General features: G+C 38.5%; 3 protein-coding genes and 1 pseudogene across 4 annotated transcripts; 3 read left to right on the top strand and 1 right to left on the bottom strand.

Moving 5' to 3' along the window:
• The first annotated feature begins 9,463 nt into the window (after positions 1-9,463).
• LOC117037551 (histone-lysine N-methyltransferase SETMAR-like) lies at positions 9,464-10,489 on the top strand (annotated as a pseudogene).
• Positions 10,490-42,756: 32,267 nt separating this feature from the next.
• CDCA2 (cell division cycle associated 2) lies at positions 42,757-87,156 on the bottom strand. The gene is given in 16 exon segments (XM_033133377.1): positions 42,757-46,260; positions 46,262-47,409; positions 49,862-50,030; positions 60,838-60,975; positions 61,906-61,991; positions 63,175-63,253; positions 67,025-67,269; positions 67,702-67,786; positions 69,872-70,080; positions 72,653-72,734; positions 74,194-74,390; positions 75,642-75,792; positions 84,573-84,727; positions 85,920-86,093; positions 86,187-86,250; positions 86,692-87,156. Coding segments are annotated over 15 exon segments (3,057 nt in total). The 5' UTR covers positions 86,692-87,156; the 3' UTR covers positions 42,757-46,185.
• Positions 87,157-87,720: 564 nt separating this feature from the next.
• KCTD9 (potassium channel tetramerization domain containing 9) lies at positions 87,721-113,292 on the top strand. Of its 2 annotated transcripts, none has more exons than XM_033135170.1 (12): positions 87,721-87,950; positions 95,790-95,911; positions 97,807-97,850; positions 101,031-101,127; positions 101,737-101,795; positions 101,999-102,127; positions 105,155-105,222; positions 105,310-105,405; positions 106,118-106,267; positions 110,052-110,157; positions 110,863-110,996; positions 111,385-113,292. In XM_033135170.1, exons 1-12 carry the CDS (start codon positions 87,903-87,905, stop codon positions 111,499-111,501), a joined length of 1,170 nt encoding a protein of 389 aa, XP_032991061.1. In that variant the 5' UTR covers positions 87,721-87,902; the 3' UTR covers positions 111,502-113,292. The 2 variants fall into 2 exon arrangements, with proteins under 2 accessions (XP_032991061.1, XP_032991060.1); XM_033135169.1 differs by having other exon boundaries at positions 87,807-87,950; positions 105,310-105,450; positions 111,385-112,852.
• Positions 113,293-117,796: 4,504 nt separating this feature from the next.
• GNRH1 (gonadotropin releasing hormone 1) lies at positions 117,797-120,881 on the top strand. Its single transcript, XM_033135299.1, has 3 exons — positions 117,797-117,943; positions 119,479-119,574; positions 120,756-120,881. Exons 1-3 carry the CDS (start codon positions 117,803-117,805, stop codon positions 120,795-120,797), a joined length of 279 nt encoding a protein of 92 aa, XP_032991190.1. The 5' UTR covers positions 117,797-117,802; the 3' UTR covers positions 120,798-120,881.
• The last annotated feature ends 1,015 nt before the right edge of the window (positions 120,882-121,896 follow it).

Genomic DNA, 121,896 nt, shown 5'->3' on the forward strand with positions numbered 1-121,896 from the left:
AGTGGAAGGTAGAAGTTGGCCAGAAGAGCAATGCTATCCAACCCACATATACGAAGCAGAGAGCCATGGCCTACCCATATGGCCGTTTTCATCTCTTGCTGCTCCTTTAACATAGGAGAGTAAGAATCCACTTATGATATTAGGTAGTGTAAATAGGCCTTTGACCCTGCACCAAAGACCTCTATCACTCACTGTTTTGAATCTGTTTCTGGTCAACTCAGTTGGCCCGAATGCAGCTCTAATGAGGCTGAGGTCACGGGTTCAATACCAGTGTGGTCTAATTACCAATAAGTCAACGATTTCAGGGCCTCAGCTTGTACTTCTAAACCAAGCCAGCCATTTTGCATATGCTCAGCTTTGGTCACACAGGGGACAAGGTGAGAGAGCAGAGATAAATCAGAACAAATCTCCCACCGTAGTGGGACGTGCACTCAATGCCCTGCTGTTGGCAGGTAGTAGCAGGGCTTGGGATATGAGCAAGGAGAGCACATTTTTATATTGGCATGACGGCCGTCAGTAATTGGCATACACTCCACCCCTATCCTGCAGAGGGGCTGCCAAACTCCCGTCTCAAAGGACTTATTATTCTAATTTACAGGATAGAGATGGGGGTGGGATGGGTCCAGGGCTTGAACGGGAATGTTTTTAGTAACCACTGATGCCTAGGGGAACCTCAAAAAAGTAAATGGAGATGTAACCTTTCTTTTTAATTTCATTATGAAGTAAATCAAACATGTTAAAGACAATTTGGAAAACAAGCAAAGAAATAAAACATCCATTTTCACCAACACAACACAGGCAAAATTAGAAATTTTAGACTCACTTTTCATGACCATTTTAATGCATTCCACAAATAACATTTCACAGGAGGAATAATAAACATTTGTAGAGAAAATGGAAATCACCTACCGTCCCTAACAGAGCGACTATTTTACATTTTCCCCCGTAGACTTTCAGTCCTCACCCACAGAAGCACTGCATTCTGCGTGACTCCTCGGAAATGCAGAGGTCCCCAAAGGTGCTGACCCACCAACTTGACAAAAGGCCCATAATTAAAATCCCCCAGGACATAGAAGACACTTCCGTCTTCTTGATTCCGCTTACTCTTCACATACTAAAGAAGTTTCTAATTACAAGTATTCGGCACAATATCATTTGGAACGCATCAAGAGGGAGGGGGAAAATAGCCCTCCTGCTTAATGTGAACGCGGCAGAATTGGCACTCCCCTTTTAGAACGTACTGTAATTTCTCATGGAAACACTTTGTGAAAAGCCAGTCATATATCGTAGCCCCCTAAGTATGAAACCACGGGTCCCTCTAACCACACAAAACAGCTGTGCCCTCGAAAGAAAGGTCATCTGCTGCAGCCGTGTTTCTTTTTACTTTTAAAGAAATGTCAGACCATGTTTTATGCGGTCCTTATGACAGGGTGCTGTTTATTGTATCACCAAGCTGCCATAACTTCAGGATGAGGAAACTGCCATTATTTGGAGAGTATATATCTTTCTGACTTGCAGGAAAGATGAAAATTAAGAACGGCCCTTTTGCGGAGTGGGTCTAAGTATTCTTTGACAGTCTCCTACAATATTTCAAACATCTTCGTCAGACCCATAAAACCTGATTCTCGCCTCACTTAGCCCAGCTGAAGCTGTGTTGGACTTAGGATATTTATCGCAAGTGTGCTGTGAATGCTGCCACTTGGCAGATGTTTTTGAGCAGGGATTTTAAGCCAGGTTCCTTGGTGCCCCCAAGGCTAATGAAGTGTACATAATGAAATGATCCGACATTAGGAAATAACGATAACTAATGTTTATCATGTGCCCGGTTCTGGGCTAAGTGTTCTACATGTATTATCTCAATGTGTCCTCACATTTAGGAGGGCACCATACGTAATCCAACGATACAGATAAGAAATAAAATCAAGTAACTTGCCCCAAGGTCACACTGCTGGGAAGCAAGGGTGCCGGGATTCAAACCCAGGGCTGGTCACCCTGTGCCAGATACGTTAATCAACATAGGTCACTCATGTGATCTTTCCCAGGCACTGTGGTCCCACAGCATAATAAGGACTGTCTTCATAGTTCTTACACGTTGCTATCACTATCTAAATTGTGTTGGAGAGAGTCAGTTCTGTCCACATGGTAACACAATCCTGTGACAGATTGCATTTGAAATCAGATCTGTGTGACCTCCAACTCCATATTCTGATGCCAAAGTTGTCGACCTGGAGACTTTTCTGGAGATGAGAAGGAAAGGGGAATGTAAGACATTTTCAAAAACCTGCTCCAGGTCTTGATTGTTTAGGATCAACAGGGGAGGGAACGTGATAAAGTCACTTGAGAGTTCTGTTTAAAATCCTTGTCAAATTCTGTTTCGTTGTGTTCTTATGTTCTAGTGCAACTGCAATGTGAGGAATGCCAAACTGCTTCAAAAACCAGGATCTGGACCAAGCTTACGAGGGATAAGCCGTTACTCAGCTATAAATGCAACCTGTTCGTGTAAGTTATCAAGCAGTACCTTGCCCGGGTCACACAGCTAGTGGTGGCACAGTGCAGCCTAGGCAGTCTCCTGCCAACTAGAAATCTCTGTTGGGGTGGGGCAACTGTGAGGTTCAGACTGAGTAGGTGAAGTGGCTGTGAACATTTCTTTAGAGAAAAGAAAGTCACAAGGGAGGCCGACAGCTGACAGATATATTCACTTGCTTTCCTTCCCCTCAGCTCCCCCCAATCCCCCCCAACCCCCATCCCACATTCCCCTCCCTTGCCCTTCCTTGCTCCCTTTCTTCTCCCTCCTTCCTCAGCCACCCTGGGGTGGGAGGGGCGAGCCAGCAGGGCGGGCGGGTGGTGGGAAATCACTGGATAGGTGGGCTGGCTTCTAGCCTCCGCTCTGACACTCACTGGCTTTGTAACTCTAGACAAGTCGCTTAACCTATGTCTTTCGACCTCAATTGCTTCATTTTTTTTCAGCAGATTTGTATTAAATGCCAAATGAAGTGTTCATATTTCATCGGTGACATGAGGAGTTAGGCCAAATGGACTGTACAGTCCTTTCTGTGTTTAAAATGCTGTGACTTTCTCCCTTGTCTCTGATGCTCCCTTCCCCTTCTTTCTCATTTCTTCCTTCCTTCTCTACTTTCTTCCTCTGTAACCTGTGTTCCAGCCTACCTCTAAGTCTCTACACGGAAGCAGAGAAGTAAAGATGGAGAGGAGAGAAATTCATAAGTTTGTGGGATCTTTCTTTCTTAAAGTCAAATCAACCTTCTTTACTTCCTCCCTACTTCCTTCCCTCCCTTCCTTCCTCCCCCTCCCTTCTTTTTTCTTTCTTTCCTTTGCTCCCTCCCTCCCTACTTCTTTCCCTCCCTCTCTCCTTTCCTTCCTTCCTTTCCCTATGGTAATTTTCTTTGGCTTTTCAAGAGAGATTTTCCGGGACTAAAGAGACCTCTCTTAATTCATCTCCTCATTCAGGCAAACATTTTGATTGTCTGCAAGTACCAGCATTTTGTCGGGCATGGTAACTACAATGGCCACCAGTGGGATCTGGGAGATATCTGCTCACATTGGTTTGCAAACTGTGGTTCCTCTGGGGAACAAAGGAGCTGACACACACTATAATCCCTTGCCTCTACAAGAAGTGCCTAAACCAAACACCTGGACTACCTTAAAAGTGAAAGCCTCGGGAGTCCACGGCAATAAAGCCTTCCAGACAGACTTGACTCCAATGGCTTTCAAGGACGGTCAGCAAATGCCACCTCTGTGTGTGTTGACTGCATCCAGCCTTTCTGCTTGAAAAGAACTTCAAAGGGCTTGAAGACTAGCTAGACCAGCGTTGCCCAACAGAACTTTTCTGGTTAGGGAAACGTGTCTGATATGGAAGCTAAAGCCACATGGCTACTGAGCCCTGGAAATAATGCTAGTGTAACTGAGGAGTTCTATTTTAAATTTTCTTCTATTTTAACTGTTTAAATTGAAATAGCCACATGTGGCTAGTGATTACCACATAAGGCAGTGCAGATACAGAGCACTAGAAACTCACATGAACAAACAGAACTCCTAGATAGGATAGAGCAAATTATGTAAAATGGAAGACAGGTACATTGCATAAGACGATGAGGAGGTTTACGGTAATCAAATCTTGAAGCATGGGCTTGTGAAGAGGAAAAATGTCAAAACAAGGAGAAGGGAAGGGCCTTACTTACTCTTAGACAGTTTCAGATGTCCCTGGCACGTAGTGTGGCTCTCTAAAATTTCGTTGAATGGATGAATGGTTGCTACAGGTCTGGCTAGGCTTCTTTGGTCATTATGAAGAACAGAGATCCACCCACATTAGCTTAAGCAAATGTTGGTAGTAGTTGTAGAGAAGCTGTATTTGTTCTAGACAAGGGGTAGGATCTTTTGAACCTCCACAATCAGGAGCTAAATAGAGCTAAACTCATGGTGATTAGATGGCTCTGGAATAAATTTCAACAATTATTTTTAAAAATAACATGATGTCAGACCCCAATAAAAACTATATAAACATTTTCTGGGTTTTAGTCCTGATAAAATAAAATTTTTTTAAAGGCTTTTAAAGGGTGTATCAAAGGCAAGAAGAATAAGGAAGTCTTCATGCTTGGGGAAGACGTTGATATTAATTGATCATGGATAGAAATCAAAGTATTTGGCTCCAGTTTATTTTTTCTTCCTATTTTATCTCAAGGATAAAAATATCTTTTCATACGAGAAGAGATAAAGCAAACATTGTAAGACAGAAGCCAACGCTGGTTATAACACATCTTACTGCTCTCAGTGAGTTCAAGTCTCCAGGTCTACACAAATTATACCACCAACCAGTGTCTTGCAGAAATAATGAAAGCTGAAATGCTATGGATACATTCTGAACAGCTATGGAGAATGAGAGAAGTCTCAGTGGGCTGGAGAGGACTGACCATTTTCCCAATTTTCAAGAGAGGGTAGAGAAAAGATCCTATCAACTAAAGGCTGATAGGCTTGATGATAATCTCTGGAACAATTAAAGTAAGCTTGAAAGGAAAAAAATTGTGGACATACTTTGAAAGGAAAGCAGTGATCACCAAGAGTCAGGATGGGTTCACTAAAAATAAATCATGTCAGTCTAACCTCCATCCTGCTTTTGGTACAGAGAATTGCAAGACATGCAATAAATTACACTTCAGCAAGGTATCTGACAGGGTCTCTCATTAGATCCTTATGGACAAAATTTAGAAATCTGAGCAAACTGCTGGTACCATTAGATAGATCAGTAATCACTTGGATGGCTTTCCTCAAAGAGTTGTGATTAATAGATGGCTGTCAACCTGAGGGGAGGTTTTCAGATCGTGCCACAGAACTCTCTGTCCTTGGCCTGCTCCGCTAAATGTTTACATGACTCAGATGAGGACAGTGATGGTATGTTCATTAAATCAGCAGATGACAGGAAACTAGGAGGGATACATAACAGATTTCAGGCCCCAGATCTTCTCGGTCTGAGACAATGGGCCAACTTTAATAAATTTTCAGTGCAAGGATCTGCCCTAGTACATAACGATGAACACCCCCCTTTAGCACCAGATGGGGAGAGGCCAGGAAAACCTGGCCTGTGTGATTAAAACCCAGCTTCTACCATTTTCCATGATCAGACCAGCAGAAACAACCTGCCTTCCAGTCTCTTGTGCTCTGTGGTCAGTATAACATGCTCAACATCTCTTATTTCACCCCTTGGCCCTTGTCAGGACTGACCCACAGGCTGACACCTCAGCCCCTTGTCTAGGCGCCCTGCTCCCCAGGAAGGAGTTGCCATGTTTCAACCTACAGTTACAGTGCCCAGTGCTTCCTTCCCTTCCTGGGAGGAACTCGCAAAGCCAGTTCTTGCAGTTTGCCTTGGGATGGGGCTGAAGAAGGCTTCTGCCCTCGGTGACCAGGCTGGGCTCATGAAATTGCACCATCCTCTGTCCAGCAAGCTCTGCTGGTGATCTCTGATGTCATCTAAAAACCTCAGCCAAGCCTGCTTCGCCCCTTAACACTTTGGGAGGAAGGTTTCTGGGACATATGATAGACAACTGAAGTTGGTTATGTTCAAGAACCACTAATGCAAGCACTCGGGCAGTGGTTGCTTGTTATCAGGTGATTATAAACCCAAAAGCCAATGTGATCCTGAGCTCTTCTCTCAGAGATAATGAATCCATCGTAAGGGAAGTGGTTATCTTGTTCCTTCTCATGTTGATTAGACCATGCTGGGTACCACACGGAGCAACATTAACTAATTGAAACTTCCTTGGAGAAGAATGGCTAGAAAAGTTAAGAGACTTGAAGCCAACTAAATAAAACAAAAGTTGAAAACTTTGGATGTTTCACCCTGAAGAGATTGTAATAGCTGTCCACAGATTTTTACGTCTTTCATGTGAAGAAGGATTGGAGTTATGTTACTAGATAAAGCAAGCATCAATAAGTGAAAACTACAGAAAATCAGATTTCTTACAATAATCTCTAACAATTAGAACTGTCCAAGACGGGCCCTGGTTCCCTTAGGACCTTCTGAATTCCTGTTGCTAGAAGTGCTCAAAAAGAGATAATGTGTTATCTGTAATGTCACAGTTAGAATGCAGCCGCCAACATGTAGTTAACTGGACAATCTTCAAGGCTCTTTACGCCCCAGGTTTATAATTTTATAACTGTATATCTGATCTAACTTGGGCTAGTTTTTTCCTAATTCTCCTGGCCTACTATTCCAAGAATATATTCTAGAGAAGACACATGGCCTCTCTTTTTAAGTTTGCAAGCTCAGGCAGAGAAAAATTGGGGAGGACCAAGAGTAAGCCTTCTCTGATGACACAGCTGGTAAGTATCTGTAGGGGTCTCCAAAATTCTCCTCATCATGTGTAACAATTCTTGCCCTCACCCCAGCTCCCTTGGGTCCTTTGAAATATGAGTTCAGTCCTGTCCTGTTATCAGACTCTGGACAACAGGTCAGTGTCCCTCCCAAGCCTTTCTCTTCACAGATGGGAAGCACTCCAGGACACTGTGGCCAAACTGGGTGGAGGGGGCCTCGCTTGCACAGTCACTGAAACCCAGACATTAACCTGACTGGCTTCTTCTGCTCCCAGGATGAGAAGGGGAATGGAGAAAGGAGGGAATGATGCTGACTAGGCTCATTCATCTTCTTGCATTAGCCTGTGGCCATTCTATTCTGGGCCTACTTCCACCCCTGGGCCTGTCTCTCTGGCTATACAGCCTCAAGGTGACTCCCCGCCTCACTCCCAGGCCTCTGGGCCACCCTTCCCAGATGAGCATCCTGCTGCATAACTAGCAACCTCTGTCCAAAATCACACATATTTCACCTGGAAGAGGAAGATGTGGTTCAGACAGTTGCCTCCAGAAAGGGAAGGTAGGATTATTTTAATTGTTATTGCCATCAGCCCTATTTCCTGAAAATGTACAGCGGCAATGATGGAAGGTACTTCCTTGAACACATAAGAAGCCAAGATAAAGAATACTGAATGATTGACTAGTCTCAGAGCACGCACTAGAGAGAACCCATAATATGTGGCTGGGAGGTATAGCCAGGTGACAATAAGCGATCTTTTCAAATCTAAGGGCAAATGTAAAAAAAAAAGAAGAAGAGAAGGAGGAGGAGGAAGAGGAGGAGGAGGAGCAGGAGGAGAAGAAGAAGAAGAAAGTAGAATGGTGGTTGACGGGCCAGGGGAAGAGAGTCATAGGAATTCACTGTTTAATGGGGACAGAGTTTCAGACTGAGAAGATGAGACCAGTTCTGAAGATGGATGGTGGTGATGTCTGCACAGCAACGTGAATGCACTTAATGCCACTGAACTGTACACTGAAAAATAGTTAAGACGGTAAATTGTTTGTTATGCGTATTTTAGCACAATATAAAATTGAACAAAAGAGATCTTTTCAAATCTAGATTTGTACTCTGATTTTCAATGAGAACGTCTAAGAATCAGCACAAAGGTAATGTGGTACAGGCCACAGGCATCTGAGACATGATGAGAAAGTAGGTGAAGAAGTAAGGAAGAAATCCATCGAAGCTGGAAAGTCATACTTCTCATGGACAAGAGAATTTCCTCACTCAGGAATTACTGACACTCAACAGCCCCCTTGCCCTTGGTTTCTGGGTTCTCAGCCAACAATAACTCAGAGCAGCACATCTGAAGAGAGGAGGATACACAGGGAAGAGATGTTAGAGGAAGACACAGAGTCTAGAAAATATATTGGGTGACGATGAAAAGCATATACAAAACTAATAATAGTCATTAGACTGAGGCCAGTTAGTGCTGGAGCAAACAAGTTCTTCCCAGCCTCATAGGCCCTGATGGTCTTGAAGAACAGATAAATAACAGATAATAAAGAACAGATAATAAAGTTACCCAGGTATCATTTAAAAATTTCAATAACGGTCAGTGTTCTTAGTTAAGGAAAGAAGGACAGTACCAAATACTTTTCATAAATAGTCTCATACACGCTTTCATTTTTTGCCCCTAAGTTTTGCATTTAACATGTAAAGCAGTTGTCTGGAAGAGTCACAGATACAGAGCCCTTCATTTTCTCATAATACCTGGTACATAAGTGTTTCAGAGAGTTCCAGAATGCTCAGAGTTCTGCCACTTCTACTGCCTCTTATTCAGGGGAAGGGGAAGGAAGTTCCAAGGGTGTTTTTCTCCCTATATACTTGGCCTTACCTTTTCATGTGTGTTCTCAGTTAAGGAAACCCACATGTGCTACATGGGACCAGAGACCAATACAAACAACAGGCCACACATCCTCTCAGCTTGAAGACGGCCATCCACCTCTGAGGAGGACTGGTAGGTAAACACTGATAACTGGAAGTGCTCTCAGTTGAATGGAAACAACTTAAACCAACCAAAGACTGTCGTTTGGGAAGAATAAAGGCTATGAAATCAATAGAAGGTAGGCTAAGGGAGCTCATGTTGCCATTCCAAATCTGCTGTGTAGAAAGGATGTGTCACTTAGAATGCTTAAGAAGCCCACCGGCCATTTTAAAAGAGACTTCAGCACTTGTAGTCCTCAAATGATGGAGGATGTTGTTTGAACAAGGGACAGTCTTTAACTGAACCAGAAATGGGAACCTGATCTAAGGCCGGCCAATATATAGGCTGCTCCCCAATCAGTGAGAGGGTCTAGCATAAAACAAAACTACCCAACAGATAATTAGTTAGGCCAACCTTTTCTCCCATCAGAATTTGAAAAGGAAAATCTGGAGCAATTCAGCTGGTGTATTTGGGATACATAGCAAGTAAGAAATATTAGGTTGGCCCAGAAACCGCAATAGTAATTGTGGTTTTTGCATTGTTGAAATTTGCCGTTTGATATTGGAATACATTCTTAATAAAGGTGGTTATGTTGTACATCATTTTAATGCGCATTTCTCACTTTATGGGTTTTTTTGCTAATGACTTATTACTTGCTGTTTATTTTATATTTATTTTAGACTATGGAAGTGATGTTAAACAAAAAGCAAATTCGAGCAATTTTCTTATTTGAGTTCAAAACGGGTTGTAAAGCAGCGGAGACAACTCGCAACATCAACAACACATTTGGCCCAGGAACTGCTAATGAACGTACAGCGCAGTGGGTTCAAGAAGTTTTGCAAAGGAGACGAGAGGCTTGAAGATGAGGAACATAGTAGCCAGCCATCGGAAGTTGACAATGACCAACTGAGAGCACTCATCGAAGCTGATCCTCTTACAGCTACACGGGAAGTTGCCGAAGAATTCAATGTTGACCATTCTATGGTCGTTTGGCATTTGAATCAAGTAGGAAAGGTGAAAAAGCTGGATAAGTGGGAGCCTCATGAGCTGACCGAAAATCAAAAAAATCGTCGTTTTGAAGTGTCGTCTTCTCTTACTCTATGCAACAACGAACCATTTCTCGATCAGATTGTGACGTGTGATGAAAAGTGGATTTTATAAGACAACTGGCGACGACCAGCTCAGTGGGTGGACCAAGAAGAAGCTCCAAAGCACTTCCCCAAACCAAACTTGCACCAAAAAGAGGTCATGGCCACTGTGTGGTGGTCTGCTGCCACTACAGCTGATCCACTACAGCTTTCTGAATCCTGGCGAAACCATTACATCTGAGAAGTATGCTCAGCAAATCGATGAGATGCACAGGAAACTGCAACACCTGCAGCCTGCATTGATCAACAGAAAGACCCAATTCTTCTCCACGACAACGCCCGACTGCACGTCGCACAACCAATGCTTCAAAATTTGAAGGAATTGGGCTACGAAGTTTTGCCTCATCCGCCATATTCACCTGACCTATTGCCAATCGACTATCACTTCTTCAAGCATTTCGACAACTTTTTGCAGGGAAAATGCTTCCACAACCAGCAGGATGCAGAAAGTGCTTTCCAAGAGTTTGTCGAATCCCAAAGCATGAATTTTTATGCTACAGGAATAAACTTATTTCTCACATGCAAAAATGTGCTGATTGTAATGGTTCCTATTTTGATTAATAAAGATGTGTTTGAGACTAGTTATAATGTTTTAAAATTCACGATCCAAAACCGCAATTACTTTTGCACCAATGTATATCGATGAACCAAAAAATTAAAGGGAGAGGTTATGAGGGAAACCTGGGATAGAAAGACCTTCTTCATTATATAATAAGCAAAAACCAAGTGCACTGAAAATAACAGAAGAAGGCTATTTATTTACTGCAGGTTAGGAAGATTAAAGCGTGAACCTGGATTACCCTACAGCCCTCATGGAAGGATGGGCGAGTGGGTGGGAAACTCATTTTATTCTGCTTATCCAATACTAGACGCTAACAATATGTGCTTATTTAAATGTAATTTATTAAAATTAAACAAAATTTAAAATGCAGTCTTCAGTGACACTAGCCACATTACAAGTGCTCAGTGGTTTAAGACAACAGTTTAAGCTCCAAAACTTAAGACCATGTAAGACAACGTGGCTATAGAAGATTTCTATCATTGCAGGAAGATCTCTTGGACTACACCGCTTTACATTCTCATACATCCGAAGAGCCCTCCATTACAAAACATACACCAGGTATTGTAGCACTAATCTATTTCTGGCCATTAATACAGGTAAAATTTTAAGATGACATTAGAACAGCAGGCACCATATGACTACGAATTCTTAATGCTAACACAAATATTCCACTTGGGAAACAAAAATTTGTGATAAATCTCTATTTTCATAATTGTTATTTCCCCTAAAATAAAAATGAAACCAAATATCTGTTTTAGACGTACAGTCTCTTCAACTAGAGATAAATATCTATGCTATCATTTAAATAAAATTAATATTATGGTAACAGACTCAAAAATCAAGAGTAAAAATAGTTTTTCTAGGCATATTTATTCAATACTTCTATACATAATCACAAAGAGTACATAACAGAAGAAGGCTATTTAGTAAAGGAAGAGAGATATTGCATTCACATTATCAGCAAAAAAGGCCACATAGAAATAAAAATCCTCAGACACATCATAGCACTTGGCAAATGAACTACTGGAATTCACATACTAAAGCAATTGAATCATTGTTTTCCTGCAGCGTTACAGTTCCAAGTCAAAGAGGCTTTATTAAGACGCAATATGGCCCAAGCAAATACAATTTAAGAAAGCTTACTTTACATGATACAATCATGCTTCACATGACAATATACAAAAAAAAATTATTATTCAGAAACCAAATCATCAGGAAGTTCAAATGATCAAATTTCAATGTTACTATGCACATACCTACAAGTACTAAAAATACCCTAGGAGACTGGAATCTACCTGCTATTAGTTCTGAATCTGCTCCTCCACACTTATACCACCAGGCAGGTCACATTTGTTTTCTGGGTATAAATTTTCTTATCTATAAATAGTGAGGAAACCAAGCAAAAATGCTGAATAGTTCATATAAATGGCTAACAATGCAATTAAAAAATTAACTGCATGTAATAAAAAAGACAGTGCGAAAATAAATTACATACCAGACTCTAACAAAACTACTATGATACTGTGATCATAGATACTCATAACTATGGTATTAAAGAAATGCAAGATGCTAAGGGCACTTCTGAAATATCCACGAAAGAGCAATATTGTCTGTGTTATAAGATTATTATATTCTCATTCTCAAACATCTGTATGGCCTACAATGTTGCTCAGTTAAGCAAAATATTCAAACAAGCAGCGGCACGAAACAAAAATCCACCCTAATAAAAATTAAATTGTAGACACACCCATCAAAAACTGGGTGTTCAGCACAAAAATTGAAGGAGCTAATGGGTCAAAAATGGCTCTCTCAGAAGATGATATTCATATTTTGCAATGGCCTTGACCTCCCTAGCTCTTAAGGCTTTTTATCGGGCAAGGGGGAAAAAATCAGCAACCTGATGATCTTCTGCGGCAAAATTATCTAAAGAACCTTGATTTGGGTTTTCACTAACAAATATAGAAAAAGAGCAGCAGAGTTTGGAGGGGAAGAAATCAAACATTCCGAATGGCAACTAATCCTTTTTGGTGCTAGTTTGGGGAGAATTTTTAAAAGTAAGGAAAGTGGAATGAAAGTATCATGTGACCAGTTATCTCATATTACCTAAGAGGACATACCCATGGCAGCCAATTATCTGTGAGATTCATTTTTCAGATATGGTTGACAAGTAAGGTCCAATCCCTGTAGTACTGAGAGCCATAACTGGAAACCTTTTTTCCCCCTATAGCTGATAAAATATATTGAAAAAAGAATGGATTAGGGCCATACACTCTGTGTCAACTATAACCACACATAACATTTAGGCTAATTTATCAACTTCTCCAGGAAAAGTACTGTTACAAAGATCATGGAACTCAGCCATTTCTTTAGCTATCACCAATAAGTATTAATTGTCCTCATTAATTACCCTATTGTATGTGACACCAGACTTAGGATCAGACTAGCCGATTAAATATTTTCACCTAAAAAATGAAGTATCTTTATCTTTTTTAATAAAAGCAATGTTCTCATGCTGTTTTTCTCTAAAATTACTGTCACAGAAACAAAGTTCCTAAGAACACCTTCAAAAGTTGACTACATTAATATGAAAGTAAAATAAAATTATAAGCCATCTCAGTACGAAAAACCTTCAGTGATGAACCCTACCATATTGTTTTATGTTAACTGCGACCGTATTTCATGAAATCTAAGACACTGATTTTATATATCACGACGATAAAAGCACTTCTAAATAACTGTAAAATGCCATCAATTATTAGTCCCAACTTTTCAGAAATGTTAAAAGGTGACAAAAGTGTCCACTTTAGAATTGACATTAGCTGTATGCATGATAAATGAAAGAACAAACAAACATTCCCTGAGCCCTCACTATGTAACCAACACTGGAAATAACTGTCATGCAACAGACTTGGTCTCTTCATTGGGAAAGTTCCTATTCTCTTTACCTGTAACTTTGCACGTACATCCTAGCCACCTTTTCAATCTAAGTTCAAGCCATAATGCCTTCCTTGACCACTGCAGTGCACGTTACCTCCCCTTCCCCTCAATCCTATGGCTTCTTTGGTCTGGTAGCATTCAGCTGACACTCTAACCTTCTCTCGGTGGTGTTACTTCGCTTTCAGCCTAAGTGTGTATACTCACTGTCTAGTGAAATTCCTCTTTAACAGACATTTGTCTTTATCCTCTAAAGCAATCAGAATTCACTTATTAAAATCTACTGGAGAATGGGGGAATCTAATAAATAGAATGTTTCTGGGTAACGATCACATATACTATATATATATATTATATATATATACACACACACACACACAGGACATATATGGATATGCTACTCTATAAAACAGTATTTATTTGAAGGTAACGGATCATTCATGCTTGATATAAGCTTTATTGAAATCAGTTTATACAATGAAGCACAAAATATTAATTTCTTAAAAAATATTTTTAAAGAATACCAAATATTAATGAAAAATGATCTTCTTTCAAGTATATAAGCCATTTTTTAAAAATCAGACTTTTTGAGAAGAATGTTAATAAGTGCCATCAGTATTCTAAGATACAATGTAATAATTCCAAATATATCAAGAGTCATAAAAAGCTAAAGTTGAAAGAGGCCTGCATTTTAGGAAACTTTTCAACTAAGTTAGGCCTTAAAAACAACATACACATATTCAGTCAACAATTCTTAAGCGTAGGCCAAGGTACAATATAATTTCATACCTAGATAGTAGAAGATCAAAAGGTATGAAATAATCCACTGTAACTTCTGGCCACTTGAGGTGGCCCAGATATATCCATATCCTCATGTTAGAATATTTTAGGATATGTGTCTAATTTGCCAGAATCAGAAAGAGAATATAACTAACTACAAAGCACATTTGTTTTAAAATGTAATACAAGCAGTCTCCAAATCATGAAAGTACATTTACCAAGAAGCCTATAAATATTAAATTTGTTTCTTGGTCATGTTATATTATATGTATAAATACACACTATTACCCTTATTGCAGCATTATTCTTTTTCTTTTAATCCCCAAAAGCAATGTAATCATAATTTTCAAACATTATATAAAATGTTTCATGTTTTCAGAAGAGAAAACAATAGGCATTAATTGATAAAATTCATTTCTGATTAAGACTTTGAAATGTCACAATCCCATAAATGTTTTTATGATTCTGAAATTTTTAATTACATCTGATTTATCTCAATGAAGAGTTCAGGGCACAAATTGCTGAAAACATTTTTCAAAAAGAATTTAATTTCCAATTCATTAAAATACCAAATAAACGCTGTGTGGTTTAATGTAGTTCCAAGGCTGTAATCTGCGTGCTGCTTTATGTTTACTGTGCAGGTCATATATAAACTTTCTCAGCATTAAAGAAGGGTTTATGTTTAAAAGAGTAACTCCACTTGGTTTTATTTGACATCATACATTACAGAATTATGACACAAAAAGAGCCAATTAAGACTCTCCTTTTCAATGCCTCCATAGCTGACTAATCCTGCTTTTTTTGTTTTTATTCCTCAATCAAGTTATATCCAAATCTTGTTTTGGTTGCAACTCTCTAAGATTTAATTCGAAAAGAATAATCTCAAGGTTCCTTCACCCATGTACTCCCATATACTTTCGATGAAAGATCTGCCCTCATCGAACATACAGAGGAGTGGTTTTATAGGCAGGAAAATGCTATTACTGTGACTGCTGAGAAACTGTGTGACACATACGGAGATAAATGCAGAAAGGATGCAGAGAAGCTACCAGTCTGGGTGTGAGTTTGGCAAAGGCGTTCAAGGGGACAATATTTGAGCTGAAACCTATCAATGGGAATTGCATGATGAGAAAAGAGGAAAGAAGGCAGAACACATCGTGAGGGTAGGACCAACGTCAGGAAAGAGGGTCGGTGAGTCAAATAATGTAACATTAGAAGACTGGGGTAACAAACGTGCGGATAAAATTAGGAGAAATGAGGCTAGAGGGATGTGAAAAGTGCTTAAAACTGCTAAGCAACCTAGTCGTTATGCTGAGGGGAAAAGGAACCATTGAAGAAGAGTTTGCAGCAGAGAGGGGGTGCAATTTATTTTTTAGAAAGACCATTTAAGTTGCAGAATGGAGAACAGCAAAGAGAGAAACAAACGTGTTCAGGAAGGACAATGTGTATGGCCAAATGGAAGAGAGATAGTGGTGACTTGAATTAAAGGGATTACGGTAGGCTTAGAAGCATGGAAGGCTAGGTGGCCTGAATTAAGACCTGGATTCCAAAGAACTTAATTATTGACTGGACTTATGAAGCCAGCGAGGCATCATCAAGGATCGGATTTCTAGTTTTAACAATTAGGTGGATGGGGAGGCCATGGATGAGATAAAGAAGGGCAGCATACATGAAAAGGTGCCCAACGTCACTAATCATGGGGACATGCAAATCATGTATCTCATAAGGGGTTACTATCCAGACTAGATAAAGAATTCATACAACTCAACAGCAAAAACAAACAATCCGATTAAAAAAAAAAATGGGCAGAAGATCTGAATAGGCAGGTATTTTTCCAAAGAGACACAGACGGCCAACAGGTACACGAAAAGGCTCTCAACAGCACTGATCATCATGGAAATGTAAATCAAACCACCGGGAGTTACCACCTCCCCACCTGTTAGAGTGGCTGTTATCAAAAAAACAAGAAATAACAAGTGTTGATGAGGAAGTAGCCAAAAGGGAACCCTGTGCCCTGTTGCTGGGAATGTAAACTGGTGCAGCACCATGCAAAATAGTGTGGAGACTCCTCCAAAAATTAAAAATAGAACTACCATATATATAAAATCCAGCAATTCTACTTCTGGGTATTTATCCAAAGAAAATGAAAACACTAACTCGAAAAGGTATATGCTCCCCCATGCTCGTGAGCATTATTTGCAATAGGCAAGACATGGAAGCAACCTATGTATCTATAAATGGATGAATGGACAAAGAAAATGGGAGATATATATATATATATATATATATATATATATATATATATATATGTAAAATTCAACCACAAAAAAGAAGGAAGTTCTACCATTTGTGACAACATGGATGGACCTTGAGGGTATTATGCTAGGTGAAATAAGTTAGAGAAAGACAAATACCATATGATCTCACGTATACGGTTGGAATCTTAAACAAATAAAACAAAACAAAAAGCTGAACTCATAGATACAGAGAAGATATTGGTGGTTGCCAGAGGCAGTGGGGTGGTGGGGTGGGGGTTTGGTAAAATGGGTGAAGGTGGTCAAAAGGTACAAACTTCCAGATATAAGATAAAAAGTCATGGGATTTAGTGTATAGTATGGTGACTATAGTTAACCATACTGTGCTGTATAGTTGAAAGCTGCTAAGTGAGTAAATCTTAAAAATTCTCATCACAACAAAAAAACAGTTTGTAACTATGGACGGTAATGGATGTTAACTAGACTTAACTGTGGTGAACATTTCTCAATATATACATATATGGAATTATTATGTGTACAGCTGAAAGTAACATAATATTATATGTCAATTATATCTCAATTTAAAAAATTAGAACACTCTCCTGCTTAAAACCTTTCTATGACTCCCTCATGCAACTAGAAAAACTATTCACACTTGTCTCTGAGCTTATCTCACACATCTATTCCTACACTTCCATACTGGTCTCCTGTCAGTTCCTTGAATATAACTCCTGTCTTCAGGGCCATCACAGGGTGTTCCTTCTGTCTAGAATGCTCTTCCAAATAATAACTATGTGGCTGGCTCCTTGTCATTCAAGTTTCAGCTCCAGTGCTGTACAAAACCATACAGGAACCTGAAGTAAGAGGAAAAATATGCTCCCCTATATATGTTTTCATGTGGTTTTTAAATGGTTAATATTTTTTCCAGAATATGGAAAAAGTGAGAACTCTCTGTGTACCTTGTGCTTCATTTTCCTGTGAACCTAAAACTGCTTTAAAAAGGTAAAGCCTATTGAAAAGAAAAAGCTAACTGACAAAATACAGAGAAGCAGAGAGAAAATCAGAAAAGTCATTCTTGCAAAAAGCAAAAGAGGAGACTATTTCAAGAGGGAGGGTGGGGCAATCATTGCCTAATGCTGCCAAGAGCTCATCTAAGATAAGGACTAAAGAGTGTCTCATGAATTTAGCACCAGATGTCAGCCTCGACTTTAGCATGAGCAGACTCAGTGAAGAATTGTGGGTGGAAGCCAGATGGCAGGGGATTGAGGAATGAATGGGTAATATGGAGGCAGAGATAACAATAACGGCAACTCAAGATGTTTGGCAGTGAAGAAGAAGCAATATAAGAAGTGTCTAGAGAGGGAAAAGATTCAGGAGAATATTGTTTTTCAGATTGGGAGAGACATGAACGTGCTTAAATACCGATGGGGAAAAGCCAAGAAAAAGATAACGAATGACAGTGTGAAAAGGGGGACAATTTATGTTTGATATTTCTGAATAGGTGGGAATGGGTGAAAACCAGAACCCTGGTGGAGGGAATTACCTTGAATAGGCAGAGAAAAATCCTGTCTATTGTAAATGGTAGGAAGGGGAAAAGACAGTAAATATGAGTATGTGTGATGGCAGAAAATTGATGGTGCCCTCCCTGATGGTTTTTATTTTCTTCTGTGAAATTGGAGGTGAGGTCATCTGTGGAAGATGAGCAGTGAAGTTATTGGGTAGAACATTTATTTATTCATTCATACAATAAATGTTTATTGGGCACCTACTATGTGCCAGGCTCTGTCTTGGGTACTAGAAATGCATTAACAAACAAAACAAAGATCCCTGCCACTGTGGAGCTTATACTCCAGTGTGGGGAGACAGATGATAAACAATGAACATAATAAGTAAGTCATACAGTGTGTTAGAAGGTTGTAAGTACTCTGAGAAAACAGAATAGGGTCAGGGAGATGGAGAGCGCTGAGGAGGTGAGGTAGAGAGCGGTGTGCAATGTCAGATAGAGAGGTAAACGTAGGTTTCCCTGAGAATAGAACATGGGAGCAACTATTTGAATTCGATGAGGGAGTCAGTCAGATGGATATCTGGGCAAACAGTATTTGAGGAGGAAGGAACAGCCAGTGCAAAATTATAAGGCGGGAGCATGCTGAACACTGTGTATGTTTCCTACTCTTGTTATAACAAATAACCATAAACTTTGTGACTTAAAACAACACAAATTTATTCTCTTAAAATTCTGGAAGCGAAAGTTCAAAATCAGTTTCACAGGGTCAAGGTGTCAGCAGGGCTGATTTCCACCCGAGGAGGTAGGGGGAATGTATTTTCTTGCCTTTTCTAACTTCTAGCGGCCTTGTGATTTTCTTTACTGATGACCTCCTTCCTGACGTCTCTCCAATCTCATTTACTCACCTCTCCTACTTCCCCTTCCATAGTCAAATCTACCTCTGCCTCCCTCTTAGAAGGAGTCTTGTGATTACATTTGGTGCCCATCAGGATAGTCCAGAATAATCTCTGTACCTTAAGATGGAGATTTGATCAAATGACAGATGCAAATCCCTTTTGCCATGTATGGGAATATTCAAATGTTGCCAGGATTAGGACCTGGATATACTTGAGGTGCATTCTTCAGCCTACCACAGCCCACTCTCTGGCCCCCAAAGATTCAGGTCCATCCAATATGCAAAATACATTCACCCCCATCCCAACATACCTAAAAGTCTTAATCCATTACAGCATCATGTGAAAGCCACCCGAGTATCTAGGATAATCTCCCTTAGGCTTTCAGCACGTCTACAAAATACTTCACCGCAACACCTAGGTTAGAGTTTGATTGACTTAGCTTTGTCACATTGACACATAAACTGACCATCACAGAGATGTTAGAGATTCAGCAAGGAGGCCACGTGGCTGGACAGATGTAAGCAGGAGATAGTAAGAGGTAAAGTCAGAGCAATCCTGGATGGCCTGAAATGCAAGGTATGGCAGGCCATGGAGAAGAATACAATCGTTTTGAAATCGTTACTTCAAAGAATCCGAGGACCCAATTAAGGCTGAAAATACAGAGTGTACCAATCTCTGTGATGATGCTATTTTCTCTAGCAACACAGCAGTCCAGGTTTAGGCAAGGTGAAGTCAGACCCTTGAACTGATCCAGCGGTTTTTTTTAGAGTAGACATAACAGAAAAAAAGAAATGGGGCCGAGGAAGTTCATTGACAAGAAAAATGCGGAAATAGTAAACCGTGGAGTCTAAGCTGGGTAGGAGAGAAAGTGAACGCTGGATAGGAGAAGAGCTGGGTTTCAAGACATTAAAGAGGAACAATAATAACAACAGATCAAGGAACATGTGAAATAGAAGTAACTGCCGAGAGAGCTTAAACTTGAGAGGTGCTGGCTGGCAGTGTCCACACTTACCCTGTCAGGGAGGCAACAGTTATGGGTTATGATAGGATGTTGTGTTTGTGAAAAGGGTGGCTGATGAGGAATGGAATAGAGGATCTGAAGATGAGCAGGACTCAGACTACAAATCTGGAGCATGAACCCCATGGAAGTGTCTTCACTGAATGAAGGGTATTTGTCAAGAGCACCGTTAGTGAATGACACAACCTATGGCAAAAGCTGGAAGAAAGCAGGGCTTTTCTTTCTCGTTGAGGCATGTGTGGGATCAGAAAATGAGAATTATCCACTTGAGATAGCTATCAAGGGAAGCAGTATCCTTAGGAGACAGCCTGGTTTCACTTCAGGCATAGAAATAGAGGGAATCTTTAGTAAAAAGTTTGAGGATGCAGAGAATTTGCTTACTATAGGACCGTGGAAGGCTGGAAAGGAGAGCAGTGGGAAGGTGGACAGGGAGAGGGAGCAGAGAAGTATAAAATGAGAGTCAGAGGATCCTGGTGACCAAGAATAACAGGGAGCGGGGGCATGATAGATTTACTGGTGGTGAGTTTTCTAAAAGAGTAAGTCACAGCGGTCTCCTGGCAGGTGAGGACAGTGACACTCGGGTCCTGAGTCATCTAGGTCCTGGATGGATTCCACTCGCAAGGGAGGCCTAGTCTGCTGGATGAATAGATTCTGGCCTCACAAAAGTCAAGACTGACCACATAGGCTCTTGGTGGGTGGCATTCTACTGTCCTGCAGTGGTGGAATTTAAGGAGATGGGGAACCCTACATATGATCTTATATGGCTGACTACAAGTGACGCTGTGAGTCCTTCATAGGTTAAGTTCAATGGAAAGAAAAGACCAGCAGTTAAACCATGGGGCAAAGAATCATAGTTAGAGATACACACATATATGTTTATATTTCTCTTTGAGTGTGTCAATATTGGCATGTAAATGCAAGTTGAAGCTATGGATACAGAGGAGGAAAAGTGCCATCCAGGGATATCATTAATAATGATGAGCGCTGGTGGGCTCAGTGGTTAAGAGTGCAGTGCTCATAACAACAAGGTTGCGGGTTCGATTCCCACATGGGCCAGTGAGCTGCACCCTCCACAACTAGACTGAAAACAATGACTAGACATGGAGCTGATGGGTCCTGGAAAAACACACTGTTCCCCTGTATTCCCCAATAATAAATAAATAAATACTTAAATACACAAGGTAATACATAGTGTTAAAAAAAATGATGCTGATGATGGTGGTAGCACCTGACATGTATTAACTCAATCAATCATCTACACAACACGATGAGTGGGTATTAATTAATATTTTTCCCATTCTACAGATGATGTAGCAAAACTTATGATGATGGCACCAGGATTCAAACCCAGAGCTCACACTTTTAACCCCAATCTTGTACTATCAAAAGGGAAGAAAAGAGAACTGAAGACATAACGCAGGAAAACATCAATAATTAAAAATGCACTGCAGAGAAAATATAGAAAGTATACATGGTTGAGCTACTTATGTAACGGATCCGAAATATGGTATTGAAAGGTGGTTTTAGGATAAGTTCCTGACGGCATCTTGTTGTGTTTTTTTTGTTTTGTTTTGTTTTGTTTTTGGTTTTGACTCTTTTTTTCTTGAAAGTGGAATGTAGAAAGGAGAAAAAATGCATTTAATTTAGTTGGGTTTCAATTAATGAAAGTTTTGTGGTATCTGCTTAGTGGCTTAATAAAAGCAACTTTCGTACTGGGAAAATTTCTTCTGGTCTTCCTGCATTCCCACAAGAAATTTTTAGTTAAAAAATAATAATCACCATAGTAATAATAATAATTTTTCTTGTTTTTTTCTGAAGTGAATGCCTTGGACTCCACTGGCTAGAGCAGTTACTGAGGAAGGATCGGGGTTAATTTTAGTTCTCCTGGGTTATGAACATTGACATGGGACTTAAGAAAAACCTTCATCCAATTTTTTTCCAAATTAAATCAAGAGCATTGATAATTAGTTTCTATCAAAGACATCTAGGGGGAAATGAAAGAAGGGAAAAAGCCATAAGTTGCCTTTACTTCTTCATTAATATTTGCTCCCAAATGCAGGTCAAATAAACCACACTTGCAGTTTTAAATGAGTTGCTTTAAAGTTGATGAATTATTTTTCTCTTTGGATTTATACCACCCATTGCGGCTAATTATTCCCACTGCATGCCCTTCTGTTACGTGAGGTTTTAGCCGAACAAAGAAAACAAAGTGAGGCTCCTTACAAAATGAACTCCGTTTTGCTTTAAAAATGTCTTTCACCGCACATGCGATCCCACTTCGAATACTGAGGGAATTGTTCTCACGGAACTCCTGGCTCTAAGTGACCGTTTGTGAGATCAGCTGATTTTCACGGCTTTGAGGATCCCGTGAACAGAAACATGAGGTAGGAGAGGAAGCCTGTAGGAGCTGCAAGTGCAAATCCCACCATGACCACCACGCTGCTCCTTTTCCTTGGTTCAAGCTTTCTTTTACTCTACTGTGCCTCAGTTTGCTCATCTGTACGGTAAGGTAGAGAAAGCTAGCTGGCCACCAAAACTTGCACTTCCACTCTCCCAAGGCAGAGTCGTTGCTGGGAAGTAGTCATTCAGCTGGAATCTACATTTCCCTACGCGCACTGCAGCCAAATGGAGCCACATGACTCGCTGTCACCAATGGGAAGTCAATGGAGTTGCGTGGGCCACGGCTCTTAGAGAGCCCACACGCACTCGGTTTCTGGCTGAGCGAGAGTAACAGGGACTACATTTATCCTCATGCCTGAAACCACTAAAACACCAGCCAATATATGTGAAGCAATGGTTTTCAAGACATAAGACATCAGTAAACAAAGGGCTGTGTCCTTGAGTGATGGGGAACACCTGAGGTGGGCCTAAATGATGACCCAAACGCATTGCTGGAGAAAGTTTCCCACCCTCAGCACGGGGGTGGGGAAGGGGTGCAGCACAGCGCCTTGCAGTGTCCCCGAATTGGGGCAATGGAACTGGAAGTCTGGGGAAGTTGAGGCAGCTAGAGCTCACAGGCCAGAGTACTGGAGAGGAGAAAGAGAGAGAGAGAGAGAGAGAGAGAGAGAGAGAGAGAGAGAGAGAGAGAGAGAGCGAGCTGCACACAGAGAGCAAGAACTCTGGAGCTCTGTAGAGGGTCTCCATTGAGTATTTAGTTGCATCTTACTCAGCGCACGCATGTGAGTAAACTACCTGAGGTCAGGAAAAGAACCACATGAAAGAATGAGAAAGAGCCATGTCCAGAGCACTCTGGGAGAGGAAAAGTGCCTGCTCCAAATAGCCAGAGTGGGAAATCTCACCGTGTGTGAGGCATCAGAATACTATAAGGATCGTGCCTCCCTACTGGAGAACGATCAATCTTAAACAGTGCTCTTGTCTCCAAAAGGTTGAAGAGCAAGATCCTAAAGGATCAAACCCTTGTAAAGCAACTTAACTACATCCCGGAACAAAGCTCCTGGTCATTTGTTGGAAAACTAACATATCTAGCACCAAATAATGTAAAATTCACAATGGCTGGCATCCAACAAAAATTGCCAGGCATACAAAGACATATATAGCCCATCATGAGAAAAAAATATCAACTGAAACTGACCCAAAAATGACACAGATGTTAACATCAGTAGAATAGAACATTAAAAGTTTTTATAACTATTCCACAAATTCAAGATGCTAGAGGAAAGACAGCACAAGCTGAACAGAGACATAAAAGATACTTGAAAAGAACCAAAGTGAGAAAGTTACTAGAACAAATACAAAAACGAGAATTAATAAGTGATTTTTGGCAAGGTTTCAGGATAAAATATTAATATACAAAAATGAATTGTATGTCTATATAGTAACATGGAACAATCAGAAAATGAGATTTAAAATACCATTTATGATAGCAATAAAAATATGAAATGCTGAGGGATAAATCTAACAAAAAGATATGCAAGACTTGTACAACGAAAATAACTCTCAGACCATACCCTGTGATCAACCCAATCGACAGAAGCATCTCCGCTAGACAAACGCTCTCTCTCTTTCAACTACCCTATTGCCTCCTACGGGTACCACTCCCCATCCCCCTATCAGAGAGCAGAGCATTCCTATGAAACATTCAGCACTGCTGAAATGGGGTAAAGGGAAAAGCAATTACCATTAATTTATATGAACAAATTTTTGAGTGTTCCCAGACCCCAAATTCAACACACACACACACACACACACACACACACACACACACACAATGTCTTTATTTCGTTCACCACCATCAAAATGCTTAATTATGTCCAGTTTGATACTAATTGTAACACCCTTTCCAGCTCTCTTAGGCTTTCCTGATACGTTAGGACGCATCTTGCTCATGGGGATGAACAAAATCAATCTAGATAAAGCACCAATGCTCACAGACACAGTTCAGAGAGGTGGGGCTTGAAGCTGAGACACTGAGTGTGGTTCCTGGGGAAGGAGCCGGGAGGGGCCCCTCTTGTTGCTCAGGGTGTGTGCTGCCTCTATAATGGCCCACTGCGAAACAATCACAACGCTATTTTCCCCTTTTTGCCTTTTGCCCCCTGGAAAAGTGAAAATTCTTTTCGGATTTCTTTCCATTAGTGAAAACAGGTACTAACGTAGGTCTTTCGTAAAAGCAAAGTGGTGTAATGTGAATTTTCTTAAAGCAGGGAATACCTGTAATCTAATTAGGTCTTTGCTGTCTCCCACCCCCACCTCCTGTCCCCTAGCCTGAAGCCTGCCCCAAGGTGCCACCTCCGTTTGAGTCCTCTCCCACCACTGGAGCTAGAGGGACCACAAGCATCCCTCCTTTCCATGAAAACTTATGTCTTCAATACTCCTTCTCCTTTGTACCCCAACACCACCCCGTCTTCCTTTCCAGCCCTGGATCTGTCCCCGAGCTGGGTGACTGATGACAGGGGTTTTCACTCTTAGAGAAAACTTAGCCTCCTGGCTACCCCAATCTCTCCAGTCCACTGGTGCCTACTAATCCACCATCCGCACGCTGCGTGGGGCTGGCTAACAGCTTGGAAAGACATTCTGATGGGCCTTCACATGTGGAGTTTTAAGCATCCAGTCTGGCCTCATCTCGGGGTCCCTCCATTAGTGTTATCTGGGGCTTGTCCCTGATTTTCTGTCTGAGAAGTGGCTTTATCAAGAACTAACAACCATTTTAGCACGAGGGCTATCTAAATTCATATACAGGGGACAAAACTTCCCTAAAAAAAAAAAAAAAAAAAAAAAAAAATTTGTGGAGACACAACTTTGCCCACAAAGATAGCCTTTTACACTATTCTGCAGAACAGCTTTTTCTTCTTAGAGACTCTAATTTATCTGAAAACTATGCTTTCTCAGAAGGAAAGGATCTTTTAAGTTTGCAAAACCAAGGTTCCACTGAGCTGGTCTTCCTGCAACCAAGAAATATCTGTCCTAAAGTTCTTCAAGACCCCCATCTTTTCCTGTATTTTATTCCCAAGTTTCCACATTCCCAGGACTAATTCTTTGGCAGGGCTCAAGGTCACAGTATCGGTCCTTGTCCTATCCCAACTGATACCCCAGCAGTTCATGTAAGAAGGGAAGATCTCTAAACCAGCAACCTAAGGTTGGAGGCTGGCCACGCACAGCAAACTCCGAGGATCTCAGCCTGTATCTTCTTCTAGGACACAATAACATAACACGATCTACATATAGTATTACAGATAATATATAACATCCCCTACGTGTTGTGTTCACTGACCTAACAGCCCCTGCGTGTGAATGGTGCACCCTCAAGTATTACTTTGGGAGCCTTTGTTATGACAGTGAGACCAGGGTCCCTCTACCAGCAGATACAATTGCAATGTAACAGAGAAAGGGAAGAGTGAACCTATACCATTTGAATGAAAGCATCTATACATCTATACACGAATAGCATCTACACATGAACATGAAAGGAAGGCAGTGATTATCTGCATCCCACATTGCAAAATAGTTTCTGGAGGAAAATTCACTTTGTGCTCCAAACAAGCAACTTTGAACACAATGCTTTGTTCCTCTATACATGCTTATAATATACTATACCCTGTAACAACCTCCAAAACGTGTTTTCTGTCTCTATTTTCCTGCGAGATAAAAAGCAGGCAAATTGCCAGCTCCATCCATTTTTATCGATGAAAAAAAATCGGAGGCTACAGAGCAGATAAGACAAATTCACCTGAGGTCCAGAGCAGATTTTCCTTCTAAGCAAGAGTGCTTGCCAGCCCAAACCAAGCTCCCAGATATACAAGTGAAGAACGAGAAAAAGAGAGAAGAAGAAGGGTGAACCTTGCCTAAAAGACAGCGTTTTATCATCATAGTTCTGTGCTGCAGGCGTAGGAGTCTAAATGTTTAGAAGTCTTCTGCTTTGGCCAGTTGCAAACGTCAAGTCATTGCATTATGGCAGAGGAATAAAAGAAATGCAAAACTCAGAGGGATGTTTTGACGGTGCTACTCTTCTATCCATCAAGCAAGAACTTCCTAGGTGGAAATGACGCACCCACAACCCTACATTTTCCTGCCTGGTTCCCAACCCTGCCAGCTCCAATGAGAGGCCACCATGTTCTCCTGACGTGTACCCTCACATTCTCTCTCATTGGCCAACGCATAGTTAGAAGTTCAAAAGAAACTGCTATTTCCACTCTGTTCCAGACCATTCTGTCACGATAATGCAACCCAGGCGCTGCGTTTTGGGCTAGTGTTTTACGTGGCTACGCGGGCTATTTCCAGGCCCAGCTATTACTAGTGAGTGCGGTGACATTAATATGAGTAAATGCAGGAAAAGGGATGAAATAAAACATATCCTATTGAAGGAAATGAGAGCTCCTTAAGAAAGGAAAACACACATAGGAAAAGACGTGGGCATATCAGGATACAAATAGGGCACTTGGGAACGGTGGATTCCACAGGCATGATGTTATTGAAGTATTTGATACTAGAGTAAGCACCTGCACATATGAATTACATCCTTGTTCAGACCACTAACATTAGAGTACTGACATCTCAGGAAGCGCTTATGTTTCAAATCCCCCTGCCCACTGCACAAATATCCAATAAATCAATCAATGATAAAGGACACTAGCTAAAAGGCTTAAAATGCTGAACAAGCCACCTCTCCCTCCTCAGAGAGGCTGCCACCCTTAATTTATTGGGGGCTTCCATAGTCACTCACACCTCAGCCTTGGGACACAGGGAGGGTGAAATGTGCGATTAACACCTTCAGTGCTGGACTAGGCGGGGAAAGCAATAGGCTGGACATCTGGGGACATTTCCCCAAGGTGGACATCCACTTGGAGAGGGCAGATGGAATTCCCTGGTGTCTCTCAGGAATTGCTAACACTGCCCCCCACCCCACCCCCTTAACTTAGTTGTCACTTTTCTCATTGGGGTGAGACATGGGGTTGTGGGCCATGCTCATTTGATTTAGTTGTAATAACAGTGCCTTTTATATACATATATTCGAGGCAGGTTTTCTAATAATAATTGTTTTATAAATGCAAAATCATAGCATAATGGAAGTTTTAGATACTTTCCTAAGTAAGCAAAGACAACATGAAAGCTCTAGTCAAAGAGAACAAGTGATTTAAAAATTGACTTGTGATACATTAAACAAAAAGATTGAAAAGAAACTTGTCAAAACTTTCATTATGGTTATCTTTGGGTGGCGGAATTTGGGGAGGTTTTTTGTTTTCCTTCTTTTCTGTATTTCCCAAATATTCTATAATACTAGTGTGATGGTTAATTGTATGTATCAATGTGACTGAGCCACAGGGTAGCCAGATATTTGGTCAAATATTATTCTGGGTGTGTCTGTGAGGATGTTTTTGGATGGGACTGATATTTGAATCAGGAGACTGAGTAGAGCAGACTGCCCTCCCTAATGTGGGTGGGCCTTGTCCAATCAGTTGAAGACCTGAATAGCATAACAAGGCTGGGTAAGAGAGAACCTCTCTGGATAACTGTCTTCAAGATGGGACATCAGTTTTCTCCTGCCTTCAGACACAGACTTGGATTGAACTGCACCATCGGCTCTCCTGGGTCTCCAGCTTGCCAATTACACATCTTGGGACTTCTCAGCCTCCAGAATTGCTTGAGCCAATTCCTTAATATATCCTATTAGTTCTGTTTCTCTGGAGAACTCTAACTAATACAACTAGTCTTGCATTCATACTTTTACTGTCTTCTACAATATTATTTCTAATTAGAAAGTGATTTTTAAATTTTATCTATGCAAATTTAAGAAGAACTATGTACTTATGCAAAGACAGCCTAACAGAACTAACCCCACGGAGAGCATTAGCATTTCATTTCAGGTTTAATTCTGATATTTATTCTTACCACATAAATCTTAAAGCACCTAGAAAGTATTAACATCAATATTATTTACATCACTCTCTCAAAGCCTTTACTGGTTTTGAAAGCATAGTGTTTAGGTTTAAAATTTTGCATCGGAAATGGCATCAGTGTTAATTATATACCAGCAACACTCTTCTTCAGTGATATATTTTTAAAAAATTAATGATAGCAAAAGTCTTGTTATCTTTGTTCTTAAAACAGAGGGCATTCAACAAAAGTTTATTTAACCCTACCCACTCATAGACCCTGTGGGCAATACAATTAGCAATAATAAAAATCTTTAAAAAATTTACCAAGTGCTGCAGTAATTGTTACCTTATTTAGTCCTCTCAATAACCCTGTATTTTAGGTACATCAGCCCCATTTTATCGCGGAGGAAAGCATAGGTGGAGTTCAGGGATTACCAAAGGTCACATGGGCTACCACGTCACAGTGCTGGGGCTTGAACCCAGGGCCTCTACTTCTAAATAGTACGTTCTTTCCTATGAAGTGTGACACTGTCCTCTGCTTGAAGAGCTGGCTGTCAAGACGAGATGGATACACAGGAAACGACATAAGAAAATACGATTAAGCATTAAATCTGAGTGGTATTTTCATCGACTTTCATCAATTATAGCAGGTCTCGCCTGACTTGTTCCATTTTCAAAACTGAAGTTCAAAGTTGGAAAAGAATTTACTCCCATAGTTAGTGGCAGCTCCAGAAAGAGAAGCCTGGAATGATGGCTTGTGTTCCAAATGAGGCATAAACATAGACCTAGCTATAGCCCAAGAAGCAGTGTTTGGAGGAGGCCCGAGTGAAGGAGTCTTCCCATCTGCCCAGATGTTCAGAAACAACAGCGTGTAATGATTCAGAGGGGAAAAAGCTTTTGATTGTTGACTTTTTATTAAGTCTTTACAGAATCAGTGATTCTCTTCAGGGTCCTCAAAATCATTGATTTCTTCTGCACAGAATGCCAAGAGCCGGATGTTCTTGAATAATGAATGTCTTCCTTCAGATCATCCAGAATAAAGCTGGCGGGGAGGATAAGGAGGGTGTGGGAAGAATAAGGGAAAAACAGGAAGGGAGAAAGAAGGAGCAGAGACGAAAAAGGAAAGCATTACAGGAAAAAATTAGATTTTGCCCCACTCGTTTATTGTTATTATAAGTAGCCACTGTATTTGAGAATTTTCTAAGGGCCATGGTCTATAGAAGGTATTTGGCTTACATTATGCCTCACAAAAACACTTGAAAGGTACACGCTGCCATCCTTTTAGACAATGAATTTGAGATTAACCTGCTTAGGACCACACAGCTAAACAGAGGAGTTGGGATCTGAATCCAGGTCACTCTGCCTCTGGAGTCTGAGTTGTCAACCTCCAGAGAGAACTGTTTCCCCATTTCCAAACTCTATAGGCAGGGCCCCCAAGTATTCCCAGATGTTCTCTCTCTCTATTTGGCCAAACAACGGCTAACTATTGTTCCCAAGCTACTTGGAGTTCTTTATTTATGAAAGTGCATGGTCTGTGAATTAAGATTTTTCCTATTGAATTTTTAATGCAACTGAGAGCCAGGACTGCTGATCAAAACACGGTATTTTATTTGAAGTAGACTTAATGCTGGTACCAAAAGGGTCCCCCCAGAATTCCTCAGGGATTGTCACCCCAACGAATATTGATTTTTCTCCATGTTTAGGCATAAAAAGACTGAGCCAGACCAAGCAGCTACCTTTAGCTGGGAAATGACAGAACAAATGGACGGCTTGTGAGTGTTCCTGGAATCTCTGACTAGAGCCTAAGGCATGCCGATAGATGACATCTCCAGTTTCTCAAGTTCTAACCACTCAAAATGTTCACAATATCGTCAGCACTCCTGGGAAAATAAACCTTCATTTCAAAAATAAACCTGACTAAAGGTATTCTGAACATAAAAGAGTTGGTTTCCAGCCAGCAACAAAACTGTGCAAGAGGGTTACAATTATTTTGCAATGAAGTTCTGGAGAGTTCATCAGAATTAGAAATAACTGTGGAAACAAAACCCCCATAGCTCAGGCCACAAAAGTATGCGACAGTTTAGAGGAGATTCGCACACACGGACCAAGGGGGTCCCAATATAGTTCCTTCTTGTTTTTATAATATAATGTGATCAGCAATCAAGAATAAAGAATTTTTGTTAAAGAGTGTTGTGTTAGAAGAAACACAGGGCTTAAGAGTCCTAAGAACTGGACTCCAACACCAGTTCTACCACTTACTAAGATCCTTTGGACAATTTATTAACTATCTTGAGTCTTAGTTACTAACTGGGCAATTTGTTAACTCCTTGAGTCTCCTTCGTTGCTATAATCTACAAAATGTCGTTAATGATATCTGCTTCATGAAGCTGTTGAGAGAATTCAATGGAATCTTTTCAAAGCATCCAGCACTATGTCTGGCACATAATATGTGCTCAATAAAAGTTGGTTGGCTCATGATCTGAGTGTGAGTCAGAGATACTGTGGAACTGCATCTTGTCTGAATCTTGCCATGAGAAGATGTGTGACATTGGGCAAGGTACTCCAACTCCCTGGCTGTCAGTTTCCTCATCTGTAATGTGAGAAAGTAGGAAAAAACTGTCCCTGAATTTTTCATCTCTGTCATCTGTGATTTTAGAAAATTGTTTTTATACAATTGTGTTATATATCATCAGTCTTCCAAACTACAAGCACAAAGTAATACATCCTGAAGTTTTATAATTGACATTTGCTGGTGTCAATGTCCACAGCACAGGAACATGTTGCAGGTAAAATGGAGTCATCATGAAGTATAAGATAAATTTTTTAAAAGATGGATTTCCAACTGCCCTGGCAGAAGCTATTAGGGAAGGTGGGTTAGCTGTCCCCAAATTGTGTTAGAAGGGAGCTTCCATTCTCACCTGTAAATTTCTTGGTATCACTGTCTGAGCTTGAGCAAGGACCTGGAGGAACCCCTCTCAATTTAAAGCTGTCATGACAACTAAATTTATGCTCAACTCACTCTCTGGTAATTAATTATCATTTAGTACACATTTCTTTTGGCACTTGCTACCCCAAGCCTTTAATACAGGACCCATGCCAGTTCTACCTCCTGGACCTCCAGACAGAAATGGCAACAGCTGCCCACAGCTCAGACAGATTATTCCTGGAGTTGAGGTGCCCAGCAGGATGGAGAGGTGTCTGTGTAACTCAAATTACCCCAGAACTGATTTAGGTTGGGCAAGACCCCCTGATAGAAACTCTGTTCTTTGGCCAGACTGTAGTGAAAACCTGTGGTGAACTTCTTCGGTCCTTGACTAAAATGCACACTGGATCCCATGCTGTGAAACCAGAAGTGGTTATGTGTTGGGTGGTGAAAATATCCATGTATTTGATTTCCAAGGCTAGGAAAACACTAGGGTAAGGCTAAGAGTTTTGAATAAGAGGATATAAAATTTTAGCAAAAGCTAGTGCATTCAGTAAAGGATTACACAACCAACCAACCACCTTGCTGGTTACACACAAACACTTCCCCCCCACCACACACACACACACACACACACAATTTGATGCAGAAACATCTAAACTAGGAGTAAAATTTATGTACTACTGGGACTGATTTCCTTTGGAAGCTCTGGGCCAAGGAAATGAGAGCAAGACTGGAAGTTGAAGATGCTCCCTAAATGGAGCAAAGGGGCCATTATGTCTGAAATCAGGAGGTAGAGGGCAGCAGTTTTCCATCAGAGGCATTTTTGATAACAGCGCGAGTCTAGCATAGAGGAAATTCTCATCTTCCCTGCATAACTGTTCTGTTTCACAACTCCCCAATCTTTGCCTCTCCAATTACAGCATTTTCATCAGAAAATGGACTTGAAATTAAAACACACTCCTGAATTCCCATCAAGATGGCACGGTAGGTAAACACTGCGCTTACCTTCTCTCAAGACCACATCAAGATTACAACTAAACTACAAAACAACCATCATTGAGAATCACCGGAGATTCTGCCCAATCAAAGCCTTACAATTAAGGACATACAGCGAAGCCACCTCAAGACTGGTAGGAGGGGCAGAGACGAGGAACGGGCTGTTCGCACACCTGTGTGTGACCATTAAAACTCCGGAGGGATGTCTCAGCTACAGAAGTCCCCCCCAAAGGAGCTAGGGGTCCCAGCGTGATATAAGGCTCCCCAGCCCAGGATTCCAACGCCAGGCAGAGAAGTCCCCATAATTTCTGGTTGTGAAAACCAGTAGAGACTGTGGCTGAGTAAGACGCAGGGCGGCGATACTCCCAGGCGCTCCTCTTAAAGGGACCGCGCAACGACTTACCACTGGAATCACTGGCTCTGAGCACCAGCGCTGGGGCACCAGCTGGAGAGGCGACAGGGACATACGCGGGGGAACTGGCTTCAGGACAAGGGCTGGAGGGGCAACTTTCTGCTGGATGGAGGAGCTGGTGGAAGCCATTGCTTCTTTGTTGAGCTCTGCCCCTTCTCGGTGTGCAGACGCAGGTAGGAGCTATACTGAGTCTCCATCAAGTGGGCTGACACCATTCATTCACCATGCCCTAGTGATTCTGAGACCCCGCCCTACCCAACTTTCAGGCACACCCAAGCCGCTTCCAGGGGCTTTTTTGTACAAACCGCCTGCTTTGGCTTATACTACAGACTTTCCTGGGTCTGTCAAAGGTTCGCAGAACCCAGGAAAGCAGCATCTGGCTTGAACGTGTCCTATACCTCTGGCTGACCAACACTAGCACTGTGTTTCCCCGAAAATAAGTCCTAGCCGGACAATCAGCTGTAATGTGTATTTTGGAGCAAAAATTAATATAAGACCAGGTATTATATTAATTATATTCTATTATATTATTATTATATTATATTATACCAGGTCTTATAGTAAAATAAGGCTGGGTCTTACATTAATTTTTATTCCGAAAGATGCATTAGAGCTGATTGTATGGCTAGGTCTTATTTTCGGGGAAATAGGGTAGCAGCTGGCCTTGTTTCGCGGCATGGCATCTCGAGGCCCTTCTAAGCATGGTGCGGGAGCGGCTCTCTGAGGATCGCTTTGTGGCTCCTGCTCGGTGTTCCCGGGTAGGACACAGGCTGTGACTGAACTTGACCTGCAGTGGGTCCCCTCCCAGGTGGCCCTGGGGCTGGTGCACTGTGGGGACAGAGTCCCAGAGAGCAGTTTCCAGGCTCTCGACCTCACATGGAAAGGTGCCGGCTCGGGTAGTAGAGGGTCATCAGCTGTGACTAGTTGGCCATCAGCTGTTACCGGTTAGCCATTAGCCACTGATACAACTGCTGTGGCTACGCTAGCTCGGTGGATGCAACTGAAGTGTGGTCAGTTGGTGGAGAGGCGGACAGTGGACTGTGGATCGTGTGGCTCCTGCTTTCTATGTCTCCAACCCAAGCGCCAGCGAGAATATAGTGGCATGACTCCCCCATCTATGGTTCTGTGGATGTTCCTTTTTGGCCTCACCCTGTCCTGCGTTCTTATGTGGGGAGCGGGACTAGAGTCCTCGTATGACATGCACCCAGTGGCCAGCTTCGAAATGAGCTGGAGCATCAGCCAGCCGCCTCCAATGACGACACAGCCAAAGAGCAGGCACCAGAGCCCTGCTGAGGCAGATCCTGTGTAGGGTCAGCTCCTGCACCACAACTCCTCTGCTGTAGTCATGGCCAGTGCTCACGACAGATGAATCTAAATGGATGAATGGATAAAGAAGAGATGGTACGCATGCACAAGGGAATATTACTCAGCTATAAAAAAGAATGAAATCTTGCCATGTTCATCAACATGGGTGGACATAGAGGGTATTGTGCTGCGTGTAGTGAAGTCAGACAGATAGCATATGATTTCGTTTATAAGTAGAATCTAAAGAACAAAATAAATGAAACAGAAACAAACTCAGATACAGAGAACATTTTAATGGTTGCCACATGGGAGGGGGTTAGGGCTGGGTGAAACAGGGGAAGGGACTAAGAAGTACAAATTGGTTGCTACAAGTTAGTCATGGGGATGTAGGGTAGAGCATAAGGCTACCTGTCAATATTATAATATCAATATTTTATAATAAATTATCATCTATCAATATTATATTATAATAACTACGTATGGTGTCAGATGGGTGCTAGATCTATCGGGGTGATAGATGAGGGCGGGGCTTGGGGGCAAGGTGAAAAAGGTAAAGACTTGGTAGTTACAAATAGTCATGGGGATGTAAAGCATAGGGAATATAATCAATAGTAAGGTAATAACTCCATATAGTGCCAGGTGGGTACTAGTCGGGGGTATCACTGTAAAACTATATGTCTAACCACTATGCTGTACCCCTGAAATTAATATAAAATATTGACTGTCAACTGTAATTCAAAAATGTAAAAAGGGGAGAATAAGATGTTCAAAGTTCCAGGCATAAAACAAATATCTTGGGGACGTAATATACAGCATGAGGCATATAGTCAATAACTATGTATAGTGTCAGGTGGGTACTGTTGAATAGTTATGATGTACACCTGAAACTAATGTAACGTTGTATGTTAGCTATACTTTAACAAAAATCTTTAAAAATAAAATAAAACACAGTCCTAATTCTGGCTCAGTCACTTGCTCTGTGATCGTGACCAACTCACATTAACCTATTAAAGTCTCAGCTCGTTATCTGTACTATGGGCATAATAATGAGATCACCTAAAATGAGGGCACATGGGAAAACATCTACGGTGATTCCACCGTAGATACACACTCTAATACAGGGGAGTGCTTTCCTTCTCTTAGTTACCCTTTGTCCAAGGAAATGGGCTTCTGTAACAGGAAACCGTAGAAGGTGTTGGGCTGGTGAAAGCAAGAGGCACCACATCTACATCATCTGATTTTCACAGCAGCCACATACAGTGGGTATCACTAACATTCCCATTTTACAGACAAGGTAACTGAGACTAACCGACTTTTGTTGGTTCCTAAGCACTTTACTTTTTAAAATTTTATTTTGAAATAATTATGGAATCACAGGAAGTTGCAAAAATAGCAGAGAGGTCCTGGGTACCCTTCGCCCAACTTTCGCCATGCCTGCATCTTACCTAACCAAGGACCCACCCAGGCTGTTGACATTTCCTCAGGTGCACACCTCAGAAGTGGAGCTGAACCCCCTAAGCTGAGAGTCGGGGTGGGGGGCACGGCTGGGACCACTGCAGGTCTTTTGTTGGGATAACGGAATAAAGGAATCGATGTCAGCCGTCTGGGGGAGCCTGTTCTCATGTTCTGATTGGAGACTTATGAGACAAGACAGTAACAGATTCACCGACAAGGTTAGAATGCTTCTGCCTCAGGAAAGGGATCTGGTCCCACCCACCCACTCGTCAATGATCCCGCCAACTAATTCCGGTTCCTCTAATGTGTGAACTGGGCTCTGGACACTGCCCGGCTTCCAGGCACCGGCTGGGCATTCGGTGATGAAAGGCTGTTTTATGAGCAGTCCCTCCGGTCCATCAGCTCTTCCCTCCCTCGTGCTTTCCATTCCCAAGTTCGCCCTATCTGAAGCCAGCGGATGTACACGGCCAATTCGGCCCGCCCCTTCCCTACTCCAACTTGTGCACTTGGAGAAGGAAATCGCTCCCACATTTCTTACCGCACTCGTTATTGGGTGGGAGTTATTCCATCAATCATTAACGTCCTTCTCAGAGACCAGGTTCCCAGGAAAGAGGAAACCCGATCTTTGCCTTCAGCCCGGATATTGCTCGCAGGGCCACACTATCCTCACGTCCGTGGTGATGCCTCCCACATGCTCGACAAGTGTGGCCTTCTTTTCTGTTGGCCGTGACGCTCCAGAGGCCAGAAAAACCCTTCAGGGAAATGAAATGCATCGAGCAGCTCCCCCACCCCAGCTGTCCCCCTTCTCCTCACCCTCCACAGGGAGACAACGCTTATATAAGGCATTGAAACGACACCCTTTTGTGGCTGCTGCCGCTGAACCTGGTCCAGGGTCTGGTGGCACACCGTGCCTCATGAAATGGAGCTACGTTTGGGTAATGGCAAACACAAAGAATACTTGAATGTCTTTAAAAAAAATAGAGGATAAATGTTCTCTCTGACCCCCACTAAAACAAAAACCTTTCTAGAAAAAAAGCACCCTGCTCAGCTGCAATAAGGTGAAAGGTTAAATGTGGACAGAGTAGTAATATATAAGCAGTTTCTCAGTTTTCTGGTGGGAATAGTTAACAACTTAAGTATGTTTCCCCAGGAGGTAATCTATTATATTTTGTCCAATTTCTTCCTCCAAGAGCTGAATCAATTTATGATGTAATGCCCAGGGGAGAACAATCTTCTGGAAACAGAGTATCTTTCTGGGGACAAGGTTGAGGAAAACATCTTAATATTGTTACAGCTTTGGCCTGGTGGTAACAGCTCTTTGCTTGTGGAGATGGCCGAGCATGAGCTGGGAAGGCAGTGAGATGTCAAAAGGACACATTGCCTCTGACGTGCTCTGGATATGCCCGGAATGGTTTGCCTCTCTTGGAGAAATAGAGGACATAAATCCATTCGGACGTTTACAGGACAGCAGCAGGACACCGGGCACGTCCTTTAGGGACTGAGTTGACACTGCTGCTTGTCCAGTGTCGGCAACTAAGTGCTGATGCAGTCCCGGTTTCTAGTGTATGCAGTATTTCTTCTGGCTTCTTGCCTGCTCCCAATCCCCTTTCCTTCCAAAAAATATGAGAGAAGAAAAGGTAAATCAATACTCATCATTCACTTAGTTTTAAGAAAATAGAGGCAACTTCTGATTGGTTCAAGATTCAGGATGGCTTCAAAACACCATTGTACCTATTGATTTCAAGGGCTCCTCCTACTAATCTAACAACAGCTAGCAAGTGCCCAAATGGCCTGAGCTCCTTCAGCACCTAGTGCAGGAGAATGCAGGAGCTGCGGAAGCAAGTGGCATAAACTGCAGGCAGACTAGGAGAAGGCCAACAGTCTCTCCCCAGAGAGACTTGTTATCTTACAGAGAAAGGTAAGGAAAGATTGCTTGTTACCCTACAGAGAAAATCACTCCCCTCTTGTCCATCTTGTTCACACAATGGGAACAACGGTACATCTTACGATGTATGTCCAGAGATAGGAGAATACATAACACCTTAGAAGGGTGTTTTGTAGGTTTTTACCATACAAAACATGTATATGTGGGTTGCAAAAAAAAAAAAAAAAAGATGGAGGGTCAAAGCCTAGATTAAGGCTCGTGAGATAAGTAGGAGGCCCCGGTTACCTATTTAAAGGAAAGCTGGGTTTTCTCTGAGGGTAACGGAAGCCATGGTGGGAATTGTTTAAGAGGCTCAAATTTGATTGGGAAAGGTACATTAGTTTTAAATCTAAAAATATACGTTTATTCAGGCAAGAAAGGAATGCTTCAGCTCTCACAGGGTTAAAAAAAAAGGTAGAACTGAGTATCCAATTATTCCAACTGCTAGATAACAAAAGAACCCCATGAACCTACCACATTTAAATTTGAAGTGGGAACTTAAAGCAACATTCAAAATAGAAAAATAAGAGCCAGTTTTTTACCTAGAAGTTGCTATTCTGCCCCCTCCCTTCCCCTCTTGCATCTCACTTACACTCACATTTAACTCTGGACAATGAGAGCCACGGACCTCAGCAAGACTCCCTACCTACACAGGGAGGTCTATTGCCCGCCATTCAGACCTGATGCAAAGAACTAAACACCCTCTCCTTAAAATGACTTACGTACAGAATATGCCACTCAGGCCAGTGGATAGGAATACAGAATAGGCCAGTGGATAGGAATATGCCACTCAGGCCAGTGGATAGGAGTACAGAATATGCCACTCAGGCCAGTGGATAGGAATACAGCTAAATTAGGAAGTAGAAATCTTTGGTCAGTGTGCAATGCTTCCAACTGAAAAGCAAGATGCAGGCAGGGCTCAAAAGCAAGATGCAGGCAGGGCTCAATCCGCAGTGTTTATTATATGGGAAGTTAACAGCCAATGAAATTATCCAATGAGCTTATTTCCATTCACACAACAAACCCTTCGATGAAAGTTAGTATTTTTTTATTTCAAAGGGAGGACCTAAAAGGTGGATGGAAGTCTTTGCTACCATTTTGAGAGGCAGACTGCCTGTCTTAAACGTGCATGTTTCCAGTATTTCTTGCTGCAGGCACAAACCAAGAGCCTGTTGGTCGTAGGTGACCATAAATTTCAAGTTATGATTGTGACCAATAAAAAATATATTTTGCAAGGGTCATGAAGCACAAAGGCATGCTACTCAATGAATTATCTTGATTGTGCAGAGTACCCCCACGGCTCCAAAGGGTGGGGAATACTTAACAACCTAAGTGGGGGTGCTTGGAGTCAGTAAGCAACACTGGCGTCATCATAAAGGACTCATTGATACTCATTGGAGTGGATTCTTTGGGGGCCACAGAAGGCCGCCATCAAGGGGGTTTTAATGCATATCTGCGGGGTCTGATATTCCTAGAATTCTCAGAGTCTTAGTGGTCTTTCTAAATGTTTAAATACTTAAATTCAAGCATTTATCACTCTTCTGGGACCTCTCTAGAATTTATTTACATTTGGAGCTACTATTACCGGACAGAAGTTCATTTTAAAAATATCAGCAAAAGAAAAAAAGAAAAGTAGTCTATTTAAAAGTATTACCACAAATTCAATTCCTTAAGACAAATATCTAATGCTTTGTTTGTTTTTTAAATGCCACCTGCAAGCTGTAAATATGTGTATTAATTTTTCCCCACAGTATTTGCTTTGGCTGTGACCTGTCCTAATATTCAGTTGAACAAGGGCTAAAAATTGTCAAACCAAATTCTTGTTTGAGAGCTGAGCCCTAACTACTGCCAGTTTGAGAGAAACACACATCCAGGTTTAGGGAATATGTTTTGTTTGTTTTGGCTATGACATAGGGCAGAACAGTTTCCATCCCATTCGAATGCATTCAAGAGAGTTTGAAATATTGCACAATAAAAGTCATTCATTATATCTGTCTTCTTTCCCTTCCAAAAACAAAAATGGCTGCCTAGTTCCAAATCTACACAGGGGGCAGGAAGAAGGGAGTCACGGGGTCACTGGAAATCACCCAAGACTAACACCAGGTTTTTCAGGTTTGAGTTAGAGAATACTTCTGAAATCTTCATTCCCAATGTATACTTAAAACAAGAAAAGACTGGTCGAGTTGGATTATTGCTGTGTTATGAACAATTAGAAAATGAACCCGTTGTACGTGTTCATGTTAGGCACAAAATCACACACTTTACACCCAAGTGCCTGGCATCTGAACTGAAGTTACTTGAACCGAAAAATCCTTTTACTAACTTCCTCTACGAAGTTTCAACTGGTTGACATCAATTTCAGACTGAAAAATTATTTTGCTGTTTAGAACATACATTTGGAAGAACCTATTTTTGCAAGCACCTGGTGCTATTTAGCAGTTAGTTGATGGGCCTTCCTGGAGGAAAAAAATGGATTTTACCTTGTAGTTATCCATAGTACCCAGAATATCAGAACACTGGCGAAGCAGGTTGTGTTTAAATAGTAAAAATATAAATGCCACTAACAAATCACGACATTTAACATTATAAAACACTGCCAAAGTAGAAGAAATTTTTTTAAAAAGCAAATGTTAAATGGGTGAATAAATCCACGAGAATAAAAAAAACCCATTAGATACAGTAAATAGATACACTATCTTTACATTGCGGAGCTTTAAAATTCACACACAAATACACTTCAGAATTTGGAACTTAAAAAAATATATATTTAATTTGGGTTTTCTTGTATTATATCTAAATCCAAAAGAGCCAGCTGTTGCACCCCTGCAGGACACGTTTATCATAGAGAATAGAAATTAAACCATTTAAACAGACAGCGTGTGTGCCGTGGACAAATGAGAAAAAGGAAGATTTAAGTAAGCTGCTCTTCACTGGTCATTAGAAATTTTGGAAATCCCAATTTACCCCTAAGAAAATGCAGATTTGTATTTTTCTTTAATGTGCATGCTCATTTTCCCTTTTCATGTAAGTGATACAGAAGCAGTTCCAGAAAATCTTGCTTCCTAAAATTCTCTAAAATCTTTCTAATAAATCTTAAAATTAAGGTCACATCAGACTAAGCATTATCTTGGTTGAAGATGTGGGACAAAAGTATGTATCTGGAGAATGGCAGTAATCATTCATCTTCTCACTAAAGCTGTATTACTTGTAGTCTGTGTCACGATCTCACCAAAAGCAGAAAGTCATCAAAGAATGTACAAAAATGAACACAGCAGTACAATATTAGACAAACTTGAAATTGTTAGGCCATGGTACATTAGTAATTAGTCCATTCTGGAGCCAAGTCAAGACTATAAGACAATCCTCAAATAAAGACAACACCCCCCCTTTTTTGTACGTGCAATTATTTATTGTAATTGAATTTCATCCCAGTTCTGCTCACTTGACCTAGGATTCTAAGCCCAGAGTATAAAAAATATAAATTCATCAGCATTCAAAAGGAGAGATTTCTTTAAAACTTTGTTACGTGTAATTCACAATCTCTACTCCTGTTTTGAATCCACGCTTCATCCAGATGCATTCATACGTTAGGATATAATGGGAAGTTGGGGGAAATACTTAAAACAAAAACGTGCACGAGATGAAGCCAACTTACATTTCTGAGTGTCACTAATAAAGAAAGGCTGTCTGGAATAGAATGTGCCTTTTGGATCCCCATTCCTCTAGAACTCCTATTAGTGAACTTTGTTCAAGCATCACTCCTTCCAGAAAACAAAACAAAACACACTTACCTGATCTGCAGTTGGCGTCACCTTGGGGGTTGAGAGGTCCAGGGCATTCCTTTACAATCATACCCTGTGTGGCACTTCTGCCCCCTTTCAGAGAAATGAGCATCTTGAAGGCAGTGATCACATTCAGAAACTAATGCCTGGCACACATATTAATGAATCTACCATCTGCCTACCTGGGACGACCTGGTACAGGGAAATTTCCCCATGTTGAGAAATAATTCTCAAATGCTAAGGCTACTTTTTGACAATTTGTGAGTGACAGCTTTTATACTAAGCCAAGCAAGCTATAACAAAAACCTCAATTTATGAGAATGATTTATTAATTTAATTTTTAAGCAAACAATTTTGAATCTTATTTTAATTCAACTCGCTTCATTTTCTTACTGATAAATATTGTACAGTGTTCAAAAAGAGAATTATTTCTCAATGACTAAATCTTACAAGTGACTCAGGGTGATAATTTAAAATCATGGACTGTAGCAAACCAATTTATAAGACTGGGCTGAATGTATCGGTACCCTAACGAAGTTGGTTTTCTTACCATGTTTCTGATAGCTTATTATTACTGACTTTTTGCCCTAAATGGTAATGCAGGTCTGGGTATAATTGTAGGCTCCAGAAAGAACTGGTTAGTCAATCTTTTGCTTCTACTGGCCTCTTCTCACACACAAAAAAAGAACTTTAAACATAAACTATGAAAAAGATTCAAAGCAAATTTTTAAAAAATTTCTTATAGTTATCAAGATGGTTTCCGGACATATAGATCAATGAACTAGAATAAAGTCCAGAAATATAACTACACATGTAAGTTCTACTGATTTCAACAAAGGTGCCATTGTAATTCAATGAGAAATGCATAATCTTTTCAACAAATGATGATTTCCATTAAAAGAAAAAAAACGCTCGCCTTACACAATATACAAAAATCAGCTCAAAGTAGATCTGACACCTGAGAGCTAAAACTATACAACCTGTAGAAGAAAACACAGGAGAAAATCTTTGTGCCCTTGAGGTATGTAAAGACTTCTTGGATAGGACACAAAAGCATGAACCATTAAAGAATAAAACTGATACATTAGATTACATCAAAATTCAAATCTGCTCTTCAAAGACATGCAAAGAAAATAAAGATAAGTCATAAACTGGGAAAAAATATTTGCAAGACACACACATCCAATAAAGGTCTTGTATCCAAATATACCCAGAACTTTTTCAACTCAATAATGAAACAACAGTAATAACAAAAGAAAACATAGGCAAGAAAGTTGAATAGATACTTCAATGAAGATGATATGAGCGGCACATATAGTGATTCCAAATAAACATAGGAAAAGAGGCTCATTTGGAAATATGTATCAAAACCACAATGAGATCCGACTGCACCACACACCGACTGGAATGCCTAAAATGAAAAACTGACAATACCAGGTGCTGGTGAAAATGTGGAGAAACTGAAACAATTGTGCCGCAGATGAGAATGCACGTTGGTGTAGCCCCTTGGAAAAGCTTGGCAGTTTCCTAAACATATTGCAGTGGTATGTCCCAGGAATCCTACTCTTAGGTATTTACCCAAGATAAATGAAAATATGTGTCTATAAAAAAGATCCATGTGACTGTTTATAGCAGCTTTATTTGTAACAGCCAAAAAACAGACACAATCTAAATATCCATCAATTGGTGAATGGATAAACAAACTATACATCTGTAAAATGGAATACACCACTTAGCAATAAACAGGAATCAACTATTTATATAACATGCGACATGGATGAATCTCAAAAACATTATGCTAAATTTAAAAAAGTAGATACAAAAGGATATATACTATACAATCCCATTTATATGACACTCTGGAAAAGGCAAAACGATAAGGATAAAAATCAGGTGAGGGTTTGTGAGAGGCCGGGGTTGGGGGAAAGAAGATTGACTGCAAAGAGATCAGAGAAAATTTCTTTTGGGGTGATGAAAATGTTCTGTTTTTTACTTGACCGTGGTAGCAGTTACGTGAATTTGCCAAAATTCAAACTGTGCGTTCAAAGAGGGTGAACTTTACTGTAGGTTAATTATACCTCAACAAACCTCCCATTAAAAGAAAAAGCTCTTTCAATCTAAAGCATAATCAGGCATTATTAATCATTTTTTCTTGTTATGCAAGATCTAAAGCTGACCCTTAATTCTACAGCTTAAGTGCCAGTGGGGCAGTAGGAGAAAATGGAAGCCAAGTGGCATTAAGTGGCAGGAGAAGAATAGGAGAGACAGAAAGACGGCATGGATGCCAACATCTTTATAAAAAGACTTTGCCAGGTAAGATCTATAGAAGAGAACTTAATAACTATGTTAATTTCCAGGAATTTATCTTATATTTTCACACAAGCGGAGTGTGGCATAATTTTCAATTAACAAAAAACTGGAGACAACTAGCATGCATTAGCAAGGAGATGCCTAAATTATACTTGTAGCTATCAAAATCATGTAATTCTATGCAAGGGTTGAAGACCGAGGAACACTACGGCTCTCCATATTACGGCGGAAGGACATGCATGGTAACTTGTTGAATTAAAAAATCGAGTTGCAGAACGGCACATATAGTGATTCCAACAGCAAACAACGAAATCCATACCCATGTTCATACAGGCAAAGGTCTGGAAGACGTACACCACTGTTAAGTGTGTACACTTAAGAAAGCTGAGGAGAGGAAGAAGGCGTGGCTGTAGGATGCTCGCACGGGGTGGGAGAAGGCATTTTTAAATTTTGTACAGTTCTCTACCTTTTTCAATAGCCACACATTACTTTTATAATAAAAATAAGTAAAAATAAAAGTTAAGGGGAAGGACCCACAGCAACAAAAGCTGCCCTGGCATTAAGGTAATGTGTGTAGGAGAACAAACTTCAGATGTCATGCTGCCATCTTCTGGAGCAGACAAGAATCTACAGGAGCAGCAGGAACAGATGAGACTTTCTAACACGATATTGTCAAGGGTTACAGCAGTAAAAAAGATGAGGCTGGAAAAAACTATTTTGAAGCCAAGTTTTTGATTTAACCACTAGTGAAAAGAAATCGTAAAAACAAGCAAGCATGTCAAATACAGAAATCATTAACTTTTCTTAAATTTATGATGCAAATGAGACTTAAAGAATATAACTATGCCAAAGTTGCTTTGATTGCTCAGATTTGATCTTGTTTAAGGAAAAAACATGCCCATTTGTTATTTACAAATAACAACAACATATTCATATTGAAACATTTTGAAACCAACACGACTTGTAAAGGGTGTTTGTATTTTTAACTGTAGAGGCTAGAAAATAAGAACAATTTTACATTTGAAAAATCAAGCCAAAACAAAAACAAACAAACAAAAAAAAACCCAGACCAAAATGTTTCCCTCACCCTCACTGGCACTTTTTGAGAAATAAAACAAAGCCCAGTGAAATTTAAAAAATTCAAATACAATTAAGATTATAGATCATACAATTAAAAGGGGAGAACATAAGTGTTTTAAGCCTTCATGTTAAAGGAAAAATACAAAAATTTAACAAAAAAACAAAACCCTGTAACATTTTCCATTTATGAAATTTTTTTTTCCTTTTTAAATTACTAAGAACAAAGATTCATAAGAAGTTCGTTCATTAGTTATTTTTTTCTTTTGGTTCGTTTTCAGTGGTATAGATTTGCCAACCACACTAAAACTAGAAAGGGGGGGAGCCCATAAATAATTTACGTGTAAAGATAAAAGAATTTTTTAAACAATCCACCCTTTAGCAGAAGAAATTGGGGATCACTTGGAGTGTTAATGTAAAATACATTAGTCTTTAGCAGCAGGAGTTCCAGACCTATTGGTGCCAAGAAGGTAACAAATAGTCTCTATCTGCGGAGGGGAAATGGGCTCTCAGCAGGGGCTTTCTTCCCTGTTGTGTTATTTATAGAGAGCTCTATTTGTTAACATGTTCCTGCTATCATGCAGAGGCAGAGTGTAATGATGTAAAAGATTCCAAAGACAATTGTTTAATGATATAAGGATTTATACACATTCACAAATTCCAGATATATAACAATTTAGAGTTTCAAACGCTATCACCCAAATGGCAATAGGATCTATCACAATATCGCTGAGGCTTACTAGTAAATCTGAGACAAGTGATAGTACTTGATACAGTGAAATAAACGTTAAAACGGCTGGAAAAAGTCATGTGAAAGAAATCAGCAGCCTTACTACCATGCATGATTCATGTTAGCAAACTCATTCTCTAGGGCCATTTCTGGATTAAAAAATTTTTTTTATGAAGAACATGAATTTAAATCCATAATTACCTGTGACTAATTTGAATAATCTGGAAAATTAATCTTCAACTAAACTGCTATATTTTCACTAAAAACGAATCCCCCACCTCCCCTATCACAAAGCATGCAAGAATCTTGTTTGAAGAACAAAATGTTTTCACATTAGTTATTTATAAATTACATTTTCATTTTATAATGATAGACTTATCACAATCTAGTTTACTCAAAGACTTCTGTAAAATTCCATGTTTAAGATTTGATTTTAATCTAAGTATGAAAATAAAAATTTCATTTGAGACAGATAAAGCAAGTCACTTAAGCTTCTCGTAACTTTAACCCCTCCCAAAAGAACAAGTTTTATAATTTCCGTCTTTCCTAATTGTTAAAACTTTCAACCAATTTTTTTGCAGTATTTTTAAAAACACATCTCACCCCACTTTTTAAAAAACAGCTTTCAACCTTATATTAACCTTTGATTTTGATAGTTAAATTAATTCTATCAATTTTTTTTTTAAACCTCTCCTCATCCAGACATGACAAGTCAATTCTAAAAGGTGCTTTTTTACAACAGAGACAATAAATCTTTGGTAGTAAATATGTACTAATGTGAAATAAAACTTAACATATTGTTGGGGCTAAAAACAATCCTTTTTAGCACAAACTACTACTAAAGCGTTTAACATTTGGAGGACATATTTAATAGAATGTTTTCTTTTTGAATGATAAAGAAATTCACTTATTTCTACTTAAAAGTAGTTTCAACCCAAATGATTTTATTTGAAACTTTTAAAACACTGAAATTGAACAAAGAATGGGAACTAGAATGAAAGAATCTTTTAAGCATGGATGGTTACCTTCTCTCTTGCCAAATGTTCTGCAGGAAATGTCAGTTATTGCTGTAGTTCCCCGAAATGTTTAATTCTCTTGACAGTCATTTTTGAGAGCTTTATCCCTTCTGATTGAGAAGGTTCTTCTTTTGTAGCATTTTGAGTTAGAATTTTCAGTGTTTGCAAGTGCAGATGTACAAAAGCTCTTCCTTCTCTTTTCAGGTAAACTGGAAGAAATGGCTGCAAAGCCCTCACTGTTCTCTTGACCTGATGTGGAGGGCGGTATACTAGGTTTTTGGCTGGAGGACACAACTTTTTTTCTGGGGGACATACTTTCAAATCCTCTGCTGTCAAATGTATATACTGTTCTCCTTTTGGTTCTTTGGGAAGTGAAGGAAGTGGAAGGAACTGGAAGTGAAATCCAGACAAGTCCTTCATTTTCCAAATCATTTTGTAGCCTCATGCTACGTCTGACTTTCGTTTCACTATTTGTTCTCTGAAAGGTTTGCTCTATGGAGTCAGATAACTCTTTATATAGTTCAGATTTTTCTAAACTAATTGGTTCAAAGCTGCCCACACTATAGGAAGGTTTGTGATTTCCATTTTTTCCCAAATGTAAACTTTGACCATCAGAATAACACATAGAGCGTCTTCTGTGTTTCCTTTTACAACTCACACCACTACTACTTTCTGCGACATTTTTCCCCAAATCCTCACATTGACTTTTATTTTCTTTTATACTGTCAATTAAGACATCTTCTGAAGAATCATATTTTTTTTGTGAGTCAGATGTTAAAGGCTTGGTTAGCAGTCTCCCTTCAGAAGCTAGTAAGAGGTCATCCTGTTTTTCACGCTTTATATCTTCTGAAATTTTAAAGCTTTGAAAAAAGTTTTCCGCATTTTGACCAGCAGCAGAAAATTCTTGGGACTGCTGAATAAAATCCGATTTTGGATGATCTGATACAATGGGATTTTTTGTCACAGAAGCACAAGAAATATGACTGTTTTCATTCTCGGTCTCGGTTTTTAGTTCATTTTCACTTTCCAACTTAATTTCTGCTTTTGGATTATATTTACTTTCATGAATTTCTATAGTACTTATATTTGAATCTTGATCAAAATTAGCATTAATAAGTGACACGGAGCTTTTTATGTAAGAGCTGCAGAATTCAGACACATCAGATTTAGTCAAGTCTTGATTCATCTGAAAATCCGAGTTCTGAGGCAAAAGATTCTTTCTTTCTGGAAGCGTCACTTCTTCAAGTTCACCATCTGAGTTGGAACCATCTATGGGCATGTAAATAAGTTTGAATCTAATTAAAAAGTAACAATGAAAATAAACTTGAACAAATCACACAGGTGCCACATTGTATTCTGTGTTTCAAGCTTCCAAAAATCACAAGACCTACAAAATGTCACTCTGCACATGCCCCTATCTGCCACCTTCCTTTCCCTTTTAGTTCTTCCCTAACCCCACAGCTTAAGAAAGTATGTATTTAATGCATGAAATAACAAAGCACATAGTCTCAGACAAGAAAAATGAGAACTATATCTTAATTTGCCTCCTCTATTCTAATGTACTTCCCACACTACAAGGTCAATTAGCATGAGGCAGCCGCATTTTCCATTTCCCTAAAAAATGAATTACTGAAAACAGGCAACATCATGCTTCTGAAACTTTTCTATCAATGTTTCTTCTGAAATAGAGGGGGGAAAAAACTTGGAATTCGGGGGGACTTGAGAACTTCACTAAAAGGTTACTCCCTGAACACACTCAGGTCTTATGCCCTGTGTTAAAAAATTAATATAAACTGCAACTGTACCCTCAAATACAGACACGTTTGTTTCAATATTCTAAAAATCTCCCCACTTCTGCCCTAATCTATGACTAAAATTCATCCTTCAGGAACTTCTTGCCATGTGGCGCCTGTCATGTGTTTTTGGCACACTGTGTCACATCACAGGTGAAAAAAACATCAAGGTTTTCAAGTTACATTAACACAGCCTAAATGAATCAGGCATCATGTGTTCTAACTCTTAGTGCTATTAGATGCCATCTCTCTTGTTATCTCAGGTAATAAAGTTTTTACTTAGCCAAATAGTATAAGAAATGTCCTAAATAAAATCAAAACTGAAAGATACATAAAACATAAGCTGAAACAAAAAATCTGAAAAACGATGTTTCAATTTGAAAGGTATATATCGATGATTTGGATATTTAAAATCACGACATGTAAAGCTAGAGATTAACATAGGGCAGGAGCCACTCAGGGCCAACCAACTAATGTGTCAGATGGGATCTTTATACAACTTTATACGAAAGTGGACATTTTTGTACTGCTCATGAAATTAACATACTAGAGAAGGAAGTTAGGGGAGAGGGATAGAGGCAGGAAAAGAGGAAGAGAGAAGATGAAAAGAAGGAAGGAACAGAGGGAGGGAGGGAGGGAAGAAGGGAATTGCTTTAAACCCTTGTAAGCAGATGATATATACCATTGGTTATAGATAAAATATGCTTCAGGTATTTTAACAAAGAAATTCTCTAATAAGATACAAGGTGGAAAACATATATTAACAGTCATTGCTTAAACATCTTCGGGAAAACTCCTCTTAGTTTTTATACTGGAGATATAATGAAACTAAGACTCAGTTTCCCGTCTCAAAGGGACGCAATTTACACGGAATGGAGGTGTACAGATGACTATAAACCAGGTGGTAAAGGTGTGATGCGAACAAAGAATTTTCCTGAAAAGGCAGCCAGCATTGCTAAATCTTAAAGGGTAAACAGCATCAGGCCAGAATAAAAGAGGTGGGGTGGCCAACTCCTGTCCCAAAGGTACCAAATGGAAAGGCTGGGGTAGGGCAGCACTGCCCCTGCTGGTTCCAGGGGCTGCCGGGGCCTGTGTATGACTGTGGGGTGGCTGTGTGCTTAATGTTTAAACTTTCGTGCTTTCCTGAAATGCACAAGTAGGCAGAAGCCAAGAGTTTTCAGTGGCAGGTGCCATATCCATCCTTGAATCTGTTATAAATCCTCTCTGGTATGTTGCAAATGGAATGTAGGCTATCAATGTTTGACTGACAAAGGCAGCTATTTTAAAAGTGATTCTACAGAAAATTAACACACCAAATGAACACATACTCTTCTTATCTGCAGCATGATTTAGTCAATTTAAAAATTAGATGCAACTCCAAACCAATTTTTATCTAACCAGCGTATGAACCAACTGAATCTTTGCTTTTAAATACAACGTTCAAGGTCATCAAGTTCAATTGACCAATGTCACTTCTAGAAGCTGCTTGGTAGTGCCAACTGTACTGAAACACAGGGCAAGCATTCGTGGCTGTTTTTTTGTAATTTTTGTCCTTAATTGATACATCTATTATTGAGCCATCGTCTCCTTCATTTTTAATAATGGACTACACCACCAAAGAGAATTCATTTTACTTTAACAAAATGCTTTAACAGGCAAAACAAATAGGATGAAAGAAAATTATTTCCCCCAGCATTACATGCAGTATCTTGTGTCTGAGTTTCTCTGGAGAGAGGACCCAGAGCTTCCATCAGATCTGAAAACGGTCCAGGTGACACTGCTGCTTCCCTAATAGCCTCACGGTCATAAGAAAAACTGGTATTTTTTATTTAGGTACTCTTTACACAGTGAAGGGGAAAAAAGGGGGAAAAAGGGTGAAACAGCAACAAAGTGGTGAAAAGATAAACAACAGGAACAGGCCAAAATACCTGAATACAGCCTTCGGACTCTGGGCAGAGCAGGCGACACAGACACCTCAGGCAGCTCTGGAATAGGGCTTAGGAGCGGCTTCTTAGAAGCGATGTCTCTTTCCCCATATAAAGACTTCTCAACACCTTTCTTTCTCTTTGCTTTCTTCTTTCTGCCACTTTTTAAAACCTGAGAAAATGTATTAAAACACTGTAACTGAGAAACGATGTAGCACCATATACAATTTTGACCCTTTAAACGTATAACCAGTTCTTCCATTTAAAATTTTAGAAATTTGAGTCAGGAATTGGGGGCTAAGCACCTTACACAAAATCAAAAAATATAGTATATAAATAAAGCAGAACTCAATTGACAAATTATACAGTATCGTTCTCTATTTCCACAAAGCATTTGCCAAGGTAAGCTCTGGATAAGTCAGAAATGGATTAGAAATGCTGCAGAGTAGGGCAGACTTAAGACGTGAGATATTTGTAAAGTAGGATGCAGTTAGGATGACTCAGGATTGACCTAAAAAGAGTTATATCCTAGAAGCTGTGGGAGGCCGTTTTCTGTCCATAGATCTGGATGAAAAAACAATAGATGTGTACATAAAATCTGGAGAACACAAAGCTAGCTGAGCTGATTCAAACAACAGAAGATTTAATCAAGATTAAAATGAATGGGTCAAAATAAGATGGATTTTAACAAGTAGAAGATGAAGGACAAAGGTCTGGTAGTAACTGATGGAAAACGTGGGTTTCTATAAAAACTAAAAACTGTTTTAATAATAGCTAGACTGTAGTATTAAATTTAATTCTGACTGCCGTATCGGTAATTGAGAACTAATGTTCTATGTTTAAAAAAAGTTTCATATGGAAAAGACTTGAGGGAAACTCAAATACTGTATTAAAATACATTGTTACCAAAAAAAAAAATACATTCAGTGTGATGATATTGGAGAGAACCAGACTTTAGGTCAATATAAAGGACACATTTTTAACAATTAATGCTTCGATAAAATGGAATTCAAACATTTGTGGAAAAAGTGCTCTGTGCAGGTAGTAACTTGCTAGGTATGAGATAAAAACGTACTAGGTGTGGTCTTCAGGGAGCTCACGGTCTAATGGCAAGTAATTATAATACGTAACAGACCATGGCAGAGCCTATATGGACGGAGGAGATAGGTACCTGGCCTACGGGAGGTCAGGACAGGCTCCGCAGGAAATGGAATGTCTAAGTGAAATCTTAAACAAGCGAGAACTGTTTGGGCCGATTATGAGTGGTGCCGAAAGGCTTTTCAAAGAGCAGAGAATGGCACACACAGAGCTCTAGACAGGGCCCAGCCCAGCTAGGGGAAGAGCTGCAAGCAGCAGTGAGTGGTCACTGGGCCCGCACAGAGGTGGCAGAAGCAGCTGACAAAGCAAGCAGGGCCCTTGTGCACACTGTGGAGGAGCCTGAGAGCAGTAGGGTTCGCCGCATGGTGGTTCAGGGAGAAACAACCTTTGATGTCACATTGAAGAAAGACCATTTGGGGATAGCATCGAAATGAATGGTGTGAAAAAGTAGATGATATGTAAGACTATGGAAGCGGTACAGAACTGAAGGTTTGTTCCTTGAGACACCTATAGATATCCTATAAAAACGCAACAAAACATTCCATGGAAAAATAATTTTAGAACGGTACAAAATACATGTTCCTCTTGGTAATGCACAATATATATTTAACACAAGATTCCCTGAGAAGTCCTCAGTATAAACCATCTCTATGTACATTAGGAAAATGCGGGGTTAAATATTTTTCCATGGAATTCCTGTTGCCTTCCATGGACAGTAGGGGAAATGATAGCTTGGTCTATGGTTGTGGAAACCAAGAGAAAAATCGCAACTCGAGCCCCAGAGATAAGTTGCAAAAGAAAAACATTTCGCCGTTGGTGCCAGAAGCCTTCAGTTCAAATCCTGACTGCCACTCAATTGTTTTACAGCCGTAAGCAAGTTACCTCAACCTCTGTACCTCCTTTCTCCCCTGCAAAATGGGAATCCCAAGAGCTGTGGTGGTAAATAACCTCCGCGGAACGGTTCATATAGGGCTTGACTCACAGGAACAGCTTTGTGTTAGCTGGTCTGATTCTTTTAAATTCCTTCTTACTACTTTGCGTATTGACGTGGGAGAAAGTTATGCTGGTGGTATTACTGTGTGACATAGGCCCTACAGGGTCAGCTAATATGCTATGGTCAATGTCATCAGGTTATAACCTCCAGAATCATTTCTGGTTCGTAGGTAGGGAAACTCCCCTTGTAGCAGGATTCTAAAAATCTTTGTTTATATAAAGTGTCTGTCTCCTGCCAATAGTGCCTGGTGCACAGTAGCTTCTCAACAAGCATGAATGAATGAATAGATGAATGAATGAATAAGAAAAACAAGTACAGTTAATAAACTTCAGAAAATTGGCTAAACATGACCAAGGAATAATACGTTTTTTTCAATGGTCATGGGCCAAGAGAAGTATACCACCCAAAAGGAAAGGTTAAAGATTAAAGCACCTGAGAGGTCTGCCATGGAAATACATCTAGCAGTGATTATATTAGGTTGGTGCAAAAATAATTGCGGTTTTTGTAATTATTTTTAACCTTCCAAACCGCAATTACTTTTGCACCAAACTGATATTATCCATAAGGTTTCATCTGCAAAGGCTAGAAATTTAACAAAATTGAAGTCAATACAAAAGCCTTGCTTATAACTGTAGTAAACAAAAGAAGCCACATGTGACTGGATTCTTAGAAAAGCCATGTGATCTAGAAATGGTTAGTTTGGTTTATGACTTGGAGCGGACAAAGGACAACTAAAGGTATTACTCTGAAAGTGATTCCATTTACTCCAGAATCACCAATATTTCATCTCATACAGTGAAGGAGTTCATGCAACAGAAGTGAATGCTTATCTTTTGTTTTATTTGCAATTAAGACTTAAATTCTTTCTGAGTGGCTTTAAAATGATTTAAAAGTAATTCATGTACATGGGAACACATCAAATTGCATAGGAAAGCTCAGATGAAAAGCATACACTTCCTTACCCTGCTGTTTGTTATTGACTGGTTCCAGTTTTAGATACGTAGGTAGCTCCATCTCTATAGGAGGGGCTCGAAATGCTAAATTTTTAACTTTTTATGATAGAAAATGTCAAACACACCCAAAGTAGAGAGAACAGAATATTGAACCCCACGTACCTATCAACTAGCTTCAACAATTACCAACATATAGAAATCAAGATTCAGGTATAACCACCATCCCCGATTATTTTAAAGCAAACCCCAAATATTACATCATTTCATCTGCAAATCCTACAGTATCTCTAACAGAGAAGGGCTTTGTTTTTTCCACAACAAAATGAAATATGTTATTACCTGGCATTGTATTTTATTGTTGATTTCTTCTTTTATAATGGAGTTTTATTTTTTCCAACTTTATTGAGATATGACATAACATTATGTAAGTTTAAGGTATACAATATAATTATTGGATATATGTATATACTGCAAAATAATTACTTCTTTTTCTTTCTTAACAACCAATACTACTCAGCAATAAAAGGAACTATTGATAAACACAAAAACCTGACCAAAGCGCCAATGAATTATGATCAGTGAAAAATGCCAGTCTCAAAAGGTTACATACCATTCTTAAAAATGAGAAAATTAAAGAAACAGATAACAGATTAGTGATTGCTGGGTTAAGCCGGGGATAGGAATGGGAAGTGAATGCAGCCACAAAAGGGCAACAGGAGAGATCTTTGTGTTGACAAAATGTCCTGTATCATGACAGCATTTTGATATCGTACCATTATGATATTATATAATAGTTTTGCAAGATGTCACCACTGGAAAAAGTTAGGTACAAGATAATTGGGATCTCTCTATTTCTTCTTACAATAGCATGTATTTCTAAAATTATTCCAAAATAAAACATTTAAATACAAAATACCATGACAACAATATTCCCTAATATTTCCTCAGAGTTTAAAGGTCTCCAATTGGTCCATAAATGGCTTTTTACAACTGTTCAAATAAGGATTCCAACAAGTTCTCCACACATTCCATTGGGTTCAGAGATCTCTTATAAAAATCTATGGTTCCTTTATTTTTTTCCTCTTGCCATTTATTTGCTGAATAAACTGAGTCATCTATCTTGTAGAATTAGCCAAACTCTGCATTTGGCTCACTGCAATCATGATGTCTTTATCTTCCCCCGTCCCTTGTATTTATAACTGGCCATTAGATCTCGGTTTGATTAGAATCAGCTTTGATTATTTTTTCAGCATTTCACGGATGGTACAAAGTATACTTTGTACTTCTTTATGGCATCAGGAGACCCACTCTCCATCTGTGGCGTTATGAATGCAGTGGGCCCAGGCATTCAGTCTGATCAATCCATTATGCTCCCCCATCAGACTTCTACCTATTAGGTTGGTGCAAAAGTAATTGCTGTTTAAAAGGTTAAAAATAATTGCAAGAACCACAATTACTTTTGCACCACTCTATTACTTTAACACTCAACAGCTTTCATGAACATGTCTTTCTTACTTACTAGTGGAAATTCTTCATCAATTATTTACTTGAAATAAGAGTTCAAACTTTATTTTCTGGTTTTTGGAGTTGATGTCCTAGACAGCTTCAAGGTGGTCTTTAAGATTTGTTATTAATCATTCTGAACTGACGTGTTTTTTTCGTATTTGACATTTGTTTCAATCTATTGCAATCATTATTTCTGATGGTCACACTGTCCCACTTTGGGTCAGTGGTAGCCCCTTCTAGATAGTTCCGTGTCTTCTAACAGGGCCCCAGCAGTGTTTTACACTTCCTTGCTTGCACAGCGGACCTTGGATCATTTTCTACATTTGCTGTTGTAAATCTGAAAGCAGCCATTTCACTAAGGATCCCTGATCCCTTTTAGTAGGGAATGGTATTTAAAGTGGGCAATCTAGGTACCGGAGATGCTCACTGCTTCTAAATCTTATCAACAGAGCTAGAAAAATTAAAGAAAAACACATAATTTCATACTGATATTTCCCATTCAAATTTTGTCTAGCAAGGTTTTGAATTTGATTTTAAATGGTTTTTCATCTCATAGAAAAAAGTCTTGATTCCTAATGAGTTAAAAAAAACTGCTTGTTTTCTTTATTCTAGATTGAATTTATCAATGTGAATGCTTCACACTGTTTAAGCTTCTTTTGCAGTTATTTTTGTCCTTAGCATATATCCCACTGGGATTTTTCAAATTTTTAAGTATGAAAAAATTCTTTGTCAGGTTAACCCACCAACTTGATACAGTTAGATAATTTGTTTCATTTCGTTTTCAATTTTTAGGGATTGTTCTTTTTCTTAAATTTGATTTGCTTTTTATAGTCATGTAAAAAGCATTTACATGGTGCAATATCAAAATGAAGACATTTGTCTAGCTTTCATTCCTTCCTATTCCCTCCTATCACCTCTCCCTGTATGTAACCAGTTTTTACTTGTCTTTGCTTTATTCTCCCACTCTTTTTAATTGAAAGATGTTATGTGCATGTATATACACATACATTTATTGTTATTTTTAAATGTTCCCTACTTTCTTAGATTAAAAGGTAGTATATTAGTACCACAGACCGAATGGCTTAAACAATATTATGTCCTCACAATTCTAGAGGCTGGAAGTCCCAGATCAAGGTGGGGTTGGTTTCCTGAGGCCTCTCCTTGGAGTACAGATGGCTGCCCTCCTACCGCCTCTTCACATGGTCTTCTTCCAGTGTGGGTGCACCTGGTGTCTGCTTTGGTGTCCAAATTTCTTCTTAAAAGGACACCTGTCAGATTGGATTAGGGACCCTTCTAAGGTACTTATTTGAACGTAACCACCCCTTTAATAGCCCCATCTCCAAATACAGTCACATTCTGAGGTACCAGGGGTTAGGGCTTCAGCATACAAATTCTGGGGAAACATAGTTCACCCCATAACAGGTAGCTTTCTATACACATCATTTTACAGTGTGTTTTTTTCCCCACTTAATAGTAAACACATCCTGGCATCATTCCATAGCAGTACTTGGAATTTTTCTTCTGCTACAAAAGTTTCTACAGCTACAAAATATTCACTTTGTGAACACATCATTGTTTATTCAACCCATGTCATATTGATGGACATTTGGTTTGTTTTTAGTCTTTGGCATTACAAAGAGTGCTACAATAAATAACTCTGTACATATGCCTTTCTGCATTTTTGTCATTAGATCTTTGTGATGGATTCCTAGAAATGGGACTGCTAGGTCAAAAGATAAATGAATATTTAATTTGGTTTAACGTTGCCCAACTGCCCTCCACGGGGATTTGCACTAACAGAAAATTATGAACATGCCTGTTTACCCCCAGCCTCACCGAGAGTATGTTGTCAAACTTTTAGAATTTTCCTAATCTAAAATGGTAAGAAATGGCATCTCAATGCATGCGACAGTTGCAGTTCTCTTATTATGATGGGCAAGTCTAAACATTGTTTTCATGTTTAAGGGCCATTTTCATTTTAATTTTGTGAGTTTTTAAAAAAATATCATGGAGATTTTTCTCTAGTTGTTCACTTTTAGAAGCTCTTTAAATATCAGTGATATCAATCCTTTGAGTTTGATATGAATTGCAAATACCTTTTCCCAAGTTTGTCCTTTGTCTTTGTTTTTTTCTCCATGCGCGCTCCATGTTGTTTGGGTCACATGGAGTGAAATTTACTGATCTTTGACCTCATTGATTCTGGGTTCTGAGCCAAATTTTGGAAACTTTCTCTGTTTCTAGGTGGTAAAGGAATTTACTCTCATGAATTCTAAAGCTACTCCCAAGTTAGCAATTTTATTTATTTTCAAAATTTTTCCAGTTCTGCTGAGGTACGATAGAGAAATAAATATTGTATATATTTAGGTTGTACAACGTGATGTTTTTTTAATGGTGTAAAACATGATGGTTTAACATACATTATAAAATGATTATCACAATGAAGTCAGTGAACACATCCACACCTCAGTTACCAGTTACCGTGTGTGTGTGTGTGTGTGTGTGTGTGTGCGCACAGTGAGAACACCTCAGATGTACTCTCTTAGAACATTTCAAGCATACAGTACAGTGCAGATCTCCACTGATTCCTGCCACGAAAGATGAGGCTGCTCCTCGCTTAAACTAAACCTACCTCTTCCCTGTGTTAGTTTTGGTTTTTCACTGGTTATCTGTGAATTTATACTTCTATTTCTTTGCACCAACTTTTCAAATATATTTTGAACCCCTAATTTGTGAGATGATAATTGTAATAACAGCCATAGTGTTTGTTATGGCCAGGCATTGTTAATACATTTAGTATTCACAATAAGCTTATAAAATAAGTAACATTACTACCTCCACTTTAAAACCAATAGAGAAATCAAGACTCTTGCCTACCATGCCAGTGCTGGGAAGGGGGTCAAGCCAGGATTTAGAACCCAGGTTATCCGGCTCTAGAGCCTGTACTCTTAATCACTATACCTTTAGTGTTAACACCCTTGCCTCCATCTTTTCTACCCGCTTTTCACCTTCTGCCATTAGCTACATTTAGATCGTCTTACACAACAATCCAGTTGTTAAAGCTTTGCCCTTAGTTGAAAATAGCATTTACTTGATGACTGTGTAAGCATTTTTCATTGTTGTCAATATGAGACCTCATACTGCTTTCCTTTCCTCTGGCGCCCCCTTGTGGATGATTCCTAGCACTATAAAATACACTTTTCCTTAGACTCCATTATTGCTTGAAATCACACTCAGGTTTGGTCCAAAACTTTTGTATATAGACTTTTATTTGAAATGATATAAAATTACCTTTCTTTTCCTTCTTATATGGCACACCTTCCATTTTCCTAATCATAGATCTTTCTGTTTTTCCCACCAGAAAGGAACACCCTTTTCTTTTGCTCACATTTGGACTGGTTGATCTTCCAGGCTGGCTGAACAGCTATAATCAGAGATTTCCCTTGCACTGCTCTCCTGTTTTAGATCCACTGAGTCCTGAATTCTCAAGCTTCCTTCCTCATTTTGCTTGAGTATCTCCTCCAGTAATAACCAAAGAAAAACTTTCCAGAGCCCTTGAAATGTCTGAATATCCTTATTTTCTTCTTTCACACTTAATTAAACTTGGCTGGATGTAGAATATTAGGCTGAAATAGTTTCTTTCAAAGCTTTAAATGTCCTGTTGAATTATCTTTCAGCTTTCAGACTGCTGTTAAACTTGATGCCACTGATAATTGTTTCCTGGTAGTGAAGTCCACTCTGCTCCTTACCCTTATTGTTCAATTTCACATGACATGTCCAAGTCCTGACCTTTCCTCATTGTACTAGGCATTCAGTAGACTCTTTTAACTTGAAGGCTCCTTCCTTCAGTTCTGAGAAATCCTCTTATTTTGACAATTTCTTCCATTCTGTTTTCTTGTTCTGAGATTTCTATGAAATCTCCTAGATTGGTCTTCCAAGTCTCTCATTCCTAGTCTGTCTCTGTTTTGCTCTGCTCTCTAGGAGACTTTCCTTAATTTCATTTTCTAGTCCAACTACTAAATTTTCTATTTTTGCAAATATTTTTATCTCTGCTTCTTTTTAATAGCATCCCCTTCTTAGTTTTATGCATACTTTCTTAAATCTGACTATATCAGAAAGTTTATTTTTTTATAAAGTTTCCTTCTATTCCCTGAATAACATTTCTCTCTGGGATCAGTTTTTCAACCTTTTAATATTGGTCTTTTACGCTCTTGGTTCTACTCAGTTGTCTGACTCTTACTTAAGATTGGAAATTGGTATGAGTGTCCTCTGCTTTCCAGCTCAGTCTCTTTCCTGTGTGACAATTCCACTAGGAACTCTGTGTGGGACAGAGAGAATGGGGACCATCAATCGTAGGCTCTGGTTCAGGGCAAGAGCTGGCAGTTAAGATTGTGGGACTTTCCAAATACCAGAACGAAGGCTTTAACCTAGATGATAACATCTCTTCTGGGCATTAGGGTGGGAGAGGGGGCTGGGGTGCCAACTGGTGCCAACTGTTCCATACACAGGACTTCCATTAATCCGTTTCTCATTACTTCTCACTCTCAACATCCACTGTACTTACCAGTCCTGGGCCCAGTGTCTGGGGATCCCCATCAGCAGGCTGGCTCCCAGAGCCTCTCTAGCTCCCTCCTAGCACATTCTGAGCTGCAAATCTTTCCGTCTCGTTTACCTGTCAACATGCACCCGTCTACTTTGTCTTCCAGAAATTCACCGAGGCTGTCATCTGTTGCTTAATACTCTTCATTTCCTTCCTCTTCACACTGCTATTCTAAGCTTCCTATTACATCAATTATTTTGATTTAGTGGGGTCCTGAGACTGATTGGAGAAAGACATAATGCTCAATCCATCTTGAACTTTCTGACTATTGATTTTATGTGAAGAAGTCGGTATAGGTATGAGGGAAACCAATTTCTAATGCAATTAAATAAATGTATGCATATTTTTGAACTTGCATGTATTTCTTTCAGCAAAGGAGTACATGATCTAGAAAAAGGGACTAAACCAAAAAACATCCAGTTTCTTCTGGCTTTGCTGACTTAGGGGTGTTTGTGCCATGTTTAAAACAGTTTTTGTTTTAAGAAGCAGAAAAGTTTACTGAGTGTTCTGGGTGGGTGTGTGTTGGGGTGAGATTGAAGAATTCCATTTTGGAAATGTTGACTTTTTTACTAGGTGTTTGTAGGATGGTTTAAGAAGAGGTCTCTAGAAGGCAGTTGTACATAGGTTTAGATCAGAAGGATTTCGGAGTCATCAAGCATGCTGCATATGAAATCACCCAGAAAATACACAATTTGGAAGGGGAAAGAGAACTCTGGGTAACACAAGCATGTAAGGACGGGTCGAAGAAAATAAACCTTTGACAGAGACTAACAAAGAAGTGTTGCCAGTGATGTCAAGTGTTGCTCAGATGGTGAGAACAAGACCTCATAGGATGCACTGGATTTTGGTCACTAAGTTACTAAATACCTTGGAAGAATAAGGTAAAGTGGCAAAGTGGTGGAGAATGAGACCATGTCAGATAATATGTGGAACAATGGACCTGTAGAAGCACCTGTTTGAGTCTCTCCAATAGTGATGTTAGATGAGAGAGAGGATCATGGTTAGATAAGTCCAGTGTTGGAGCGGAATAAAAGAGATGAAGAACTGAGATTACGGACAAGAGTGGCTGAAAACAGCTCACGCGACTTACTAGGATGAATGAGAAAACACAGGAAATTAGGGATATCTGAAAGCTTGAAGGTAAGCAGAGGGCCAGAAGATTATTAGTACAGCACAGACACATGGGTGAGGGAGTCAAAGTACTGGATGGATAGGAGGCTGGGTCACAATATGGGACATATAAATGTGTGTTATTAAAGTGGGATGGGCTTAGGTAGTACCAACAAGTGGGATGGCAGAGGAAGGTCCAGATAATTGAAGGGAGATGGACCAGTAAGTGGATCACGGTGCTAGATCGGCTATCCATTAAGAGACCTGTGAAATCATCTGAGCCGGGATAGGCCTTAGTGCACTGAGGAAGACTGAGAGCTAGTTTCTAAATTCTGCTGTAAATATGGGGAAGTGATCCAGCAACTGGCAGAAGCAAGGTCACACAAGTGGAAGATGGTGCCCTCATCCCTGCCTAGTAAATTAGAGGAGTCCCCAAACAGGGTGAAGTTAGATTAGACTCAAGAATAGAATCAGTTTAGTATTTGAGTGCAGATTTACTGTGCTGGATCTACTGAACACAATGAAGAAAATGCAAAAATGACCCTCGGGTAATTAAAAGAGTGGAATATATAGCCTCTTATGGCTCTTTCTATTTTATGATAAGAAGACTTTAATACTCTTGGTCCAATGTTAACTGGAAAAAACTTTGTTTCCATGTTTTCCTAACCACACAACAAAGAAATGCACCACTTCTACTCTTTATCTTTACACACACACTTACCTGATTCTTTTTACGAAGTACTTTGTCTGTGGGCTTGCTTTCTTGAGATTTCCTCGTCTTTATTTTCTTTTCTTTACAAGGCTGAGCTTCTGTACTAAGTAAGCTGCAAACACTCTCTTCCGCAAAACCGATCGATTGCTATATAGAAAATTTTAAATGGGAATACCATAAAACACAGTTACATTTTAATGTGTGTTTTCTCACATTTATTTTCCTTCCCAGGCTGCTTCTACCATTCTTATATCCCATTTCCCCTTAAGTCACAAATACCATTAGAAGTATTTTACCCAACTTAACCTCAAACGGAGGAAACAGTAACAACTAATTTTGGGTCTAATCAAACATAGACCCAAAAGCATATGAATTCTGTCCAATTATTTTAAGGAAGAATGAAAAACCTTACGAATAGCTGATTTATTCATCAAAACATTTAATGAGCATCTACAAGTTAGCACCTAACTGCTGTTGGGCTATGGAGTAAAAAAAAAAAAAAATTAGATTATCTAAGTTTAAATTCTGGGTTTATCATACAACATCAGCTAAAAACCCTGTAACAGTATACTACATGTTTATACACTATGATGCCATAGGCAAAAATCCTATTTTATCTAATTTAATAAAATAGCAAAAGACATGCATTTAATGAAAATTATGCTTATACCGAAAATAGCAGAAACACTGTGTTAAAGTATAATTTTTAAAAAGAATATATTTATGCCATTTTCTAGCTCTGCTAATTACATACTATTCTTTTCCACTTTGTATCTCAATAAAAAATCATAAAACCACACAGATCTCAAGAAGCTTTTTAAACAGATTACTTTCCACATGAATACAAACTCTGAAAGCATTTTTGTTTTATTGGATTTTTCTTCTAACAGAATTAGTTAAAACCAAATCAGGAAGACATCATTACCCTGAGTTCCATACATAAGTGATGGGATAAGGTATTAACTCTTAATGACATTGATCAAGCCACGATTTTACCCATAGTCATTTGGTCATGAAAAAAGAAAAAAAATCTATTGCAAGATTTAAAAATACATTGTGCCAAATACAAACACTTACACGTCTTCTGCTGGAGGTCCGTGTTATTCGACCACCTTTACAGGTTATTTTCTCGTGGTTGTTTGAAGAGCTACAGGTATCTGTGCCTGATAAGCAAGACATAAGCAAAATTAGGGTAGCTAACAAAAAGTTGTAAGATCCGCCATCTTTCAGATACACTGCATACTCTTTTGGATACCCACTTTTGCTTTTAGTATCATATCTAAACATAATTAATTACCAAGAGAAATACAATTTAAAATTCACATTAATTTTTTAAAAACTTTAAGTTTACTGAATACCCTGAAACTTTCACCACTTTCCATGGAGACTGTAGAACATATTACCTTACTAAGATAACAGATTAAATCGTATTACAATAAATACCTGTATTTTCACTCATTTATTCCAAGCTACATTTATACCATGAAATTGCAATAAAAGGCATTAAGATGATTATGAAAAACTATTTTACAGAGTTCAGGAAATTTTTAATCTGACCACTTTCAATGGTATAAATGAAAGGCAGTATAATGTGTTAAAGAGTATAGGCTTTGGAACCTGTTCGACTATCCTTCAAATTTTAGATCTAACTTAACATTGCACGTCTTCGATGCTGTGCTAATGAGTTTGGTTTGTGTTCCACAGCCAACGAGAAGCCATTAAAGGATTTCGACCAGGGAAGAGACATGAATAATGGTTCCCATCCTAAGTGTTTTTCCCATGACATTTGCTAGCAAGTACTAGTTTGTCAGGAAATTGCAGAGATCTTTGTTTCTTTGTCATGATCACAAAAAAGCCAGACACCTTGGAAAGTACATGTGCCCAAGATGCCATTGTGATGTGAATGTACAACGTTGGATATTTAAGAATGACCCTTATGATCCTTAACATTTCAACTGTGCAAACTGGAAAAAGGAGCTTCCATATAAGGAAGCTAAATGTGGGTAATCGATTATGAAGTGTGGGACTTGGAATGGAAATGGATCAGAGACTTCTTCTAAGGTTTTCTATAATACCGTGTTTTCCCGAAAACAAGACCTAGCGGGACCATCAGCTCTAATGCGTCTTTTGGAGCAAAATTTAATATAAGACCTTAAATTTTGCTCCAAAAGACGCATTAGAGCTGATGGTCCCGCTAGGTCTTGTTTTCGGGAAAACACGGTATTTGGTATTTTTAAACCAAGTATGCATTGCCAAAAAATTAAATTTTAAAAAGAAAATAGAGCTTAGTTACATATACATATTGCTAATGACATTTATGATTGTAAGAGAAACAAAAATTACTACCTGAAAGAGTCTCAGAGATTGTAGACTTACTAAGAGGACTCAGAACAGCAAATGACACCTGAAGAGGTTCTATATTTTCCTAAACAAAGAGAGAAAAAAACTAGAAATTAGACATCTTTAAATTCAGTGGACATATGAATAATGTGCACAAAAGAAAATAATAAGAACTTATATTTGTGGGTGGAATTGTAATGAGTATAAGGATGGGAAACAATAAGTGATTAAAAAGAAAAGGTCAAGGTAAAATCAAAATATCAGATATAAAAATATTTTAAAAAAATACTTATCAATTTCCTTTAATGAAACCATGTTTACTATTAAGTTGATGCAAAAGTAATTGTGGTTTAAAAGGTTAAAAATAATTGCAAATCCTGCAATTACTTTTGCACCAACCTAATAACTACAAAGTAGTCATAATGATTCACTAATAAGTTACTTTTTGGTTTATTTAAAATCCCATGCCCTGATTCCTATAAAAGTGAATAAGATAATCCATTAATAAACACAACCTAACATTACAATATTTATTCAGGGAAACTTCAGGGTAAAATGGAAATATAAATGCAGATGTCAAATCTTTTCTTTCCCATGTAGTTGCCATGATGGTAGCTGTTGGTTTTTCATAAATAAAAATTTTCAGGTTAAAGAAAATCTTTTTGTCACCAGTTTGCTCAGAGTTTTTTTTTTTATCACAAATGAATCCTAGCTATTGTCAAATGTTTTTTCTGTATCTACTGAGATGATCATATGGTTTTTCTTAAGTCTGATAATATGGTGAATTAAGAGATTGTTTTTCAAATATTAAACCTCCTTTGCATCTCTAAGCTAAACTTCACTTGGGCATGACATTCTTTTTATATAGCCTTATGTTCATGAGGATATTTTTCTTTTCTTATAATGTCTGATTATCAGGTTAATGTTAACATTAATGAATTGGGAAGTATTCCCACCTCCTCAATTTGTTTGGAAAAGTGTATGTAGAATTATTAGTATTAGATCTTCCTTAAATGTTTCGTAGAATTCATTAGTAAAGTAATCTGGATATGCAGTTTTCCTGTGGGGAGGTTTAACTATAACTTAAATTTCTTTAGTTGATATAGGGCTATCGGCGTAATCTATTTCTTCTTGAGTGAGATTTGGAAGTTCATGTCTTTCAAGGAATGCGTCTAGTTCATCAAAGTTGTTGAATTTATTGGCATAAAGTTTTTCATAATCTCTTATTATTCTTTTAGTATGTTAGAATATAGTTACATCACCTCTCACATTCCTTATATCGGTAACTTGAGTAGTCTCCTTTTTTCATGAATAGTCTGATTACAAGTTTATTAACATTATTTTTTTAAATCACAATGTTTCGATTTCAGTGATTTTTCTCTGTGGTTTTTGTTTTCTATTCCAATGATTTCTGCATTTATCTTTATTATTTCCCTTCTTTGCTTACTTTGTTTTAACTTGCTTTTCTTTCTCTAGTTTCTTAAAGTGGAAGTTGAGATTAATTTGAGACATCTCTTATTTTTTATTATTTATTTAAAACAATTTTTTTTTTATTGGGGACTATTGGGGAACAGTGTGTTTTTCCAGGACCCATCAGCTCCAAGTCAAGGCATCGCTTTCAATCTAGTTGTGGAGGGCACAGCTCACTGGCCCACGTGGGAATCAAACTGGCGACCTTGGTGTTATGATCACTGCGCTCTAACCAACTGAGCTAACCGGCCGTCCCAAGGCATTTCTTATTTTTAAATACAGGCTTTAATGTTGAAAAATTTCCCTCTAAGCACTGCTTTAGCTGCATCCCACACGTTTTTGTTTAAAGGTGGTTTATGGCCTGTAGTATACATCTTTAACTTACACCACTTTGTGTATAGCCTAAGAAACCCTCCCAGCCTTTATACCATGGTATTTTTGTTGTATATTCTATTTACCTAGGTTGCAAACCAAACAAGATATTGTTACTCCTGCTTTGAAAAATTATTTTTTATGGAGATTCATAACAAGAAAAAGACTCTTGCTATATTTGCCCACATAGTTAGCATTTTTAGTGCTCTTCATTCCTTTGTTAGATGCAGATTTCCATCTGGAACCATTTTCCTTTTGACTAAAGGATTTCCTTTAACATTTCCTCTAATGCTAATCTTGTATAGCAATAAAATTTTCCAGCTTTCGTATGTACTTAGCACACACAAAAAATCTTAAATACATCTTTAAAAGACGTTGCTGCACTGTCTTCTATTTGTTCTTCATTATGTCGTGTCTGTTTTCTCCAGCTCCTTTTAGGCCATTTGCCACTGATTTTTAAGCAATGTGTTTTGGTGTACTTTTCTTCATGTCTGTTGTGCTGGAAATTTGTTCAACATTAGAATTTATAGATTTATAATTTTATCAAATTGGGGACTTTTTCAGCCATTATTTTTCAAATTTTTTTTCTGCTCCTTCTGTCTCTCCTCTCCTTCAGGGACTCCAATTACATATATATTATGCCACCTAAAGTTGTCCCAGTTTACAGACTGTCTGCTCATTCTTGTTCAGTCTTTTGTTATCTGTGTTTCATTGACAATAATTTCTATTGCTACATCTTCAATTTCCCTAATCTTTTCTCCTCGTTGTGGAGCATCCTTTCCAACACATCTATTGATGTTTTTAAATTGAATGTCAGACATTTTGAATAATTTAACGACGTTTGGTACTGGTTTTGTTATTCTTGAGCTTTGTTATACAATGTAGTTAAGTACCTGGATACAAGCTGGATTCTTTCAAGGCTTGCTTTTAAGCCGTGTTAGGCTTTTTAGTCTAATTCTGCTCCACTAAGGAGGCAACAGACAGATTCCTAAGTACCCAGTGCCTCCTTGAATTAAAAGGATTTTCTACCGATGTTGGTAGGAACACTATTCCAGTCGGTCCCTGTGTGAGCTCTAGGGATTGTTCCCTCTGCTCCATTTGGGTAGTTCTTTCCCTGGCCTTGGCCAGTTTACTCACAAGCATCTGTTAACCAGAGTAGAGCTCCAGAGCACACCTTGCAGCTCTCTCCTCTCTGGTACGTAGTTAGCCCTGTGAAGTGCCACCTCCTTCGCTTTTCCAGACCTCAACTCCACCTTCTCAACTCCTGAAGACTGCCAAGCTCCCCTGAGGTAGCCCCTCCGGTGCTGCAGCCTGGAAATTCAGCCCAGGCAGTGAGTAGGGGCTCTCGTAGGCTCATGTCATTTGTTACTCCTCTCTCAGCAATTACTGTCCTGTGCTGCCCCATGTTCAGTGTCTGAGAACCACTGTGCTGGCTATTTTCTCTGGTTTATCAGTTGTTTCTCATGGGAGTATAAATTAGGTCCTTATTAATCGATCCCGGCTGAAAATAAAATACTCTTATTTCAAAGTATAGCAAGAGAGGGAATGAATGACGGCCCCCGTATAAAAAAACACATATGGAAGATTAATAGGCAGTTCTCAAGAAAAGAAATTCAAATGACCTATAAACGTGAAAAATGTACAAACCTGACTAATAAACTAAAAATGCTCAAGTCACCCTTTTCTTCTGCTAAGCTGTTTTAAATGAGTATGGTGAATACCTAGGATTTACAAAGGTATGGCGAAATAAAACCATTTATAGTGCAGTGAGTCCAAACTGGTGCGTACTTCGCTATGTAAGCTCCATGAAATATGCTATGTACAAGGAGTCATGGAAATATTGTTTTTAATAAGAAAAACAAAACGGTTAATAACCTACCTAGAAAATGTGTTACTTTATAACAAGACAAATCATTTGGTCCATTTCATGATATCAAAGCACAATTATTGCTCACACAAAATAGGTGAGATCTGATTAAAATATAAACAAGTTTGTTCCACATTTTTCACTTACAAGATTCTCCCCCTTGTCATCAAAATTTGGTTGAGGTACTGGCTCAGGAACTGGTGACTGTTCAAGTATCAGAGGATTGATACTACTCAAATCCTTTTTGCGAACAGGTGTTTCTCCTTTACGCAATGGAGTATTTGCTGGCAAAGATTCATCAAATACTTCAGGGCTTAGGTCCTCTCCAAAAGTAACTCTCTTCCTCTTCCTCGTATTTAGAAAGGCCGGCACTTTATAATTTTCTTGATCTTCTGGATTTAAGAAATAGAAACAGTTGTAAAAATTGAGCTCAATTTCTTATCCAAAGGCACATCCTCCAATCTTTCAACATTAGATTTGCATAAAAGTTTGTAGAAAAAAAATTCAAAATGAAAAAAGATAAGCAGTTTTTCTCATCAAAATATGGTAATAGATTTTATTGTAAATTTTGCATGAGTATCTTAGAAGTTTGCAAAACTGGAATATCAATTTCCTTTACAAGTTTCACCATTAAGAAAAAATGGATAGACCAATTCTGAAACCCTCCCAAGAGATTCCATCCCTCCCAACTGTTCTTTATTCCCATGTAATTTCACAAGCATCAAGGCATTAATAGATCATTGAAAATACCATATACTGTATGAGGTTTTTTAATAATAAGACAGTGATATCCTCAGGCCTCAAAATACAGATGAATTTCTAACCTGCTTTTTGTTCTATGCAACAGTTTGCAAGATTTGAGATTAAGCTTGGATGAGTCCCATTATCACGGAGGTTGTCACAGTGTTCCTAAACAAAATAAACATCAGTGAATTTTACATATACATAAACACACACACAGAATCATTAAGAATGACAAATTTGAATTTTTTGCCGCCAAGGGTAGAGACTACAATATTGCAGATTACCTTCACTTTCATAATTGTTCTAGCTAAAACACCATGGTATTAGCCACAAAGGAAAAAAAAACTGGGTTTCCTAGATATTACTTTAGTAAATAGTATTTTAGGCCAAAATTAAAGAACAGAAATCCATAATGCGGGCTAAATTTATTCCTTCATTTTGATCTAGCAAATGAAGTTACGGAAACTATGAGTGGCCAGAATGACGTCTAGATGGTGTCAGGTGAGGTAGACTACATAAATGGTCTAAGGTATAAGAATTACACCAAAACAAGAAAAAAACAAATAGGTAAATGGTATCACAGGGTGTTTTGTCTTTTAACCCTCAGAACCACACCTTTTGTAAGTGTATAAGTCTCTGGTCTACATTACTATACTCTTGGGTTAGAAGTAAGGAAAGAAGGTAGTACTTGTTCCTTGGTGCTTCTCCAAAAGAAGATTATAGAATTGGCAAGTCGGTGAAGACTGGACAATGTAAACTCTGAACAAGATGGGGCAGGCTTCACGCAGGGCCATGGGAGCGGAGCAGAACCAGGGATGGGTGCTGGATGACCACCATCTCCAAAGCATCATCTGCTTGTCCAGCCTCACCCTGCCCCCTGACCTGTCTGTCCTTGATCTCTAGACCTACTCTTTTTCTCCAGGGCACCCATTCCAAGAGCAGCGCCATCTCTAACAAATGGTCCTGCCCCAAACAAACCTCCTTAATCAACTATCTCTCGAGTCAGCTTCATTTTCCTGACCAGGAAAATGCCTGTATCAACATTTGTGAAATCAGTGAACTTATAAAACAAAGTTCATGTTAACGTTCAGATTTATTTTGTATTTAAAAAGCCAGGAAAATTAGCAAACAACTCCAACTGTAGACACCTCCAAACTTTGGGCAGCTTAGTAAGAAAAAGATCATCAGCTGTCCAAGTCTTCATATGATCTTAGTGGTAGACCTTGATGTTTGCTACGTAATACTGTTAACCAATAAAAGTTATATGACTCATTAAGATGCTAAGTCTCCTTGAGGAGAAGATAAACAGAAGATGCAAATGAGCTGCGCTGTATAAAGACCCAGATCAGCTCTTTGACCAGAAAAATTGTTAAAATATTTTAAATAACAATCGAACACATATCCATGTAGCAGAAGGTAGTCTAGTTCATTTTAGCTTTAGAAACAGATTTGTAGGTATAGCTGTATGTGAAAATGCCTAAGGATTTTTAAAAAAATGTACTTTTCATTTGCCAGGCACTAGTGCTAATTTCACATCATCATCCCACTTAATGCTCAAATTACCCTGTAAAGTAGCTACTAATACTGTCCTTTTACAGATAAGAAACTCAGGATTAAAAAACATTAACTGATTTGCCCAGCTCTTAAACCTCAGCCAGGATTTGAAACTTGGCACTTTGACTCCGGAGCCTATCGTCTCACCACTTCATAGCATTTACAGCCTTTCTGGGATTTTAATATCGGATTTATCTCGGTTCATTTAACTTCAAGCCTCAATTTATACAAAATGGGGCTAAGACCTGTCTTAGACTATTACTATTGCTCGTACATGATACATGTCAGAAGTCCACAGAAAGCACTCAATAAATGCCAGCCACTTCCTACTCTTTTGTTAGCTATGAGCTTAGGGAAAGATGCATGCCTGCAAAAGAGGTATCTCTGAGACTAAAGATTTTGGGTGGAAATAACTAAGAGACTCACACATTAAGAACTATGAAACTCTTACAATTATAGTCTATCTATATTAAATTCTACATGCTGTATCATATCCTGAGTTAGAGTTAAAAAAAAAAAAGAAAAAAGAAAGGAAGAAAGAAACTGTACAGTGCTGTAAGTGAAAATAGGAGGGGAAAAATGAGGGTAAGACATTTCCTTTTAAATCAGTAAGACATTTAACATTTCAGAGGAATTGCTCTGAACTAAAATGAATTTGTATTTGGTTTGCTTTAGGAAATGTAGCTTTACACTTACCTGCAGGCTTTCTAGGCACAGCTTACCAGAGGGTTTCTTCAGCACAGAACGAAGGACGGATGTCTCAGAGGACGGAATGTCCCTCTCGCACAGTGGAGTACCCAGGGACCTGACTGCAGGAGCTGTGCCTGTGCTCGCTTCTGGAAATGTGTCCAGGGAAACAGCATCAGCTGGGCCTTTGCCCTCTACACAGTCAGCAACCTCCATTCCTTCAAGGCAAACGTGTAAACATGAGAGATGAAGACAACTGAATCAGTCTGTTCTACCCCCCAAATATTGCATATTTACAAAGGGAAGAACACACGATGAAGAAAGTCAACCCCAATATATCCTGCTTATGGAGTAACATCTGGGATTTCATATGGAAACAAAAAGAAGACAAATGGCACTGTTCCCAGTTTTTAATTCAAATCTAACTACTGAGGGTAAAGGCAATAAGGAGTTTGGGCTCCCATGGAAATCTAAGCAGGTATCCATACATCAGTTATTAACTCTTAGTTTGCCTCTTCTCATGACACCTGTAACTTGTACCAAAAAACTAACCTGAGACAAACAATGAATAATGACCAATTTTACTACTGAGTCAGAGTCACCAGAAATGTAAGGGTGACTACTACTGAGTCACCCTTACATTTCAGTATGTAAGGGTGATGGGAGGGAGAGGACGAAATATTGAGATTATCAAATCAAAAAATTAACATAACCGTATGTGTCCCCAAAACAAGGCAAGGCTCCCCTGCAAATTCTTTCTGATAAGAGAGCACAGCCTCATTACTGGCATTCAACAAATACCTATATATTGAGTTCTTATGATGTGAAAGGCCCTCTTGTAGAGATACAATGATGAACAAAACATGCAAAGCCCCCATACTTTCAGAGGACAAACGGATGATATAAAATATAATAAGTGGGAGGGGTGGCCGGAGGGAGGTAGCTGTGCCTGTAAATGTATAGCATGAGGGATCGCTGTGATGGGAACTGCTCTATAGCTTGACTGCAGTGTGGTCACAATTCCACACATGTGATAAAACTACATGAAACTGAATACACACAGAAGTGAGTGCATGCAAAACTGGTGAACTCTGAAAAAAAATAAGTCAGTAGATTGTATCAGTGTCAACTTCCTGGTTGTGACACAGTTGTAACTATGCAAGATGTTGCTGCTGGGGGAGCCTGGAGGAAGGATATACAGGATCTCTTCAGACGATTGCTTACAAATGTCTATGAATCTACAGTCATCTCAAAATAAAAAGTTAAAGCAATGTATATGGAACAAGAAGCAGTAATACATGCCATGAAGGAAAATAATGCAGGGATACAGGGACCGGGTACAAGGTGTGAGGGGAGTGTTGCTGGTTTGGGGTGTTCAGGGACAGCTTCCTGAGCAGGCACCTGAGTAAAGCGAGGAAGTGCGCCGTGCACATATCTAGGGGAGAACATTACACGCACAAAGCCAAGTGCAAAGACCTGAGATACGAATGCACCTGGATTACTACCAGTAGGGTAAGGCCAGTGTGTGACTAAGACAGTGTGAACAAGAGCTAAGATGTGAGCTCAGAGAGAAGGCTAAGGACTCGGTCAGGTGAGGCCTAGTAGGAGGGGTACTGGATACTCTTCTAAGTACATTGGGAAGACAAGGAAAAATTTTAAGAAGAGGAATGACAGTGTGACTTGCATTTTAAAAGGCACACCCTGTCCACCTTGCAGAAGACTCTTGAAGGAAAGGGTGGGACGAGGGTCGAAAGAAGGAACTCACTTAGAAAACAATCCAGGCAGGAGGAGATGGTAGCCTGGACCATGGTGATGGCAGTTAGGCAGTGAGAAGTGGTTAGACATTTGAGATATGTTGAAGGCTGTGAAAATTTAACGATGTGTGTTGCAATTCCTGGAATATTTATTTAAAGATAAAAAGATGCAATGACGTATAGTTTAAAAGGTAATGGAAAAATGGATTTCTTAAAAAAGAAATTTCAATTAAACCCAAAAAAGACAAGAAGAGGGAAACACGAGGGGAGGGGGGCGGGGTTTGGAAGAAAACAAACAAAAAAACAACCCAACCAAAGAACAGAAAACGTATGATAAAATAGTAGATTTAAATCAAATCATATCAATAATGACTTGAAAGACTGATGAGCCAAATACTTCAATTAAAAGACAGAGAATATTAGATGTATTAAAAAAAAAAAAAAATGACCCAACTCTAAGTCTACAAGAGTTTTTCTTGAACGATAGACACAGGTAGGTTGAAAGTAAACCCTATACCTCACTTCCAACTTTCATTCAATACAAGCCTACTGATTTGGGGAAAGGTTAAATAAGTTTTGAATGTCTGTCCCTTTTCACACACTTAAAAACCAAAAAAAATCAAATGTACTGTTTTCTCTAGCTAAATACACATGTTAATATGTTCAGAGATCCGATTATTTATAATACATTCTATCAACGTGGAAATATTTCACTAAGTCTTATTGGTAGCAGTTCAAAGACTATAATGTCATCTCCTACATAACAAGAATTCTAGGGGTGGCCTGTTAGCTCAGTTGGTTAGAGCGTGGTGCTAATAACACCATGGTTTGTTCCCCATATGGGCCACTTTGAGCTGTGCCCTCCTTAAAAAAAAGAATTCTGAAATATTTCTAGTAGACCATGAGCTCCTAAAATGTAGGGAACTGTTTCAGTTTTCCCTTATTTCAGCATATAGGTACACCAACCATAAATGCCTACTAAAAAAAGTTTCAATGGATGAACTGCCATATGTATTAGAAAAAACTGAATACTTACCACTTGAAGCCTCTGTGAGGTCTGAAAGTGGAATAGATTTTTCAACCATCCATCCAGACTGCGTTAAACCAGACTCAGATTTCTTGGGGAAAAAATAATTTAGAGTAAAGAAGTATTACACATTATTACTTATATCTTTATAAAGATCTGAGTAAGCTTTACAGGTTACCTGGAAATCTGATGTTAAACCCATCATCAATCAATCGAGCAATCACATTCATTATCGAGTTGTTACAGAAGTATACGTTGTTACAGAAGTATACGTTGTTACAGAAGTAACTAAAAGCAGACTATTCTAACTGCATCCTAAATATCCTACCAATTTTCAGTTCCCTAGGCAAAGTTTATAGGATACATTTTTGTTGCCTTCTTGTTTGATGGCTAGAAACTACGTTAACTGCATTCATTAAAAGAGGAAATTGTCAAAATAACAAAATATTAAATAATTACTAATTAAAAAACAAAGATATTAACAGATAGGATAGGAAAACCATTAATGACTAAAATAGAAAATATACTCTTACTAATGTGGAAACCATTTCTAAATCATGGTATATGTCGAAACCAAGTTCTGATAAGAAACAATTATTATTGGCTCTGTCAGATGATGATTTCATATCAACTAAAATAAAGGGAGCAGAGATTTTAAGTGACTCTGAGATACAAATGAAACCTACTGGGTCCTGGGAATCTTTCATAACTATCAAACATTTATACCAGTCCAAATAAGATCATTAGGACACGTACTGAATCAATAAGACAGAAGGTGTAGAAAAAGGTTTCAACTCTAATGGCAATGGGTGTCTCTGCTCACTAAAGAAATGGGAACCTGCTGTATCAAACTAAAGCCAACAGTATGAAGCAAGAAGAGCCAGTCACGAGAGAACCAGCTCCTGTTTACCTTTGAGTGAACGTCAAGGATCTTCAATAGTATCATGTAATTCATTTTGATCTTTTAATAATCTTGACAGGCTTTAGAGTTATCAGCAACAAAAATCTCTACAGTTACTTGAAAGAAGTGAGCAGAGCAAAGGAGCATTGTTAACTAGTACCCGCTTCCTAGGCAGTATTAAACCAATGAGGAGAAGCAAGGCTGAAATGCGAGAGTCCCAGACCTGAGGAGTACAGCCCATACAGAATCTTCATCTAATTCACCAGTTATGTGTAAATAATACGTTCATATGTCTGCCTCCTTTGGCAGACAACGAGCTGCTCCAGGACAGGATTGTGACTTTCTGTGGTACCATCAGCCCTAGAACAATACCTTGCAAGCAGAAGACCACAGCACTTAATCTTTTCATGAAGCCTTTTTCAAAATCAAAAGCAACTTATTAATCAAAACTGTCTAATAACCAATAAGCCAACACCAACGACAAAAATTAACAAGTAGGAAATACACACGTGCACACGCACAATTTAAAACCCAGCTACAATATAGCGGCACAAGGCACTGTAACTGAAAATAAGAGCTTGACAGTCTTAAAACTGCCTCGCCAGGAAACCAAAACTGCATTTTCCTTTGTTTCTAGTAAGTGAATTACCTCAGGAAGATCTGCAAGAGAAGTTTCAAGAGCACATGTTCCGTCTGTATTGGGAGGAGTAGCAACATTGAGTATCTGGAGATCAATGGCATCAGCTGGATTTTCGTCAGAGTTGGCCCGAGAAGATATTCTCTGACGTTTGGATAACTGTTCTGGGAACTCAGACTGTTGACATTCACTCTGACATTCCTTTTTGGCTATAGACACAAAACAAAGTAAAAACAACACAGGCAGAAATATTTTCTTTCCCAATACCATTTTACAATTGTGTACATCATCACAATTTTACTAAAATTTAATGTTTGAGTCTAAATACTTTAGCAATGAAAAGAAAAATCTAGTACAATTTTTAATTCAAAAGAGAAAATCTAATGAGAAGCCAAAAGAATATAACTATTAAAAAGATAATAAAAATTAAATTAGAACTAAAATTTTTCAGACTTTAAAATGTATAAAGATATGCTAAAATACATTTGCATTGGTGATACAGTATCTCATTCTATTTTTAAATTTACATTGAAACGTTCTTTTGAACATTTTAAAGGATGTGGTTATGTTCTAATATTGGTTCTGCTTTGATCGTGTATGATTTTATGAAAAATACAGCCACACTGTGCCCTAGCTCTTTAGCTACGAAAAAGAATTTTATTGTCTGCAGAATTATAATAATTGTTATTAAAATATTACAAAACCCAGGTAAAAATTGAAAAACAGGTAAGTTACAAACTACAAATACAAATGAGTAAGTACATCAGAGTGGGTCATGCACTCACAGAAGCAGATAAATTAGATTTGTCTTGAGTAGCAAGCGCACTGCATTGCAAGGTGCTGAAATGTACTTGAAGATGGGTCAAGAAGCCAAAACAATATCATGTGCTAGCTTACATGGGGTGCAGAGCACCAGAGATATGATTATGATGATTAGGGTAAGGCAAAGATGTGTCTAATTCAGGTGTTTGAAATGGTTTGTGATTGGAAAACTCAAAGGTGACAGAAATAACCAAATGAAAACTATAATCTAAAAGTTATGGTAAAGAATATAGCAGGCTGTTACAATGTCAGATAAGATATATCTGTTTATACTGTGGTTAGGTGTTTGGTATTCACAAAATCCTTGCCAAATTTAATACTAATCATGTAAAAATCGAGGTCTGTACACTCAAAAATTTGCCACATGCCTTATAAAGATGAAATGACCTAATCGGACCTGACAGTTTTACAGTTAAAACTTGCTCAGGAATGCATGCTCTCAGGTTTTTTCAAGGAAAACCAGAAATCTAGGTTTTTGTGTAAAATGTCCCAAATTTTAAATGTTAGGTTCCATTTCAAACTACACCTCTGCTCAGAAAGACTGCTTTTGCACCGTGGAACTAAATCTTTCTTATATCTCAGAAGCTTGTCTGAGTTAAAATACAGAAGTCCAAATTGACTGAATTCTTTCTACTCACTCAAGCCTGTTGTCTGCAACTCTCCCCCTGCCTCTGCGAATTCAGGGCAGTCAGTCATTTTCTCCGTTTCATTTATGGACTGGAAAACCGACTGGAAGGCGGATATTCGTTCTCTCAAAGAATTAACATTTCGATACAGTACAGGGCTGCCCTGTTAGAATACAGAGACATAGAGGGTATGAAAAATCAAACCAAACATAGTTTCCAGATTTTCGGCCTATAACTACTGAATCCACAACTAAATACACAAAGGCTCTTGGAAGACCACAGGTAGCCAGGTTAGCAGAGCTTCTCCCGTAAAGCACGCATTTTCAGTTTGAATATTCGCGGTGCTGCCATCATCCTAGTTTCTTCTCCCTCTGTCCCTCCCCTAATTTTCAGGAAAACCTGAGCAAAGAGGAGCAGCTCTGTGCTGTGTATACACATGCAGCTATGGGCTGGTCAACACTGATACTCAATCCATGGCCCAGACAAGAGAAGTTTGGAGTAGGTGGAAAGCACTTTACAAAGGCACCCAGAGAAAACACATCCCCAATTATTTGGGGGCTGAACAACTCTTAATTCTTTCTGAGGGGTGTAAGGACTCTCTTTTGTAATGCAAGAGTTCATAACCTTGGGGTGGCCAGTTAGCTCAGCTGGTTAGAGCGTGGTGCTTTAAACACCAAGGTTGCCGGTTCGAATCCCCAATGGGCCACTGTGAGTTGCGCCCTCCATAACTGGATTGAAACGACTACTTGACTTGAAGCGGATGGGTCCTGGAAAAACACACTTAAAATAAATGTTAAAAAAAAAAAAAAAAAAAAAAGTTTATAACGTGAGACAGGCCTCAGTGAATCAAATGTGAAAGGGACAGAAGTTTAACACAAAAATGTTTGAGAGAGGCCAGCCAAAGAGATAATACGGGGACCACAAGAAAGTACTGAATGCTGGAGATGGGGCAAGGAAGAATGGACAGAAGAACCTGCCTGCTTGGGAATGCCAAAGGTTTGCTAAAAATATCCACTGTTAATCATCTGCACAATACCTTTGCCACATGTAAGTCTCAGGGTACCTAGTTCAATCCAGGCTGGTCTCATTCCTCATCTGCATCCATACATCCTCGCTCCCCAGGAAGCCAGAACAAGTCACAGAGGTCCCCTAGTAGCTCAGATACCCTCTCTCACATTTACCCTCTTCTCCTTTGGCTCTCCCCAGCTAAATTTTCCTCACTTCATGGGATCTTACCTGCTTAGAGCTGAAAGCCAGCCATTCACTTACAATACAAGGCTAAATGTAGATGGTCTAATAAGCACAGGAGCTCTCCGTAAACCCTGTTAACAGGGTTTCAGCCAAAGGGTCACAAAACGAGTGATATAACCAGGGATGGAGATGCCAGATAAGTTCAGATAATGTACAATTTAGGAGTTCTGTTTACCCATACGACAAATCAGTGATTAAGTGCTCTCTCCAGGATCTCCCCGCCCCCTTTATTATTTAGACTACGAACATAATTCCAGTGATTTGGAACTTGAAGTGAACACAATGACACCAACAGGCAAAAGTTAAGGCAAAAAAATTACCTCCCTTTAAGATGTTGTATGGAGGCAAATCAGTTAAAACCTTGACGCCATATTAGGTGGTGAATCTGCTCGCAGCTGATCCCATTCCCAGTTAAAGCCGAGCAGAGAGCAAACTGTCGCATAATAACGGGACATTTTACACTCAAACATGGCTGCTGATGTAAAGCTTTATGACATAGATAGCACACAACATTCATTAAAAGCTGGTTACCAACCCTTATCTACATGAGATAAAGAGAAGGCAAAGGGTTACCCCAAAGTCATACAACTGACCTCAACTCTGCTGTTCTGTACTCATATTTGAACACGGTAGCAGTAGTTTCAGGGTCCTAGGAATCTGGGGCACTCTGAAATGCCGCTTAAAACAAAGTACAGGTTATCCTAGTCACAACTGTTTCTTCCTGACGGAGAATAACAATATACAAAGTAAATGAAACGTTCAAAATGTACCGTTTTGATGCTTTTCTCTTATGAATTGTGTCAGTCAGTCAACGACATTCTCTCATGTACCAGAACTGTTCTAGGGGCTCCGGATACAGGGAGATCTGTTCTAGGGAGAAATTCTGTTCTAGAGAGAAATTCTGAAAACACATTAATATAGTTTTAGGTACAACAGGTGCTCTTGAGAAGACAAAAAAGGAACGAAAGGGTGGCGATTCAGTAACTAAAAGTGCTTCTTTTAGCCTGCATCAGAACGGCACTCGATCTGAAGAAATACCTAAGTTGAAATCAAAACAATGAGAAAGTGGTAGTGAAGAGAAGCTATCAGGGGACGGAGGTATGCTGCAAGAACAAGGCAGAAAAATAAACACAGGGCCTGAGGTGGAAATAGGATGCAGCAGAAAGAAGGTCAGAGTGCCCCGGAAATGAAAGGCGAGAGGGAGACGAGGCTAGTGGTGGGCAAGGCGCAGACGGGGACAGTGATGAAGGCTTTCAAGCGGCAGAGTGAACGATCTGCTCTATACTTCAAATGCAGCTCTGCTCTCTGAAATGGAGGATGAATTAGGGAAAGAGGGAAGCAAGGAGACCAGCTAGGAAGAAGCAGTTGGTGATCTAGGCAGGAATCCCATTAGGGTTGTAGCAGTAGGGCTGTGGGGACAGGAGGAATTAGGTTTTGTTTTTGTTTGAATTAAAAGTTTATTGGGGTAACAATGGTTAGTCAAGTTACACAGGTTTCTATGCTGCCATAAGAGGAAATAGTGCCATTTGCGACAACACGGATGGATCTTGAGATTATTATGCTAAGTGAAATAAGTCAGACGGAAAAAGTTGAGAACCACATGATTTCACTGATATGTGGGATATAAAACTGAAAGCAACAAAGGAACAAGACAAACAAAGAAACAAACACTCATAGGCATAGACAATAGTTTAGTAGTTACCAGAGGGTAAGGGGTGGGAGATGAGGGTAAACGGGCTCAAATATATGGTGACGGAAGGAGAACTAACTCTGGGTGGTGAACATACACTGGGATTTATAGATGATGTGATACAGAATTGTACACAGATAGGTTTTTGATACGTAGTGATGGGTTGGATATGGAAGATGAGGAAGAAAGGAACCGAGGAAGGTTGACAGACAGTTGGACTGAGCAACTGGATCATGACAGCATGTACTGAGACGGGGAAATGGACAAAAGGATCTGATAAGGAACGGAAATCTAGTTTGGTTATGGCCATGCAACACTTGAAATGCTGATTTAAAACACCCAAGTGATGTTGAGTAGGCAACTCGTTTGGAACTCTAGGGAGCTTTAGGCCAACGTTAGACAATTTGAAGTCATGAATCTAAAGATGATGTTCGAAGTCATTGGAAAAGATTAGATTGCCTAAGGAAAGCAAAGAAAGGGGGGCAGAGGAAAGCTTTGGGATAATCAAGTATGTTTGAGGGGAAAAAACAAAAGAAAAGGGGTGGAATTAGAAAGAATGACCAGGGACACAGGAAGAAAATCAGGTCAGTATAATAGTCCAGAAATCAAGTGAAGAAAGCGTTTCAAATGAATGGTTGAGCATATTAAAAACTGAGGAAAGGTTGAGTAAAATGAAAACTTAGATTTTTATCTTTGTCCTGGCCATTTGTGATGAATGGTGAGGAGAGTATTCTCAATGGAGTGGCAGAAACAAAAAAAGTCCAACTGGAGTGGCTAGCAGTAGCAGAAAAGACGGGAGGGTAGGAAGTGGAGCGAGACAAAGGAGAAAAACTGTTTAAGGAGTTTTGCTGGGATGAACAGGCATAGAAACGGGAAGTCATGGATGTCTAAGAGTTAGAAATATTAAGATGTGTTTGTATGAATAGAAAATGACCCAAAAAGGAGCATAAGGTAACTGCAGAAGAAAAATCAGCTCAGAATAACATCGTCATAAGAATGTAAACATTTGAATATTGATGTAATCGATCTGTTGGGAAGTTGCAGAGGATGGGAAGCACTTCTTTGTATGTACGAGAAAAGTATGAGGAAGAAAGAGAGCTAGGTTTCCACCATCCATAGTGGGAAGTCAATAGTTAATGCCTCAAAAGATTGAGGAGTAGCAATTAGGCAAGAAAAAAAATAAAAGGCATCCAAATTGGAAAGAAGTAAAACTCTCAGTATTTGCAGATGGCATGTTATATACCGAAAACCCTAAAAAGCCCAGCAAAAGACGTCAGAACTCATGAAAGAATTCAGGCAAGTTGCAGGATACAAAATTTACATACAAAAAAAATCTGTTGCATTTCTATGCATTAATGACGAAGTATCATAAAAAGAAATTAAGACAATAATTGCATTTACAATTGCCTCAAGAATAAAATACCTAGGAACAAATTTAACCAAGGAAATGGAAGACCTGAACACTGAAAATTTTAAGAAATTGATGAAGACACAAATAAATGGAAAGTTATTCTGTGCCTGTAGATTAGAAGAAATAATATTGCATAAATGGCCATACTACCCAAAACAATCTACAGATTCAATGCAATCTCTATCAAAATTCCAATGTCATTTACTATAGAAATAGAACAATCCTAAAAGGAGCATGCAACTACCAAAGACCCCAAATAGCCAAAGTAATCTTGAGAAAGAACAAAGCTGGAGGCATCATACTCCTGGATTTCAAACTATATTACAAAGCTAGAGTAATCAGAATGGTATGGTACTGGCACAAAAACAGACACAAAGATCAGTAAAACAAGAATAGAGCCCAGAAATAAACTCACACATATGTGGTCAATTAATTTATGACAACAGGGCCAAGAACATAAAAAGGAGAAAGGGCAGTCTCTTCAACAAATGGTGTTGGGAAAAAGGGACAGCCACACGCAAAAGAATGAAACTGAACCACTATCTTCCACATATACAAAAATTAACTCAATATGGATAAAGACTTGAACCTAAAACATGAAAGCATAAAACTCCTAGAAGAAAGTAGGCAGCGAGCTCTTTGACATCAGGCTTGGCAGACTTTATTTGACATCAAAGCAAAAACAACAAAAGTGCAAAAATAAACAAGTGAGACTACAACAAACTAAAAAGCTTCCACACAGCAAAGAATACCATCAACAAAATGAAAAGGAAACCTACCAAGAGGGAGACAATATGTGCATTCTGTGTCTGGTAAGGGGCTAATATCCAAAATATATAAAGAACTCACACAACTCAACTACAAAAAACCAAACAATACAATTACAAAATGGGCAGAAGATCTCAATAGACATTTTTCCAAAGAAGATAAACAGATAGCCAACAAATACGTGAAAAGGTGTTTAACATCACAAATCAGGGAAATGCAAATCAAAACCACAGTGAGACATCACTCACACCTGTCAGACTGTCTATTGTCAAAAAGATAAACAAGTTTTGGCGAGGATGTGGAGAAAAAGGAACCATCGTGCACTGTTGGTGGGATGGCAAATTGCTACAGTCACTACGTAAACACTATGGAAGTTCCTCAAAATATTAAAACTAGAACTACCATACGACCCAGTAATTCCACTTTTGGGTATCTATATAAAGAAAACAAAACCACTAATTGAAAAAGATATACATCCCTATGTTAATTGCATCATTATTTATAATAACCAAGATATGAAAGCAATCTATATACACAGACACACACACTTTCTCTCTCCCAGTGGAATATTACTCAGCTATAAAAAAGAATGAAACTTTGTCATTTGGGACAACATGGATAGACGTAGAGAGTATTATGTTAAGTGAAGTAAGACCGAGAAAAACAAACCATATGATTTCACTTATATGTAGAATCTAAAAAACAAAGCAAACGAACAAACAAAACAGAAACAGACTCAAAGAGGTCAAACTGTTAGCTGCCAGAGGGGAACGGCAGAAAATGGTGAAGGAGAGTTAAGAGGTCCAAATTTAAATAAGTCACAGGGATGTAATGTACAGAATAGGAGATATAGCCAACAATATCGTAATAACTGTACAGAGTCAGATGGTTACTAGTCTTATCGTGGTGATCACTTCTTTAGGTAAATAAAAGCTGAATAACCAGCCTGTAAATCTGAAACTAACATAATATTGTATTTTAACTATATTTTAATTTTTTAAAAAAGCAGACCACATAAAGGGTAGGGAATCAAAATATGTACTAACTGAATAAATGAACAGGATTCTTCAGTTCTGTAAGCTAAAATACGATGAAGCAATGTTTTCATCCAACCTAGATTTTGATACTAAGACAATCCACAACTCAAATGTGCTGGTAGAATAACCTTCATCCAATATGCAGAGGGTCCAGACAAATGATGTAATAAACCAAGAAGAGAGAAAGATATGATAGCAAAGGAATCCAAATCAGAGGGGAAAAGGGATTTACCAAGGATGGTGAAAGGAAGTCACAAAATGAGTTATCCAGTAAATCTAGTGGCAACCAAGACAACAGGAGGAAGACAAAGGACACTGAGAAAAAAGAAAAGAATCGATAGACTCTTAAGGTTTACAACTCTGTTAAAAGTTTGGGGATGAGATTATATGATAAATTAAAAGACCAAACCAAAAAAAAAAGTACTTATTAACTACAGGAAAAAAGTTGTGCAAGAAAGGAAATATGAGCATAATACACTACAGCAGTTTGTAATAAATATCTGCATGGTGAAATATGCACGCTAACCTGCAATTTAAACAAAAAATTTTAAGACTGTATTGGAAGGAATAGGAAAGAGGAAAGTGTTGGGACAGGTATGGTTAGGAGATGTAAGAGAGCAAAATCTTCATTTTTCACAGAAATAACAATGATTGTAAATTTAAAGCATACCATATTCCAGGCACAACTGTAAGTACTTCATGTCTATTAATTGATTCATCCACATAAAACCCTTGCTATCATTATCACCTTCATTTTATACATGAGGAAACAGATTAACTTGCCAAAAGCCACTGTTAATTAACAATAAAGCCAAGAACCAAATCCCAGCAACATAGCTCCACAGTCCACCACAGTCCACTCTTGTATCTACTCTAACAGCAGTTCTTGTAAAAATTATTGAGAACATCAAAGACTTAGTTCATGCTGATTGTATCTAGTAAGAGTATTTTAATAGCCTTTTCAGAATTGGGGATGTCCTTCTTTAATGCAACACAAAACTCAACAAAGGTTTCTTAAAGGTTAGTTGCAAACATGTCAAATATGGGATCGTATCAATGAATTTTTCATATTCTCTTGCCTTAAAATTCATGGTTCTATCTTGCAATTTGAGGGTATATTTTGCATGCACTAGTCGTTTGAAAAATATGGGTTCACTCAGTTATGCATACTTCCCAAATGCTGACATGTTTTATTAGGATATATCTAAACATCCCATTCATTAAAATCCCCACCGATCTATCAGGAACGTCCAGCTATGAGAAGTTATAGAGCTAATGGTGGCAAATACAAGTTTCCCAAAATTTTGATTTTTCTCTTGAAAACTAAAATTTCTTCAGTGGTAAGAAATATTTCAGTTTTTTCCTTGAAGTGGCAGGTTCATTTTTGAGCAGATGTTGGCCACATTCTTGAGTCTGACTAACCATGATGACTGTCAGTCATTCTTCCAAGTAAAAATGACGTTCCATGAAAAAACATGGCTAGTTTAGCTCACAGCTCCATCATACACATGATTTTTCTCGAAACATCCACCACACTTCTGTATGTACTTTAGAAGTGTTTGATGCATACTTCCCATTTCATCACACATAATTACTTGGGTTGAAAATTAATACAATCTATAATTTTTATTGCTTCATCAAGAATGTTAAGGGAAACTGGCATTATTATTTCCTGTGAATGCTTAGCAATGATGAATAAAATGACAGCTTGGTGACATCAGCTTTACCCACCATTACTTACGCACCATGAGCACAAATATCAACACAGTGAAAAAAAGGCAAATGACACCTTAGAGCTATTACAAAAAATAGTTTTGACCTCATGGACCTCTTCAGTGGAACTCAGGGATCCCCAGTGATGTGCAGATAACTTCTGAGTACCACTGCACTGCACTACACAGCCTCATGCATACATAGTGACTAAAACTGAAAAATGAGGAAGTGGCAACATAAGTACATTTTCAAATAGTAAGGCCAACACCACAAGTCAAAAGCAGATGTACTTCAAGAAGGATAAGCTGGGGACTCTGTCCTTCATAGCAAGCCTTGTACTACTATTTGACTCTTTAGGAGCATGTATTATTCTAATAAAAATCTGCAAAAAATGTCTAAGTACTTCCCCATTGTCAGACAAATAATTTGTTCCCTTCGACAAGGCTAACCCAAATACATTTTGTCCTGGGGAAACTCTTGCCCCTATATGCCAACACACTATAGTCACAGAAAATTAGACTCTTAAAGATATTAAAAGAAAAAGGTTGGAAAACACTGCCTCATCTCATTATAGAAAAACAGATGTTAACTAGAAAAATTTTCAAAATAAAATAGAACGCTCCCCTAGAAAGCCATTTCTCTCCAGGATCTCACAACTCTTAATACCGGGGATGCCAAAAAATGTCTACAAGTGGACACTTTGATCAACGCTCAAGCAGTAGTTCGCTGTAATCAGAAATGTCTGGACACTGATGGTAACCACTTTGAGCACCTCTTATAATTGCAGAAATCAAACGTGACTTGTATTCATCTTTTGTTATCGGTATATATTGAGTATTACAATTTTAATAATTTTCCTTTCTTATAATGTGTACGCATTTTTTTTTTGGTGTATGTTTCATGTTTATCCCCATTTAGAGGCAAACTCTGTAAAGCACAGACAAAATACCATCTCTGCAGATCCAAAACACATGAGCTGCACTGTAAGGTAGAAACTCTTTACAAAAGCTCTGTAACACAGCAAAATATTCTTCCTAGAAGAATTCATGACAGAATTTAGAAGAAAATCATACCAGAAAAGGGGAATTCTGTGTCAAAGGAGACTTCTCTGCATTCTTTAAATTCCGCTGCTGAGCAATGAAACGAATAAGATGGTTTGTTTCAGGAGAGCCCCGAACACCAACTGTAGAGCGTCGTCTGGATTTTTTAAGGTGGGATGATGACTTTCCTGTAATGAAAACTCTCTTTTAAATTGGAATAAAACAAGGCAATCATCAGTAATCATGTCCTGAAGATGTGTGGTGTACCAGCCGGAGAGAAAACATGATAAACACATGGTACATAAATCTAACTGAAGAATTATAGTGGGCAAAACTGTTCATACACGATCAGTTGCACAGAATCTTTATTTTGTCTACTGATTTATTCTATGTTCCTGGAATACCTAGTACTTAGAAGTTATTTATTAAACATAGTTGAGTGGAGTGAACCCATGAACACATTTATAAGTAGCTCTCATTTCTCTTGCATTATTTTCTGCACAAAGAGGTGGGTAATGTCTTGCTTTGGACTGAGAACTTCCCTTTTTCTGAATCAGGCAGTCTTATTTCCAGGGACTGAAAGGAAAGATCTCCACCTAGGCACATGTACTTTCATGCTCAATTCTTCAAGGTAAGTTGTTTTTCTTAGATACCGATCTAAGTACCACCTTTGGCACACTACCCGGAATTCTGAACATATACCCAAGCACACAAAATAAATCTAGCTTTTTAAAGGTCTGAGCGTGATGTTCTTGAGAGGAAAACACAGAATGGTGTGCCACTTTTCAGTCTTTTCTCAATCATGTATTACTTAGTCTAGTGCCCTTTGACTTTTAAGTCCCCCATTACCCTCCATTTCTAAATGCCATTCTCGAATCTAATTCCACTCCCATATTTCTTTCTTCTCCAAGTTAGTCTTCGCAGGTGAATTTCATTTCTACCCCTTGAAGATTAGCAGGAGCCAATTTTCTGTTTGTGATTTTGAAGAGGCATACCCCAACTTCATGTAATACTTTCTCCACTGCTCAACTTTCTCTTATTTTTGCCATATGTGACCACAAACGTGTCTTACTATTTATAGTACATTCCTGTATCCTATGTGTCCAGATCCAAAAGTGATTTACACACAGGTTCTCTTCCAGTCTGGACACAAAGCACAAGTTGGACTCAGGAACATTGTGCTAGGTGCCCTGGGACACCTGCATGGTCTCCTGCTATGCTGGATGAATTGTGCATGTTCACATAAGTCTCCCCGATCAAGCAAGTTTGCAGTCAATTAATTTAAATACATAAGGTAACAAGACAGACAGAGAGGGTAAATGAACAAAATTGAGCTAAAGTAATTTTTAAGCATTGCAATAGAAAGACAACGTCTCTTACCTGAAGAGTTCTTTACAAAGCTTTCAGGTGTAATTCCCAACTGCTCTACAGTTACTGTGGAAAAGTCCAAAGGTGATTTAAAAGTATCTAGTGTGCAATCATTAGGAGTCGCCTCAGCTGCATGCTTCTGAGGAGTGACAAGCTTTTTGTTTCCCAAAATGAAATTGGTGTTTTCTGAAACAGACATGTTGTAGGGGGCTAAGCATCATTATCAAGACCAATACCTAAACTTTAAATTTCAAAAGGAGGCAACAGATCACTACATACCAATATTATTAATAGCAGACTCCGTGGTTTCGGGGAGCTCGCTGACTTTTGAATCGGTATCCATCTGAAAAACACAGAGGAGAGAAAAAAGAAAAATAACCCACCCCCAAGCTTAACGTGGTTCCATCAAGATCCCCATTCAAGACTCAATTCTAATACAATCTCTACTGGCATGAAAATAGATGTCGAGAGTACTTTTTGGAGCTCAAATTAGAGATAAACTGCTGTTCGGGATGAAACAATGCAGACCCCATACTATAAACCATGGCTTTTCAACCTTCGTGAACACTTGAAGCATCGGGGTACCCAGCTAAAGACGCAGCTGGGTATTCCCAGATATTCTAATTCAGGAGGTGTGGCTGGGCCCCAGGGGCCTGCATTTTAGAAAGCACACGGGTGGTCCAGCTCAGGTCGCAGGAAAACCACTTATTTCCGTGGGGCCGGATAAACAGAACACACTTCTGAGAAACACGCCGATGAAGTCAAACCAGGGCACTTGCCTCACCTCTCAGTCCCGCAGTTTGGCTCTCCTCCCGCTTGGGTTTATTCTGAACGCTCCGCCGCACTCGACTATTGCGGTTGCTCTGCCTTCTAGAGCACGGCTCTTTGGTCCTGAAGGGTTAGCTCGAGAAAGTAACTGCTGGCCGGCAAGCCAGCCACCGGGGGCTGCCTCTTACCGTTCACCGACACCCGGAACACGCAGTACGCGGTACCTACACTTCAGCTCAGCACTCCTGCCACCCGCCGCGGGATTCAAATAGCCGGCCCCGCCTCCTCAGCGTCTCGACGTTACTCCACGAATGTGTACGCCGCCGCCACCCGCACGTGTCTGAGAGCACCCAGAACCCTCCCAGGCCTCTACCTCGCCGTCCCAGGAACAGGAGCTTCGTGGACTCTGGGAGAAACCATTGCTAGTTGTGGGTGCGCACTGACCAAAGGGATCAGCTGCGAACCTGTGTCCACAGGGACTATTTTCTGTGAGAGTTCCGCGTAGGAACCCTTCGGTTGGCACTTTGAAGCCGCCTCCCGTCTTTCGATTGGATGCTGCAAACTTCGAAAAGAATAATTTGACCAATCCTGACAGAACGACGGGATGGCTCTAACCCAATCAGCCATCCCTACGGCAGCCGTTCCCTCTGTGGGTTGAGCGATTGGATGGGTTGCAGCCGGGAGTTGCCGACTGGTGTGGGTCACTTCTCGCGCTCCACCTCTTTCCCTCAAACCCTGCCTCCGCCTGCAGAGGAGCTCTACCTGGTTTTGGGTTTGCGCCTGCTCAGTAACGCTTTAAGCCCGCCGTTGGGCTCCAGGTTCTGCTCTGATTGGCTGATGACCCTTCTCGTCTGCCAGACTGCAGCCTCTCTTCCCTCCCTCCACCTGGGTGGGTTAGTATGAGCCCACCCAATGCAGGGTGCTGATTGGTTGAGTGCTGGCCGATGCTGCCGGTTGATTGGTGGAGCTTAGAGTCACTCTGGGAGAGGTGGGGGAAGGGCTCCAGGATGACTGAGGAGCCCAGGGGCGGGGTGGACAGGAGGACCGGCCAACCCTGGGGTGTGGGACGGAAAGTGCGTGCGTGTGTGTGTCTGTAAGAGAAGGAAGGTGGCGAAGGGAGGAGATTTCGAGTGGGAGGAGGGAGGGGAAGGGCGGGAGAAGAGAAAGGTGGGAGGAAAGCCAGGTGGGAGGGTGGCGACTCACTCAGGACCCAGTGGGGGCAGCGCGATGAGGCGGGTGACCCTGTTCCTTAATGGCAGCCCCAAGAATGGAAAGGTAAGGGGGTCCGGAGGAGGCGAAGAGGGCCTCGCTGCTGGGGGCGTGGGCAACGGAGTGCGGAGCGGGCTCTTAGGGCAGAGGGCTGAAGTTGGGGAGAGGGGTTGGGAGGTGGACGTGCGCCGGTGTGGGGTGCGTTTAGAAGGTGAACATCGGGTCCCCGCGGCTTCCTCCCAACCCCGGGATTTCTAGCTGGAGCCTCTTTTACTCCCCAGTCGCCCCAGGAACTAGCGCAGGTCAGCTTGTGCTTGATCTTTACAAGTCCAGGTATGGGGCGGGAAGAACGCAGGTTACGGAGGGTCGCTGTCACCTGATCGCTTGATACTGAGCGCTCTTCCCACCTCCTCCCGGAAGACCCCGCTGCCCCCCTCCCCTGACTACTGAGGCCGCTTATTTCCACCTTCGTGCTGACTAATGCTCTGCTCCAGAAAAGTGGTGGATACAACTGAGGCATGTAAGGTTGACCGCGTAAAAATTAAACTCTTTATCAGTGGATAAATGAAATATTCTTCTGGGTCGCATAGAGGATTGAAAATTAGGGACATGAGGTCCCCCGCCGCCACCAAACTTCTGTACTCTGTTATTTCGCCTTATTTTAGCTCCTTAGAGGACTCTGACAATAGGCCAAAATGGATTGATTTGACATTACTCCTTGCTGTGTTAGGCCTTTGTTCAGGGTGTGGTATTAAACATTTTTCCAACGCCAGAACAAGCCAAAATGAATCCTGCTGCTTCTCAGCTTCTTGCCCCACCCATGAAAGTTGTTGGGCTTCTTTGGAAAATTTGACTGTTCAAGGCAGACATTTATGGTGCGTCTAAATGACGTCTACAAGTAACTAAGCATTAGAGTCTAAAGTAAAGGTAAATTGGCCTCACTGTATTATTTGCTAGCATGCTTTGTCTTCTGCATATTTTGAAAATATTGTAAATTTCTAAATAGTGTAAATGTGCCACGGTATAAAACGTGGTTTCCCAACTATTCTGCAATTTTGAGTAAACATGTTCTAAAAATCTGAACCACAGTGTAGTTTGTTGACTATAATTTTGTGTTCTTCTGGTTTTAGATATTTAATACCCATATAAAACAGAACTGGCATAAATTCAAGTTTTGGGGTTTTTTATAAATGCTGCCTAAAAATATGCTTAGCAAGATTTACATTACTTCTGATCATATTAACTTTTTCTTTCTCTACCTGTTTTGTCTGTTAACTACCACTCACAACCTAAAACTTACATTGTTATTGAAAGATTTAGTATATCCAAAGTTATAATTGTAATATGTTCTCAAAACCAGACCTCTGATTGACCTTTTTCCCAACATCTCTGCTATGTTATTCCATGAAAGACAAAATGTTTAGACCCAGTCATAAATATTTAACTGTGCTATGAATCTCTTCTGAAACCACTGAATTTTGTTATTGCCAAAGATTGTCTCTATCTTTAATAAAAATTTTAAAGCTGTCTAGTTTTGATGAGGTTAGATTTTTAGAGAATCTCAGAAGATTGGAAGACACATCTCAAATAAAGATAAATATGTTTATGTTACAAAAATCCATAAAGCCCCAAACTGGAGAATACTAGTATGATTCAATATTAAAAATAAGTCATGCCATAATCCTTACTACTCAACTGGAAAACATATTCTATGCCAAAGTTGTCAGTGTTTCCTCTCCCTTCAGCTGATTAAATATATATATATATATATATATATATATATATATATATGTATTTATACATATATGTATAATTCTGGAACATCGAATATATATATATATATTATTTGAGAAAAAGAGCAGAATAATAACAGCCTACATGTTAATATAAATAAAGTTTATTTATATTATAGTTAGCCAGGATGGCATGATCATGACATTGATGTTCATGAAAAACATGATGGAACAAAGCACAACTGTGAAATAGAGTTGGATTTCCCATCCACCAGTTGGAATAGCTGTGTCACTCCCATTATCTCTTTATTTACCTAGCTTCAATTTTTGTTTCCTGGTCATAAGAATAATGTCTGGTTTTTCAAATTTCCCTCCTGTAAAGCTTATCCAGTGGTTGCCATACTGGGCTATGAAGCCTTGGGTGGGGGAGGCAGTCACTGCAGGTGAAATCTGCTCACTGTGACTTTTCTGTGTAACTAATGAATAAACAATCAAGTGTAACTAGTGAATGTTTTGAGGTAGAAGAGAGGGCTGTGCATTCTTTAAAACAGTGAGATGGTACACCACAAAGGCTAGACAAGGGGATCCAGGGGAGTTTCAGAAGAAATATTACACTTTTGATATATTCGTGTATCTTTTCACTTAAAATTATAAAATATTGAAACTTGATTGTTTTCCAACCTGGAAAGACAGAGGTGCTTTCAATCACTGAAAGTATCAGCTGGTCCCAAGTCTTCTCAGAGAATGGGCTAATTCTTCGCTGGGTGGTTCACTTTGGCTTGTTGTGAGGTGTTGAAGCTTATAAGTACCAGATTAAGATTAGTATTATCCAGTTTTAACTAAATTAACCCTTACCAAAATGTCAAGTGGCTTTAAAAGATTCCTTCAAAGAATCTGCGGATTGAAGACAATATTAATTAAGCAAACACAAGTAAGCAATGAGAAAAATGCCTGAGCTGTCACTTCCCCAATATAAACTATGAGATTTTTGAAAAATTGTTGGATCTCTTTGAATCTGAGAAGTCAAAAAGTACCATATTTTAAAGACCGTTTGAAGTCCTGTTTAATAAATGCTACTGTGTTTCCCTGAAAATAAGACCTACCCCTAAAATAAGCCCCAGTCACCGTCAGCCAGACGGACACATTTAGTGATGCATTTAGTACATTACGACGATGTTCCAGAAGAAAATGACACGACTGTATTTGAATAAATTTAGATTGTTGTACATGCAAAAATAAGACATCCCTGAAAATACACCCTAACGAGCCTTTTGGAGCAAAAATTAATATAAGACCTGGTCTTATTTTCGGGGAAATACGGTATAACACCCAGTCTTATTTTCGGGAAAACATGGTATTAACAATAAACTGCTCCCTAAAGTTTATACTATTTTTCTTTGAAATAATAGTCAATGATAGGTCATCACTGGCTGCTATTTGATAGCCACGTCATCCCAATTAGCAAGACATTTGGAAATAGTATCTAATACATGAAGACAAACAGTGTCAGAATTTTTTTCCCTTTAAAAAAAGAAAAGTTTAAAGTCAATTTTGTATTTGGCAGAATTGCACTGGATTTAATGATAAATATTTAGGGACTTTTTACTGGTTCACTCAAATATAAGTTGATAAAAGTCCTCATATCATTTAGGAAATCATATTCTCTTAGTTTTAATTTGAATTTTTAAAAACTGCTCCAGAAGAGTCACTTATGCTTGAACCTTTGTCCTTTTTCCATATGCTCAGAATTCCCATTGTTCTCTTTTTACTATTTCCTGTAATCGGTGGTATTAAGGAATTTGAAATGAGGACTCAGACATCTGAATGTAGTGAGTGGCCTCTAAGCAACCTGATGTCTTTTCAATGTTTCTGTACATCTTGAACATAAGTTGTTTTTTTTTTTTTTTACTTCAGAATGTTCAATAATGAGCTGTGCAAAGCATAGGCCTTTTATCTACCTTATTCATTCATGCAGCTAACACTTAGGGATTACCATCGTTGTATGAGGAAGCATGCCAGGCACTGCAGACTTAGTGGATATGCAATAGATCTTAATTCTGTACTGATGTTTATAGTCGTGGTCCAAGAAATAACTTTCTCCTGGCTTTGATATTAGCTCAGACGTGTGTTGTCGATACTAAATGTCCAGATTCGAACCCACTATAGTGTTAGATTTGAAGAAAGGTAAAAATCTATGTGAACCCTTGATGATTGAAATCTAAACTATTCATCAAAATTAATAAGAACCTTGTGATGGCTCGCTCTTCAAGTTAAATGGTTTTAAAATATATTTGATGAATATAATAAGGAATATTAATATGCACAAAAATTAAAAGGAAAATAATATAACAAATATCAGTAAGACTGCCACACAACCCAAGAAATAGCTTATTATCAATAATTTAATGTGCTCATCCAGTTTCCCCCTGCCTCTCCCATTTTCATGAATTTTGTATTTTTCTTTGCCATGTTTTTTTTTTCCTTACTAGTAGTGTTGCCACTTATGTATGTATAACTCAGCTATATTTTTTGTTTTGTCAGTGTGGAACGTATATCCTAAATTGGTATCATCAAGTAGTCTTTTTGGACTTGCTTTTTTCATTCAAAATAATATTTCTAAGATTCCATCCATTATGTCCCACATAATGACAGTTTATTCATTTTCACTGCTTTATAATAGTCCATTATATAAACATACTATCACAATTTATCCATTATCCTGTCATTGGACATCTGGGTTATTTTCTTTATAGCGCGCTATTAACAGTGCTCTGTGAATATTCAGACATCTATATGTATGTATCCTGGTACAAACGTGCGAGCATTTTTCTAGGGCCGTGGTTCACAAACTTTAGCATGCATTGGAATTACCGGGAAGAACTGAGAAAACACATTGCTGGACCCCACTCCCAGAGATTCAGTCAGTAGGTCTGTAGTGGGACTAGGAATTTGAATTTCTAATATATTTCCAGGTTAATATTTCTATAGTTCCAGGCTGCCTGTCTGGGCACCACGCTTTTGAGGACCACTGCTTCTATATATGCAAGTTATAATTATTGGTTGTTAGCGTATGTGAGTGTTTAATATTACAAAACAGTGCCAAATTATTTTTCAAAGTCATTGCATTAATTTATATCCCACCAGCATTGCATAAACCTTCCACATCTCCTTCAACACTTGGTTTTGATCCACATCCTCTTCAATACTTGGTATTTTCATACTTTTAAATTTTTAATAGTTCAATATTTGCCTTCTTGATCTAGAGTTAGTTATGTCACCTTTTTTAGGAATGAAATAATTTTAATTTTTTAAATGTATTAAGCTGAAAGTATAAGTAGAGTAAATTGAGTTCTACATTGAGTAGAATTCCTATTGTGCTTTGATTGCCCTGAGAAGTGCAAAAGATAGGTTTTTTTCCTATCTTACAATGAAATTTGACTTCAGTGGGGAAGAAAGGAAAGATGGTAACTACTCAGCCCTCCATATAAAAGCAAACAGCTTTTGAGTTGGACCCTTATCACTTGCTGTGTGTTGCTATGGCATGGTCAAGCCTAACAGAATTAAAAAAGATATTTCTTTGTTCTTCATTTTACTCTGCTCTTTGGAACAGCACTGTCCAGCAGAACTTTCTGTGTTGGTGGAAATACTCCATGTCTGCGCTGTTCAACATGGTAACCAGTAGCTAATGTAGCTTTTGAGCACTGAAATATGGCTACTGTAACTGATTAACTGACTTAACTTTTAATTAATTGTAATAGGTTAAAATTTAAATATCCTCTTCTAGCTAGTGGCTTCCAAATTGGACATGGTATTTTTAAAACAGGTGGGTGGCCTTTATTTTCATTAGGAGACAACTGACCCACACACAAAAAAAATCAAGGCAATTATACAGAAGTAGAAAACAAATTAATTTGATGTATTTTTGAAAAATAAATCATAAAATGTTATGTTCTAATATTTAAATTAAATGCAAGTGCATAATATAGATAGATACATTGAATTTGCATCCATATGACATGGCCAACTGAGTGAGAGAAGTGAAAAGAGTGCTGGGAAGACAGTCGATGTTAGGCTAAATAAAGCCATGTAGAGATGGACAAGATGCAGAGATACCTAAGAGGAGAAAGATCTAGAAAATTCTTAGTGTAATAACTATGACAAGAATGTTGATATTGGAAAGGAGGATTTTCTTACCTTCCACCCGTAGCACTTTTGAGGCTGGGAAACTTGTTTTGCATTTGCTTGAGTCAATCTCTTGCTCCTTTTCATTTTTGACTCTTCTGTTTTCTCTCTTCACACCCTCAGCCTTAGCCCAACCAGATTTGCTATACCTAATGCCTCATGTACTTTATTTCTCTTCTTTTTCTCCCAAAAGCTTTATCTGCAATAAAGCGTTAGAATTCCTGGCTCTGTTACAGAAGTGAAAAATGATAGGAAATATAGGGGATACATTTTATTCAGGCTTTTATCATTAATGTGTCTGCTGTGTGTAAGACACTGTGTTAAGTGCTTTGCCTTTTTTTTTTTTTTGTGGAAAAATATATAACATAAAAGTTAACATTTTAGCCATTTTTAAGTGTACAATTCATTAGTGTTAAGTACACTCACAATGTGTATAACCTCACCACTATTTATTTACAAAACATTTTCATCATCCCAAGCAGAAATTCCAGCCATTAAGCAATGACTCTCCATTTCCCCCTTCATCCTGGTAACCTTTATTCTCCTTTGTCTCTACGAATTTACTGTTCTAATTACCTCAGATAAGTGGAATCATACAATGTTTGTCCTTTTATGTGTCTGGTTTATTTCGCTTAGCATAATATTTTCAGGACTCATCCATATTGTAACATGTATCAGAAATCCACTGCTTTTTATAGCTGAATAATATTCCATTGTAGATACATACCACATTTTATTTATGCTTTACGGACACTGGGTTGTGCATTATTTTAACAATCATCCTAATTTCTTTTACAACCCTTCCCCAAATGCCCCAGCTTGCAACACTTCTCTGGCTTTTTATTATCCTTATGATCCAAGAGAACACAGTTGGAATCTGAGTACTCTGCTATTGGAAGATTGCATGCTTCTATGTTAGCAAATAACTCCCTCCCTACCCCTTTACTCACTTCATTTATTTAACTGACAATTCAGTGTTTACTATATTCCAATTAACTGGCGAACAAAGGACCAGTCCCTTTTCTCATTTCATGTGGTACATCTATCCAGTATTCTGTGGGAAGTGAATTGGCAGTAAATGTTTCATGTTCATTCAGCTCTTCACCTACTTTTTATTCATAACTTTCAGAAATCCTAACTGATAATGGTCCAACTGTACAATACAGCCACTGGGAACCCATAGTTACAGTTAGGGCTGGAGCAAGGCATTCATGACATATACAAATTCTCTACCCCCTACCTAAGCATTACATACACCTTGCACATATCAGACTGCCTGATTGAAAGCAGGACAGACCAAACCCAGCTGTTTGCCATATTTAGAATATTAGCTAAAATCTGGCTTCTATAAAGTAAGTAGTTACTGAAGAATTAAATGAGGTGGGAAGTAGGTACCTTTCATATGGTAGTTTACGTAATAAATGTAACAAACAGCAGTAAGGCATTCCTATTTTAAAAATAAATCATTCCTATAACAAAAGAAGAATGTAGAAACATCATAAAGACTTAGTAGGTCTAGGGCACTTCGCTGAGCTCTCACCGTGCATTAACTCACCCATCCTCATGACAGCCTTCAGATGGAGGTGTGACTGTTTTCTTCATGTCTAGGTAAAGCAACAGAAGCATAAAGAAGTTAAATAATTTGTCTCAAGTCGACAGCCAGCTAGAAATGTCAGAATCTAAATTCAAGTATGGGTCTGCCTTCCTTCAGAACTGGAGCACTATTTAACATGCCTTAAGATTGTAGATTGTTTTTAGTCAGAGATGATTTCTGATTCTCATAATTCTAGATTTCAGCAGTATGAGGCACTAAGTCAATATTTGAGTCATAAAAGAAAAAGGGACACTGTTAAGAATCTCTCAGAATCTCCTTTTACATGATAACGGCTGGAGCATGATTGTTTGCTCCTGTTTTTAGTATGGTGGTTTATAATTTGTGAGTGATGAAATTTTTTATATAAATGTTCATATTAATCTGGTGTGTTTACAGGTGGTTGCTGTATATGGAACTTTATCTGATTTGCTTTCTGTGGCCAGCAGTAAACTTGGCATAAAAGCCACTAGTGTGTATAATGGGAAAGGCGGACTGATTGATGATATTGCTTTGATCAGGTAAACTTAATTTTTTATAAGCTGTCTACAGAGTGCCCTTTGCTGCTTGGTGCTATGCTGTTTCCCTGAAGCAGTAGTTTAATCACTGTTAAGAGTTCAGGATTTTGGCAAGTGATTGCCAAAATTTGCTCTTTGGAATTTAAATCATTTGGACTGAGGATATATTGATCAGATAGAAAACCTTCAGTACATTGCAATGTATCAGTAGTCTCTCTGCATAGTTCATATATGGCTATGTAAAATTTCTTCTTTATGTTACTAGAGATGGATCTAATAAGATGCATTTTTTAATGTCAGAAATCTAATTGATCTCTTTAATTTTATATGCTATTGCTTATTGTCCAACTGATTTCCTAAGGATGCTCTGAATTTTATAAACATTACGCAGACCTACTTTGGTGAAAATTTGCTAAATGTTATATAGAGTTTTAAGTAGAGTTAACTCCTCAGTGATACACAGTAGTGGTTTTCGGTTTGTTTGTGTTTGTGTTTTGATTTTTAAATCTCCAAGGCAGATTTATCTCTTTAAAACCAGTGTCCAGTTCACCTGATTCCATCCTCACAGGATCACAGAATTTTGGAGCAGGAAGAGGCTTAACAAAGAAGACGGGAAGGGAACACAAATTAAGTTTTGACTCTGTGCCAGTTATGTTGCATTTGCTTTGCCCACATTACCTCATTGACCTTGGCAAGGCCTGGGGTTTTTTAAATGGATGAAGTAAAGATGTGGATACTGTAAATTAAAACAGTATACAAAGTTTAATTTTCACTTAAATCCAGGTCAGAATGACCTTTTAAATAATATACTGCCTTTGAAGTTAATCCCTTTAGTCCCTTCATTTTATAAATGAGGAAACTATTATAAACATCTAAGAAGTTAAAAGACTTGTCCAGGTCATACAGTTTAGTAGTTGATTTTGATTTTTGTTAATGAGAACAACAAATTTTCATACTAGTCTTAAAATGTTAACTGTTGTGGTAGGCAAATAGTAAAAATTATAAACTTAAAAGATATAGATTTAAAATCTAAATAAATTAGGAGAATTTCTTAGTTTTCCATTATCTATCTTCCAGTCTCTTTCAGTTTTTATGGATAATTGAGTCACATTGTTGAATGATTTACATCAAACTAAATTTCTCCCTAACAAACACAGACTCTACTTCTGAGAAAAATTCAATGTGTGCCTGGGATGTCTTACAGGAAATAATAATTTCTGCCACATAGAAGGTCATAACTGAAGCCTTCCAAACTTATGTACCTGTTTAATAATTTGTGGTTCACCAAACAATCTTTGATAGTTTATTTATACTAATGGTGGGATGGGTTGGGGCCGGGGAGGAGGATATAGACTGATCATCCAGAATTTCAGATTGTGGGCAATCATTCACATTTGGGGGTGTGGAGGATGTATAATGGATGAGTGTTTACAATAGTTACTTGCAATTATATTCTTCCTAGATTAAATATGAAATTTTGCTCATTTCCAAAGCACAAAGCAGCTGATGACTTGAGAGAAAACCCTGATTATTTAGGGTTACAGAATTAAAGTAAAAACTGAGGCGTTTGTTACGGCTTTAATCATCTCCTTTGAGCATAAGTACATTCTTCAGTGATTAAAAAAGCTGAATTCACATAATTTGTATAGTGGGTTTTATTTTGTTTCTTTTCCATTTCAAAAGAACGTTCATGTGCAGGATCATATTTGAATTTAAATCCAAAGACATTTGCAGCAGAGGTTGTTAAGCAAAAAAGCACTGGAAACTTAGTCAACTTTGCAATACAGGTAGATAGCAAAACCTATCTTTTACATAATTCTAAGAAATAGTTCCTTTAGTCAACAGATAATGTGATTTCTGGATTTTGATGGTAGCTTTTTAAATTTTGATTTCCCTAGGGATGATGATGTTTTGTTTGTGTGTGAAGGAGAACCATTCATTGGTAAGTCACTTCCTTAAAATCCAATTTTATCTGCCAAAATAAGAAAGATCAAATGACAAGTATTTTACATGGCCTAACATTAAAAAGCATATTGTTGTAGTATTCAGATCTTCATACCTTTTTTGATTCTACAATGGGTGTGTGTGTTAAATTTTGAATATGAATTATCTGATATTTTATATGGATACCTCATTTTTTACATGCCTTTAAAATACTCTGGATCTCTACATATTCAATAGATATGACATGACAGAGTAGTTTTCATTTTAGAGACTACAGTTGATTTGCTTTGGAATTTTTTCTTTAATAGTAGTTGTCTCAATTTCTCTGAGTGTTATGTTACGATTTTTAAGCTTGTATTACTGCATAAGTAATGTTTGGCAGTCGTTCAAAATGGTCAAATCAAATCATTCAAAAATTACTTGGTATCAAACCCCACACACATGCCCACATACACACACTGCCCTTTGATTCGGAAGAAACCTTCTACAATTGTGTAAGGCTAATTAAATATAGTAAGTATTCTTTAACGAGTATTTGGTACATTTAGTTCCACAGACTCACACCCTGACTAAATATGTTTTTAAGCCAGGACAGTAATTGTATTTGGTGAGTGGAAGTAGTTCTCAGGAGCATCCCACTGGCAGTTGCCAGCTCTGGAGTGAGTGCATTCTCGTCTCTGTCTTTACTTGTGAGCAAAAACATTTTTCTTATCTTCTTTTATCTATCAGCCTAACAGAGTAGTTGATGGGCAGTGGTCACTTAGTTGATTCATTGCATACATACAAACAGCATTAATTAACGTTTATTTTTGTTTTATCCTTATGAACTCCTAGATTATACAATATTTGGTATATTATCAGCCTCTGCGTTAATCAATTCCTAGATTATCCTACTTTTGGCCAGTGGACACCACGAAGAGGTCTTTTAATACAGACTCATTCGTTTTTTTATAGCTTCCTTACTATCTGGAATAACAAGGTGTTCATCTTATACTTCTCCTGTCCTAGATCCTGATGAATGTTTTTTCAAAGAAGCCTTGATTTCTTATTGGGGGAAATGTCATTTCAAGACACAGTCTCGGTGCTAGGGAGGCTCAGTTATTGGGTTCATCGTTGTTATTAGGCTTTTTGGTGCACAGAGTTGGAAATACATAGCTAACCAGAGATAAAATTTATATATAATATACAGTATATTTTATGATGTAAAGCTTTATATAACATAATATATACATAGACTATCTCCTGGGTTCATACTAATACTTCAGGTTTATAATCACAATTATAAGATTTTTATTTAACTTCTATCTTACATCTCCTTTCTTCCATATCAGTAATCCTGATTTTGAGGAACAAAGGGAATTATAATATTATATAATATTATATAATTGCTCATTTACTTCGTCCCACACAAAACAAACATAAAAGTGTCAGAGTAACAATCCCAATGCTTTTAATACCAATGATTACTAAAGACAGGTAAACATTTTTTGTGTATGTTCATTGCTTTCTTCCCTTACTTACAAAATAATTGTATTGTTTCTACATTGTCAGAATATATACCACTATATACTATATGCTCTCCCTTTAAACTATCTTTAGTTTTACTCCTTCAGGTGTATTTAATGTTTACCTTCAATCCTTATGTTGATGCCTCCAAGTGATTGTCTGAAACTTGTTCTCTGGGAGATTCCATACAAAGAACTTGTGAGAACAGTGCTCTCTGATATCTGGCATGTTAATAACAGTTTGTGGCTTCTATACTCAAAAGCCAGTTTGGCTGGATATAAAATCATGTCAAAACTTAAATTGTAAACTTTAATGTTTATTGTATATCAATTATTATTTAATGAAGCAGTTAAAAAATACTTGGTCCACATTTTCTTCCTTTAAATGTCTTAAATATGTTACTCTGTTTTATTCTGTCATAAAAGGTTGGTATTGAAAAAAATCTTATCTTTCATAAGTTATTATTTTTCCTAAGTCACCCAAAGGCTTAGTCTCTTTCCTTAAAAAACTGTGATTTTTAGTAGACTCTGGGTGTTCTGGGTTGATTCTTTCAGATATATGGTGGACCTTTTCAATATGTAGTTTCAAATCTATTTTTTTTTTAATTTCAGAAAAGTTTTCTTGAAGTTTAACTTATGTATTTATTTAGTTCCCTTGCTTTGATATTCTTCTTCCAGGACTCTTATTGTATATATGTTGGATCTTCTACACTTATATATTTGAAATTGTCTATTAAATCCTTTTAATTTCTTTTTGATTTTTAAAGCTTTCCTCTTTTGCCTCTTTTATTTCTTAAAGCATTATCTGTTGTGTTTATTTACTCCTGTGTCGTCTAGTTTAATCTTCATTTCCAAAATTGTTTTTATTTCCAATTGTCTCTGGAGTTCTCTCACCTTATATTTGAATTTTGTAATTCTGGTTTATGTTACTCTTTTATACCTTGAATTATTTACTTTTAGCATGTTTGGAATATTAGATTACAGTTTTAAATCTATTTTGTGGGCATTTCTTTCTGGCACATTTTCATTGTCTATAAGGATGTTCTTTGTAACATGTTAAAAACTATGGAACTCACCTTCTGATATATTCTGGTTGTCTTAGATCATTTTGACTTTTGTCTGTAGTGCTTTTTCTTTTGTCTCTGTTGTCTTTGTTCTGTTCAACTTGGATTCTTTTCCCAATATTTTAGCTCCACTATGTGGCTTTGTCCTGGAAGAGAGTTTTGGCTGGTGGGTTTTGAGCATTCATTTCCAGCCTCTTCAGATCTTACTGCAAACTACTTGTATCACTGATAGCTAGGGTGGGCATACCCCTCCCACTTTCAGTCTGCATTTCTCAAATGGACTTCCCTAGCTTTGAAGTGCGTATTTATGGATTCCTTTGGAATGCTTAGATTCATCACATATTCTGTTGTTTCTCTCAACTTCTTCCTTCAAAGATGCTAATACCGTGCTGCTCTTCTAGCTGTGCTGGTGGGAATACCTTATCACCTAGTTTTGTTTTAGATGCTGTCTATGGGTATGGGTTTTACTGTCCGAGCAGCTCTGGTATGCTTTTATGTGTGTCTCTGGTATGCTTTTATGTGTGTTTTTAGTTTTAAAAATTATGCTATTGTCATCTTCCTCAAAGCCCCAATCTAAATGTATTTATTATTTGCTACATGTCTTTCTAGATCCTCAGACAGATTCTAAACAACCTGAAGGATTGTCAGGATCTCACACAGACTGGCTAACATTAAATGTGGGAGGGCGGTACTTTACAACCACACGGTAGGTGTGTGTGCATGTATGTACACATGTGTTGGGGGGCACTATGCACCGTTTGTTCTTTCCTTCAATTTGATGATTTCCTTAGGAGATACTGAAATGTTGCTTAAATATACTATGTGATATGAAACCATTTTTTAGAAATCATTTTTTTAAAGAGTAGAAAAATGGTTTACAAGTCATTCCAGAGAAAGCATGAAAAGCGTGAATTCAGTGATTTAGAACATGCTTTTTCGATATTGAGAGTCATACATGTAACACAAGTAAAAAATGAACAATATTGAAATCCATAGAGACTACAACTGCTTATATTAAAGGGATAAGAATGTATGTTTAGATCAACAATATTGTGATATAATAGTTTGCTAGAGGATAGATTAGTTTTTAAATTAAAGAAAATGAAAACAATATGTAAATCAAAGGAAGTGCCAGATTAGAAGGGATTTTGATAAATGGCAACTTATTGCACGTTTTTGTTTCCCAGCATCACTCCTACCAGGTTATAGCATGCATCTTTTTGAGAGAGCAGCTGGGATCAAGTATACTCTTGACTTAAATATGTTTGTTTATAAAGACAAATGGAGAAATCAATTTTTTTCCCTGAATTCTTAGGAGCACTTTAGTGAATAAAGAACCTGACAGTATGCTGGCCCACATGTTTAAGGACAAAGGTGAGTGTAACACATTGTTTTCACATTTTGTGTGATCTATTTGTACCTGTATTGACTTTATAATTCCTGTCCTTCTGTACTTTTTAATATCTGTAATTTTTACAAAAGTAAAAACTTACTGGTCTGTTATACAATATTTCTTACATAAATTTCTAACATTGTCTTTTGATTGGGGGACTTTCTTCATTTTAATGGTAACACAGGTGTCTGGGGAAATAAGCAAGATCATAGAGGAGCTTTCTTAATTGACCGTAGTCCTGAGTACTTCGAACCCATTTTGAACTATTTGCGGCATGGACAGCTCATTGTAAATGATGGGATTAATTTATTGGGTGAGTTTTCAAATTCCTCGCATTTTTGTAAGCTTATAGTTTATATTATGTTTTCACTTGCTTAGTAACTTAGCATGTTTTCATAACGTGAAAGTACATCTAAATGTTTTTATATGTACAGTTGACCCTTGAACAACATGGGTTTGAACTTCATGGGTCCAGTTCAAACTGGACTGTAAATATACAGTCAGCCCTCTGTATCCGTGGGTTTCACATTCTTGGACTCAACCAAACACAAATCTAAAACAGCATTTTCAATCTGCGGTTTGAAATTCCTTGATGCAGAGGGCCATCTGTATGCATTGTTGTATGCCATTTTATATAAGGGACTTGAATATCCATGCATTTTGGTATCCATGCGGGTCCTGGAACCAGTCTCCCGCAGATTGTCTAACCCTGGTGATTCCCTGAGAACCCACTCCACCCAACCCATTCACCAGCCCAAACTTCTTTCAGCAGCTATTCCTCTCAAGCTGCCAGCCTCAGTTAACTATGCAGATTCTCCTAAAATATCTCAAAGGTCCTCAAGCCTCAAACAAGCAGCCTCTTACCTCAGCATGTCCTGTACCTCTTGCGCTAAGAGGCCTCTAGCACTAGTGGCAGCTGACCTCAGTGCGCAGCATAGCCTCTCTGAGGTGTCTCCAAGTCCAGCACAGGCAGCTACCAACCGCAGATCACTTTGCAGTTTCTGCCAGATGGCCCCAGACCAGGCACAGGCAGCAACTGATCTGGGCCTGCACTGATGACCCTCCCAAGTGGCCCCAGAACCAACACACACACGGTGACCAGATTCAGATCATACCAGAGCAACACCCACCCACCTCCACAAACGACACACACAAAGGATGGACTCGGCAAGCACCAGAGCCCCACTAAAGTAAATCCCACTTTGGGGATCAGCCCCCACACATCAACTCATCAGCTGTAATCACGGCCAGTCCTCACAGCCAAACAGCCTGAGGGTCAGTCCCACCCATTGACATGCCTACAACAATCAAGGCTCAACTACAACAGGAAAGCACACACAACCCACACAAGGGACACTCCTGAGCACCCACCTCAAGTGACCAGGGAGACTGGGCCAATGGGCTACACAGGACACCTACTACATAAGGCCACCCAGCCAAGACTGGGAGACATAGTAGGTCTACCTAATACATAGAAACAAACACAGGCAGCCAAAGTGAAAGAACAGTGCAAAACTCCAGAAAAAGAACTAAACAAAATGGAGGCAAGCAATCTACATGCAGAGTTCAAAATACTATAAGGATGCTCAGTGCACTTGGGGAATATATAATACCAGTGAGCACTTTTAACAAAAAGATAGGAAACATAAAAAAGGAAATAGAAAACATAAAAAAGAACCAGTCAGAAATGAAGAATACATTAGATGGAATTAATAGCAGATGAAACAGAGAATCATGTCAGCAATTTGGAAGACAATGTAGCAGAAAACACCTAATCAGAACAGCAAGAAGAAAAAAGAATCCAAAAAAAAAGAAAAAAATGAGGATAGTTTAAGGGACCTCTAGGATAACATCAAGTGTAACAATGTTGCCATCACAAGGGTACCCTAAGGAGAAGAGAGAGAGCAAAGGATTGAAAAACCTATTTGAAGATATAATGACTGAAAACTTTCCTTAACTGGAGAAGGAACTAGACATATGAGTCCAGGAAGTGCAGAGTCCCAAACAAAATGAGTCCAAAGAGGCCCACCTCAAAACACATCATAATTAAAATGCCAAATGTTAAAGACAGAGAATCTTAAAAAGTAGCAAGAAAAAAAGCAATTTTATACACACACACACACACACACACACACACACACACACACACGGCTCCGATAAGACTCTCAGCTGATTTCTCAATAGAACCTTTGTGGGACAGAAGGGATTGGCACAAACTATTCAGTGTGATGAAAAGCAAGGACCTACACCCAAGATTACCCAGCAAGTCTATCATTTAGAATCGAAGGACAGATAAAGAACTTCCCAGACAAGAAAAAGCTAAAGACGTTCACCACCACCGAACCAATTTTATAGAACTGGTAAAGGGACTTCTTTAAGAAGAAGAAGAAAAAAGGGTGCTGGTCATCAGTTGGCGTTTGTTTTGCAGTTGGAATATTGGAGGTGGAGTTGGGTTTTCCCAGAAAAGATCATAATCTTTTCGCCAAATAACTGCTGTGGTTTTCTATATTTACATTTGATCACCCTTAGTAGCTTGGAACCATATTAAGGGAGGGATTGTCTCTTATTTTCTTTGTAATTCCTGAGTCCTTTCTTAAAAAGTAGACTCAGCCAACAACAAAGTCTTTATTTTAAGGAAAATGGATCCCAAATTTATTCCCATGCACACTGATGAAAATATTTATTAACAGATGTGAGATAGTATGGGTGTTAAATCACTTAGAGAAGGCACAGATTTTTTTTTTTTTACCAAATTAAGAAAAGTAAATGATAGATATAATCCCTCTTATCATTTAGAAATCTCTGTTTAATTGATTCTCCTATAAGAAAGTCTTCTGAATTACACTTTTGACTTTTTGAAGTTTACTTTTATTCATTTCTATAATTTCCTGATTCAGTAAGTAAAAGATATTTGGGGCAAACCTATTCAAGATCTTCTCCATTGAAAAAGTCAATGAAATGTTAAGATTAGGTAAACTAATGATTTTTTATTGGATTCACAATCAAATCACTATTTAAATTATGTGAGGAATGTGTGATACTAGGATTTTATGCCTGTGGCCTATTTAAAAGTAATTTTCAAAAACGATTTTGAAATATGGAAGCCTGAATAAATTCTAATTCATTACTTTCCCCTTTTTTTCTTTTGCTTAACATAAACTATTTGTTTTACAAATATCTTAAAAATATCATATTATGTTCTAAAGATGAATTATTTTCTCCTAGATTAATAGCCTGCTTGTTAAATTTCACTTTTATTATGAAAATTTAACATAAAGAATTCTATAAATATTAAAATGAATAGCTTTCTGTAAAAGTCAAATCATCTTTATCATGATAGGTGTGTTAGAAGAAGCCAGATTTTTTGGTATTGACTCATTGATTGAACACCTGGAAGTGGCAATAAAGGTAAGGCCCTTTTGACATTAGCCAGTATTACATCTATTGTAGCTATCTCCCAAAATGCTTCACTGATTTCTGAATATCTTTTTCAAGAATTCTCAACCACCGGAGGATCATTCACCAATATCTCGAAAGGAATTTGTCCGATTTCTGCTAGCCACTCCAACCAAATCGGAATTGCGTTGCCAGGTAATTGAAGCCAACTTTTACATGACTTCTTGTGTCAGCAAATCTGTGAGTAAAGATTTACGTTCTTCTGGGACTTTTCTCTTTTTGGCCTCATTTCCCTTTTTCATGCAAGATACAATTTAATTATGGGCCATAGCATTGATTTAGTTCCGAAATGCTTAGCAAAAAGAGATGTGATAGCCTTCATTATTGTCTGATTATGCCTCATGTAGTAGCAGTTTTTGAGTAATGCATAGAAATTTTAGCAATTAAAATAAAAAGTCAGTTGTTTATACAGTTATTTATGGCTAGTCAGTGGCAGATAATTTTATGTTTATGTTTTAAAGCATTAAAGGTTTTAAAAACCACAAAATTCACTTTTAAAAATAAAACTGTCTTGAATTACTGAATTAAAATAAATATAATCAGGTTTAACAAAAATAGTACTCATCAACAGATAGGAGGCCAGCAGAGATCCCTCTTTAGAAACCTCTGCATATAAATGAGATACAGCCAAGCTGCATTCTAATGTTAAGTGTAAATACTTTCTTTTATTAGAACCGATTAAAGAAACTGATTTTATATCTAAGTTCCATTTGATAAAGTTTTGTAATAAACTACAAACGACTGAACTGCCAATTGCTTCTAAAAAACTTGGTGGTTAGCTATAGTAATTAAATTTAATACAACAGATGGTTTAAATATTGTGACAATTTGTGTTTTTTAATTTCAGGGTTTAAACTTCAGTGGTGCTGATCTTTCCCGTTTGGACCTTCGATACATTAACTTCAAAATGGCCAATTTAAGCCGCTGCAATCTTGCACATGCTAATCTCTGCTGTGCAAATCTTGAGCGAGCTGATCTCTCTGGATCAGTGCTTGACGTAAGAATAATTTTTGGCTACATGAGAAAAAATAAATTTTTAGTCTATTGAACAGTCTCAAAGAGCAGAAATTATCTCTGTCTCTTGCTGGCGCTTTTACTTGAAAACTGGTAATTTTGTAAGTTGATAAAACTGAAGGTTCTGAAACTAAAATGGGTTGGTTTTCTAACTTTGGCTCTCACTCTCTCTCTACATATATATGTATATGTGTTTATGTGTGTGTGTGTAACAATCACCTCTGTTAATTTAGGGTTAGAGGATATATGCGGAACCAACAGTAAAATTTACTCACTTCTAACAACTTTAAATTCCTTAATACCAAGGCCCATCTCTATATATGTCTACGTGTCTTCTGAATTAACAATACCTAATATAACACTTCCTTTTAGTAATCATTGAATAAATGTGTATTGAATTTTATAATTTTGCAACCTATTTTTCCATTAAGTTTATGTCAGATCTAGTAACAAAATCTGCCAACATACATTTCTGTTATTTTTATTCTCCTCGTTCTGTCTTATGATGAAGGATCGAGTTGGTAGCAAAACAAGCAAAAGATGAACAGCACAAAGAAAAGATTTAAAGGACCTGTCCTTTACATATGAAATGTGAAGAGGCAGCGTGGTTGGTTTTTAAGGACAAAAAAAAAAAAACAAAAAAGAGAGAGAGAAGACAGTATGGATCATTCAAAACAACTTGAGTTCTGTTTAATTACTAACTGTAAAGCTGAACCATATTTTCTTATCTGTAAATACTTGTTCTACCCATATGGTATAACTGATGTGAAGGCCAAAATACATATATATATATATTTGATAAACTGAAGTGCTAGAAAATTGTAAATTTAATTATTTATGGTAACAATGGTTTCCGTGGAAGTCATTGCCCAGAGTGACCGTCACAACTAATTGCTAATTGTGCTCGGCATTTGAAGATGACTCCTGATGAACAGCCCTGTGTATTGCAGTGTCCACAATACAACGTGCGCTAATCACTTTGCTACCTGAGATGCACCTAATGGTCTGACCACTCTAGTTGAACTTCTCACCCAATGTATCCCTCATGGGCTGATGGTTCCTTTTCATAGAACCCATCCAGCTGTGCTGTCAGCCAAGGTGGTCTCAGCTGCCATCACTGTTAAGCCGTCCAGGTCTGTGCCACAGTACCTCTTCTGTCCCCGTGTGTTAGAGTGTTTCTTCTGCCTGCTCTGCCTGCCATTATTGGCCTTAGCCTGCTACATAGAAGCTAGTGTCATGATTCAGCTCTTAGGTCTCCACTGTATATTCCTAGTCCAAGACTTACAGAATGGTAAGAGCTAGGAGGGACATTGATGACCCATCACCAAGTACGACCCTGCTGTTTTACTAAGAAACCGAAACCTAGAGACTCACCACGCCCAAAACGCTAGTTGATGAGCAGAGCTGGAACTAGACTCAAAAGCATCCGTTTTCTTTCCCTTAACGACTTTTTCATTTGGAAAATGTCAAACATATAAAAAATAGAATAGTAGAATGACTTCCCCTGTACCTCAGTTACTCAGCTTCAACAAATATCAGCACATAAGTGAATTTTATTTTGTCTGTACCAGATTATTTTGAAGCAATTCATTATTTCACCTATAAATACTTGTTTTTCTCTTAAAGCTAAAAGGACCATTTTAAAAACATAATCTTAATGCCATTATCGTACTTAAAAAAGTAACAGTAATAACCTAACTGCTTTCATCAAAACCCATGCCAAACTAAGGTAGTAAGAGAGCACGGCTCTTACAGCGGCCGTGCTGTGAATACTTGTACTAAGTAGCTGAGTTCTGAACTCTCTGTTGGTGACCTGCTTTACCATCAGATGAATAGAGGGTGAAGAGCTGTCTGTGGCTGAACACAGAAAACTGCACTGAATTTCTTATGTATTGGTTTCTTTGTGAGATTCCATAGTACAGCCTTGAGTATACAGCAATACTTAGTTACTTACATAATTACCTTGGGGACTTTTGATGATGCACTTTGGTTTACCTGGGAGCATTACATAGAGAACCAGAGACATACATTTTTACCTATCAGCCTCCTGGCTTGTTATATCTTCAAGTACATAAAATCTAGGTGTCTTTTAGTTATTTTGGTCCTTCCAGGTGCTCATTATCCTACCTGTCAGTCTGAGCTTCTGTGTTACCTGGTATTGATGTGCAGGCGTAGATGGGAGTGTGTGTGCATTTGTCAGTTGTCTGGGATTTGAAGTGATCTATAGCTTATCTTCCTTTCACCAGAACTGACTGTAGGGTGAATGAAATTGCACGTATGAAAGAGGGAATTGTCTTGATAGGTAAAGCCATACCATACATAACTTGATCAGCCTTAGGATTTTCGATTTCTTCACTGTTCTACTTAGAACAACAACTACAGTGATCATTGATATAGTGCCAACAGACTGTAACACACTTTCACATTCATCATCTACTTTGATGGTCCCAATTTGTGAAGGTCTAATGTTAATGTCACCCTTATAAATAGCTTCCTGCCTCATCTAGCAATTGTCAGAGTTCAGATCTGATGGCACTGAACCCTTTGAGATAAACTGACATAATTTAAAATTCCAATATACATTTTCGAGCTTTTTACTCTTTGTGTTTTGCACTGATTTGGGTGCTTAAGGATGACAATGTTCTGTAGTGATGGTTGATATAAAAAGACCCGATTAACATCTTGTTACTGTTTTGTAGCTAGCTGATACCTTTCATAGCTGGCCACGGTATTTTGACCTTTGAAATGAAGGTAGTAATAGCATGACTGAACATCGAGAATTTCATTGATTGATTTTTACAGTAATAAGAAAGAGAAAATCCATTACCCAAACAGGTTTATGCCTTCCTTTATCCATACATTTCAACTGTCAGCTGTCATGCCCAAGGCTGTTTATATAAACAGAAATAAGGATGTCAGAGTTCTGTCTCCCCAATTTCATCCAAACTGTTACGTTTCATGGGAAACGGATATGCTGTTTCTAACTTTTGTTTCTTTTTAAACAGTTCTTTAAAGGAACTATTTCTTTAATTCCTATTGAGTTCAATTGGAAGAGTATTGTGAACAAAAAATAACTGATCATGAGTATACCGAATTGAGTTTTTCTTCCCTGTTTTCATTTATTCTGAGATGTTCTGAATTATAATTACAGCGGCTACAGAGTGAGAGAAAGAGACAGAACAGTTAGCCTGTTAATAGCTCTGACAAAAGACTCCTGTATATCTCATTCCTGTATATCTGTTGGAATTCGGATTCATTTTCAGGTTTCTGACATTACCCTAAAGAGAGACTAGCCAGGATCCATAGAACACCAGGAGCCTCTGTTCCTTATTTACATGTGAACATTGCAGTCTGCTGCCCATGACGAATCCACAGGCATGGACACTTCTTTCTTGTGTACTCTGTTGCACCTACCCCAGAGCCAGTCGCCTTCACCTTCTCCCACCTCCGTTGTCTACAGCGAATGCAAATCCTTTCAGAACAGCTTGCATCTCTCTCCCCCTTACTTGCTGTATAAAAACGCTTGCAAAGCTGCTGACGATGGACATGCTGTCTTTCCTACCTGGCCGTGCCACTGCTGGTTTAGATGCCATGCCCCAAGACTGGTCATCTTTTGCTAGTACTGGCCTCGTAAACCGTTTCTTTTAAAAAGACTTTCAGCCATGGAAGTTAAAATGTTTTTGTTTAATAACTGTTTGAGCCAATTTTTTCTTTTCCAAACAAAAATCTGAACCTTAAAACGTGGACTTTTCTCTTTTCTCTGCCAGTGTGCAAATCTCCAGGGAGTCAAGATGCTCTGTTCTAATGCTGAAGGGGCATCCCTGAAACAGTGTAATTTTGAAGATCCTTCTGGTCTTAAAGCCAATTTAGAAGGTGAGAGTCTACCTATAATTCCCTTTTCTAAGGTGAAAACATACCGTTAAGTAAAAAGCCCAGCAAAATAATTGTTACAGGTGAACCATGATAACTCTAGGGGTATAGGTTTTTTCTGTTGTCATTGGAGGATTGCACAGGGGTCAGTCATACTTTAGTCTCGGTCACTCTAATATTTAATGAGGCTTTAGTTGGAGAATTAAATATCTACATTTTAAACTTTCCACAGAACAGCATCCTTTTATATTGACCCAAAGTAAGAATTTCAGTTTGCACAAAACAGGCAGTTGTTGTCATTTTTAGGCTTAGCGTTTTGTTTATGAATTCCTTATTGCTTTGTTGTGTCTGTGAAACTGGTCACTATGTTTACTTGTATTATTTAGAAGAGCTAGTACTTACCTTCCTTGTCATAAACTTATGGAAGTATATTATAAAAGTGCTAATTATCAGAAGACCGAATTGAATTCCTCCCTCAAAAATAGAGACTAAAACATTCTTAATTCACAGTATAAGCAAACACATCATTAAACAGTCGATTCTTCATATATGTAAGTTGGTTGAGAGACTGAGATTTATGCTTCAAAGTCATTTCCCAAAGGTAAAGGAGCCTATCGTTGTTCTCCTCCATTAATTATTTCTGTGTTTTTTTGACGGTTGATGACTATAAATACTTTTAAGTTCAACTAATCCCCAAGTCTGTTCTAGGTGCTAATCTGAAAGGTGTGGATATGGAAGGAAGTCAGATGACAGGAATTAACCTAAGAGTCGCTACCTTAAAAAATGCCAAGTTGAAGAACTGTAACCTGAGGGGAGCAACTCTGGCAGGCACTGATTTAGAGGTGAGTCACCAATTTTTAAAGAGTTTTTGTGCATCTAGAAATCACTGGGTATCTCATGCAAAATTTACTGAAATCATAAAGTAGCTGGCTGGTAAAAACTGCTGGGTGACACGTTGACATAGCTGGAGGGATATTTTATGTTCAGTTACTTATTTAAACAAATTTGAATTCCAGAGCAGGATTCAGTTACCTGAGTCAGAGATGCCAGTTTCAGATTGGAAGATTCATCTGACAGTCCCATCTAAGTAGATTTCATTTCTCTCTTTTCTTTGGGTCTCTTAAGTAGACTAGGTTCAGAACTAACATGCCCCAGGAATCATTTGGGGAAGGAACAGATCAAGCTTTAAGTCTCTATATTAGTTACATGAATATTGCTTTCATCTTACAGAACTGCGATCTGTCTGGGTGTGACCTGCAAGAAGCCAACCTAAGAGGTTCCAACGTGAAGGGAGCTATATTTGAAGAGATGCTGACACCACTACACATGTCACAAAGTGTCAGATGAAGATTTTAGGGCTGGTGGAAGGTGCCCAAGATGAAAAATGTTTTCCTTATCACTTGTATTTCTCCACCCAGTCAGTTGTCTAGAAGAAATAACACTGGAAGGAAATTATTTTTTAAAAACAAAACATTTAGAGGATTATGCTTGTTCTCAGTGGGGAAAAAGGACTTTTTCTTCCACATTCTGATTTTACCAGAGAAGCACATACTCAGTAGATGTAGGGAAGCTGGATTACATTGCTGCCTTTTGAATGGAGTAGGGGGTTTGTCTGGCTTTATGAACAGGGAGAGTATCTATTATATTTGCTTTTAAATAGGCATGACATGGAAATACCATCGTGGTCTGAAATGCATTTGAGGATTTTAATTTATGATAAGCACAGCATATGCAATTATATTTATTGAATCTCTAGATGCATACGGATATTTAAATTGTTAAACTTTATGAAAATTTTGCAGAGGTTGTTCAGGTTTATAAATAGCTTTAGTGATGCCTCCCCTACTTTACCTATCACACCGTGTGAATAAGGTGAGATCAGGCTCTCCAAGGCTCTTTTCGGGTTCATTTTTATAGTGTTTAGTTTTTAGAACAAAACATTAGCTAAATTAAAGAAATCCTCCATTCTTGCTGATTGAGGCAAGAAGGAAAGACATCATTGTATATCTTTGTTGGCTGAAGTGACAGTGGAACTCTCCAGATGGAGGAAGGATTCACCTATAGCAACAACTTTGAAATGAGCATTCCTTAGAATTTCATTCTAAGCAAGTTCCACTCAATGCCAGACCAGGCAATTTTATTTATTTACACTACTAGCCTAGTTTCCTCCTATACAGTCAAAGCAAGCATAGGAAGATACTTCAAAACCAAAAAAACCAAGGTGCGTTACTAATATTCATTTAATTCAATGTCCAAATAGTTTAAACAGGGCCAGCTTAGAAATAGATATTAGTCCCAATCCACTGCAGTCAAAGCTATGAATATGAATAGATACGGCAAAATCGTCTTTTAGAAGTCAACATAATTGCAGCTAAAACCCTACTGGGGTGAGTGAGGGGTTTTAAACCCATTTGATTATAGCCACAAAAAAACTTAAAAATAAAGGCATTTGGCTGATCCAAGATGTAATACCAGTCAGTCAGCACCTCTGGTTCTTTTACTTATATGTTCTCGTTTGGTTTTGTTTTAATAAACTTTAGCCTGATTTTCTTGAGTCATCACCTCTCTGCAGCAGCAGACATAGGGCCTGTACTTCCTTGCCAGTAACCGGGGTCCTTAATGTCTATCCAAGAGCAGGGATATAAGCTATGTCCAGATGGGTTCTGAATTCTCCAGACTCATCAATTTGAGGCAATGAGAAAAACCACTTGTCTCCGCCTGGAGGATGACATGTCTCCAGTATTCACGTAGTTTATTCTTCTATGTATACATATGCAAAGTTTTCCTTACCGTAAAGGGCACATATGCATAGTGGGAGGAGATCAGACCTTTACAGGTGAAGGAAAGCAACTTCAAAAATGAATTATTTTCTTTGCTTTATTATTTTTACCAAAACAGAGAAGTATTGTATTGAGAGATATCTATTTTCATAATCAATATGTGCCTAAATTATATTTAAATCATTTCACTCTACTATATTTTCAATAATTATAGAATGTGTTGTTCATCCACTTAAGGGTATCTCTGTAGACATAAACTAAAAATGCAGAAGAATCTGAAAGATCTAAACAGGGTATGCTTAGAAACTGCAGAGTTTGGATCTCATGTATACTGCATTAATAAACGATGTGAAATGTTGAAAAGGAGTTTCTTGTCTTGCTTTTGAAAAGCAGCCCTTTCCGTATTTTGCTTACATTTCTTCAGTGTGTGTTGATGACTAACCCTGAGGGTCTGGGTAGAAAAAGAAATAGTAGCATAACTCTATGGATTAGTTCTTTGAAAGTTCCATTAAAGTAAATTTATTTCTTTAAGCATGATTATTTTAGGATCCTCTTCTTAAAATCCATCAAGCTAACAACACGATGAAATTTCATTAATTCACAAAAAGAAAAGACTGCCTTCCTAGAGTCACTTAATTTATTTTCAGCTGATGAACATTACCAGTTGGCTTTATTAGGTTGGTTTAATGCATTGCCCCCAAAGCATTCTTGCCTGACAACTACTAGGATAGAGAATTTTAAGGAAGGAAGAAAGTTTCAAAATAGTAAAACTTCCATTAGCCCTATTGATGAAATGTGTCTGTACACAGAGGTAAAAATACAGTTGTTGGGGGGAGGGCTAGAAAAAGGTTTTAAACCTAAGTTAGCCAGATGATCTACATTGGTAAAATTTTTTACTCGTCTGTTGTGATTGTTTAGAGGAATATTTTATGCTGTAATATGGCCTAGTTCTTTCAACTACAGTTTTAAGGATATTTCAGTAGGAAATATTATAAATTCATTTTCTTATGAAGGTTACCATCGTTAAGTCAAGACTTGGAGTATTTTCTCCATTGTATGAATTGACTGCTCATACTGTAAATCTACCCACAAGTCAACTTGAAATCATCTTCAATAATCTGCAAAGCCCTAGAATTTTAAATCTCCAAGGAAGTGTTATTTTTAAGGTTAAAAGGCACACCTCTAAGAAGAAAGGCAGTTATTTTCCTTACAAAGCAGCTTATCCAAGGATTAATTTTCTGAAACCCTTTCACAACGTTAAATATGTCAGCAGGACTTTGCAAATTCTTCCTGCTGAGATTGCACATTAGGGGAGAAAAAAGAGGTTTATGTCTGTCATTCAGCAAGATCACTAAATCATTACTGTTGCATTTAAAAATTTTTAAGGTGTTCCTTTTCATGCTGAAAATGAAGGCATTTCCATTTCCCCTCTAAAGCCATACTTTACAATTTAGGAAACTTTTAAATTTAGAAAAAATTGGATAACTAAAACCTAATTATTTAAACAATTCAGCTTCATGGTAAATTGATCTATCCTTGGAACTATGGAAAGATTCAGAGTTTGTCACCAAACATCAAAATTTTGTCCACTGTATATCTGATACCCCATTTGGTGCTGTAGAAAATGAAACAAATGTGGCCCTTGCGCTTCGAATCTATGTGACCTACAACACTAATGCAGACTTAGAGGGCTTAGAGCACACCGAATGAATTCATAGGTCATGTGGCTGTATTCATCCAAAAATTTGAAAGCACTCAAAAATTTAATACCAACTGAGAGAAATAACTCACAAGAAATCTAGTGATGCTTAACCAGAGCTCAGTGATTGTTAACCTGACAATAAGGGTCCCAAGTCTTAACTCTGAATTCATTAGCCCTCATCAAAGACCACATCTACTTCAGCAACAGTGTTAGAAGCGTATCTCTTTCATCAAACAGGAAATCCATTGGCCAATTTAAATGGACGCTATTAAAATATCATGAATTTTCGTTTAAAAACTGCCTCTCACTACCTTTCTATTATAGCAAGATGAAATTCCACTTCTTCATGTCAAAATGGCACTTAAATTATTCGAAGTGTGTAAATTAAATAATTTAAATAATTTAAAATAATTTAAACATAAACGAAGGTTTTATGTTTCCATTCCCTTCTAGTTGCAGTTACACTTTAAAGTTTACCCCTTTCTCTATCCTGTTAAGAAGATCTGACACCCTCCAGAGAAATGGCTGGGAAAAGCAAGGGAATTTATTTGGGCAAGACACCATTGCTCTTTACTCTGAAATTCTTGCAAACGTCACTTCCAGAGGACACTGGGCAATGACTGATTGGTTTCGCATCCTACCTCAGGAGAAACTGCCATCCAGCTCTAAAATAACCAAACATCCAATTGTTTTTACCATTTTAGTACTTATCTAACATAATACAGCCAATTGTACATGAAGTTTTAATTCTATTTCAGATTAAACATATGTTTAATGCAGAAATAGAGGAAGTATTGGGCTTAATCTGGTTAAAAGATCCTTACTTTCCATTCATTCATTCTATACTTAACATTCATTCATAGCTACACTTATGGAATGCTGACTAAATGCTACAAATTTATTAACATGTTTAAATAAGATGGAATCCTTGACTTAATCATGAGATACTGCCCAGTGTTAAACTAGGGAAAAACAATTAGGTATTCAAATAAATGTAATAAAGATGAATGGTTCCCTCTCTTTTAAATACCGTGTTTCCCCGAAAATAAGACCTAGCTGGACCATGAGCTCTAATGTGTCTTTTGGAGCAAAAATTGATATAAGACCCGGTCTTATTTTACTATACTATAAGACCAGGTATAACATAATATAATATAATATAATATAATATAATATAATATAATATAATATAATATATAATAATCTATAATATATTATCACATAATATATAATAATAGAATATACTGGGTCTTATAATATAATACCGGGTCTTATATTAATTTTTGCTCCAAAAGACATATTAGAGCTGATGGTCCGGCTGGGTCTTATTTTCAGGGAAACAGGGCAATTGTACTGTGTAAGTAACATATCCAAGCGCTCGCTGCTGGGTTGGAACATGTCTACAAAATTTGGATAATGATATCCACTTTGCAGGACTGTTCATAATGAGTGAGGTTGGTCTTATTTACATGCCAGATAACTATTATTTGTCTTTGGGCCCCCACTGCCTTTAGTACAATGATTTGCATATTTTAACTCAATAAGCATCGACTAAAATGAGTCCAACTGTTGCCCTAAGTCGGCTCTAGATGGCCTTGTGTTTAGTGTATTCTAACTATAATGTTTCTCCTTACCTTTTCAAAGCTATAGAAGACTTTTTCAAGATAAGTCAAGGACAGAGCCTGGTGGGTTTGAGATGGGAATTTTCAAACTCACATGATAATCTTAGGATCCTCTATTGTCTTGGTTTAGTGCCAATAATCCCTAGTTATTATTTACATATTAGCACCTTCTACAAATGAGGAGTCTAAGAGCTGAGACCAGCTCCCAGGCATCCTGACTCTACAATTACTACATGGCCTCCTTTGTGAAAGTTTTTATGTGTGCTTTTAACATCACTTAATCTAAGACAGCTATTTTCCTTGAACTCTTGATCGGCCTGCCAGTTTCCTCAAGGGAAGCCAATCCAGCTAGATTTTAATCTCTTTGCATTGTGGCCTTAGCTATAAAAGTCTTAGCAGATGTTTTAATGGCCAAGATTTAAGTAAATTTAACAGATAGGCCAGTGGGTGTTCTAATTACATACACCATTAAAGGGCTTTATGTGAGGATTTTAAAAATTACTATGAAAAGAATAGTCCACATGCAGTACAATTTACCAGCGGGAAAGATTGCAGTGTCCTAGAAAAGTTTCATATAAAAAGGAATCAAGGAAAATGAAAATGCACAGCGTTCAACAGACTCGAAAGGAAGCGTGGCATTCTCTTGGCTCTTTGCTCTCCAACAGGTAAAATGCTTTGTATTTCTAGCACTTGTTTTCTAGATTGTATACTATTGTCTGTCTGTAGGGCATTTTACACCCTGAGGGCTGTCCAGGTATGAGGGTGTCTAACGAGATCTTGATCTTCACTGTCCTAGATACCCCTGGCCACAGAGATCCAGCCTTTGGGGAACTGCAACAACTCATCCACCAGTATTTGATTTTGTCTTTAGCCTCTTCCCATCAAATGCAAATTAATTTGTAGGCTCTCTGTGAGAATTCCACATGTCATTAGATAACTGGAGGCTGCCTTGGCTAGAGAGGCATCTGGTCTGGGCCTAAGTGATTTGAAAAGTGTTGAGTTCTCTCTCCTTCTTACCGATGGTCCAGCCAGCACTAATGAGTGGAAGATGAGAGGACAGATACTCAGCAAAATGTCCCACATTAGTACCACAGTGTGGCCATTTAATGTCAAGCAACTTTCTCTCAGCCAGAAATTCTTAGTAGGAGCTACTTAGCAGAGCGCTGGCCCAATTCCCTTTATCTCAGGAATGGTACAATTGAAAACCAATCACAGAGGGGACAATGTTAAGACAAAAAGATGAACTTCATCCGGGAGCAATCATGGAGTTTAGATCACGAAATAATGAAAAATAGAATACTTTTAGTTCCAAAAGTACTAAACATGTGAGTTTTAAAGTACTGTTTTTGTCCCCAATGGCTACGAAATTCAAAGCAAGCAAGTGGGTGGTATATTTCTATGTCTGTGTGTGAAAACTGTAGGTGACACCTACCTCCATCTTCTATAGCATTCGTGGCACAAATGTCAGGCCTTTCATCAGAGGTCTTTACCTTTTGCATAACCCCGTCTGAGTCTATGTTGATTGTTCATTGATATTCCTTAGAATGCAGCCAATTCCAAAACTTTTAGCTGGACTTATTCTGCTGGCGTTATGTGTGGTGGGCTGCTCCAGCCAGCACTGGTCCTATGGATTGCGCCCTGGAGGAAAGAGAAATGCAGAAAATTTGGTTGACTCTTTCAAAGAGGTAAGTCTCTCTCAGCTTCAAAATAAGACGTGGCTTATTTGGTTCAATGTATCTATCCTAATAGTCTGTGTACATCCCAATAGTGCTACTGTAGGCCTCACCCTAGGGATTCCGGGGGTGTTAAGACACTTAGGAAGTAAATTCCTGCTTTCAGTTCAGCTAGGGATTAATGAGGCAAAGAAGAGGAACGATTTCAAGAGAATTCAGCAACAAGTGCAAAACAGTGACTTGTACTCTGAGCATATAGAATTGCCAAAGGAATTAGAAGCCATGCGTTGGAGCCAGGGTCTCTAGAGCAAGATGACTCTAGGATTTGGATGGAAAACCTGAGACTTTCTGCTTTTTTTTCTTTTTATCTTTTAAAAATATCTATGATATGAGAGGTCAGCGGTAAATTTTATAACTTATAAGTGTCCTTATCAAGGGTGCATGCTCTCTAATTTCTTTTATATATAGCAAAGAAGTTGGAGGTCACTAGAGTAGAGGAGTTAGCAAGCCCAAGGACACAAAATAAATACTGGAAAATACGCTGGATTTGACTTCATATAAATTAGATTTCAGTACTAGTACTAGCACTAACAGAGGTACTTGGTTTTTTTATCTGGAAAATGCAACTTCTTGGGATGATATAAGGATTACATGAGAGAGGCCGTATATGTTAGCTGGTCAATCCAAAAAAATGTTAGTGGATTAATAAAAGCCTGTTTCTGTTATTGGTTTTTTAAGTTGCTGGGAAACAAACCAGGCCCTAAAGAGTGAGTGAATATGGGCTGGAACACTTAATATAGGCCCAACAATGGGAAACTTAGCTAGAGAAACCTAAAACCATTTAGTTTTCATTGGAATGAAATCTCTCCTTTTGGAGAAATAATAAAAATTATTTAGTATGAAATAAGAAGCCCCAGAATTTGAAGTCTCCTTTCCACAGATTATCCACAGATTATATGTGAAGCAACTCTCATTTAACTATGACATACTTACTCTGTTTCCCCGAAAATAACACCTAGCCGGACAATCAGCTCTAATGGGTCTTTTGGAGCAAAAATTAATATAAGACTCGGTATTATATTATATTGTATTATATTATATCATATCGTATAAGACCCGGTCTTATATTATAGTAAAATAAGAGGTCTTATATTAATTTTTGTTCCAAAAGACCCATTAGAGCTGATTGTCCAGCTAGGCCTTATTTTCAGGGAAACTAGAAAATAAAAATCAACACTATTCATAATTATAAGCTCTTGTATTTTTTGTATACTGTCCCCTCATGAGGTTAGAAGTACTTCATTCTCATCATCACTAGAGAGAAAATATCATCTGTCCTTACTATCACCATTACCTCCAGAACCCTATACCAATCAGTAAACATGGCTGACGGTGGATTTATGTCCTTAAAATCGCCATCCCATTCCTGCAGCTTTCTCAGTCCCACATCCACCTTGACTTCGTGTTCTACAGATGATTTTTGATGGAAATGAAAAATACCATTTTATTTCATCTCCATCTCCAAAAATCATATTGTTTTTCTTCAGATAGCCCAAGAGGTTGATCAACTAGAAGAACCTCAGCGCTTCGAATGTACCATTCACCAGCCACACTCTGCCCTCAGGGACCTGAAAGGAGCTCTGGTGAGTTACAGTGATAACATGGAGCTTTAGAGATGGAATGGCCCTTGGGTACCTCCTCTTAGGGTGTCAGGTGTCTGCTTAGGGCAACCACCTCTCAGCCACTGGAAGCCTCCCTTCCTGACCGCCTTATTCTTCCTGTGGTGAATCCTTCACTATCGCACAACACCCCCTAGTGGTTAGACAGCACTAACGAATTGAATTCACCCTGTAACCTTTATCTGCTCATGTTGGTTCTCGCCTTTGGGACGACAGACAAAACTTTTCTTCCCACTGCTCCTTGTCAGTTCTTCAAGAAGGTTCATCAACGCCCCATTTCTTCTCTAGGTAATCCATACCTCTCCACCGATTCTTCAGTTGTTCTTGATATGACATGGTTTTCCCTGGGAAATGTAGAAATCAAAAACGGTGCTCTAGGTTATTTTCATTTTCCCTTTGGAATAAAACATTTCAAACTAGTAAATATGTAATTCAGAGTCACATATTTGATTTCCAGTTTTCAGATTGGACTATAACGATCTCCAAATTAAAACCAAAACTGGAAATCTAGTAATCCAATGTAAGCTTTTGATTTTTTAAAAAAGTATAAAGAGAACTGAGTATGTTAACTGAATCTTGAGTTCAATGTTGGCATTCTCTGAGCTCCACGGCCCACTTATTTGTGGAAGTTAGACAGCATTGCAGTTAATTCTGGCATGTCCAGGAGCAGGGAAAGCCTGAATAAATCATATCTGAAGATCAGCTATAATTCTCATTTTCTCCAGTGACTTGAACGTTGATACCCGTAGGACAAAGAAAAAAAAGCAGACATCTTTATTTCCTTTCTTTTTCCAATCCTGCTTACTGCATGATAAAAGTAATAGCAAGCAGTAGAAATTTCCCAAACATAACTTCAGAAAGAAGGAATCGAGGCAAAACCTAGGTTAATAGCAAACTGAGAGATCAGACCTTTCTTGCACCTCCTTCCTCGTATCCTATACTTAAATGATTAATGTAGATTTTATGTTTGTTATAAACAACTTTAAAAGACATGATTGTGTATCTCTTTGGTACTGTCTAGTGCACAAAAGCAAATGGATCTATTCTTTCTAGACTGATATTTTAGAAATTAACATATCCAAAACATCAGGAAATTCAGTTAGTAAAATCAACCTTGATATATTTGTTACTCACATATTTTTCAGGAAAATCTGATTGAAGAAGAAACTGGACAGAAGAAGATTTAAATCCACTGGGCCAGAAGGATTGACAATACTTAAGAAGTAGAATTCTGACTCTGTGACCCATTTAATATCTCTCTGTAAATGGTGTGAATTTCTTCCGCCAAGTTGCACATAATTTGTAAAAAAGTAGCGTTGTGAATAAAGTGGCATAAATGTTGTCTTTCTCTCAGATCTCTGGTTGGGGAGAGACACCGTAAGCCCAGCAAGGGGAGCCCTCCAAGTGTGTGTACAGGAGCGGATGGGAAGAGAGAGAACACAGTCACCCCTATTGCTGCCTACAAGCATTTAGCTCGTGGCTACACCCACATGGACAACAGTCCCACATGGATCTGGGCCAAAAACGCTGATTCAGCTCTAGTTTTCTATGGGATTGTAGCTTTATTTTTGACCACACCTTACAGGAGTTAGATGGGGCCATGGCCGAGGCTTCCTCCCCAGATTGTCACCCATCCCTTTGAAAGTCAACCGGAACCTAAGAGAGATGGAGGGTCAAGGCCTCACTGGGTTCCTAGTCCAAAGCTTCTTCTGGGTCCACGTGGTCCTTCAAAGTTCACCAGAGCGAGTGGTGCACACTGAGTTTGGGGACCAAGGCCTAAACATAACAGTGTTCACCTGCCTGATCTTTTTGGTATTTCTCTTGAGAAATGCTATGGAGTGTACAGTCAGCGGAACACAGGATTCAGGTGTTGCTATGCCCCCTGATCAGATAACATGGCGACCATTCATTCTCCACAAAGAAGAGTGTCAGATTTGTGCGAGACATATGCATCAATATTTTCATTAACCCTCCTAAAGACCGAGGAAAGTACATATTATTGTTTTCCCTTTGAAATGAGGAAACTGGGAGTTTGAGAGTTTGAGAGACCTATCCAGGTGTGTCAGGTTCCATGGTCAGTGCTCCTACCGTGTTTCTCCGAAAATAAGACCTACCCCCAAAATAAGCCCCAGTTAAGATCGTCAGCCAGATGGAAGCATTTCGTGCGTTATGATGATGTTCCAGAAGAAGATGACATGACTGTAATTGAATAAATGTAGACTGTTGTACATGAAAAACTAAGACATCCCCTGCAAATATGCCCTAATGTGTCTTTTGGAGCAAAAA

Source organism: Rhinolophus ferrumequinum, chromosome 18 (assembly GCF_004115265.2).
Source record: "Rhinolophus ferrumequinum isolate MPI-CBG mRhiFer1 chromosome 18, mRhiFer1_v1.p, whole genome shotgun sequence".
NCBI lineage: Eukaryota > Metazoa > Chordata > Mammalia > Chiroptera > Rhinolophidae > Rhinolophus > Rhinolophus ferrumequinum.

Coding starts and splice junctions, on each gene's coding strand:
- KCTD9 (XM_033135169.1), top strand. CDS start 87,903: ATGAGGCGGGTGACCCTGTTCCTTAATGGCAGCCCCAAGAATGGAAAG. Junction 87,951..95,789: donor GCAGCCCCAAGAATGGAAAG/GTAAGGGGGTCC, acceptor GTGTGTTTACAG/GTGGTTGCTGTATATGGAAC. Junction 101,128..101,736: donor CGGTACTTTACAACCACACG/GTAGGTGTGTGT, acceptor CTGAATTCTTAG/GAGCACTTTAGTGAATAAAG.
- GNRH1 (XM_033135299.1), top strand. CDS start 117,803: ATGCAGCCAATTCCAAAACTTTTAGCTGGACTTATTCTGCTGGCGTTA. Junction 117,944..119,478: donor TGGTTGACTCTTTCAAAGAG/GTAAGTCTCTCT, acceptor GTTTTTCTTCAG/ATAGCCCAAGAGGTTGATCA. Junction 119,575..120,755: donor GGGACCTGAAAGGAGCTCTG/GTGAGTTACAGT, acceptor CATATTTTTCAG/GAAAATCTGATTGAAGAAGA.